The sequence below is a fragment of the Euleptes europaea genome, chromosome 14 (assembly GCF_029931775.1).
Source record: "Euleptes europaea isolate rEulEur1 chromosome 14, rEulEur1.hap1, whole genome shotgun sequence".
Classification (NCBI taxonomy): domain Eukaryota; kingdom Metazoa; phylum Chordata; class Lepidosauria; order Squamata; family Sphaerodactylidae; genus Euleptes; species Euleptes europaea.
The window spans coordinates 28,002,865-28,147,043 of NC_079325.1; the positions used below are offsets into that span (position 1 = coordinate 28,002,865).

At 44.1% G+C, this 144,179-nt stretch overlaps 2 protein-coding genes across 2 annotated transcripts; both read left to right on the forward strand.

Annotated features, from left to right (window-relative positions):
• The first annotated feature begins 15,501 nt into the window (after nucleotides 1-15,501).
• Nucleotides 15,502-82,304, forward strand: LOC130486773 (disintegrin and metalloproteinase domain-containing protein 9-like). The gene is made up of 22 exons (XM_056860072.1): nucleotides 15,502-15,574; nucleotides 41,331-41,428; nucleotides 42,020-42,084; nucleotides 43,032-43,110; nucleotides 49,869-49,945; nucleotides 51,007-51,196; nucleotides 53,107-53,172; nucleotides 54,864-54,935; nucleotides 55,961-56,130; nucleotides 57,497-57,578; nucleotides 59,579-59,712; nucleotides 60,083-60,254; nucleotides 61,425-61,517; nucleotides 62,613-62,808; nucleotides 64,434-64,539; nucleotides 66,097-66,280; nucleotides 66,522-66,602; nucleotides 68,482-68,587; nucleotides 74,575-74,710; nucleotides 76,956-77,055; nucleotides 78,861-78,988; nucleotides 81,994-82,304. The coding sequence occupies exons 1-22, from the start codon at nucleotides 15,502-15,504 to the stop codon at nucleotides 82,070-82,072; spliced, it is 2,487 nt and encodes an 828-aa protein (XP_056716050.1). The 3' UTR covers nucleotides 82,073-82,304.
• Nucleotides 82,305-86,102: 3,798 nt separating this feature from the next.
• Nucleotides 86,103-130,980, forward strand: LOC130486775 (disintegrin and metalloproteinase domain-containing protein 32-like; the record flags this gene model as incomplete). The annotated part of the gene is made up of 19 exons (XM_056860073.1): nucleotides 86,103-86,113; nucleotides 93,285-93,381; nucleotides 95,778-95,839; nucleotides 102,509-102,587; nucleotides 102,788-102,864; nucleotides 105,712-105,901; nucleotides 108,177-108,242; nucleotides 109,574-109,645; nucleotides 110,880-111,046; nucleotides 112,593-112,674; nucleotides 114,870-115,006; nucleotides 117,484-117,682; nucleotides 118,372-118,461; nucleotides 120,310-120,508; nucleotides 122,500-122,608; nucleotides 127,489-127,672; nucleotides 129,275-129,355; nucleotides 129,706-129,823; nucleotides 130,820-130,980. Coding segments are annotated over 19 exons (2,181 nt in total), but the record flags the coding sequence as incomplete, so codon positions are not given.
• Between the last annotated feature and the right edge of the window lie 13,199 nt (nucleotides 130,981-144,179).

The following is a 144,179-nucleotide window of genomic DNA, read 5'->3' on the forward strand; positions in this document are numbered from 1 at the left end:
CTCAGAATCACCTTCCCTTCCTCTCCCCACAGCAGATACCCTGTGAGGTAGGTGGGGCTGAGATAGCTCAAAGAGAGCTGTGTCTAGCCCAGGGTCACCCAGCTGGCTTCATGTGGAGGAGTGGAGAAACCAACCCAGTTTTCCAGAACAGAGTCCGCTGCTCCAACGAACAGAGAATAGATGCCAAGGCCTTCCCCTAATGGCACTGTTTTTCACAGGTTTCCTGCCTCTGCATCTGAGGTTCCCTTTAGTCACCAGGCCTGGTAGCAATTGATGGGCATATCCTTCATGAATCTGACATTATTTGAATTAGAGCACACTGATGCCCAACTCCAAAACTCTGGATAATCTCATTTAGCAGTGTTACATATTGAACAACAACAGTGACAATACAGACCCTCAAGGAATACAAGAGTGACCCCATGCCACTGATTCAGCATTATCAATAACCAATGTCAATAAACTGATCAATAGACAAGGTCTGATGACAAAGACCAAAACCGTTAGAGCATTACTGCTTTAACTCTCCCTCCTTACAAACACTTCAACAAGATTTCATAGTCCATGGTATCAGGCATCTGATAGATGTAAATATTTATTTTATTTATTTAGTACATTTTTTCTCCAAGCAGCTCAGGGTGGCACACGTGGTTGTCTCCCCTTTTCCATTTCATCTTCACAACAACCTTGTGAGAAAAGTTAGGCTGACAGAGAGAGGGGGGGGGTAACTTTCCCAAGATTACCCAGTGAGTTTCATGATCAGTGGGGATTTGTACTTGGGTCCCCCGAATCCTACTACAACACTCTAACCATTGTGCAACACAACGTTTATAGTAACTGATTTATCTTGAGTCTTTGGGACTATCAATGCTGTTAACTAAACAACATGCTGAAATTGTCCACCAGAGCAACTATGAACCTGCCCAACCACCACTGTCATCTTCAGAGGCCCTGCTTGGGGTGCCCCTCCTTCTGAGATTAGGTGGGTAGCAACCCAGGACAGGGTCTTCCCAGTCGTGACACCAAAATTTCTGGCACTCTCTCCCCAGTGACACTTGTCTGTCCCCTTCTGTTGCCATCTTCTGCCAGTGGGGAAAGACTTCTTTGTTTCGTTTGGCATTCCCTCTGTGAATCTTCCTTCCTGAGCAATGTTTTACTGTCTTTGTTTGTATTTTAGCTCTGCTTTTATTTGTATTAATGATGTGAGTGTTTGGAGGGGTAGCGGTTTTAAAATGTGATTTTATTATCTGTGTTTTAATTTGTTAGCTGCCTTGGTAGTCCTTATGAGGGCAGAAAGGCTAAATATAAATAAATAAAATAAAATAACTAAAGCCATAGCTAAGTCTGCTGCCAGGTTGGAAAGGGCCGGGGCAGGTGAGTCATCAGGAAAACATGGAATTGTTCTGTCACCATCCACTTAATTTTCTTCCTGTAAAGGGCAGATCAAACACTGGATTGTGACTAGTGAGCAGCTCTTTATTAATGTAGGTTTCCTTAATAATGGGCAAACCTTGATAATGGGCAAAATAATGGATGCCTCTTTCAAAGGTCTGGGGTAGTTGTGGTTAAAGACATGGAAGAGATGCCACAGAGAAACAGCTGATGATGCAAATTCTATTGAGTGAGTGAAGAGCCTTCTTTTGTTTGTTCTGAACCTACGGCTCATCAGTATCATTGCATGACCCCGAATTCTGGTACGATTCAAGGATGTCAAAACTTGTCCTCTCTCAACAGCACTGATGGATTTCTAACCCATGTCCCCAATTAATAAGGGTTCTTTTTCTTTCCTAAACTTAGAAGCCTTAAATACTTTAGCCTTTCCTAAACGTTTTAACAGCATTGTGGCTAAAGCAGTAGCAGGGGCATTTGAATGCATTCTGATATCCTGCCCAGGGTGTGGACTGCAAACCTCAAGATTCCAATCTGCTTGGCTTGAGATAAACTCTTTTTTTGCCGTGAAATCACAGTTGACTTTTGGCGACTCTGTAGTGTTTTCAAGTCAAGAGACATTGAGAGGAGGTTTGCGATTGCCTGCCCCTGTGTAGTGACCCTGGACTTCCTTGGTGGTCTCCCATCCAAATAGTAATCAGGGCTGACCCTGGTTAGCTTCCAAGATCTGACAAGATCGTGCTAGCCTGGGCTATCCAGTCAGAGATAACCTTTTTTTGCCATCGACAGCTGACTTATGGCGACCCCAACATGGTTGCACTTTTGGAACATGTGAATTTGCCTTGAACTGAGTCAGACCATTAGCCCATCTAGTCCCATTTCCTCTAGCAGCAACTACCCAAGCTCTCAGGAAAGACAAGGCCTTTCCCAAACCTGACCCCTGAGCAACTTTATCTGGAAATGTCAGGGATTGAACCTGGGGCCTTTCTGCTTACAAAGGAATCCTAATTTAGTTGCAGTTTGCTGTGAGCCTTTGGGCCCCTCCATTGCAGCTCCTTCCCCCCCACATCACGGCCCAATTCCCTCTCTCAAGTGCAACCTTTCTTCCCCGTTTCAAGCACCTGGAGGACTTTAAAAGAGACAAATTCATGTGAGAAGAATGAAGCAGGAAGAGCAGGGCAGACGGCGTCATCAGGGAAAATACCTGAGTGTTGAGTGTGTCTCCAAAATTGCTGAAAACCACAGCAAAATATTGTGCACCAGTGAGCCAAGTTTACACTGTTGTATCCCACCTGGGATGTCACAGTGATGGGCGAGTCCAGACTAGTAGCTGAATGGTGGAGCACAACTTCTGTGTCAAAGAAGAAGAAGAGGAGGAGTTGGTTTTTATATGCCGACTTTCTCTGCCACTTAAGGGAGAATCAAACCAGCTTACAATCACCTTCCCTGCCCCTCCCCACAACACAGATCCTGTGAGGTAGGCGAGACTGAGAGGGAGTGACTAGCCCAAGCCCCCCAGCTGGCTTCATGTGTAGGAGTGGGGAAACAAATCCAGTTCACCAGATTAGCTTCCGCCCCTCATGTGGAGGAGTGGGGAATCTCCAGATCAGACTCCACCGCTCCAAACCACCACTCTTAACCACTACGCCATGCCAGATTCATCCCAGGCAGCAGTTCTTGGTAGCAGGGCTGCCACTGGGGAGGACTTTTTGCATGAATCCATGGAGAGCTGCTTCTGATGTAGGACTGTGACTTGACAGCACGCATACAAACACAAGTGATAGCAGAGGAAACTGTTGATAGTACTAGCTGTAGTTTATAGTTCTTTGTCAACCTTCCCAAACCACTGAAGACTTGTGACCATGTTGTCTTAGTTGCTGATGTTTGTTCACTCACATATTCCAATTTCTCCATTAAGTGTAGTGTGGCTGGTGATCAGAGGTTTGGTAGTCCTTTGATTACATATATTGCTTGAAGAACCCCCTTTTCCTGCAATATGCCTTGGAACTGGCTGTGGACATCCGATAAGTTATTACCTGCCTGTATTTCCAGTATTAAATTGAAAGTCCCAAATAATAGCTATTGGCCATTATGGGCTCTAGAGAGTAGCATTGCTTTGTTTTCATATCTCTGGTGAAAATCCTGTATATCTTGCATTGGAAAATATACAGGAAAACTAATTCAGTTTAATACCAGATGTGTCAATAATGTCTAATCTGTGACTTCATTATTTATCTTCATTTATAGTCCATCTTTCTTGCTGAGATTCAAGGTGGATTACACAATTAGAAACAATGCAACAGGAACAGTGTTAATGTACCAGTATAACACAAACCTGAAGTTTTCCCAACGTTCAAGTTTTTTTTATCCATAATTTGATTTCCTCCACTTGAATAAGCCTTTTGATAAATTGGCAGTTTCATCTGTGGTATATGCACATAGTAAAAAAAGCCCATTTTTCCTTTATCAACAAGCTCTTGAGCATATAGATCAGGAAAAAGAAGTCTAAACTCTTCTGCAGTTCTCCTGAATCTAAAATTTCTTCTGTGTTTTTTCTTCTTCTTTCAATTTCTGGGGCTTTGTTTCCTATATACTTACCTGTTACAAGATGAGCAAGCGATTTTCCATTTAATAAAACACTTTTCAGACTTAAAACTGGAAGCCCACTTGGATCTTATGTCACATAATATTGACTCATAAACTGTGAAAGAGTAAGACCCCCAGTCACCAAGAAGCTCATTTCCTGTGTATTCTTATGTGAGGAGCTGTTCTAAGCATGCCTTCTATGAGAGGACCAGTGATAAGCAGAGATGCAGCAGGCAGCCCCCCCCCAAGCAAATGATTCTGCTATATCTCTGCATTGTGAGGAACTGAATGATGCAATCTGACACAGAGACACAAAAGAGTGACCCACATACGCAGCAGAAGCTGATTGAAAAGAGGCAGGACTAGAACAGCAAATCAAGCAGAGAGGCAGGGGACAGACAGGCATGTTGGGCTAACACGACCCTTCAGTTATTGTGTTTCTTGTGGTACACACTGGAATTTGAGCATGAATGGTGCACTGTGGGTGGTGTGTGTAGCTACCATGGTAAAACAGGTTGGGCAAACTTGATATCTCCCAGAAGATCAATGACTTTGTTAACATTAGTAGAACATTTAAATGTGAAATGTGGTTTTGGCTGACAGTTAAATACCTTGTTTATCTGCACAGCTTTTAATGATGAAATGATAAGATCATCCTTTCTGTCGGAAAATCTGCAGTAGTGCTTTGATTCTCCATACTTAGATGTAACAGTCCTTCGGGATTGATAGAAAGTCACTGTATGGAACAGAATTACCGAAACCCAAACAGGAACCTATTTTATTAAGTTGGTTCTATTATAATTCCCCTCTCATATTCAAAACAGAACACATGCACATTTGTATAGCAGATAAATGTATGTATCAATAGCATATATTTGAAATATGGTATTGGAGAAGGTTTTTATGGATACTGTGGACCACCAAAAAGACAAATAAGTGGGTTATAGATCAAATCAAGCCTGAACTGTCCCTAGAAGCTAATATGACTAAACCTAGGCTACCATAATTTGGTCATATTATAAGAAGACCAGAGTCACTAGAAAAGACAATAATGCTAGGGAAAGTTGAAGGCAGCAGGACAAGAGGAAGATCCAGCATGTGATGGATAAAGGAAGCCACAGCCCTCACTTTGCAAAACCTGAGCAAGGCTGTTAAGGATAGGATGTTTTGGAGGATGTGGATTCATAGGGTCACAGAGAACATATATAAGTTAAAATATGCTATTGTATTTATTAAATTGTTGGTTCTTCCAGAATTCATCTGTTGTAATTTTGCCACAAAAAAGGAGGTGTCAATGTGCACATTTCCCCCAAAACCGTTTTTCCGTACATATGAAGAAAATGCCAGATATGAAGGTGTAGCCCATCTGTACATGTACGTTTCCCTGAGGTGGCAAACATTGGCTTCCTGGGGCTACTTTAGGTTGGGGAAATGGCATTGGGGAGAAGGCTTAAACCTTCTCTCCCCATAATCCCTATCTGGATCAGGAATTAAGTTCGGAGCACAGGACTCTCTCAGCATGCATCTGGTCAATGGGTCTAGGGTGGATATAGGAGGGTGAACACAAGGAGGATATAACCTATTCTAGGCTTCCAAACCAAGTCTCCCAGCTCCTATTAGTGATCCCCCAATGCCTGCATTTCAGGAAATAATTTGTCATGGAAGGCAATGTAATAATAGCAACAACCCACAGTTGCATTGGAGTAGTCTCTGCAATATCTGTTGTTCTCTTCCAGATCCTCTTGCTAACATCCTGCAAGGAAAATATTTTCTTAGGGGAGGTGGTGGAAGGGTGCAGGGGCCTGTTAAGGGACATTGGATTTCTGTTTCTGATGTTCTCTGCTCCCTTTTTTAAAACCATAAATTGCTGATATCTAGACAAAATATCAAGGTTGACTCAGCCTTCCATCCTTCTGAGGTTGGTAAAATTAGTACCCAGCTTGCTGGGGGTAAAGTGTAGATGACTGGGGAAGGCAATGGCAAACCACCCCGTAAACAAAGTCTGCCTAGTAAACTTTGGGATGGGACGTCACCCCATGGGTCAGTAATGACCCAGTGCTTGCACAGAGGACTACCTTTTCCTTTACCTAGACAAGAACTTCAGGCATCAAAACTACTTTTAGATCTCCTGATTTCAATACCTTTACATTCAAAGTTTTACAGTCTCATAATAAAAACCCAAGTTACAGGAAATCTCATAAGTTTTGAAGCCTGTATTGATAAATGATAGGAAAAGTTGAGGGCAGCAGGAAAAGAGGAAGACCCAACAAGAGATGGATGGAGTCAATAAAGGAAGCCACAGCCTTCAATTTGCAAGATCTGAGCATGGCTGTCAAAGATAGGACATTTTGGAGGACTTTCATTCATAGGGTCGCCATGAGCCGGAAGCGACTTGACGGCACTTAACACACACACATTGATAAATAATAATTAATGATAATTAAAGGAGGCATCTCTTGGCTTACAGGTATCTTGGCTTACTATTTATACATAGAAGTCCATTGTATACCTTTAGACTTGAAAGTTGATCAAGTGATCTTTTCTCTCATTAGCTACTGAATTCTAAATCACAAAACTCTGGAAACAGCTTAAGGCCCTCCTCAATAAATGGTTGATATCTGGATGGCCCAGGCTAGTCTGATCTCGTCAGATCTTGGAAGCTAAGCAGGGTCAGGCCTGGTTAGTATTTAGATGGGAGACCTACAAAGAATACCACGGTCATGATGCAGACGCAGGCAAAGGCAATGCACCTCTGAACACTTCTTGCCTTGAAAACCCTACAGGGTTGGCATACGTCATCCGTGACTTGACGGCAAGAAACAACCACCGCAACAATAAAATCTGGGAACTTGCGGCAATGAACAAAATCATTGCCTTAAGTAATTCTGGCTTTATTTTTTAGTTAAGTGGTTCCCGTTTCCCATATATAATAATTTATCTAAGAATGTACGCATCGAGGAAGGGTTTGTTCTGTCCCCATTTATTAGCAACAGAAATTTTTTAGTATTAGGTCATATAATTTACAAACATTTTATTAAAGCTATTGTGTGTACAATCTTACACAGTAATTAAGCCAGTTTATTTATAGAATCATAGAGTTGGAAGGGACCACCAGGGTCATCTAGTCCAACCCCCTGCACAATGCAGGAAATTCCAAACTACTACTCCATGCCCAAAAGATGGACAAGATGCCTTCCCTCTCATGAACTGCCTAAGGACATAGAATTAGCATTGCTGACAGATGGCCATCTAGCCTCTGCTTAAAAACCTCCAGGGAAGGAGCACTTACCACCTCCCGAGGAAGTCTATTCCACTGAGGAACCGCTCTGTTAGAAAATTCTTCCTAATGTCTAGACGGAAACTCTTTTGATTTAATTTCAAACCGTTGGTTCTGGTCTGACCTTCTGGGGCAACAGAAAACAACTCGGCACCATCCTCCATATGACAGCCCTTCAGGTACTTGAAGATGGTTATCATATCCCCTCTCAGTCTTCTCCTCTTCATGCTAAACATACCCAGCTCCTTCAGCCTTTCCTTATAGCACTTGGTCTCCAGACCCCTCACCATCTTTATTGCCCTCCTCTGGACACATTCCAGATTGTCTACATCCTTCTTAAATTGCGGTGCCCAAAACTGAACACAATACTCCAGGTGAGGTCTAACCAGAGCAGAGTAAAGCGATACCATCACTTCGCGTGATCTGGACGCTATACTTCTGTTGATGCAGCCCAAGATCGCATTTGCCTTTTTAGCTATTGCATCACACTGCTGACTCATGTTCAGTGTTTGGTCTACTAAGACCCCAAGATCCTTTTCGCACACACTACTATTAAGATAAGCCTCCCCCATCCTATAATTATGCATTTGATTTTTCCTACCTAAATGCATTTTATTAGTTTTAGCCCAATTGTCCAGCCTGTCAAGATCATCCTGTATTTTGGCTCTGTCTTCTACCATATTTGCTACCCCTTCCAATTTAGTATCATCTGCAAATTTAATAAGCATCCCCTCTATTTCTTCATCCAAATCATTTATATTGAACAACACAGGTCCCAGGACAGATCCCTGAGGCACTCCACTAGTCACTCCTTTCGAGGTGGATGAGGAACCATTAACAAGCACTATTTGGGTGTGATCTGTCAACCAATTACAGATCCACCTAACAGTAACAGGATCTAAATCACATTTTTTCAATTTTGTCAGCAAGAATATTATGGGGAACCTCATCAAAAGCCTTACTGAAATCTAGATAAACGATGTATACAGCATTCCCTTGATCCAGCAAGGTAGTAACTTTCTCAAAATTATTTTAATTCTTGTTTTGTGATTACACACATACTTGGCATTAGTGTATCCCTGTTCATTGTTCCTTTTTGACTTGCAGTAAGTTGTTGTCTATTCTTGAAAAATACCTGTAACAATCTAAAAATGAAAAGTACAGAGAGAGAGAGAAGCAGCTGTGGAGAGGCTGAAATTGGGAGCAGAGGACCATGGTGGGTAGGGGATAATACCTTTCCTTCCTGCTGTTTGTCTACCCAAACTCATCCCCTCACCCCTACTTTTCTCCTGGGTGTGTGTGACACAAAATGGCGGTCCTGTATCTTAAAGTGATAGAATCCTATAGGTTTCAAGATTCATTAAAATTACACTTGATGATAAACAACACAGAGAGCATCTATAAGTAAAGAGGCCAACATCATTAAGAATGATGCTGATTCTTAAATGCGATATATTAATTTTAGTTGTGCGAAGGCATCCTGACTGCTGCAGGGCAGAGAAGCCAGGTTGTCTCATCGGTGCCATTTTATCTTATCCGATGGATCCGCTGTGCAATTAAAAAGGTAGGCAGCCACCTGCCAAAGGGCAATCGTGGCTTTGTGGAATATGTGATTTAGGTCAAATAATGCCAAATTATGTGCAGTCAGGTCTTTTCTACACAGCGATGCTTTCCTGCGGAAGCCCTGTGTTGCTGCCCCTTCTGATGCAACACAGTGAGTAGTTAATGGGGCTTGCAGATGGTGGGTCTCCCAACATTTTGACAGAACCCAGGTGCTGGGTTTTTCTTCTGTAATTGACATCGAAATCTATATCAGTATGTTAGTATGTAAAGAAGAAGCCAAGAGGAAGGTGGGGGGGGGGGAAATATGTTAATAAACAAACTTCAAAGCCTTCTTGATGGTCTTGGGTGGGGAGATGACTGCCACAGCGGCCTGACAAAAATGGCTGCCATGTGGGAGGGACCAGGAAAATATGGAATGTCCCACCCACACAGCAGCCATCCAGGTTTTGCTGGAATCTTTCACAGTACTTTGCAGCAAAGCAGGTTTCGGAAAGGTTGGAGGAAGGCAGGGAAAACCTGGGAAGTACTCACAATTGTATCATGATGCTGTGAGTAACTGGGGGAGAGATCCTTCCAAACTACATTGAGCCTGGGCCAAATAACCTGCGTGGAAAAGACCTCCGTGTGGTCAGTGATCCAAGCCTACAATGGAGCCCTGTTCTTAGGAGGCTGAGTATAAAAATGTGTTATGGGATCATCCAAATGCTCACAAAGGGTTTGAAAACTAATACCTCCCCCCCTTTCCCCATACAACAACCAATTAAATTGATTGGTGCTAGATTCAGAACAAAGAAGAAGAGGTATCATTTCACACAATGCATAATTAAAGTATGGACTTTACCTTAGGTCCAAGCTACATTCAATACTGGGGGATCTAATTGTATTGTTGAGAAGGAAAAACAGCTGTGGGAGAGCCCCCAGTATGGCCTAGGGATGTGATCCCAGGGAAGGGGGGATTAATGCTTTCCCCTTTACTATTTCCCCAATTGGGAATGACCCCCTTCCTGGATTGGTTTAAGCTGCAGTAGGGATAAAGGACGGGTCTCTGTATTGTGACTGTCTATTTCCTCCTGGGATGTAAGGGAGTCTCTAAGGGAAAATATGGAGGGGGGGGATTGTCACCCCAATCCGCATAGGGACCCCGGATGCTGTTTTGCATGTAAACTAAATTCTTTGGGATCTAGTCATGGGACACCAGCATCATGTGTAGTCCAACTCTTAAATTTCATGATAGCTAAATGAGATGTCCATCTTCAGAGGCACTATACCTCTTAATACCACACACTGAAAAAGTGTTTAAAAAGTGTTTTAACAGTATACTGGAAAAGTGTTAAAAATAATTTAAAGTTGATTTTTTTTTAATTCTGGGGAACATTTTTAGAAATATATAATAATTACTAGTATTGCGAGAGGTTTTGTCTGTTATATTTTACAATTCATTTTATAATATTGCTTTATTTTGATATTGTGTTTAATCAGTATTATACAGAATACTTATGATTTAACTTTAGATTAGTAGAATGATTACTATTTAACTATTATCATTATTACACCATATATTGCTTATAATTATTAGTGCTGTTCTATTGTGCATTGTTTATAAAATTACTGTATGTTATATTTTTGCCTTCTCTTCTGATGTAATGGATGCAATTGTAACTGCTGTCAGGTTATCTTTTAATTTTTCTTTACTTTGTATTCTTTCTTTGTCTTCTGTTTTTATATATACCTTAATAAAAAAAAAAAAGAACTAGACACTGGATAAAAACACAAGGGGAGGTTTTGCTTTCATGCTCTGCTTGTGAGTTTCCCAAAGGTATTAGACAGGCCAATAAGAACATAAGAAAGGCCCTCCTGGATCAGACCAAGGCCCATCAAGTCCAGCAGTCTGTTCACACAGCGGCCAACCAGGTGCCTCTAGGAAGCCCACAAACATGCTGGAGTTGATGGACCTTGGATCTGATCCAGCAGGGTTTTTTTTAAATTTTTAGAGTGACAGTTTGTTTGTAATGTGAATCAATAATCGCAAGAACTTCCGGAGTCATGAGTAGAGAATAAAATGCATAGACTAGCATATTTGATTGTGAAAATCAGCCCGTAATTGTGCACTGGAAAGGCATTTGTTAATTTAACTACCGTACTCCAAGCACACACATTTAACAAGTTACATTTAAGACATTTTATATTTATTTATTTATAATGTATCGCTATCCTGTGTTCTACTCATGAGGCAGATTACAAATGTCAAAATTACTTTCTCTCCAGGAATAGCACTGAACCAGCACTTGGTAGTGGGGTTGGCTGTCCCCCCCCCCCCCTTTAACAAGCAGACTTTGCAAGCAAAGGGAAAGTGACACCCAGGCTAGGATTCAGCTCTTCTTTTCCAATCAAGCAAATCATTGTCTGCCAAAGGAAGACCTTCTGCTCTGGAGGATGAATTAGCAGAAAGGACTTATTGGATCGCCACCCCATAGTGTGTTTGCATGAAGGTTTTGCCCAGCTTCATCAGAACTTCTCAATAGCCCCGGTTTCCCTCAAAGCCCTGTGTTCTCCTTGCTACCCTCTGGAGCCAGCAAAAACAATGTGAGTTTGAGCAAGTAACTTTATTGAGTCAGAAAATGGGATAAAGAACTCACATAACTCCATTTATGTGGCTTATTTTAGTGGCTGTGAATCAAAAGGATCTATGACAGGGACAGGCACCTAGCATCCTAGAGGGTGAATCTGGACAACCTAAACTTCTGGTTTTCAGTTGAAACCTGCCATTGGCTGTTATTGTCTATGGCATCTCTATGCTGAAATCCTTTGCATTGGAAAATAGAGTGAAAAGTAATTCAGTTTTATACCAGAAATATCTATGATGACTGCAGTGTGCCATTCAACTAGTTCCCAGAAACCACTTAGCATGCTTTCTGGCTCTGACATTATTTGGAAGCCAGGTCACCAAAGATGGTAGCAATTCTGTGAGCCCTCGCACTTGGGGAAAGCTGATCCAGTCTGTTTCCCTGTCCCAGTTCCTAAAAAGTAGAGAGAGTTCTGATTTCACATTAGATGGACAGAAGAGGAAAGGCTCACCCTCTGTCCTTGCAAAGGACTTAAGGACCCTCTGAAGTACCAGTATGGACCTCAAGGGTTTCTGGTCCCCAGCCTTTTCTTGGGTCATGAACTGATATCCTCTCTTGCGGAGGATATGCTTCTCAGCCTGGTGGGTGGGACTTGGAAATGTGAGATTCAACATGTGGGGATACAGAGATAGATTTACAACAGTCAGTGATTGAGGTATGTGTTAGGTCCAGTGAAAGAGTGTTGCAGTCCAGGCCCTCCAGGGTCACATTTCCAGAAATGCCCCTTGTTTCACAGGAGAGACAAGTGAGGCTGGCAGAGCTGTGTAGATTTGATATGTGGATGGGGGGGGGCGGTCAGTGCTGAAAAGTGTGAGTTAGATGCACTAGGCACTGGGAAACATTTGGAGACAAGGTGACTATATAAAAAAAAGACAGGGACTCCACTTGAACCTCAATGGGACCAGACTGCTGGCCTGTAACATCAAAAGAGGCACACAGCAACTTTTTTGTCTATGTTGGGGAAAGCCAACATGCACTGTTGAGTATTTTGTGGGCTAGGAATGAGAGAAGCACAGCTAATTTATTTGGGGCTTGCCTGGAAGGTCCACATTGCTTCTCAAAGTGACATCCAGCCATATGTTTTCTCAGCCCTTCTGACAATCTCAGCCAGGGGACCTCAGCGTATTTATTAAAATATTCTGGCTCCCTTTAGCCATGCAGTGGGTCCAAGGTGGCTTATAAGAGGATGCAACAGCATGCTCATTTTTGGCCGAAGAAACAGAGTATTAGCTATAAAAAGCAACTAGATCCAAATCCATCATTCACCCAGATACCAAACAATCGGCAAAAAGCCCTCTGAAATAATAGAATCTTTAAAGCTAACTTCCACTGGAAGCCCATTCCAAAGCAGCCACTGAAAATACTCTGAATAGGTCAATACACCTGAGTCCTCCCTATAAGAAGGAACTGAAATAAGAATGTACAGGGGGAGCTTTAAAGGGCTTTAAAAGTAAAAAACAATACTAGTAGTACCTTAAATTGAGCCTGGAAATGTATAAGCAGCCAATATGTCAGAAACAATTTATTTTAATCAGCAGATGAGCCACAGTGTTTAGAAGTGTGCAGTTTCTGAGTTGTCTTCAAGGCCAGCCCCAGCTGGAGTGCACTGTATCTAGCTTTGAGGTTCTAACACCATGGACCAGCATGACCAGGTCAGCTAATTCTAGGGACCACCTGTAATTGTGAAAACAGACTCTTTCAGCAACAGCACTGATCTGTTTGTCTGTTAGCACAGGTGGGTCCAAAAGTGCCCCCCGACTCTTCGCATAATTAGCCAGAGCTAAATCAACTCTCTTTTAAAGATAATACAGCCCCTCTAGACTATTACCTTTCCCCGCCATCATCAGCTCCATCTTATCTGGGTTCAGCTTCAGTTTATGTATTTATTTAGGGAATGTATATGCCCCCTCTCTAGGGACCTGCTCACATCATCCAGACATGGACCTTGTACAAAGATGGCTTCCAGAGGCTTAAGTAAAAAACTAATAATAAAGAAGAAGATATCAATGACTTTCAGGCCCAAATGATGATCTGATTAAGCGGCTTGACACAGCTATGAAACAACAAAAAGGAAAGACCAGAACCTGGAGGTATGTATTTATTTACTTGAGATTCGTGAATTATACAATTAATAACAAGGCACCTAAGGGCAATATAATAAACACAATCAACAATGCAACAAAAGAGATGGCAAAATTAAGAACAACTCTGAGTCTTGCTGTTCCCAGACAGGGATTTCCCCCTGCATGGATCACGAGAAAACACCAGTTTAAATGGAAACATGCACAGAATATCATACTCAGGCTTTCCCTTTTTTCAGGCAGGGAGGAAAAATTGAGGGTTGCTGGCAGCCCACAGGGTTGGAAGGAGCTCAGCATGATGTCCACTGGGTCTGGGCATTTGCACCGATATGGACAAGGACAAGGAGGGTGGCAGTCAGTGGTGTGTGGATGGCATTCCAGCCTGCTCCCATGCTGCTTGCTGTGGTGTGGTTGTGTTTGTGAATCCTCACGTGGAAAGCAGCCCGACTGTCCAGCAACAGCATTTTGGGGTTTGGCTAGATAAAATGATAGTTTCCAAAAATGTAAAGAGGGCATCAACATAGTGAACACTCTTGATACATACAGGACAATGATTAGCACATTACCTTTGATACTTTTTGCAGGACAACGATTCAGCTCAAACCCAACCCCTTTCTGACTATATATTACTCTTCCTACACACTTGACACTGAGAGACCCTGTCCTTCAGTGTTACCCCTCGGAAGACGCCTGCCACAGCTGATGGCGAAACATCAGGAAAGAAAATACCAAGACCACGGTCACACAGCCCGGATAGCCTACAAGAACCAATAGTGAATGGTATTTGTGCTCTTTATTTATATATTTTATGTATTTCATGGCACTTTGACCCTGCAGTTCTACACATTTTTTCCCTTCCTACCTTTATATACAGATGCCCACCTAGCAGCGCCCCATGGCATGCACTGGATGAGAGGGACTCTAATCCACCAATGCTTACGTTAGAATAAGAAGCGGCTGGTCTTTTAAGGTAGCTCAGGCTCCTGTTTTATTATCAGAGCAGGAGAAACGAAGGAAAGGAACGGGCCGCGGGAATCCCCTTGAAGCAGTGGTTCCCAACCTTTTTTTGGCCATGCCCCACCTAAGCATCTCTAAAATCCTGATTGCCCCCCCCCCCCGCGACATATAATTCTTATTAGCGGGCTTTCCCCTCTCCATTGTCACCAGCTGACCGCCAGGCACATTCTGATTTTAATTTTAAAAATGTGTAGGTCACGATATATATTTATATACTGTCTATGAGGCCCCTAGAACCATAAGCGACGCAAAAAAAAAATCCACTGTTAACAACTCATTCCTCGAATTGCCCCCCCTTAAAAATCAAATCGACCCCCTGTGGGGCGCGTGCCCCACACGTTGGGAACCACTGACTTAAAGGCATAAATCCTCGCGGGCTGCATCTAACGGAGCGGCCTTAAGCCGACGAAAGCGGGCGCTGCGAGACCTGCCCTCGCCTGCAAGGTTTCCCCAGGGCGGTTTGTGCAGACTTCACGCGGATGCCTCGTTAGGATCATAATAGGATTAAAACCTTCCCCCATGGCCGGGGTTTTACTGCATGGAAGGTTTTGCATTGGATCTGTCACTCTCTAGAGGCACATTTCCCCCATCTGAATTCTCAAAACTCTGCATGGGGGGGCTGATTGTTGAGTTTTGAGAATAGGGATGGGGGGAAAGTGCCTCTAAAGAGCGGCACATCCAATGCAAAACCTTCCATGAATAAATGGCTAAGTCTTACTACGACGCGAGCTTTGGGGAGCCTCCTCCTCCTCCCCCTCGCCCCGAAGGGATCCCCTCTCGGCAGCGCGCGCGCCCCGGAGGGAGCCCCCTGGACCCGCCGGCCTCCCCGATGCCCGTCCCCGGCGGGCGGGCCGGCGCCGGCTCCTCCCCGGGGGTGTTGCCGGCGCTGGGAGGCCGCTCCGCGCAGCCTCCATAACTGGAGCGGCCGCTCGCCCCGAGCCCTGATCCGGGCGCGGGGGTAGGGATGGCCGGGGCCGCGAGGAGCGCTTTCCTGCTCCTGCTCTTCGGGGCGCACAGCCTGCAGGCCGATCGGCCAGGTGAGTCCGGGCCGGGGGGGCCCCGAGCCCTTCCCGTGCGCCTCTCTCCTTTATCCCCCCCCACTTTTGCAAACGACCCCTCCTCTCCCCCCCCCCCCAAGCGCCAACCCTGGACCCAGAGGAACGCGCTTGGTGTGATCGGAGCCTCTGCCCGAGATAGGCCATTTACGCACGGGAGGTTTTGGCTTGGGTTTGCCCCTCTCTAGAGGCACGTTTCCCCCATCTCAAAACTCTGCAGGGGGGCTTATTGTTGAGTTTGGGGGATTTGGATGGGGAAAGTGTGCATCTGGAGAGGGGCAAATGCAAGCCAAAACCTCCCGTGCGTAAATGGCCACAGTGCCCATGAGCAGATCGTCTCCAGAACGCCTCTGGAGAGGCGCTGGTTAGGTGGAAGCTGCTTATAAGCAGCACCTTCCTTCCTTTTCCTTCCATGAATATTGGGATGGGGAGGGGGGCGATCTATCCCCCCCCGTCAACGTCACAGCCACCCAGCATGGCTTCTGGAAAGAGACATCCCATCTCACTAAATCTTACCGTTCTTTGAGAGCGACAACAAGCGTGTAGACAGGGGTGACCTGGTCGACAATGCGTACTTGGCCTCGCGAAAAGCATCTGGCAAGGTGCCTCACCTAAGCCTTCTGAGTAAACTTAACAGTCCTGGGGTAAGAGGACATGTCCTTCCATGGATGAGTAATTGGTTAAGCAAGAAGGAGCAGAGGGTGGGAATCAACAAGCACTTTTCACAGTGGAAGTGAGAGGTGAGATCCCCCAGGTGTCTGTTTTGGGACCACTGCTGTCCAAATTATGCATCTGTGACTTTGAATCGGGGGAGATTGGTGAGGCTGCAAAGTTTGTACAGGACACCAAATTGTACAGGATGATGAAAACTCAAGTGGATAGTGAGGATCTCCTAAAGGACCTCTCCAAATTGGGTGAATGAATGTCAGAATGGCAGGTGAAGCTCAGTATATGTGCAAAATGATGCATATATTTAGTATATTCTGATGTGGTCTGAGCTGGTGGTGGCAGAGTTTAAAAAAAAGGCCTTGGGGTTGCAATGGATGCCGTACTAAAAATGTGACCTTAGTGTGCAGCAGCAGTTAAAAAAAAAGGAAATTAAATATTAGGTATCTTTGGGAAAGGGACTAAGAACAAAACTGCCCATATGGTAATGCTCTTATACAAGTATTTTGTGTGGCTTAATTTGGAATATTGTGTACAGTTCTGATTGCAGGATTTCAAAAAGGAAATGTAAAAAGTGCAGAAATGGACAACCAAAATGATCACAGGGTTAAAGTGCTTGCCCTATGAGGCAAGGCTAAAGCATTTGGTTTACATTGTGGTTTACATTCTGGTTAGAAAAAAGGCAGCTGATGGAGTCACATGTCTACAAAATGCACAATGTAGTGGAGAAAAACTTTCTTCCCTCTAATACTGGAACGTGGGGTTACCCCATGAAACTGATTGGCATTAGATTCCATATAGACAGGAGGAAGTACTAGTCACACAATTGGTAGTTGACCCATGGAACCCCCTGCTGCGAGATGTGGTGGTGGCCAGTGGCTTTGATAAAGGGAGGTGGGGTTGACAGGCTTATGGACGTTAGGTCTGTTTTTAATTATTAGCTATGATAGCCAAATGGGAACTTTGAAGTCATTCTGCCCTGGCTTGTCAGATGCCGGGAAGCAGTTGGTAGGTGTGGGCTGTTGCCTGTGGGCCCTGATTGTGAGATTCCGCGTGACATCTGACCGGCCGCTGTTAGAAACATGACAGTGGACTAGATGGACCACGGGTCTGATCTACCATGGCTGATCTTACGTTCTGATAATATCAGAAAAGGGTTCTCTTTTTCTTTGCACCACTTGTGAGCTTTGGTTGTGAGTTGGCACGGCCTGAAAGTGTGGCGAATATACACATGGTTGAGCTCTTGGGATTAGACATGTTTTGCTCATGAGATGACTGGCATGAAATGCTTGATTGTGAAAATCCTGATGCTTGGCACTCAGAGGATGAAGAGTAGCCAATGCTTGTTTGTGTACACTTGATTTGATAGACTGCTTTTGTTGACAGCCTGGTAGATCTTGGAATGGCCGCATGAGTTTTGGATTGGGGTTGGGAACACCCTGGATGGTAAATGTTGAATGTCATGAAGGGTGTTGGAGTGGGGAACACACAGATCTGATACTCAAGCAAAGGGGAAGCATTTCTTCTGCACGAGCTCCATTTGAAAAGAGCTTGGTGGATTGCACATTATATTCATTGGCATTAAAGGTAGCAGCCCCAGTTTAATCAAGTCGCAGGGTCAATGCAGAGTGTCTTGGGGGAGTGTTTTTGCCTCAACAGCCTAATGTTTAAGTCAAGCCTCAGTATCTTGGCCACTGGATTCTATTAGCTCCCAGTAGTGTATATGCAGGAGCCCCGTGGTGCAGAGTGGTAAGCTGCAGTGCTGCAGTCCAAGCTCTGCTCACGACCTGAGTTCGATCCCAACGGAAGTTGGTTTCAGGTAGCCGGCTCAAGGTTGACTCAGCCTTCCATCCTTCCGAGGTCGGTAAAATGAGCACCCAGCTTGCTGGGGGTAAAGGGAAGGTGACTGGGGAAGGCTCTGGCAAACCACCCCATAAACAAAGTCTGCCTAGGAAACGTCGGGATGTGATGTCACCCCATGGGTCAGGAATGACCTGGTGCTTGCACAGGGGACCTTTACCTTTAGTGTATATGCACAGGGCCAGCCAGATTAGGCCTATAGCATTCAGTTTGAATGCCAGGTTCTTCAAATATTGGTGGTGAACTGTAATCAATAGAGATTAGCATTCCCAAATTTTATTACAATTATCATTAGGAAGTAATACAAACATATTTTTTCTCGGTGGCCAGTGTTAAACAAGTTGCACAATTACAGATGTGATATCCAGGGCTGTGCATGTATTGTGACTCTGAGCTCATGCAGGAAAGGTACAGCAATTCTACTGGGTGCATGATTCACCATTCTGAGAATATTAGCTATTTAATAAAACTTAAAAGCAACATTTGGCATTCTGCAGACATTATGATGAACACTTTGAGGTTGGTGGAGTAGAACTTCCCATGGTTAACATTTGAAAATTCTGTGTAGCTGTTCGCTCCTCCCTCCAACTTGCAAAAGCAAAATAAATCATGTTAATTAAATATATGCATATTTGCTTAGTTTGAATGACATATACTGATTGTAAGAGCAAGTATGGTGTAGTGGTTAAAATTGGCAGACTCGAATCTGGAGAACTGGGTTTGATTCCCCACTCCTCCACATGAAGCCTGCTGCATGACCTTGGGCCAGTCACAGTTCTCTCTGAACGCTGAGGCAGGCAATGGCAAACCACCTCTGTGAGTCTCTTTCCTTTAAAACCCTATGGGGTCGCCATAAGTTAGCTGTGACTTGACAGCACTTTACACACACATACTGATTGTGGACCATTTTCTTGGCACGGAGTTTGACACTAACAGTTTTTCTCCATCAAAGAAAGACCGAAAGCGATCATAGTGGTAGGGAGCCATAAGAGCCAACCTAGATTTGTCGGAAGTGTGTGATTTTTAAAGTGGTACTGTTTGCTTTGGGTGCAAATAGTTTGAAACTAATCCGGAGATGCTCTTCTGCACACTTGCTGTAGAACCCACCTATTATAGCACTGCGTAACCCCTTGCACAACAAATGTTTGTGGAACAGTGCTAGTGGCTATTTTCCTTCTGTTTGTTGTCCTTCAGATCTAACCCAGTTTGCTTGTTTGAAATTATGGCGCTGAAGGTATTTTATGGAGAAATAATTGCATATTACTCTCTATTATGATGGGATATGTTTCCTGGCACATTTGTGTAACAACAGGTATTTAGATATTGTTATTGTATTGGTCGTTACCGTGGTCTGCCTTGCAGGATACCCGATGTTACATGGCTGGGAGTCGAGAGAAGTTTGAAAGATTGTGTTGATAATGGTTGTTCTGGGTACCCAAGGTTGGGTAGAAAGGGAATATATATATATTGGGCCAGTCTTTGATGTAGATATATATATATTGATGTAGATGTATATATACACACATCTATCTGTCTGTCTTTCTATCTATCTATCATCTACACACACACACACACACGCACACATATATATATACATATACACATACATACTAAAAATATAATTTATTCGATGCGCTATGTAAAGGTTAAAAATATTTAAAAACATTAAAATAGCACAATGGCATTTCCTAGGGTTGATATCTGTAACCACATACCAAACGCATTTCGGCCTATTGGGCCTTCCTCAGTGGTTAATTAAAACCCACGTTAAGCCTGCACACATTTACAGAAATGAATAAATAAATACATATACAAACAGTTCAAATCAAATCAGGCATGTGTATAGATTGTAAAATCTATTACCAATTACTCAAACATCTGATCAGATTGGTTCTAGTATAATACTGGTTTGTATATGTCTCTTGTCATATACGATATGTGCAGTTATCAACCTAGTAGAGTAGTCCCCTCTTCCCCCCCCCCCCCGATAATGGTTGTTCTTCAGAAATTCTAATAATCAGGGTTGTTTAAGGGGTGAGATGCAGTGAACAGTCAGGGCCTGGTAGCATGCTGATTGCCAAGCATTTTTAGTTGGACAAACTTTCCCACTTCTCCATGAACAGGATTGGTGGGGCATTGTGGGCCACCATGGGAGGGGAAAGGTGGGAAAATCACGATCTGTGAATGGAACTCCTTGCATCCTGGATCCAACACACCGTGTGCATCTGAGGCACTCTCGAGCTGCATGGGAGCCAGTGACCTGCAGACAATCCCACTTGCCTGGGAAATGGTTTAGATTACTCAGGCACATGGCTGGGGCCTTGTTGTGTGGATCTTTCCTCTGGCACCCCTTTGCTAGCATGACGCTGATTCCATGTGAGAGATCCCCTTGACTAAGCACTGTTGATGTAGATGGGCCACCTAAATGTTCTTCAAACCTTGCAGAAACTACTTGTAGTTAATCATCTGCCTAATGGCCATAATAAAATCTAAATGGCTCTGAGTTTACACAGCTCTCTGGTAATAGCATACAAAGCAGGAAGCTCCCACGCCAACACCTCTTAGACAGAGACTATGTCAATGCTTGGATAATTGTACAGATTAAATAGTAGAAGATATATATACATACAGAGGAAATTCACATCAAGGCCAAAGGGTTTGCCTGGACCCATTCTGGACATTGGACATCATTTGTTTATACGTGCAAGCCTCAAGTGAAGACCGTTCCTATGCTGCAGTCCTATTCAGAGTTACTCCAGACTAAGCTAAGGGAAGTCAGTGAGCTTGGACTGGAGTAGCTCTACCTAGGATTGTGCTGCGAGGTTGATATTCTGAACCTAAACATACTGCACAGAATTAAGATTCCTTTAAAGTTACTGAGACATAATGCAAGTAATGTGATCAAGGGTATTTCATACAGAGATAATAATGAGGATCACTGATATTGTGATCATTTCTGGTGCATTTATAGCCAATGGTAATTGTTGTAACTACACTGATCAATATAGTGGGCTACTGTAGTAGCACACCTTAAAGGTTTATGTACCGTAACACATGGTTGGGTTTTAGAGGGTTGTGTGTGGAACACCTGAAACGCAAAAAAGTCAAAGAATGTCATGGTGGCCACCTACCTGTGAGTGCTGCCCGCATCATGAAAGGGGCACAGAGAGATACAGTATCTGGTGTCATTGCATCTGGGGCTCCCTGGACACAGTAGATGTCACAAGGTGGACCCCATGGAAATAGTCAAAAAGGGCAAGAGTCCAGTAGCACCTTAAAGACTAACAAAAATATTTTCTGGTAGGGTATGAGCTTTCGTGAGCCACAGCTCACTTCTTCAGATACAGCTAGAATGTGAATCCATCGGTCTTTAAGTAGAGCGATGGATTCACATTCTAGCTGTATCTGAAGAAGTGAGCTGTGGCTCACGAAAGCTCATACCCTACCAGAAAATATTTTTGTTAGTCTTTAAGGTGCTACTGGACTGTTGCCCTTTTTGACTACTGCAAACAGACTAACACGGCTACCCACTGTGAATTATCCCCATGGAAATAGTAAACATTCATTACTTCTGATGGGGAGGGGCTGTGGTTCAGCAGTAGAGCATCTGCTTGATATGCAGAAGGTCCCAGGTTCGATCCCTAGCATCTCCAGTTAAAGGGACTAGGCAAGTAGGTGATGTGAAAGACCTCTGCCTGAGACCCTGGAGAGCTGCTGCCGGTCTGAGTTGACAATACTGACTTCAATGGACCAAGGGTTTGATTCAGTATAAGGTAGCTTCATGTGTGTTCATGGTTTTGGTCTTGATGGTGATGGGATGTTCTCCTCTTGAAGCCATCTCCATAGAGATATTGGCTTGCTATTCTTGAAGCCATCTCCATAGGCTATCCACCTTGCAGACCATCTGACCCAGGAACTTCCCAGGTCAGTTGCAGACAAAAACTCTCTGGAGCTGGGTAGAAGAAACAGAAGGCACTTTGGCTATCTTCTCCAGCTGATTACTAGTCACTCAGCAACTAAAGACATTATATGCTTACTCTTGTAGTTGGGTTTCACACTCCCTTCACAGCAACTTGTAGTAATTTCACACATGCTATCTGTAGGCTGTTTGGTAGAATTGGGCGAGGTAGAAGTTTGCCTCCCCATATTTTAAAGAAGGGGACGTCTTTTCTAACAGTACACACCACAGTCTGTCCTCTCAGAGAGCCCAGTACATCCTTGGTCATCACCATATAATCTGAGTTTACAGTGATAGACCAGAAGTCAAGACAGGATGTCATTGAAGGAGGCAAGGTGAATTCAGAAATATTTCTGGAAGTGGCTGCTTCTCTCGACTTCACACTATGGCTGCCCCTGCGTTTTTACTAACCTGGCTTTTAATTCTCATATTGAGGGTATCGTCAGGATTCCAAATGAAAGAATGTGCTGTTCAGATGGTGGGATTTGTCTCTTAAGGAAGGCCTTATGCTGCCCGACCAAACAATCGAGTTGGCAAGATTGGGTAGAAATTCAGCATTGCATACACTCAGTGGGGGAGGGGGAATCAGCACTGTTACTACTATATACATCTAACCAATACAATTCACAGAGGAAAATCAGGGCACTCTAGCCCCACTCTCCTGCCTAGAATTCCTGCTAGAACCCCCTCTCTTGTTGTACGTTCCTAGAGTCTCTTTTTCCATCTGTTGTAAATATTTTTCATTGCCTTCTGAAGCAGGTATATTAATCAACTGATTGTAACAGTTTCATTTAGCACCCCCCCCCAATACTTCATAGAATGTTTCTTTTTGCATTGGATCTGTATTTATTATACAACAGCTGAAACTCAAACATAAATCAGCAAAATATTGTCGAAGGCTTTCACGGTCAGAGTTCATAGGTTCTTGTAGGTTATCCGGGCTGTGTGACCGTGGTCTTGGTATTTTCTTTCCTGACGTTTCGCCAGCAGCTGTGGCAGGCATCTTCAGAGGAGTCACGCTGAAGGACAGTGTCTCTCAGTGTCAAGTGTGTAGGAAGAGTAATATATAGTCAGAAAGGGGTTGGGTTTGAGCTGAATCATTGTCCTGCAAAAAGTATCAAAGGTAATGTTCTAATCATTGATTTATGTTTGAGTTTCAGCTGTTGTATAATAAATACAGATCCAATGCAAAAAGAAACATTAATACAAACTCTTTTCAGGACAATGGTTCAGCTCAAACCCAACCCCTTTCTGACTATATATTACGCTTCCTACACACTTGACACTGAGAGACCCTGTCCTTCGGTGTTACTCCTCTGAAGATGCCTGCCACAGCTGCTGGCGAAACGTCAGGCAAGAAAATACCAAGACCACGGTCACACAGCCCGGATAACCTACAAGAACCAATAAATCAGCAACATTTACTATATGGAGACAGTTGGGGGGGTGATGGAACGGGAGCAGTGAATCAGCGGGAGGGGGCACACTTATTTGCATTCTTTGAAATATTTCAGTATATGGGGGGAACATCTAAAATATGAATCTTCCAACCTGCAGTCTGAAGTGGTACAGCTCATTGTACCACCTCAGAAGTCTACGATCTCATTCTGTTGTCTGTCTAGAGCAGACGATGATTGCTAATGAATGCAAAAAACAAACAAACCCCAAATCCCTCATGTGATTGAACACTGCCTTGAAACTTGCCATTCCAAAAATGGATCAATAAAATTTGTCTACCAGTACATTATTGTCCGAGTTTGTAAAGGATAGATGTCAGAGCAGTTTCTAGTGGCATTCTGTAATTAGTGGCTGATGAATGGATGAAGAATTTTTGTTTTTGTTTTCCTCCTTCATTTCCCCAAATGTATAAGAGACATGGATAGAAAAGTGTGCAAAATAAATGATGCATTTTCTTTCTAGAGGAAGTGGGGTGTGGTGGGAAAAAAATCTCTCAAGTTACAAGCACATCAATGTATACTGTGCCTTTATTGTAAACAATTTTTCTAATTGTAGGGAGAACAATTGCTGTGTTTGCTAACTTGTAAATGTTTAATTGTGTATTTAAGTCTTTGAATTAGCCACTGAATGCAAAATTAAAGGTGTTGGCATGCCTGGTTCAGGTGTTACTGACATCCAGGGGGCATTTTTGCCTTTGATGCTGGTTGCTTTTCCCAGTAAGGGCCGAGATGGACAGTGTGTCACATTGTTTGTTTTGTTTGGTTTAGTTTGTGGCAATACAACTCAAACATCAAGTTTTGTACCTATGTTTCTTTGAAGATATTATCGCAGGCAAGGCTGGTCCAAGTTTTGTCGAGCTGAATTATTCACTTAAGTCTTCATATGGCTCTAGACCAGTATCATTCAATTAGACTGCTGGATGAGGAACAGAGATGCAAAATGTCCAGATTTTGAAGCCAGATTTTTCCCTGGAAAAAATAGAAGTTTTGAGAAAAATTAAAATATGTAATAAAAAAAGGTAAAGATCCCCTGTGCAAGCACTGGGTCATTCCTGACCCATGGGGTGACGTCACATCCCGACGTTTACTAAGCACACTGTGTTTACGGGGTGGTTTGCCAGCACCTTCCCCAGTCATCTTCCCTTTACTCCCAGCAAACTGGGTCCTCATTTTACTGACCTAGGAAAGAAAAAGGCTGAGTCAACCTCAAGCCGGCTACCTGAAACCGACTTCAGTCGGGCTCGAACTCAGGTCATGAGCAGAGCTTTTGACTGCAGTACTTACTGCATAAACTTATTTTACTGCATAAACTTATTTTACTGCATTAACAACATACCAGTAAGCCACAACTCCATGCTTGCTCTTCATCCACTGATATGTTGGCACTGGTGTGTGTGTGTGTGTGTGTGTGGGGGAGAGTAATGTGGTTAAGTTCGGTTTGGCAAGGAGTCATTATGAAATCCCATACCAATCTCAAATTTGGTAGTATTTCAGAGTTTGAGTTAAAATGTATTTCTGAAGTTTGAACTTTTTTTTGCTCTTGAAAATCAGTGTGTATGCAGATGTATTCATTCTGTTGTTGACTGAAAAAACATGTTGCGGCTGGTGAATATCCTCTTGAGGGAAACAGGGGACTCTGTGAAAGACAAGTGTATAGAGATCCCTTACCCTTAGAGTTTTCAAACTACTTCAGTTGCATTGCCCTTACAAGAACTCTGTAAGTTTAGCCAGTTTTATTATCATCATATTGTGGGGAAGGCTGAAGCTGTGAGAAGGCTTGCCGGAAGCCACAAAGTGAGTTCATGGCTGAGGAGAGATTCAAACTATAAGTAGAAAATTAAGGCCTTCAGATAACACTATCATTTCCCATGGAAAACAGTGGCATGAAAAGTGAAGAAGGCTGTATTAAAGGTACACAGTGTTTTCCCCATCTCAAAGGAAACTAGTTCCTTTGTTCAGAAGCAATTTCAAGCAATAAAAAGTATAAATTTTATCTATTTTTATGGCTTTGAATGTGTAACAGATAATAGGGAGACCAACTGTACCCAGTAGTTGAAGGCTGCTAGTTTTCACTACTTATCTTCACCATTTTTCTTCAATGATCTAACTTACTGGTTTCAAGCTGTGAGTCAGGACCCAAAAGTGGGTCATAACTCTCTTGCAGGTAGGTTGCAGGGCCATGAGGGAGGAGGAGAGGAACACGGTGAGCTGGAGGAGGTGATGGGAGACTCCATAGCAAATTTGGGTTTGCCTCTGCATGGTGCTCAGAAGTTAAGCGGGGTCAGCCCTGGTTAGTACTTGGATGGGTGACCCCCAAGGAATACCAGGGTTGTTACGTAGAGGAAGAAAATGGCAAACCACCTCTGTTAGTCTCTTGCTTAGAAAACCCTACTATGTTGCCATAACTTGGCTGTGACTTGATGGCACTTTTCATACACACACACACACTACATGGTGCAAAATGGCCATTGGGCCATACAGCCTTTGGGTCTGTCAAACATTGCATTCTTTTTGGGGGGATCTTTGTGTATATGCGCCAACGTTTCATTGATGGAAGTAGGAACGTACTTGTAAATATCTCAGTTTTTATAACAAGGATCACTGCCTGATGAAGGCATTTACTTTACAATAGCTCTGTCCTCCATTGATCTGAAAACCACAAAGGAGATTTTGGTAAAGCAATACTAGAAAAAACGCATTAGTCCTAGAACACTGTCATCAGAATTCAAAATAAACATTAGCAGCTGCAGTGTTCAAGAAGGAAGTCAGTGCTCAGTGGGATGGCTTAATGTTTGTTTTATTTGAAAATATATGTCCCACAGTACTTACAACCAGTGGCTCATAGGGTCATTATAAATGATAATCACAATTAAAATAATAATAAACTAAACAGTAATAAACACTAAACAGTAATAAACAGGAAGCTGATGTGAGAGAAAAGTATTAAATACTCGTCCCCTCCACTGGTCTTCCCTTTTAAATCACTGTTGTGGTGTGTTTGCTTTTAAAGAAAAGTTGGGGGCAATAATCAGTCACAAAATTACGTGTAATGTGTGGATCTTCCTTCAGTGTCAGGATCAGCTGTTGACCCCATCTCAGCTATGTTGTGTGGGAAATATGGACCACTGTGGTTACATCTGTGGTTCTCAACCAATGGTATCTGTACTACTAGAGGAATGAAGAAGGTGGGACTAGGGAAGCCAAAACTGGCAACCTCATACCTTTACTTTGGCCCCTGCTGCCACTTGATGCAGAAAAGGGGGGAAGGGGTAGTGTCCTGCTAAGCCATGATGTCACTTCTGACTGCATAACTGGAAGTGATGTCACCACATCATGGGACACTCTAGGATCCCCCCATAGAATTTTGAGTTATGGTTATGCAGCCAGAAGTGACATTGTGGAAGTGCTGATGTTCTGCAAACCTACGTTGGTGCAACCCATTCAGTATTCATTGATGAATGGAATGTATTTAAGGAGGATGTATTTTGAGTGCTCAAAATCCAGGAATCCTTACAACAACAGCCTGGTAGGCCGGCTGAGGCTGAGAGTGGGTAAGTTGATAGTGAGGTGGAATTAAATTGGGGATTCTCAGCTCTCAGCTCTCTTGGGTTCTAGTAGGCTACAACTGCCCATACTTTACAACACCAAAACCAGCCTGCGTGGTATAGTGGTTAAAGTGTTGGACTAGGATCTGGGAGACCAGGTTCAAATCCCCACTCTGCCACAGAAGCTTGCTGGGTCACCTTGGGCCAGTCACATACTCTCAGCCTAACCTACATCACAGGGTTATTGTGAGGAGAAAATGGAGAAGAGAACAATGTAAGCTGCCTTTGGTTTCAATTATATACTTGCCAAAATCAAAGATGTGCAGATGCTACCTGCTCTTAAGGGTTGACCCCCCATACTTGCTTCTCTGCCTTTAGCAACAGCCTGACACAGAGGAATGTGGAACCTGAGGCTTTCCCCACCATTTCTCTCCTGTAAAAATTTCACTTGCTCAGTTTTTGTGTCAGGTGGCTGTTAAATGCACAGGAACAGCCCTGGTAGTAAAAGGTGGCTGCACGAAGTCCCCCTCCTCTGTACAAGCTTGGAGCCAGATGGATGGGTGACAGGAAGATCAGTGAGCTGTCGTATCCCCTAAGCTTGTTTTCATCCCCTGGAACCCTCCCAACTTGCCTGCCTGAGAAGATCCAGAAGTATGGGAGTAGCATCGGAAGTAATTACTGTGGGGGAGAAGAGCAGAGTTTGAATAGGTCCACATGTTCCTTACAAGGAAAGATTGTTGTTCTCCTGCAGAGTTGTAGAGCTTCAGCTTTGCGTTTCTTCTTTCATAATGCAATTAAGCTCTATGCTTCATTTATTTCGATGCATGTGTATCCCACCTTCTTCCCATCCCAGCACTGACCAGGCCAAGAACTGCATAGCTTTTAAAAGGCTGCTGCATCTTGCGCCCTTCCAACCAGTCCAGACTGAGTCTCACTGATTAAGGGGAGATTAGAGACTTTGGGGGGGGGGAATTGTTGCTATGGAGTTTAATTGATTTATTACCCCCTTGCTTTTGTGCCCCTGGCCTGCAGCAACTTGAAACCTTGAACCTCTTTTGCCTATCAGAAAATACGCAATATGCTGCAAAGAGGAGGTATAAGCATCATGATCTGAAAAATCTGCTTAAAGTCTGCTTTCCCCCCTCTTTTTTGTTTTGTTTTGTAACATCTGGCCTGATCACAAATTTTGGGGGACTCGAAAGCTTGCCTATTGCTACATATCATTGGGTTGGTCCTAATACATGTGTGTTTTTGGCTTTGAAAACTCTAGTCATTGTTTAGCGAAGATATAGTTTACCTTAAACCTTCTCCATGAGAGAGAAGCTTGCAAAAGAATACCTAGATAACGAAACTGGGACACCTGCTCATTCAACTTCTAGGAGAGTTGCTTGGGCTGGAAAGATCTTGAAAAGGCAAAAACTTTAGATTTTTTCACAATTTATTACCAAGCTTTCTCTGGTGCAATAGTCCTGAAATGCCTTTAGCAGTCTACACATACCTACTGGCAAACTAGATAGAAAGACAGCATCATCTGCATAAAGTAGCAAAGGTATCTGACTAGTAACTAGAACAGGGGCATGGGAATTCACTGTTGCTACGGCCCCTGCAAGATCATTGAGATATTAAATAGGGGGGGGGGGCAACAGGCAATCCTGCTTTACTCCCCTGGACAGAGGGATGCCCTTTGTCAGTCACCCCTTGAGGCCAGAACAAACACGAGTAGTAGGATTATTATATAATTGCTGAATTAAATACAAAAGTCTGATCAGTGGAAGACTCATGAAGCTTGGCCCGCAGACGCTGTCTAGATACAGACTCAAATGCAGCCTTTAAGACCATAAAAGTTACACAAAGCACACTCTTTGGGCGGGCTGTACACTTCTCTGCCAGAGGACAAGAAACAAGCAATGATCCAACCTGCTCTCTCCCCAAAACACCCTCCATCTCCAGTCGCAAAATCCATTTCAGGTATAAGTAAGTGAAGAGTTTCCCAACAAAGGAATGCAAACTAGTGGGGTGGTAATTAGATGGAGCAGACCTACACCCTTTCTTGTAAACTGGTGTTTCTTGTAAACTGGCCTGAAGCCAGGGGCTCTGGAATTACACCAGTGTCATTCATTGCTGTAAGCAAAGCTGCTAATAGTGGAGCCCACCGCTCAGGAAAGGTCTTTAATGAATCCGCTGGCAAGGAATCCGGGCCAGAAGCCTTACCAGCCTTTAAAACAGTGTACTAAACCCCCATCTCCTGCTCTGTTACCAGAGGCCAAGGTGGAAAAGAGTTACCTAGGGAGATCAGGAGCCCCGTGGCGCAGAGTGGTAAGCTGCAGTACTGCAGTCCAAGCTCTGCTCACGACCTGAGTTCGATCTCGACCGAAGTTGGTTTCAGGTAGCTGGCTCAAGGTTGACTCAGCCTTCCATCCTTCCGAGGTCGGTAAAATGAGTACCCAGCTTGCTGGGGGTAAAGGGAAGCTGACTGGGGAAGGCACTGGCAAACCACCCCGTAAACAAAGTCTGCCTAGAAAATGTTGGGATGTGACGTCACCCCATGGGTCAGGAATGACCCCGTGCTTGCACAGGGGACCTTTACCTTTACCTTAGGGAGATCAGGGACAATGGTAAAAAAAGGAAGGGTCTTGCTGACCCCAGGAGCATTAAAAAGGCAAAAAAGCGGTTCTCCCTGACCTCATCAGGAATACAAGAATGTGGAGCTGTAACAGCAGCAAGGGAGTCAGACACCAAGGTCCAGAGCCTCCTAACATCATGGATGCTAATATAAGCTGGCACCACTGATCGATGCTGGGATTTATTGAAGAAAAGAAGGCCTTAGTCCCTTTTTGCCCAAAGCAGGCTAAGTAGTGTTGCTGCTGAATTAGCTCAGGGGCAGTCTGTGTCAAAGATGGGGGTTTCCGACCCACCATGTAATTGCCAGGAAGATTCGATTCCCTTGTCCCTGGACCTTGGAATAAATCCCCTTCTGATAGTTTGACCGAAACTGGGTTTGGACTCTCATACACACAGTGGAGCACACCAATAAAAGCAGCAGACTATCTTGAAAAGATTAAAGAATAGGTTCAGACTTAAGCATAAGACAGGAATAAGCAGATGAAAATAACAAAACTAGTTTCTTAACATGCACTTACGGACGTGAAGGCAGGTTGGTTACAACATCTCCAAATCAGTGGAAGTACCAAAGCAGGGTAGGAGATGTAGCAAGCTGTTTCCTGGCCCATTACTGGTCCTGATGATGTTAACGGGCCATGCTTGGAAAAACTTGTGCCAGATGGTTATAGGCTAACTTTACAGGAATCTGGATCCAGTGACCAGTACAAGCCAATCAAGAACTTGATCCAAAAATGATTATTGAAGAGGAGCAAGATTTCCCCCTCCCATCTGACATCGCTGAGAGCAGCTAAGTCAGATACTTGTGAAATCCAAAGGCTAGATCTCAGGCTTTTCATCTTTTCCTGGGAAAAGCAGAAGGAAGTGTTTTTAGTGTTTGATACAGAACTCTCTGTCTGTTCTCTGACTCATCAGGAAACAGGCTGTCACTTTAAATTTATGACATGGGCAAACACTGATGTTTGAACCGTCTAGTTGATTGATACAGAGGTGACGATTTCTCGTTGACAGTTTGGACCTCGACCTTGAATTGCTCCCTTGGATGGTATTCTCAGGAATGATTTCTGTACTGTAACATTAGCTCAATATCCAGTGATGGGGGTGTCTGTCTAGTATCTGCTGCTGCATTGCATCTGAGGAAGTGGGCAGGCAAGTTTATGATCGAATACAGTCCTGTTACTCTTTGAGGTTCCACTAGTCTCTTATTTTTGCTTCAGCAGACTAACATAGTGACCACTCTGGAATTATGCTCTTTACAAAGTATCCCAAGAATTGCGAACAGTCTGAAATTATGGGTGCAGTCCAGTCAGAATTAAGCACTTGTCATTCTCGTGTGAATGGGAGAGATATTGCTGGAATCTCCTGCCTAAAATTAGTGGGACTTAAACATGCTTCTGAAAGCTCAGGGAGATTGTGCATGAAAACGCTATAGAATTGGGGGGTGCACATAGTGTTGGCTGTTGAATGAATGGTGAATAAATAGTACAGTTCCTTGTAACTGCATGCCTGTTGTCAGAAGTTTGGCTGGGATAGTCCTGTCTAAACTTGTTTCCAGGCTGAATCTTTCAGAAGAAACTTGGAGTATTTAGGAGTAAACCGGGGGGGCGGGGAGTGAGAAATGTGAAAAAGCTATTTCAAGATGTGAAAGTTCATGGGAAAATCCAAGCTGGGCTTCCCCCAAAGTGTACTGTGCTTAGTTACACAACATTATTTGTTAATTTAGATTTATAGTGTTCCCTGTCCCCTGGATCTTTAGTCTCTAGTATAGCGTAGTGGCATACCTGAGGCAGGTGGCCTGTGATCAGATTTCCTGATTTTATGTCTACTTAGAAACCGCCTTGGGAGTTTGTGTGGGGTGGTGGTGGGTGTAGCAGGTAGGGTTTTTTGCTGTCCAGTCGCAGCTGACTTAAAGTAACTCCGTAGGGTTTTCAAGGCAAGAGACAGTCAGAGGTGGTTTGCCATGGCCGGCCTCTGCTTCACGACCATGGTATCCCTTGGAGGTCTCCCATCCAGATACTTGCCAGGGTCGACCCTGTTTAGCTTCTGAAAACTGACAAGATCAGGCTAGCCTGGGCATCCTTCCCCCTCTCCTGACTTTGTTGTGATCTAAATAACCTGCAGATGTTTTCCAGGGGGGAAACTAACAGGCTTCTGAGCAGCTGATGAAGGGGAGGTTTGCCCAAGCAAATGTTCAGCCCTGCCTTGCCCCACCCCATTCCTCTGGTGTATTGTTGTTTTGAAGAAAAATATAAGCAATGGGAGATTTGGTCACTGCTCTCTGACACAGCATGTAGCTTGTCTTGAAGTTCTTTTAATGAGGTGTACATTGCAGGATTTGGGGGGGGGGAGGGAAGGAGGGAGTTATTGGGATTTTGTTTTTGCACTTTGCAAGTGACCTTGAGCCACAAAGGAAAGTCAGGGTATAAATATTTTAATACATAAAATAAAACAAATCCCCGTTTCAGATTTTACCCCAGCCATGTCAGTGCTAGCCCTAGGCAAGGCTCTCCACTCTCAGCTCCCCCTGCATAATATGGTGATTAATAATAATATCAGCCTATTTTACAGAATTATTGGAAGGATTAAACAGATAATCCTCCTTGATTCTTGGTGAGAAAGCTGAACTAAAACGAAGTAACTAAAACAAATAAGTAATGTGTTTGAATGCTTTGAATATTTAAAAGTGGTAAGTATTAAGAACAATAATAATAACAACAATAATAATTCTCAGTAGTGGAAGAACCAGTCATTCCTCACCCCCAACCCACCTCGACCCTGGTTTCCATAAGGGAGAACTTGCAAGGGGTTCTTCTTACTCATAGGAAATGTTCATTCAGTGATGATGATAATAATGCAGTTATAGTGCTCTTCATGTATATAATAGAGCAAATAACCCCCTATTCCCTATCCCAAGGAGTCTACAATCTACATTTGGGCAGTGAAGGAAATAAAAAAGGAAGTGATGGTGAAAAGCAATCGAGGCGTATATTATGAGATGATGCAGTTAAACATAGCTAAGCTTGGCTTTAGTGCCCAGTGAGCACAGAGGGCTTTGAAGAAAAGTGAGTCTTGTTTCCATAAAAATTAAAAGCTAGCGTCAATTTCATCAGACGCTTAAGGCAGATCCCACAAAAGGCACATACCTGGGTACATCTATACATCTGAGAATATGAAGAAAAAAGTCAGCAACAGGGTGAAAGAGTCACAAAATGAAGGAAGCACAGGATGCAATGCAATTATGTGGACGTCAGATGTAATTTTGAAACTCACGCAGGACATTTAAAGTAGCAATAATGGAAGATCACTTAATTTTGTTAATTTCGCTAAAGTGGTGAACACCTACTATTAAGTAGTGTAATGGCTGAGGTATCAGAGGGCCTCATTAAGTCTTTGGGTTAGGGTGTGAAACCTCTGGATGACTTCTAATTCAGCAGTCTCACACTGGAGACTCCCTTTGAAGCTCTTTTGCTGGGGAATAATGTCTTGTACTGTTTTGGTTTGCATTGTTTTCTAATTTTGTAACAACCCTATGGGTTTGTGTTTTTTGGATGTTTTATGCTGTTTGATGGCAGCGCTTCAATTGTCTGTAATCGACCTTTAGTCTCAGCAAGAAAGGTGGGCTATAAATATTGGTTTCAGAATATTGCCACTTTTAGTGTCACATTTCTATCCATTTATTCTTTTTTATAGAATAAATATGGATGGTGGGTTTTTTGAGGTGGGATTTGAAGGGAAAGGTGACTCTGTTTAAGTGTTTGGAGTGGAAATTTTTAAAAAATACTTTTTTATTAACATAAATTTAACATAAACATACACATTCATGTACTCATTCACATACAGATTGGGCTTTTTCCAGGGAAATTAATTAACAATTTTAAGTAATAGTTTACATCACACATTACTTCATCTATGTATATATAAGCTTTCTATTCTTTACTAGCCACACTGCTAGTCTTCTAATTATTCCAGATTCCAAATCTCTGATTTCTAACATTATAAACCTTGTCTATTGCTTTTATTTTAATCTTATATTTGCTTTTTACTCCTCAGGGGGGGAAAAGTTAGCATAATCAAGATAACATTTCCATTTCTTTTGAAAGTCTTCTATCGTTTTCTCTTTCAACATGCTGGTTAATTAGGCCATCACCACATATTCTCCTATTCTCCTATTTTCTGTTGCCATTTCTCTATTTCTGGGACGTCTTCTTGTTTGAGTGGAAATTTGGTAGTCTTTTAAGGGACTGTGAGACTAGAATCTCTGCCTGGTAGTCTGCAGTCTTTATGAGTCAGTGTTGCTTGTCTTGCAACAGTGTTATCAGCTTGCATCTAACTTGACTTTCAGTCAAGGGCTCACTTGGTTTCATCAGTGGAGAACCGTATTAATTTTTTAGCTCCTGCAAATTATCTCTATGCCTTGTGCATGTGTAAAGTGCCATCAAGTCGCAGCCAACTTATGGCGACCCCTTTTTGGGGTTTTCATGGCAAGAGACTAACAGAAGTGGTTTGTCAGTGCCTTCCTCTGCACAGCAACCCTGGTATTCCTTGGTGGTCTCCCATCCAAATACTAACCAGGGCTGACCCTGTTTAGCTTCTGAGATCTGACGAGATCAGGCTGGCCTGGGCCATCCAGGTCAGGGCATGCCTTAGATTACCCCAAATATCAGAGAGCCTTTACTTTGACCCGCTTTAATGCCCTCCCATCTGCTCTTCTTGAAGGGAGATATGCCCGTCTCCCTTATGAACTCCGCCTCTGTCCTTGTCAATCTGGAATGGTGGAAACAGTTGAACATGGCTCATTTTATCAAGACATTCATAAAATGTTCATCAATCCAATTTTGTCTAGCATCCCAGATAGAGATAGCCACACTACTTCGCTATTAGATGACCGTGTCAAAGATATTACCTATCAGGTTGCGAGATTCTGTGCCAGGGCATGTGTAATAAGGCAGAAGAAGCTGTCATAATGTCTTTTATGTTAAACAGACCATTTTATCAAGAGTTGTTGTCACTACATTTTCGTTTCACCTGATGAAATATTAGACAGTTTTTAATTAAGATATTTCTTTTTGTGTACGCTGATCTTTGGCTGCAATAAATGAATGATGATGATGACTTTCAGTCATAAATCAGAGGTGACTGCCGTATTTTTCGCTCCATAAGACACACCTGACCATAAGACGCACCTAGTTTTTAGAGGAGGAAAACAAGTTTTTAGAGGAGGCTTTAAAGCAGAGTCCCTGGAAGCCGGGTGGGGGGGGGGTATTTAAACTGCTCTGCGCTGCCTGGGATGGCAGCATGGAGAACCCGCCCAACAGCTGAGCCTCCGGACCGGGAAGCGCGGGGGGAGGGGGGAGGTTAAACTGCTCTGCGCTGCCTAGGCAGCTTTGCCCTTCTCCCCGGGGCCGGATTCACACACATTTGCTCCATAAGACGCACAGACATTTCCTCTCACTTTTGAGGAGGGAAAAAGTGCGTCTTATGGAGCGAAAAATAAGATTAATTGTTTCATTTACGATAGTATTTTCAAAGGGTTATGGCAGTATTTTCAACGCACTACCATTTACAAGAAACATGTAGCATCATGCGCTTCAAGAGTGGGTTGATTTGAAACCTCCTCAGAGTAGATCTGCCCTGTCAAGTACACCAGAAGCAGGAAAGGAAGTCGGGGAGACTGCAGAGAAACTGAATTAATTCTTTGTGTTGGGTTTCACCATGGAAAATGTGGGTTTGTTTCCCATGCTGGTGCTACTGTTTTGGGGAAATGTTTTGGAAAAATTAAACCAAGCAGTAGTACCAAGTAAGTGTGTGTGTGTGTGTGTGTGTGTGAAGTGCCGTCAAGTCGCTTCCGACTCATGGTGACCCTATGAATCAATGTCCTCCAAAGTGTCCTATTTTTAACAGCCTTGCTCAAATCTTGCAAATTGAGGGCCGTGGCTTCCTTTATAGAGTCAATCCATCTCATGATTCTTAGGAAATTGACAGAGCACTGTAAGAACCTTTTCCTGGGAGCAAGCCCATTGAATAGACCTGAGTAGGATTTTGAGGAGGCCTGCTTAGAAGTGCTCTGTCAAATGCAATGATGTTGAAATTATGAAAATATGCAACTTGTCACTAAAATCAGTCTCCCTTCCAAAGGACTGAAAGGTAGTGAATGTAACACCAATTTTTTGAAAGTAACCATGGGCTCAGGACTCACCTTGAGCCCCACTTTGCTGGCCTGCGCTGGGGGGGTGGCTTGGGAGGATGCCAGGCGAGGTGAGGTTTTCCTGGCTGGCCCCATGCCTGTGGAGGCAGCGGAGGTCTCAGCCTGGTCCTGCAAAGTTGGCAGCATAATGGCGGCTGGGCCGGGGAGCCTCCTGAGGCTGCATGGCTTCCTTGGTGGGAACTTTCCCGCCCAACCGTTTCTGGCCTTGCCTGCCTCCTGGTTCAAACAAGCCTATCAGACTTGGGCTTGGGGGCAGGCCTGGCCGGCAGACTGCAGACCTGGGCGTGCTGGAACGATGCGAGCCTGCTCTGTGCGCCCCGACGGCCAGCTGGGAGGCGGGCGGGGCGCACAGAGCCAGCTGGGCAGGCTGGAATGGCGCGAGCCGGCTTTCTCCGCCCACCTCCCAGCACTCCCAGCTGGCTCTGTGCGCACATTCACTCCATAAGACGCACAGACATTTCCCCTCATTTTTGAGGAGGAAAAAAGTGCGTCTTATGGAGCAAAAAATACGGGTATATGCCACATGGAGCTCTGTGTAACTTTTCCCTGATTTTATCAAGTGTAAAGCAGCCTACAGAAGACTGCAATTACAAGAGGAGAAAGGAGAGGGTTGAGGGTCTTTCTTTTTTTTTTGTTGCTCAAAACTGCCTGTCTCTGGGTATCTGTTGCTTTCCCTATGTGGATAGGAAAACATTGGGGCTGGGGGACGGGAATGAAGAGAAAAATGCTGTCAGGAAATAGGTTAAGGACCTTCTCACGCATCTGTCTTGTCTTCCAAGATTTTTGCACCAAGATTTTTGCACCTAGAGATCTGCATGACATCTGTTCTGCTTCATCTCCAGCACAACCACTGAAGAACTGAGCTATTTGATCATATTTGGAAGCAAGTAGCCAGCGCGGTGTAGTGGTTAAGAGCAGTGGTTTGGAGCGGTGGACTCTGATCTGGAGAACCAGGTTTGATTCCTTACTGCTCCACATTAGCAGCGGAGGCTAATCTGGTGAATTGGATTTGTTTTCCCACTCCTCCACACGAAGCCAGTTGGGTGACCTTGGGCTAGTCACAGCTCTCTTATAGCTCTCTCAGCCCCCACTCACCTCACAGGGTGTCTGTTGTGGGGAGGGGCAGGAAGGTGATTGTAAGCCGGTTTGATTCTCCTTTAAGTGGTAGAGAAAGTCGGCATATAAAAACCAACTCTCCTCCTCCTCCTCCTTCTCCTGATTTCATTGGAACTTAATCCTAAGTGAGGGTTAGGCACCAAATTCAATGGAGTTCCATGGAACTTAAAAAAAAATTAAAAGCAGCCATCCACTAGATGTGAAAATCTTCACGGTGTACCATGAGAACTTCCATTCTTGTATAAAATGGGTGACACAGGGAGCATGTGTCTAATTTTTCCACCAAAGGTATGAACAGGAAGGGGAGATTAATCTTCCTGTGACTCACCTGACCACATTCTGTAGCCTCGGGTACATTTTCCCTTGCTTAGCTCACTTCTGGTGTTGTACCCAGACTTGGAGAAAAGTGCATGGGCTGATGAAGCTGAGAAAGGTTGGGAGAGGAAGGTCCCCCTCACCTGTATACCCCAGTTGATGTCAAAATTAGACTCCATGTGGCATATAAATAAAAATGGCTGCTGCCACCATATCTAGTTTGGCCTTCAGGTTTTGAAAAATGTGTAGTAGCGTAGCAAAGAAGAAAGTAACAAGAGTCACACAGATTTATTTTTGTTGCCCAATAGAGTGACTTTTAGGAAATGGTATGTGATTCAATTGAGCTGTTGTTTACTGACTGTGTATTATTTTACTCTTGTTCAGTATTATTAAATATTTGAAGGGATGGGGGAAGGAGGAGCAGGAGGGAGAGTCAAACCCAGTTGCTTTTCAAATGTCCTTTGAATATTCCCAGGAAAGTGCCACTGAGAATTTATCAGAATCCTTTTGGTGTTCCATTGCCTCAAAATTAAACAGTAGTCCAGTTTGCTTATTTGTCCATTTTTGCCCACAAGTCACAGCTGATTTATTGTGACCTCCCCATGTGGTTTTCAAGGCAAGTTCAGAGGTGCTTTGTTGTCAGAGGTGCAAGTTCACAGGTGCCTCTGCATAGCGCTCCTTGACTTCCTTGCTGGACTCCCATCAAAGTACAAACCAGGGCTGACCCTGCTTGGCTTCCGAGATCTGTCAAGATCAAGCTAGCCTGGGCTATCCAAGTCAGGGCAGTAGTCCAATAACACTTAAAAAAAACACCAGCATAAACTTTTGTGAGTCTTCAGATACATAGCAGAACAGTTAGGAATGAGTGGTTGTTTTGCTTTCTTCCTCTCTGTTCTCCTGCGCTGCTGTCAGCTAGTATGAGAGGGTGGGTGACCTCGTTGGGTGATTTGGAAAGACCTGTAAGCTGCAAGAAAATGAATGAGATTGTTCTAGAGAATAATCTTAAGTCCACTTATATCCCAGCCCATGCTGTGTTTAAACCTAGTGCTCGGAGGGTGAGCTTATGCATTCCATTGCCGGTGAGCTGTAAAAACTGGTTGCACTCTCAAACCCCGTCTAGATTCCTGTCATGGCAGCCAGCACCACTGTCTGGGGGGAAGTGTCTGGTCTGAAATTAGCTCAAATTGCTTTCATCGTCACTTGAATGTTTTATATACGTGAATAGTTATTTTCTGGTCAATGACCGTAATAACAATAAAAGAAAAAGTAAATTAGCTCTCACTATGCCATTCTGCTTGATGGTGCCTTTTGTTTTCGGTTTTGGGAGTCATTGTAGGTACTCTGGGCCGTACCACTTGGTAGATCTTCGCTGTACCTTCTGTTATTGACAGCAATGTTTTGCCTTCACTGGGTACCTTTTGTGATGATTCCAATTAGATGTACAGGTGTGAAATATCGTGTCTGAATGGCATGCAGTTTGGTTACTGCACTCAGGGTGCAGCACAGAGAAAAGCCAGATTTTGTGATTAGAATAAATTATGCAGATTTGGACCATTTTCATGATACCAATTTTTCCTGAAATCTGCTTGCTTAATTGCTTTAGTTTTTCTAAGCATGGAACATGGAACATTAGACAGCTGAAGCCCCCCACCCACCCACCACCACTGCTGGAACTCTTGTTTGCTTCCATTTTTATAAGTGACTTTTGAGATTGGTATAGGCACATGCCAGTGTTAAGTTCTGCAGTGAGAAGGACTAGAAACTTGTCAGAAAGCGGGGGGGAGTAAAGATTTTCAGAGAGGTTAAATTTTGTACCAAATACTAAATTGTTCGCTTGGTTGATATGGTTGCGGAAACTTGGAATGCATGTGACCTTGGATTGTTTCTTAATTGGACTATTTATATCTTGCCTTTCCTCATGGTTGAAGGCAGTTTACAAATTATAATGAAAAACAATTAGAGGCAATAAAATACCCCCCCCCCCGCAAATAATGCTCCTTCTTCTCCTCCCCCTTGAGATACTGAGGCTGGATTCCCACGCAGATCCTGTTCACGTGGAGGCTGTAAGGAAGACCCTCCCAGCCGCCACCCCCCCACAAATCCCCCAAACCAGAAAGGGAATTCTGAACACCTGCTTTTGCACGTCTCAGTGCATCCACATTGCAAACCTGGCCGGGCCCTGCTGAAACAGCTGACTGTGTCTCTGGACAGAGGTGAGGGCTCCACCATCCAGGGCTATTGTTCATTGCATGTGACTAGACCTGGTTTGGGGCCTTCATATAGAACAGTTCCCATTGAGAACATTCCAAGAAATGTGAAATGTTACATTATTTTGAGGCAACGGTATAAAATGCTTTTCATTTGCTTGCATAAGAAGGAAAGAGAACATGCGATTGGGCTCCTGGGCATGAAGCTACTTCTTGCCCATATGAGTTCTAAAACAGTTCCATACCTTTTGTGGCAGTCATGCTAGCCTTTTGAATGCTGGTGAATGCTAGTGAATGACCTGAAGTGTGATTTTTTAAAAAAAGTGTACGTGCACACACACACACAAACACGCTGTCTCGGCCCCACCTACCTTACAAGGTGCCTGTTGTGTAAGTGTGGGAGGAAAGGGAATTGTAAGCCACTTGAAACTCCTTATGGTACAGAAAAGCGGGGTATAAAAACGAACTCTTCTTCTTCATCATACCCTCTTGATGCACATCTGGCTGTCCCTGATATCCCTTGTAACATCCGGCAGCCCCTCCAGTTGTCTGGCAGCTGCTGCCACAGATGCTGCCAATTTCTCCATGCCCTGGGAAAACGCATCCTTCCCTCGTTGCAGGTCGTCAGCCACTCCAGCTCAGTTGCCACCCCAGGACCCCAGTAGGGGCTCTGAGTTCCCTGCTACAGCATCCCTGAATCAGCTGCCCGCCTCCCCTACCAATTGCCTCTCCACCTCCTCTAAGACATCGAATCTGTCTGCTGCATTCTCTCCCCCCCCCGCCATTGACTCTGGTGACCCCGCAATCCCCTGTCCCCTCAGTGATATCTCCCCAGATGTCTTCCTCCAGGTGTCAGAGCCCCCCTCCTTCCTGGAGCCTGCACACATTTCTTTACTTCATTAATTTACTGTATTCATGTCTCACCTTTCTCCCCAATGGGGACCCAAAGTGGCTTAAATTGTTCTCCATTTTCTTCTCACAACAACTCTATGGCCTTTTATGCTTGGTAATTAGCAGCGCGTTCCAGGCTGAAGTGCCCCGCATATTTTTTTGAGTTCTTCGCATTCCAGAAGTCACTGCAAAGCCAGCGCATACCTGCTTTGCATTTCTTAAGAGCCCCTGTTTTATTTGCTCGCAACCTTTTTTATTTGCTCTGTCCCCCTGCCTCAAAGCATCCACTCAAGGAAGCATGAAGAATCACAGACGCAGGTTAGCTATGTAAACGACGATTGCTAATGGCTACGCAAATATAGGAACGGAGAAGCAGGCGAGTGGGGGGTGGAATTTATTTGACTTTCTCCTCCTGCATCAGGACCTTGAATAGACATTTTAAAGGTCGGATTTAAAAAAGGAGCTTTGAGCAAGCATCAAAATTGACCCTGCATAAATGGCCCATGAGTTAGGTTAGGCTGAGAGAATGTAACTGGCCCAAGGTCATCCAGCAAGCTTCCATAACAGAGTGGAGATTTGGATGTGGGTGTCCTAGATTGTAGTCTAACTACAACATCACAGCTAGCCTTGTGTATGCTTGTTCCTATTGCCTGATCTTGTCAGATCTCGGAAACTAAGCAAGGTTGGCCCAGGTTAGCGTTTGGATGGGAGACTCCCAAGAAAGTCCAGGGCAGACCATCTCTGAAAATCTCTTGTCTTGAAAACCCTATGGGGTTGCCATAAATCAGACTGGATGGCACTTTGCTCCACCACTACCACGGAGAAGGTACTGTATTTTAGTTTTACAGACCCAATTAGCTTGGCTGTAATTTAACTCTTTAACATTTTCCTGTCTCCAGGTTTTCAGCAGTTATCACATCTGTCTTCCTATGACATTATTGTTCCCGAGAGGGTTACTAGAGAACGGCGAGAAGTATCTGGTTCCTCTTTGGCACAGGTATTTTGGACTGCAAAATCACCAAAGGCTGCATCTCCTTAATCACTTAAAGAGTCAGGATAATCTCCAGTGAAGACAGATAAAACATTGGTAGAACTGTAGGATTGGTTTGTAAGCACTGTACTATATAGGTTATTTAGAAGGAAAGAAACCCACCACTGATATCATACTAAGCCCCGGTTAAGGAAGCCTAACAATGGTTTGTAATTGGCTGTCAAACCTGAATCAGAAATGCTGGTTTGTCAACCCTGGCTTATGGTAACAGTGGTCTGACTGAATTGTCAAACTATTGTTATGGTCCATGTGCTGAGGCCTAAACCTACTATTGTTATGATCCATGTGCTGAGGCCTAAACCTACCATGGAAACAGAAGCCATCTTATGAAGGCAAGTGATGAGAAGACCGAAACGAAAAACTGATATTGGCTTTGTGCCCGGGTTTGCCTGCTGAATTTTTGGGAGCTCAAACTGGTTCTGAACTGAGTTTGCAACCCCATTATTTTCATATGTTAGTATTAGCACATGGGAGTGATTGATGATGCCTGAAGAAGAACTGGGTGACTGACATATTCTCTCCTCTCCTTTTCCCCAGGACAAGTCATCATACGTTGTTGAAGTTGAAGGAAGGAAACATATCATTCACCTAGAAAGAAACAAGTAAGCGGCTTCTTTTCTGTGGGGTTGGGTTTATTTCCTTCCTCCTGGATATTCTAGATTGCTAGAAATTGGCAGATTGAGTTTTTTTCCTGGTCCTGTGTATGACCCACAAAATGCTTAGTGAACAGATTTCATTAGAGCCATCTGAGGAAACAGCCAAAAAAGGTTTGATACCGCCCATCCTATCTGCTTCCCTCCCAAATGCCAGCAAAGCAATTGTGGTTTGGCCCATGTGATAACGTAGTGACTTAATTTTGGTAAAGGAAATGACATTTCCACAAGAACCTTAATGTTTGCTTGCCGTGCTCCCATGGGCTCCGTTTGCATTTAACCATTTATTCATTTTTAAATTGCCTCAAATGTATTTAAATAGATGAATAATTTTGCTTTTAAACATTGCAAAAGCACTAGAAGTTGCAATTATACTTTGAATATGTATTTATTTTGTGAAATGTATTGATACTTCCTTAGGTAAACCTACTTCAAGGTCCTTTCTTTTTCCTAATCATCCTTTCGCAGCTATTGGACTTTATAAAGCTGTTACTGGGGAGAGGGGTGAGGACTGGGTTTCTTTGGGTGGTGGTGGGGGTCAGGTAGGTTAGTAGTCTATGGGCTTCTCTCCCCCCACCCCTGCGCCACAATTCCCACTTTTCCATTTTCTTGGGGCCTGGTCTATTTTTACTTTTAAAAAGAGGAGAAAAACCTCAAAACAAATTTTGCGTTAGAAGCTCTTGTAAAGAGTTTGCACATTTATGTGCACAGCCTTCCACAATCCCTTACTGAAGAGATTGCACCCCAATGCATTTTGAAAATAATATGTTACTTACTCTGGGGACATTTTAGAATTTTTCCTCCCTTTTCTCAGGGACCTGCCCTTTTTCCTGTCTTTACTTTTATCTGATTTAAAAAGTAAATATTTTGTATCCTTTGTCTTCCAACCATGCCAGAGGGCTTTTGCCTAAAGACTTCACAGTTTATACATACAATGAAGATGGAACATTGCATTCTGAAGTTCCAGATATCCAGGTACACTTCATTTTTCATGTTTGATTCAGACTCTATTCAAGAATAATGGCAAATCATGGTTTGCTGCTAGGTGAATGAACCTGGGAGATTCTTGAGCTCAAACACCCCCACCCCCACTCCGTGCACAGGCAACTAATGCATAATTTCCACTTCCATGGCAGCCCACTGTTTGCTGGTGTGTCTGAACCAACAAGTGTACTTTGTTCTTTCCCCATGAGCCAAAATTCCAAACAGGAAATAAACCACTATTTGGAATACCGCATTGCAGGGAAAGCACAAACCCTTAGTTTACTGGTTCGGATTTATAGGCCACCTGTGATTTGCAATGAAAGTGGAAATAAGGGAAGGAGGCAGAGGAAGGAGGAAAGAGAGTGCATAAGCCTGAGTATCTCTAAACCTTGTTATGTAGCTGCAACATTTCCTGTTACATCTGAACCAAGCCATAGAAACAGGTTTCTCAAAAGCCCATGTCTAAATAATGCAAGGTTAGAGACTTGAGAGAGAGCTTACCTCACAGAATTGTTGTGAGGATAAAATGGAGGAAAGAAGAACCATGTACACTTTCCTGAGCTCCTTGGATGAAGGGTGAGTTATGAATGTACCAGATGGACAGACTGCACATGCAGCAGCAAAAAATGTAAAGCTTTTTTAGATTATGCCACTTCAGATTGTGGAGGCACGAAGAAGAGATTAATGTCTGATTATTAGTCCATGAGAAAAAAAAACTCCCTGCACATAGAGAAATAGGATGTCAGGGAAATTGCTACCTGAACCCTTCTCTTTAACATAGTAGCTTTAGATATGTATGCAGTACTTTAGATAGTATGCAGTACTTTTTTGATGGAGAATGAAATGAAAGATTCACACTTTTCTAGACCTATAGCAGGATTCTGGATGCAGAAAACAAGAAAGAGTTCTGGTTGAAATTCTTGGGATAAGAGCTGTCTTGTCAGGGCTAGACCGTGGCTGTACAAGGATCAGAGGTCTGCAGTGCAGCAGGCAGAAAGTACAGCTGAACTAACCAAGCAAAGGCAGAATGCTAGTCAACTTGTATTTAGATGTGCGGAAAGCTGGTGTGGTGTAATGGTTAGACAGTAGGATTGGAGATACCTGGGATCAAATCCCCACAGCCATGAAGTCTCTGGATGACCTTGGACCAGTCAGCCTGTCTTGATCTAACCCACCTCACAGGGTTATTGTGAGGATAAAACAGGGGATGGAATGACAAAGGTTGTCCTGAGCTCCTTGGCTGAAGAGCAAGATAAAAATGTAATTGATAAGTAGGATTTATATTTGCCTAGCCAATCAAGGGAAGGCAAGCATGGTACAGCCCGATCTCAGAAGCTAAGCAGGGTCAGCCCTGGTCAGTATTTGGTTGGGAGACCACCAAGGAATACCAGGGTTGCTGTGCAGAGGAAGGCACTGGCAAACCACCTCTGTTAGTCTCCTGCCATGAAAACCCCATAAGGGGTCGCCATAAGTCGGCTGCAACTTGACGGCACTTTACACACACACAGCCAATCAAGGGAGCACACCCCTCTTTCCAGCTGTGTTAGTAGAAGGCTATGGCCCCTGGGCACCCAAAATCCTGCCCAGCTTGTTAGATTACCGTAGGTCCTAGCTTGGAGGTTCCTGGTTCAGATTCCTGTACCCAGGTGTGTCTCCTGCTGTGACAAACACAAATATTTTATTCGTCACCACACACCTGCTTTTGCATGTATTGGTTGCATTTTTTAATGGAAATGAAGCAAGGCAGCTTGCTCTTTAGAAACTCAGAGGAGAGTGTGGGCAGTGTGTTTTAACTGCTGTAGAGCATTTATTCAGCAAATGGCTAGGAGAAGCAGCCTGACTGCAGGCAAAAATGTTGTGGCAACTGGCCCAGACTGAGGAACTACTGCCACGTCTTCTCAGAGAGCAATGGTTTCCAGGATAGCCAAAGGGCAATGATTCGGAATCTGTTCCCTCTGACTTAGGAAGACTTTTAGTCACTCACCTGAAATGAGCGAAAATGGTCTCCAGGAAACCTGGCAGCGATGCAAATGCAAACTAGATAAGGTGGTTACTTTTAGGGTTTGGGGGTAAATTTCTTTCAGGCCCAAGGTGTGCCAGGAATTTATGTAAAACACGCTCTATTAGGAACTCACTAGTGCGTGCAGGCGAAAAAGTACTCTACCAGCCGGACTCTTCAAATGTTCAGGTTGCAACGTGTGTAGATTTGCATTAACTGTTAAGCAATTAAAAAATGAGAACACTGGCTTCATATTTAAATTGACATCATTTTCCAATTGCAATACCAAAAATTGCATCTATTGCCTTGTATGTCCATGTAGGCTACTCTATGTGGGCAAATACGTATAATGGAACATAGATCACAAGTGTGTGTGTGTGTGTGTAAAGTGCCGTCAAGTCGCAGCCAACTTATGGCGACCCCTTTTTGGGGTTTTCATGGCAAGAGACTAACAGAGGTGGTTTGCCAGTGCCTTCCTCTGCACAGCAACCCTGGTATTCCTTGGTGGTCTCCCATCCAAATACTAACCAGGGCTGACCCTGCTTAGCTTCTGAGATCTGACGAGATCAGGCTAGCCTGGGCCATCCAGGTCAGGGCAGATCACGAATAAGAGTAAGAAATATAGAAACACCTTTAATTCAACATTTTGTAAGTTGTAAACATAATGAGGACGACATAAGATTTTTCGTTCTATGGCATTTTATTAACACCACAAAAAACAGAATGAATGTTCAAAAGATTCTCTTACAAAAAGAGGCATATTTCGTTCACCTCCTAAATATTCCTGTGCCCTTTGGCCTTAATGAGGGTACTGATTTTGCTGCTTTTATATAAAGGTATAATTTCTAGTTTAAATAATACTGTTTAACTTTAATTGTAAGGACAGTCAGATACATGCAAGCTCTTACATATTGAGGCCAGCTGTAAGGTGCTGTAAGCGATTTGATCCACCAGGATGGAAGCAACAGTGACATGACACTGTCTACAGGAAAGACATTGTCTTCTGTATAAGTTACCTGCAAAGAAAAGGAAAGAAACACAAGCTTCAAGGCATATGGTCAGCTGTATTTCTACTCACCTTTTTCCTATGATGCATTCATTTCTCACATCTCCTGCAAGAGATAAAAAAAAATACCATGTGTTAATCTAAAGACTTCCATGGAATATATTATATGGTTGTTCATTACTCTGTCTGAGAATATATATAATTGTCATATATTTTATGATTTTGGTACTATTTGATAGGTACTGTATACATATATAGCACCTTCTTGACTTAAGCTGTCTATTCTTATTAGGAATTTCTTTCAGGCTTAAAGTGTTCCAGGAATAAAACAGGTATTATTCGGCAAATAGGCAAGTGATGTTTTAAGGGAATCTAGTCACTTTTGTGGACTTCTGCACAAGTCTGGATTACCGATTTGATTAGGACTTTTCTAATGTTTGTATACAACTTAGGTTGTATTTAAGAATGAAGCTTACATTGGCTTTGTTTTTAATCTGCCCTGAGCATGATTAGTTGCAACATACATTCAGGTTCTGGGTTATCTCCCATATTAACTACATTAATTAGGTATATGTAGGCTTCCCCAGTGGAACAAATAGCACCCGTCCCAGAGCCATTTCAGGTTGGGAAAATGGTACAGGAGAGGGAGGCTTAAGAACCTTCTGTCTGTATGCTGTAGTCCTGATCTGAATCAGGCCCCCATGTGCCTGGGAATTGAATGTGTAGAGGGGAACTCACAGCCCACATCTAATAAAAAAGACCTTATGGTGGACTGTGTAACAGGTACTTAGACCCTTAGTAACATGAATGGAAATGGTCTCAGGTTGCAGTCGTATGCACGCTTACTTGTAAGTTCCATTAAACTCTGTGCATCTTTTTTCTGAGTGAACAGGGTTGAACTTCAGTGAACCATTTTTGGGGTACCCTGTTCCTGTCCATTTTGTTCTCCAGAGCTAGCGTGGTGTAGTGGTTAAGAACGATGGTTTGGAGCGGTGGAGTCTGATCTGGAGAACCGGGTTTGATTCCCCACTCCTCCACATGAGCGGCAGAGGCTAATCTGGTGAACTGGATTTGTTTCCCCACTCCTCCACATCAAGCCAGCTGGGTGACCTTGGGCAAGTTACAGCTCTGTTAGATCTCTCTCAACCTCACCTACCTCACAGGGTGTTTGTTATGGGGAGGGGAAGGTGATTGTAAGCCGGGTTGAGTCTCCCTTAAGTGGTAGAGAAAGGTGGCATATAAAAATCTAACTCTTCTTCTCTTTTTTGCCAGCACCATGCACAAACAGAGCTGGCCGCTGCTGTCTCCTCAGTCCTCCCACCTCTGGTCTTCTCTTGCATGTGGAGTTTGACTATAAACTTGACAGGCTGATCAAGCTCCAGTTTGCCATTGCATGAAAATGCAGGCATCTGGGTGAGTTTACTAATGGGCCTGCATTCGAATCCGGTGGCAAACTGGAGCTTGATCCAACTGGGGCCATTTATGCGTGGGAGGTTTTGCTTTGGATTTGCCACTCTCTAGATGCACATTTGCCTCATCTGAATTCTCAAAACTCAAAAATAAGCCCCCGTGCAGAGTTTCGAGAAATTGGATGGGGAAAATGGGCATCTAGAGAGCTGCAAATCCAAGGCAAAACCTCCCGTGCAATAATGGCCTGGGAAACTTGCAGACTCCATGCAAGAGAGGAGGAGGGAGGTGGATGGAGCAGGGGGAGCTTGCAAACACAGGAGACAAGATTGCTTAATTGACGCTTACTTGGATATGTTACATTTTGGTGTTTTACAAATTGCTGCCAGGGAGGCAGCAATCAAGACTGGTGTGGGTGGAGGAGCTTCTGAACTCTTTCCCCTCTGGTGGTTTTTTAATTAAAAAGAAATCCTCATCCATCTTCCATGGGGGCAGAGGAAGAGAAAGCAGCTGGGGAGGATGATTTTCAGCACCCCCCCCAAAAAAAAATTCTGTCAGAGTACAATGAGGTAAGATGTTTCCCCTCTACAATTCATGTGCTAACAGTACATTCCTAAGGAGAGCTACTCCAGTCTAAGCCCATTGAAATGAATGGGCTTAGACTGGAGTAACTCTCCTTAGGAATGCACTGTATGTTTCTGCTGCAGATTTGCAGCCTCTACAGCTGCAGTTTGTAAAACTGGAAAATGCTGGAGAAAAAATACACATGACTCAGATGACTGAGTCTTATGCCCAGTTTGGCATTAAGTTCAACTGGGAATTAGGCTCATTCTGTGAGTCACAGTGGTGTCCAGAAGACTGAGCCAAAGGCCCCCAGGACTTAAAATGGGAGAAAAAGATGGACAGGTCAGTACAGATCAGCACCTTGCAGTGCTGGAGACCAAAGCCACAACCCTATTTATTGACTGTGTTTTTATTTCACCTTTCTCCCAAGGGAGCATACTTAGAATTTCCAAGAGGTCTGCCTCCTAGACACTGACCCGACTCAGACTTGCTTAGTTCACCAAGGGTTGTTGCATCATGTGCCTTCTAACTGAAATCAAGCCTGTGTGTGTGTGTGTGTGTGTGTTAAGTGCCGTCAAGTCACTTCCGACTCATAGCGACCCTATGAATGAAAGTCCTCCAAAATGTCCTATCTTTGACAGCCTTGCTCAGATCTTGCAAATTGAAGGCTGTGGCTTCCTTTATTGAGTCAGTCCATCTCTTGTTGGGTCTTCCTCTTTTCCTGCTGCCCTCAGCTTTTCCAAGCATGACTGTCTTTTCCAGTGACTCCTGTCGTCTCATGACGTGACCAAAATACGATAGCCTCAGTTTAGTCATTTTAGCTTCTAGGGTCAGTTCAGGCTTGATTTGATCTATAACCCACTGATTTGTTTTTTTGGCGGTCCGTGGAATCTGTAACACTCTCCTTCAACACCACATTTCAAAGGAATCTATTTTCTTCCTATCAGCTTTCTTCACTATTTTCTGCCAATAATGTAGTGTCATCAGCATATCTCACATTATTAATGTTCCTCCCTCCAATTTTCACTCCACCTTCGTCTAAATCTAATCCAGCTTTCCTAATTATATGTTCTGTATATAGATTGAAGAGATAGGGAGATAAAATACATCCTTGTCTGACACCTTTGCCAATTGGAAACCATTCTGTTTCTCCATATTCTGTCCTAACTGTGGCCTCTTGTCCAGAGTACAGGTTGCGCATCAAAACGATCAGATGTAGTGGCACACCCATTTCCTTTAAAACCAGCCATAGCTGGTTTTAATCACGCCTAAGCATACTTTTCTAATAAGTAAGCAAGCCCCACTAAAACTTAGTTGGACCTACTTCTGAGCAAACATGATTAGGCCTGCACTGTATATCCTCTTCCTCCAAATCCAAAGCACCCTGGTTCTGTGACAATGGTTAAACAAAACCCCTGATGTGACTAAGAATAGGTGGTAGACATTTAGAAAAAAGGCTTCTTGGTGTATAAAGGAGTTTGTGCATTCTCCATGTTGGCTGTATTTGTGCAAGATGTGTAACCTAGTATGAACTGCAGCACTCTGAGAATCTTGGCTGCCACAAAATCATAAGTGCTTTCAGTCTGTTGGGAGAATTCATGACTGTTTATAGTTGTTTTAACCAAATAAAGTGTACCACGTAGATGTTGTTTTACATTACAGTGGCAGAGTTACGCCCTTCTAAGCCCGCTGACTTCAGTGGACTTAGAAGAATGTGACTCTGCTTAGGATTGCATGGCTTTCCCCCCTTAGTTTTCTTTCTTTTTTCCTTAGGCCCACTGCCACTATCAGGGATACATTGAAGGAATATCAGATTCCGTTGTTGCTGTCAGCACTTGCTTTGGACTCAGGTAATGGATGCATTCTTGTCCTTTGCTGAGCGACAAGTATGCTCTCTCTGTCTCCTGGAATATATCAGACTGAGTTCTTCATTCAGAAATTACCTTTTGCAGATGTGGGAACTGCGACTGTGACAAAGCATCTTGGAAAATCTCATTTGTTAACAAGGGCTTAAGCACCACTTCAGTAGTGCAGAAATAGTGTGTGGTACAGTCCTTCTTGGACTTTTCTACCTAAGGATACAGATTAGGGAAACCATGTCTGAAGTATAGTTGAAATAAATATGTTGAATTATTCTGATACTAAAAACAAGAAGAAGAACAGAGCCCCGAGGTGCAGAGTGGTAAGCTGCAGTACTGCAGTCCAAGCTCTGCTCACGACCTGAGTTCAAACCCAACGGAAGTTGGTTTCAGGTAGCTGGCTCAAGGTTGACTCAGCCTTCCATCCTTCCAGGGTCAGTAAAATGAGTACCCAGCTTGCTGGGGGTAAAAGGAAGATGGCTGGGGAAGGCACTGGCAAACCATCCCGTAAACAAAGTCTGCCTAGGAAACGTTGGGATGTGACGTTACCCCATGGGTCAGCAATGACTCGGTGCTTGCACAGGGGACCTTTACCTTTAAAAACAAGAAGAATGTGTCTGGTTTTGCATCATCATGAAATACCCATGAGATGGCAAGGGGTCTTTTTACAGGAATACACAAAAAATGCAACTCTGGCTATTTTAACATCCAAATTCTATTCACCAATATACATTTTCAAACAAAGCACCAACATTAACAATACAGCAGCAGAGGCCAGTAGCAGGGGAGCATGCTGGAGAGCTAGCCTAGCCTTCTCTCTGAAATGCTGACTTTCTACATTCAGGGAAGTATGTCTGAACTCTGCAACAAACAGGCAGTCCCCCGTCTGCAGTCTGAAAGGGACTGTGCCATATTCTACTTCTGTACACTTAAATCGACCCTTGATTTCCCCCCCCCCCCCCATGATGTCCCATGGCCTTTGTTGGGAAAGGGCTCTCTTTTTCCCAATTCAGAGAATGATTTTTAACTTGGGAGGTAATGTAATTTCCCAGGGGGCTGCTGCAAGTCGAGAACATCACCTATGGAATCGAACCTACGGAGTCGCCTTCTGGCTTTCAACACATCATCTACCGAATGGAGAACGTGAAGAAAGAGCCCATGGCCTGTGGGGCTGCTGATCCAGATATGAAATGGGAAACAATGGACCATTCACACACCCATGATGTGACTCAGCTGCTGAGAGTGAGTACTTTGAGGAAGGGGGTTGTTGTTTCTTTTTATAGTTGGGAACCGGATTTATGGTTTTTCTCCTTGTTTCATTTCATTCTTTTGATTGACAGCCCACTTTCCCACAAAAATTCCCAAAGTGGTTTGTGAATAAAGAAAAGAGGTATGTCCAAACATGTTAGGAGTGCCTGATGTGTTTGTAGCATTTCACCATAATTTGAAAATGATTCCTCATTAATCTTTAATAACTTATTTCTTAGGTCCTCCAGTCTGTTTGTTATAGAAATTTGTTCCTTATCTGTAAGCATTGGGAAGGATTTTAAAAGATCCACCTCTAATGAATTTTCAAGCTGGAGACATCCATCTCTGTGATATGACACTTCCGCAGGATCAGGCCAAACGGTTAGGTCCTGTTGTACCATCTTGACCTCAGGCTGAGTGATCAAATAATGTTGAGCAGTCTCAACTTCCGTTTCCTTGGTGAGACTCACAGCATCATCTGAATGATCACAGGACAGTTGTTCGGAGAAGAGAGCATTAATTATTGTATTAGCAAAGGCCTGCCCTGGAAAAACCCCTCTGCTTCTCAGTCTAGACTTCTGAGATAATTTCAAGGGGTTTCTTGAGCTCTTAAAAGTTAGCATTACTCTCTTAGTTTGTTTCAGGCTTCTGGAAGAAGAAACTCCCATGCAGAATATGTCATAGCGAACGCACAAAGGAGTGCTGGTGCTGTACAGAAGTTTTATTGGTCTAAAGGAGGAAGTAATGTGCTAGCGGCTGTTAAATTGTTTAAGGCGAAATCTTTAGCTCAATTAGTATATGGGGCGCCTTAGAAAGAATTCAATCACTATAAAGCTTTGGTCACCAGCTGGAGCTGTGCCAGATTTTTATAGGGCTCTTTTTGCAACAAAAGGTGGATTTTGGGGCAACATGAAGTTTCCTCTGAAAGAGCTTCAACCCCCCCTCCCCCGGAAAATAACTTTTAAATTAATAAAATCACAAGCCCACCCTCACTCTTGGTAAAGTTCTTGCCAAGAAAGGGGGGAGGAGTCATGCTTCAGGTCACCTCCTTTAAAGTAGAAAGTTCCACTTTCAAAGCAATGAACACTTCCACCCCTGTTTGTGTGTGCCCTAAAAGAATCATGAGGGGGCTCTTTTTGAACGGTGTGCAAACGTTTTGCACAGAAACAGCCTGGGCTGGGCCCCTTGCTCTGATGAGACCATATTTTTGAATAGAGATTGGCCTGAAGGTCTAAAAATCTCTCTCAGACTTCTCCCCTTATTCACATCAGCTGCTAAGTCATATGTGTTACGTCATAAGCAAAACAGAAGTGAGCAGCTCAAGGGTGAATGAGGGGAGAATTCCGCCCAAGTCTCTGCTGCTGGTCAGATGGGGCCTTTTGTCTGTGCTTCAGCTGATGAGGGAGAAAGTGGTTGAGATGCATAGTGGGGGAAGGATCTGAGGATCTGCTGAGGCTAGAGTTGCCAGTCTCAGCCTGCTGCTCCTAGGGAATAGGGGACCCTGAAGAATGACATGGTAGGGTCTGCAGCAGGAAGGAAGAATTGACATAAATTGCCTGTTTACTCTGGATCCAACCCTCTGTCTGTGAGAGCCAGAAACTTGCTTCCCCGGTTTTAAGAAAGACCAGAAATTGATCTGGACGTGGACGATGGTGCTTTAGTGAACATCAAGTTACTTCTATTGTGGTTCAATGTTATTGTTCTTTTGGGTTCGTGACAAATGTTGATCTATGTAAAAAAGAATTGCTGGGAGTGATTTGGATCTTTGTGTTTTGGGTGTGTACTTTAAAATGGTCTGAGTATGAAATGGGAACATGGATTGGAATGACATCATTCTTTGGAATTTAGGCAAGAGATTTGTTTCACTGTAATGTTTTTCTCTCCCCCCCCCTCATTTTTTGCAGAGAAAAAGAGGTGTCCTTCTACAGACAAGATACGTGGAGCTCTTCATAGTTGTAGACAATGAAAGGGTATGATTCTCCTGCATTGGCCAGCATAAGCCATTGCCCTTGTCCCAGTGGGAGAATAGCTTTGCCTGGTTTAGCAGTGGTGGAACGCTTGAAACACGGATCTTGCAGGGCTTGAGTGTTGTCCTCTGAGTCAGTGCTTCACTGCTGGATAGTCCAAACAATTAGCTTTCTCCGCCTCTCCCCTCTGCGACTGATTACAGCCCTTTTTGTGTCCTTACATTTCCATTTCCTGTTAATCGCAGTCGTGCTAGATAATCTGCTTGGGAAAGATAACAGTAAGTGATTTTATTTGGAAACAACACCAACGAGGTATCTCATAAAAAGATGGCTGCCTTGCTCTTCGGCAGTTTCACCTTTTCTAAGGTAGCGGTGATCCCTGGCATATCCACTGTCTCCTGCTTCTAGCCTTGCTGGAAGGGATTCACAGTTGCTCCTTCTCTGCTCTCTTGGAAAACAAAAGCAAAAAGTCACATTCCTTTCTACTCTGCTTTCCCAGCCATGCTTCCAGACAGCAAGAGGCCACAGTCCATCTGGCCACACTGAGAGGGAGGGAAGACCCCAAACCCAACTCCTGCTGGTGCTGCATGGTTGAGGGGTTATGCGGCTGGAACACTCCTTTGTGCTGCGAGCTATCCAGATTGAGAGAATAGCTATACTAGAGCAGAGAACCCCATCTAGAGTCTTTGCTTGACTCTCATTATGCATTCAGGCATCCGCGAAGCCTTCTGAAAAGCAGTTGAGCAAACCTGAAGTCTTTGGTAGTTGTAGGTGAAGACAGATAGACATGTAAACTGGATGCTGCATGATTGAGCAGCAACCATGTGGGAACTTTGAGCCCCCAGAGTGAAGTGCTGGCTGTTTTCATTCAGGCATTTTAACAACCATACACACACATACAATGTGTAAAACTCAGTTGAATAATCGTATAAAATTAAATATGAAACTAACCGAAGATTTGAAATAGTTGGGAAAAATACTACTATCTACTTCTTGAGTTTTTTAAAGCAGGTCCTTGAATCAGCAAGAAAAAGGAATGGTGATCAAACTGGTCCAATAGATGTGTATTGAATTGGAGGGGAATGAGCTGCACAATGCTGTCAATTGCCACCAGTAGAGTTGCATGCCCCTTTGTCCATGTAATGAAGCAGAGTCTGCTTCTGGTTTTGCCCCTTCTTCCTTCAGTTTTGCACCTCTGAACCTTCAGGCCTTCTCGGGTCTCCTTCCTGTCACCAGTCCTACTGCCTGCTTCGCTTCTTGCACCAGCCCTTATGGAGTCAACCTCAGTTTGCAACAACCCATAATATTGTTTCTCAGTCAGACACGTCAGCGTCTTACTGGCAAAGACTAATTCCTGAGAAGATCCAGACCCATATTCCCTTTTCCCTAATATTTCATGTCTATTTTTTTAAAGCCTTCAAATAATCTATTATTTCTGTTTTTATTATTTTATTAATATAATCTATTATTTCTATTATTATTCTGTTTCCTTTCTCTCTGAAACATGTTGGTCTGGTGGCCTGTATACAAAAGCCTGTTCTGTAGACTGGCAGCTTCTGGAGTCTTGTTAGGCAGACCATAGACAGCTTATAACTGTGGTGGCTTGAGGCTTGGCACTTATGCTGCCAGTGTGTTGTTCTTTTAAAATAATCTTGCTTTTCCTTCCATGCATAAGGCTTTTCCTTCTCTTGTAGTATGTGCAACTCGGCAAGAATGAAACTGCTGTGAGAGAAGAGATGGTGCAGCTGGCCAACTACTTGGACAGTGTAAGTGAAAGTATAAGTGACGATGACAATATCTTCAATAAAACAAACAAACAAAAAACCCAGCACTACAAGACCTGCACATATTTTGACTCCTCCCCCTTCCCTTTTATTCAAGGTCATGCACTTTTAAAGCTTTTTTTTTAAAATCTAAATTTTACAATGTCAAAAGTCAAATTTTCCAACTTTGAGCATTGGGGCCCGCTGATTGCCTCCCATTCTGATCCTCACTTTGCTGTGTCTCCCAGGGATGGGACTGTGCTTTCTGGACCATGGTAATTCTTCTTTTTATTTATTTGTTTAAGAACCTAAGAGCCCTGCTGGATCAGACCAGTAGTTCATCTCCTCCAGCATCCTGCCTCACACAGTGGCCAACCAATTACTCTGGAGGGCCTACAACAGGGCATAGAAGGAAAAATTTCCCCTGATGTTGCCTCTTGACACTGGTTATCAGAGGTTTACTGCCTCTGAATGCGGAGGTTTCTTTTTGTCATCATGGCTAGTAGCAAGCGGTAGAGCTAGCCTCCATGAATCTGTCTAATCCCCTTTTAAATCTGTTTATGCTTGTGGCCATTCCTACATCCTCTGGCAGTGAATTCCACATTTTAATCAATTGATGGTTAATGTTTGTTTACAGTATTTATATTCTGCCTTTCTGCCCAATCAGGGCTACCAAGACAATTAAGAATTGACAGCATAAAAACACATAGAACCAACTAAAAACAGAGCTAATATATATATATCAGTACTTCGTGTGTATGTGTGTGCGTGTGTGTGTATATACACACACACACAGTACAGCTATTTAAAACAAAAGGCAGGAATGAGGGATCATTGAGGGAGTGCCAGACAAAAGAAGGAAGTTTTCACCCACTGGCAGAAGACAGTGATGGAAGAGGACAGACAAATATCCCTGGGGAGGGAGTTCCATAATTTTGGCACTGTGACTGAGAAGGCCCTAGGATATCCCTGTGTTTTCAACTGTTGCTTAAATTGTGTCAGAAAATCATTTGTTTCGGCTTTTCCAGATGTACAGTATGCTGAATATCCGTGTTGTCTTGGTGGGCTTGGAGATCTGGACAAGAGCAAATAGGATCAGCATAGAAGGAGGTGCAGGGGATGTTCTTTCTAACTTCGTCCAGTGGCGAGAACAGGACCTTATCTTGCGCCGAAGACACGACAGCGCACAGTTTGTTCTGTAAGAGTTCCCTTTCCCCAGCCACTGCGTCACTCAGAGTACTTAAAGGCCTGCAGCTAGAAATAAGGGGTAAATAAAGAGAGGAGCCAGGGGAACATACTACACTTGTATTTTTAAAATATATTTTTTGAAGTACTGATTTGGATCAGCAGGTGCCTGGGAAAGGATGAATTGCTGGTGGGGAGGCTGTTTAAACCGCTTCTCCCATACCTCTTCCATGACATAAGATGCCTCTCCAAAGCTGCACTGGATTCTTACAGAGAAATATGCTGATCCAACCATACAAATCCATGCTTTCTTCCTGAAATTGTTGGAGCTTTCCCTCAAAAGAGACTAATTGGAAGGAGACTCTCAAGAAACCTTTTCATTTGTGAATTAGTTATATTTATCATGAATATGCCCTTGCGCTCAGTTAGAGAATGACTTATTTATGTGATAATATGGCAGATACATATTAGCCAGATCCCAGTCCAACACTCTAACCACTACACCATACTGGCTCTCACTTTAAGACACTTAAGAGCAATGCTTCTCAACCTTTTTGAGTACAAAGGCTTCTTTTTGACATAAAAAAAGTTTGTGGAATCCCCACACAATAGTAGTTTTACTATTAGTATCCACTGAAGGAGAAAATACTTAATAACAAAAAAGCTACTATGACTTCAGTAAATGAATTGTACCTTATCAACCACAACAGTATCTGTGTACATTTCAGAAATAGTAATACCGGTGTGTGCAAGACATGTTATTTATTTGGTCTACAGAAGATGCTTTTGCTTATTTGTTATACTGAGTAATTGAATGGAATGGCTGGTGCTGTTTTGCAGCTTTCAGAGACTGGAAATCTGGTTGGAGCTGTGAAAGTTTCAACCTTAGAACTGGTTCCTCATCCAGCTTGTTTTGGTATTTATATTTCAATGCAACAATAGCAGAACATCCACTTTCACAAGAATATATTGTGGGAAAAGGCATCAGGTACTTATTAGAACCTAACAAAAACAACCATTAAAACAGTTAAAAACCAATGCTAAAATACACATACAAAAACATAAATGAAACAAAACACAGGGAAGGAAAGAGATCACTGAAGAAACACCAGCTGAATTAAAAAAGAATTATTCAGAAGTTGGAGGAAGGGGTACCTCATCTTGGAATACACTGTCACAGTGCAATAAGATTTGCACTTTAAAAGTCAATAAAACCAGGAATCTGATTCTCTGTTTAGCTAGTTCTCCAACTCCGGAAGCAGCTCGGTTACCAGTGTTTGGTTGCAATGTGGTTTTTAGTTATAAATATGTGGGGTATATTTTGTCTCCAGCAATAACTAATCAGGCTTTTGCTTGCTTTTTGTTGTGATGTATTTCAGGAAAAGAGCGTTTGGTGGCACAGCGGGAATGGCCTATGTGGGAACAGTGTGTTCCAAGACTCATGCCGGAGGGATTAATGTGGTAGGGCATCGTTTATTGCTTCTCTGTTAAGCTAAAATCAGAAACTGAGGTTCTGATGTCTTTGATGGAAAATGTGGGTCGAAATGGGCCTGTTGCATTTATTTATTTAGAAAACCTTCCCCCCCTCCTGCATGGCTGCCTTAAAAATGATACAGACAACAGCTCTCAACATGAGATGAAAATACTGTAAAACTATAATACCAGTTGCAATGCATCTATATAAAAATCTACAACCTGCTGCGTAAGAAAAGCAATCCTAAAAGCATTGGTAAAATTTTAAAAGAATCTAAGCGGCAAAATTAGTGAAGAGCAGCAATGAGGTCAGCAATCAGCACTAAAATCCACAGATTAAAACCGTTTTGGAGAATAAACACACCATCTGCCCTCTGAATAGGGTTGCTGACAAGGCCTTTGGTAGTGGTGGAAAGTGCCGTCAAGTCACAGTCAACTCATGGCAACCCTGTAGGGATTTCAAGGCAAGAGATGTTCAGAGGTGGTTTGCCATTGCCTGCCTCCCCATGATGACCCTGGAATTCCTTGGTAGTCTCCCATCCAAATACTAACCAGGGCTGACCCTGCTTAGCTTCTGAGATCTGACGAGGTCAGGGCCTTTACCAGAGGCTTAACAGGATGTTGCATACCAGATTATGTTATTTACCTCCATGAAAAGCCCTGAAGAGCTTCAACTGCTCATTTCTACACATTAAGCCTCTATAAAAGGGACAAGGTGATTTTTCCAGGCCTGTTGTCAACCTTGACTCCAGAATAAAATAGTTTTTTTATGTATATGGAAGGTCAAAAGGGAGGGGGCCTGGCAGACTTCCTGGGATAGGGAATTTCACAGTCTTAGGGCCACATCTGAAAAAGCCCTGTTCCAGCTGATCTAGTGCAGGGCACCAATAGCAAATTTTCCATCACAGGCAGCTGTTGCAGTCAGGGTGCTTTGGGAGGGTTTTGTTCTCTGTTTGCGGTGGTATTACAGCAGTCGACTGAGGGCTTATTTACTCTGAGTGACCTTATGTGCTGCTGTTTATATTGCATGACACCTGGCAATGCATAGCAAGAGCCTGTCATGGTTTGGTCTAAGTGGAAAAGTGCATTAGAGGGAATAAATTTTTGAAGATGTCTATAAGAAACAGGAGCTTGTTAAATCCAGCTTCTTTGCTACTGCAAGAAGGACAAAACAAAGGGAGAAGAGCAGAGAAGGCAGTCCAGATGGTTAGCAAAAGCAAGCCTCCTTTTCCAATGAGCAAGCAAACTGGAACATGAAGCTTACATAGGGTCCAAGTAGAATCATAGAAGCATAGAGTTGGAATTCATATCCTGATAGGACACTTTCAAGCTTGGTCTCAGTTGGGACAGGGAGTAGTTAGCTCTGTGGAAAAGTCCATCCATACTAGCATACGTACACTGTGTCATCTTGCCTGGCAAGTTCCTCAGCAGTTTGGAGCTGCTCTATTCTCATTCTGATGGGAGATGTTGATGTTTTTCACAGCCTGTTTTTTAATCTGTCCGCTACAGTTTTTCACAGTGTGCCCTATGCCTTCTGGCCTCCCTTTGTAAGAGTATCTCTTATCTCCTGCTGTGTTCTTTAGTTTGTACCCATATCTCCGTAAGTGGTGCTCTGGCTCAAGAAAGCGCGGGGCACGATAGCATTTAATAGTGCTAGGCACTAGGGCTCCACAAGACACTTCATTTCTTTGAATGAGAAGCTTTTGACCTTATCCATGTTACATTTTGGATGAGGTGGATCTGGGTTCCTGGGACCCACCTTGCTTTCCCCGTAGTCACACGACAGCTATGGGGAAAGGCAGGGGGAAAGGAACTCCTGCTCCCCCCGCCCTGGCTGCCATTTTCTGAAGTCGAAATGGCAGGGAGGGGAGTAATTCATGGGCAACTTGGATACATCTCGTCAAAAAACATAACATGTAGTTTGGCCCTTAAGTTAGATTATGGTTACTTTCCTTCACTTGCTCGTTTGTTTTCACTGTATCTTTTAGTTCGGACAGATGAGCGTGCAGATGTTCGCTTCCATTGTTGCTCATGAACTTGGCCATAACTTGGGAATGAACCATGATGATGATAGAGCCTGTACCTGTGAAATAAAGAACTGCATTATGAGCTCTGGAGCATCGTAAGTAATGTTTGTATTCCTGGATGGCTTTTGGGTAGAAGAATATAACTACAGCACATTGGGGAGAGAATGGTAGCTGTGGGAGACCCAGGAATTCCAGACCTCAATGTGGCAGTCTTTTGTTGATGCCCTTTGTGTGTTTTTGAAACTTGGTTGTGAAGGCTCATATCTTATCAGTTTTGATGCCAAATCTTATACAAAAGTAATCTCACAAAGAATTGCACGAAAGTCCATGCTCATCAGAGAGCCAGCATGGTGTAGTGGTTAAGAGCAGTGGACTCTAATCTGGAGAACCGGGTTCAATTCCCCATTCCTACACATGAAGCGTGTGTGCCCAGGTTAAGGACTGTTCTTATGTTCTGTGTTGTAGAGGGGCCATGAACTTCAGCAGCTGCAGCACAGAAGACTTTGAAAAGCTAACTCTGAACAAAGGCGGAAGTTGCCTTCTTAATGTTCCTAGGCCAGAAGAAACCTATAGTCCCCCATATTGTGGCAACAAGTTAGTGGATGCTGGAGAGGACTGCGATTGTGGATCACCAGAGGTTGGCAACTGGGATTACAAAGAGGCAACTCTTATTGGTGCAGAAGTGAACTTTTGATGGGATTCTAGTTTTTGGTTGAAACCTGGCATTTCAAACAAAGAGAAATGGCCCTCAGAGGGCTCGGTTTGCCATGATATTTTGTGGCCTTTTCAATTAAATTAATGGGAGCTGCATGGGAGCATCATTGTGCACTTGCATAGGTCCCATTAACTTCTAGTGGGGCTTGTGCAGGAGGAATTTTTGGTGGATTGAGTCTAAAATGTCTGGCCTGTTTATTGAAATGGTATAGACGCTTTTAAAGAGCTATTTTGCATGTTGCTAGCAGTTCATGCTTGAGTTTCACTTGGTGATAACTCTTCTCCTTCGATCCATACCCTGCTAGCTATATGTAAAGCTGTTGTCTTTAATGAGAACCCCCACCAAGGCCAATATGCCTCTAAATTCCAGATACTGTGAACAGATAAACAAAGACACCTTCATACCCTATTTGCAAGGTTTCCAAAACCATTTGGATGGCGGCTGTTGGACTGAACAGGCATTTTGTCTAATCTAGCAAGAATTTTATCATGTTCTTACATTCACAAAAAAAGTTTAAAAATTAGTGGTACTTTTTCAAGATGAAGGGGGAAATGCTGAAACAGTAGCTCTGCACAGAGATAATGCTTAACCCTGTTAACCTTATTTAAGATCCCAAACATACAGAAAAACCTTGCTTGAGTTTCACAAGGTTGCAGTGAGCATACGTAGGGAGACACCAGTGAGAGCTGTCTGTCACCTGGCAAAGGAGAGAAGTTGGAGAAACAGGGAAATGGCCTTAGCCATACTTTGTTCAGTGCTGTTAGAGCATATAACCATGGTTGACAAACTATGGTTTCATGTCCTTGTTCATGGCCATTTTTAACAACAGATCAGCAGTGCAATTCTAAACAAGTTACACCCTTCCAAGCCCAGTGAACTTAGAAGGGTGTCACTTTGCTCAGAATGGCTCTATAGGTGTTTAGATAAAACCCTTAAATGTGGCTAAGTGTTGTGTCTGCTTTAGCACTGGTCTGAAATGCGCTTGAGTTAACATATTCAATGAAGAGCTTGCAGTTGCAGACAGTGTTGAAAATTGCTAAAAATGACCTCCTTTTTCCTCTGTTTCCCCCCTCCCTTCCCTAACTTTTGAAGGAATGTAAATCCGATCCATGCTGTGAAGCAGGAACTTGTAAACTGCGCTCGGGAGCTGAGTGTGCTTATGGAGACTGCTGTCTGAACTGTTATGTAAGACCTTCCTATCCTTAAGTATTATAAGAAAAAGCTAAGACAAGGGGGACATTATCCTAGGACTTAAGGCTGTAAAGTACGGTAAAGATAGCTTGGTCTGCATTAGAGCTACTGTGGTGTAGTGGCTAGTTGTCTTCTGGTGGAAGACAACAATAGAGGAAGATGGATAAATCTGGGGATGGAGTTCCAAAGTTTGGGCACCATGACCAAGAAGGCCCTTTCTTAAGCTGCCACCTGTCCAACCTCAAACGGCAGGGACACCCAAACTAAGCAAGGCCTCTGAAGATGTCTGGAGTGGATGGGTAGGTTCCTATGGGAGAAGTCGGTCCTTAAATTATGCTGGCCCCGTATAGAACTTTAAAGGTCAATACCAGCATCATGAATCAGGGCCAGAAGCAAATTTGGACACACACCCCACATCGCAGATTTAAGCAGTCAGAAGGAGCAAGGGTCATACAAGTTGGTGGTAGGTCTCAAACTTCTAAGAATTCTGTCCTTATCCTCAGACTGGACAAGCTGAAAGGTTTCCCAAAAACAGTAAGCATTATATTATGCATAGTTTATCATACAGTTGAGGATCGATCCATCCAAGAACTTGAATAAATGAAACATTTATTCTTTGCCTCAAGAGACTGAGCTGTGTGTCAGTAGCACCTTGGAGGGCACCTTGGCCATCTTCTGGGCATGAAGTATGGGTCACTGGGGGTGTGGTGGGGAGGTAGTTCAGAATTTCCTGCATTGTGCAGGGGGTTGGACAAGATGACCCTGGTGGTCCCTTCCAACTCTATGATTCTAGTAAATCCCTGATTCGAATCTTGCCTATCATGAACTCACTGCCTTAGGAAAGCCAGTCTCCCTCAGCTTGAGCCCCCCTCCCCAAATGTTAAATAACATTATTATCTTGTAGGGCTGTTGTAAAGGTTGCAACAAATTGTGAATGCCAAGTGTTTTGTTTTTGCTTTTTTTGCATTGTTGTGGGGTGATATTATTCGACTGTTGAGTCTGTGTTGCTGGATCTCTTTGGGTGTAATTCTGCAATAGAAATGAGCAGCAACTGATGTTGGCCCCTGTGTATTTTTGGTCCCTTGCCAGTACCTTTCCCAGGGCACCCAGTGCCGAGAGAGTGCCAATGAGTGTGACCTTCCTGAGTACTGCAACGGAACGTCTCCGTTCTGTCCACAAGATGTCACCATTCAAAATGGGCACCCGTGCCACAACAATGAAGCTTATTGCTACAATGGGATGTGCCAGTATTATGATGCGCAGTGCAAGGCCATCTTTGGCTCAAGTAAGAAGGACGGTTGTCTATCTTATTCTGGTTTGGTGAAAACACATAATTTCCCCCCCTTTGGATTGTTTCTCCACAAGCCAAGGCTGCCAACTGTTCACAACGGATTAACATCTCTTTATAGATTTTATATAAACACTAAAAATGTGCACGTTTGTTGGCTTTTCTTAAAGTATCCTGGGAATTGTAATTTGGTGAATGTGCACAGAAGACTCCATTAGAGATCTCTCAGCTCCTTGACTCAGCTACAGTTCCTAGGGTTCTTAAAGATATCACTTTCAGTGCTGAATTTGCAATTTGTATACTTTGCTTGTGCAAAATCCTGGGAGATTAGCAATCCTAACAGTGTTCCACTTTCCTGCAATTAGCTTGTCAGTAAGTTTCGCTTGTTTTGGTCCCTCAGGTAGAAAATCTCAATGTCTCACTAATCCTTTTACTAATTAACACAGCGCGCATTGCAGTTCTAGCACTGCTCATGTTCTACTGGTTTCAGTAAGGCTTTTTTGCACAGGAGAACATCCTGCGGTCTCTTTGGGCTAATTCTGTCTCTTATACTGCTGTCCTTAGTACATCTGAAATCCAGCACCTAAATAAGATGCCTTTCCATACCTCAGGGGAGAGCTTCCTGTGGTTTGGCTGTAGCATTTGGCCCTGATTGGGAGAGATGCAGAAGCTTAGGAGACTCATGTTCATGGGGCGTGTATTTGAAGCAACAGGGTTTTATTTCTGTTGTCTAAACTGGAGCCCTTGAGGCACCCATGCCGCTGAGCATTCTGAAATTTGTAGTAGGTATGCATGCGTGGGGAAGAGATGGTTTGTTCATACAAAAGTGGCATAAGCCATCCCTGCTTGCTCAGTTACCTTATGTTCCTGTTCTTGCTACAGTACCATAGACCATAGAATAGGGAGACCCATGGCACAGAGTGGTAAGCTGCAGTACTGCAGTCCAAGCTCTGATCATGACCTGAGTTCAATCCCAACAGAAGTCGATTTCAGGTAGCCCGCTCAAGGTTGACTCTGCCTTCCATCCTTCTGAGGTCGGTAAAATGAGTACCCAGCTTGCTGGGGGTAAGGGGAAGATGACTGGGGAAGGCACTGGCAAACCATCCCGTAAACAAAGTCTGCCTAGGAGACGTCGGGATGTGACGTCACCCCATGGGTCAGGAATGACCCGGTGCTTTCACAGGGGACCTTTACCTTGCCTTTTACCATAGAATGAGGGTCCCCAACCTTGCTAAGCCTGTGAGCACTTTTGGAATTCTGAGAGGTTGTGAGCATCACCACAAAATGGCTACTGTGGGAGGGAGGACAGGTCCTAAAATGGTTGCCATGAGTGGCAGTCACAGGATGTTGAGAGATTTCCAGCCAAGCACCTTGCTATGATGGAGGCAGCTATTTCTGAGCGGGTGCTCCCTGCAGACCCAAAGGCATCTTGGATTTTCTGGAGCACCTGCTGCTATAAAGAGGGGGAGGAAAGGCAGGATTGGCTCTTTGAAGAGGAAGCTGGTAGGCATCATGGCACCCATGGACACTGGTGGATCGCTGCACGAGAGGAGCAAACTCATGTGCCACACGTGTGAGTGATGCTCTGATTACTAACCTGGTTTTCCAAATCTGTTTTGCAGAGGCAAAGGCCGCCCCAGAGGTTTGCTTTTCTGAAGTGAATTCAAAAGGTGACAGGTTTGGAAACTGTGGTTATCATGGCCACGACTACAAGAAGTGCTCAAGCTGGTAGGTTGATGTGGCTTCACACACAAGTGAATTTTCTACAGCGGTTGTGGGGAGGGAGGGGTATCCAGCTGAAGAGTATATATAGGCTAGATGGCCAAGGGTCAAACCAGGAGGTTGGGGGCACGTACCACAAGCTCCACCAGAATGCAGAGAACAGCCACATTTGTTTAATCACAAATTTCCCCCAGTCGTATATAAACCAGCAAGTGGGTGGGTGGGGCTATCATTTTTGCATGAAACATGCATGCGGATGAGGGAAGGGGAATCTTACATTCCCTGCAGTCAGCCCATCGCTTCAGGCACTTTTCCTCCTGGCCCAGCTCTGATACCAGACTAGAGTAAAGTAAAGCAGGGGAGCTTTTTTTCGTCTTCGTGCACTTTTGATGCAAAAATGAGATGCTCCAACCTGGTTTGAGTCAGGAACGGGCCGCGTATAAACAAAATGTGGGTGCCCCAGACCGCATATAGTTTGGTCTGCAGAATGACATGAGACTGGCAGGTTGCTGCAGAAACAGGCAGCCAAGAGAGGCGTCCTTAGTCAATAAAGAATTGCCAGTACAGCGCTTAGAAACATGAAGAGCCTTGCTGGATCCGATGACACATGGTTGGCCATCCAGACGCTCTGGAAGGCCTACAAGCAGGGCACTGAGGCCAAAGGATGCCCCCTGCTGTTGCCCCCTCCCCAGCAAATGGGATTCAGTTTGTACCATGGGAGGAGGAATGATAATTTAATTCGTTGCTGGTGCGCATTATGTTTTTTAAAAAATCAATTGCTGTTTGTGTTTACTTCTGTTTTAGTGCTGCTGATGTTTGTGGTTTGCTTTAGCTGGTCCAGTTGGTTTCTGTATTTGATTATAGAATCATAGAGTTGGAAGGGATCATCAGAGTCATCTAGTCCAGCCCCCTGCACAATGCAGGAAATTCACAACTACCTTCCCCCCCACGCACACCCAGTGCCCCTACTCCACACACCCCAGTGGCCAGAAGATGGCCAAGATGCCCTCCCTGTTATCTGCCTAAGGTCACAGAATCAGCATTGCTGACAGATGGCCATCTAACCTCTTCTTAAAAACCTCCAGGGAAGGAGAGCTTACCACCTCCCGAGGAAGACTGTTCCACTGAGGAACCGCTCAGTTAGAAAATTCTTCCTAATACTATATTGCTATATGGATTTTTTAAAGTGGGTTATACTCTTGTGACCTACCTTGGGCATTTGTGGCAGGGAGGCAGCACCTACAAATGTTAAAATAAACTCGCCGCCTCTGACAGCGCACATGCCTTTTAGTCTCTTTGCACTTGCTGCAGTTATCCAACAGATAGCAAGGTAAATTCTCATTCTGTAGATAGGACTCCTGTGCCTTTATCCCATTCTGCATGAAGATTAAAGTATTCTTGCCGGCGGCATAGAAAAATCCGTGCTCTCATTATGCATTTACACCAACACCTGTCTTGATTTTTTGATACCTGATCCCAGGATTACTGTCTGGGAGTGTCTTCTTATAAATCCCTAAATCATGTCGGAAGTCATTAACAGTAATTTAAAATATCGTGCCGCAGGAACGCCATGTGTGGGAAGCTGCAGTGTGAGAATGTGGAAACTCTCCCAGTCTTTGGGATTGAGCCTGCTATTATTCAGTCTCGCATCAAAGGCAGCGTCTGTTGGGGAGTGGACTTCCAGCTGGGGTCAGATGTACCAGATCCAGGGATGGTGAATGAAGGCACAAAATGTGCCCCTGGAAAGGTAAACCAGGAGATTTCTCTACAATGTAAACTCTGTTGCACTCTGCAACATTGTGCGGGCCATTCAACAGGCCCAGAATTTTGCTTTTTCAAACCCACCAGCTCACTGTGGGGCAACATTAAATCTCTGCGGAAAGCTTTTTAGGAACTAAAGTTTAACTGAATGGTGAGTTGATTTGAAAGGAAAGGTTGCTGCTCCAGTCTTCATGAATTTTGGGGGGTTTGTGTGTTTATTTTTCCAGATATGTAAGCACTACCAGTGCGTAGATGTAGCTGTTCTGGGTTATGACTGTGACGTACATAGTAAATGCAATGGAAATGGGGTAAGTAAAATGAAAACCACACACAAGTGCATATTTCACCTGGGATGTAACACTGAGGTCTGTTTATGATAGCTGACTTACAGGGCAGTTGAATCAGCCTTCACTTCCCAGCTCCTGACTTTTTATTTTGGTTGAGATGTCTTGGAATATTCACAGACATTCTAAGTGTCAGGAGAATGAGACAGGTAGCAGAGAATGTTCACAAATGGACTTCTTTAATTAAAGTGACAGGTCAGTTTGGCTGGGACTAGAGCTTCACATGTGAAGAGGAGTAACTACGTGGGCAAAGCAGGGAAGCTAAAAGCCAAGCTACATGTTACACAGTCCTTTCAGTGTGTCCAGGTCCACCTTGAGGATTTTCAGTCAAATGTACGCTACAAGTTCCACAATGGGAACTCACAGGAGACCAACATAGATTAAGATCATAGCACGCAAGAGGGGAATGCCTAAGTCTCCCCCTCTGTGCTGTTTTCTTGACTGAAATGACCCTGGAGAAATGGTGTTTCCCATGGTGGAGAAACATATGTATATCCCATCAGTACAAGTAGAACAAGTAGTGCCACTGGGGCCATTTCAGCTCACAGAAATGGTGCGAGTGGGGGAGGACTTAAGCAACCTCTCCCCACATGCCATGGTCCCAATCCAAAGTGGGCCCTCACATGCCTGGGGATTGAGTTCCCAGTGGAGAGCTCGCAGACCATGTCTGACTGAACGTCCAGTCTTTGTGGTAGATCTGGACACACTGCAAGGACTGTGAAACATGTAGTTAGGTCCTAAGTATTCCCAGGATGTAGAACAGGGAGGCCAGAGCCAGAGTGGCCAAAAGAAATGGGTACTAGTGGAGTGAATTACAGGGAAGAGTAGGTGAAGTAGGCAGAGACCTGAGGAAAAGATAGGCAGTGAAGAATAAGGCTCTATTATCGTCACAAAGCAGTGGAGTGAGAAAGAAGATTGTTGGGCCATGAAACAAATTCAGAGCAGGGATAATTTCCCCTTGTTAGATGCCTGTCCAACAGAAACTCAATAGGTAAGGTTTTCTCATCACTTTACCTCCATGCTGAGAAAAGCAGTACGTTTTCAGTTTTTGCCCATCACACAGGTACTAAAGACAGAGGAAATCTGCCAGGAGCAAAGGATTGGGGTAGTCTTTTTCCATAGAAAAAATATGTCACTAGGAACTTATGTGCCCTCACCTGGATGGCCCAGGCTAGCCTGATTTCGTCAGATCTCAGAAGCTAAGCAGGGTCAGCCCTGGTTAGTATTTGGATGGGAGACCACCAAGGAATACCAGGGTTGCTGTGCAGAGGAAGGCACTGGCAAACCACCTCTGTTAGGCTCTTGCCATGAAAACCCCAAAAGGGGTTGCCATAAGTCGGCTGCGACTTGGCACTTTACACACACAGAAACTTATGTCAGCTACAGCTGTCCATACATATTCTTTATGGCACCTGGGGAATTGGATTCCCCTCTCCCCGGCTTATTGTAATGACAGCACTTGGGGTGGCAACAAAAGAATATTCTGGAATATGATAATTGTATTTGTTGACAGTCTGGAGATCGCAGGCAGGCAGAGATGGAAAGTTTGCGATGCATTGAAGAGACTGAGGAGCCAGTTTAGAGGTAGGAGTGTTATAGCGCCAAGTGGAACTGGGTTGGCTCCTTGTGTCACCTGACTCCACCTAGAAGCTGAATATCACCCTGTGCAATGCTGGCACTAAAGAGCACCAGAGAGTAAGCCAGCCGCTCCTTCCTCTCACAAGCCACTGTGGCAGAGCTGAGAGAAAGTCTCCTAGGTCCCACTGCCATAGTCCCTGATTTGAGACCCCTGGTTCTTTACAAAATTAGGTTAATAATACTCTTTTTTAAAACAAACAAACAGGTGTGCAACAGCAATAAGAACTGCCACTGTCATCCAGGATGGGCTCCTCCGTACTGTGACTCCAAAGGCTATGGGGGCAGTCTGGACAGCGGTCCTACGTATAATGGCAAGTATGCTGAGGAGAACTCTGCAGTGTGTCCCACGCGCCTGCAGTCAGTGATAGGTGGAGGAATTGCAGGTGCAGGACCTAGCTGCTTCCAAGTAGCTAAGTCCAGATTGGCTAACATGGTGGCGGCTGCCTTGGTCTCTTAGGTTTCACTTTCCAGGGGAAGAGGAGCTTGAGTTTTGATTTGGAAGCCTTTGGAAACTTCTGGCCACTGTAATTTAGGGTGGGGTGAAAGGTGACTCTTTCTGGGGCTTGTTCTCTTGGGCCAGTTTCTTCAAGAGCAACTGTATCCAGTTTTTTTAAATTTCCAAATGTGTGCATTTGTTCAAAATGTGCATCCCGCCTTGGCCTTGATAATGAGACTGGCTTACGGCAGTTTAAAAAAATCAGAATTAGAAAGCATATAAATATACATAACTATAAAGACATTTTTAAACCAATACGGAAAATATGTCCTCACTAAAACTATACTAATCCACAGACGTTTTCACTAGTTTGCCCATTTACATTCCTATCAGGGGCGTGTTATAAACTGGCATGGGAAATGGCGAATTAGAGAGCACTTAGCATTCTTACTGCACTGTCATCCAAGGGATAGTGACCTAAAACACTTCAATAGACTCTCAGGCTTATTAAGAGAATATCGTCTGTCCCTTACTTTCTACTCCCTCCAGATCCCAGCGTTGATTCTTGAAAACCAGGACCGATTAATGACATTTGGCATTCTCCCCAAAGAGTCTTTTCGCACAACAACAATAGCACCTTTGCTCTCATCTAAGATCTCTCCTAAGCCCCCCTTTAAAAAATCAGTTAAATTTGCTCCCCAAAACCAGGCTGAGTTTCACAAGATTGATAAGCCTCTAATAGATTTGTCTCCAGTTAGTTCAGAGAATACCATCACAGCTGATTTGAATCTAAACTTCATATGCTTGTACAGTCATGTTGGGCAACAAAGACTTGAAAGGGGGAGAAGGTATCTCTTTCTTGTCACCTAACACCATTTTTATTCGCCACAGGCGACTAAGCAGGTAGCTGCTTAGAAGCCTGTGTGACATGCTCATCCAAAGAAAAACGTTTTCCATCATTGCTGAAAGATTCAGTGTAAAACTTAAGCCAATTGAAGATCGCACTTTTTTGGATTGATGGATTATAAACTTTAGAATTTGAAAAGGTTATTCTGTTAGTGTTAGTTATTAGTTTACATTTTATTAAGTTTAGTGCACACTAACCAACCAATAAAATTACTTTCAAAATTACCTTCTTAAGGTTTCTTTCATCCCTATTTACATCTCCAATCTACTGCGTTCCTTTTCCTTAAACACAGTCCTTAAAATTTAAATCCTTTCTAAAGTTACTCTTGATTTAAAAGTAAGTTTTTTTAAAAAAAAAAACCTTTCACACTTTCCACCAGTGCTCTTACCACCATACATACAACAGAGAGGTTTTCAAATAAGCAGGAAGAAAAAAAAACAAGATGAAGAATGAGATAAACGTATAAAGAAAAACAGATGATAAAAGCCTGCTTATCATGCTGTATGTATTTTCACAGTTTCCCCATATTTCTTTATATCTCTCCTGCACATCTTTATTTTTATACGCTGCTTCTTTCTTGGCTGCTGTTCTTTAAGTGAGGACAATTGCTCTTGGGGCATCTTTTAAAAACAAAGCACAAAGATAAACGCTGCCTGAACAACAAGCAACTTCTTGCAAGTGGACTACATCTGCTATGTCACAGAGGTGTGCCTGGTGAAGGAGGGCTTAGGGTTTCCAGCCTCTGGTGATACTGAAAGCTTGCTGCCTAATATATTTATTATTTGAGAACAGACTCTGCACTGCATGTTACACTAGATGCAGACAATAAGGCAACCCTTGCCTCAAAGGCCTTACGTTTTCGAAGATCGTCCCAGAAGCAACAGCAGACAGATAATACGTACCCGATTCCGCAGCAGACAGATAATACGTACCCGAATCCGCAGCAGACAGATAATACGTACCCGAATCCGCAGCAGACAGATAATATGTACCCTCAACATCAGACAGAGAATACAAACCCAGGTTATTACGAAGGTTGGTAACTATTTAGTACATTTTTCAAGCCATGCTGTACAATCTAAGTCTCTCCTGGAGTAGACATTAGATTGATGGGCTACTTTGCTGGGATGTTTTTAAAAAAAGAAAGAAAAGAAAACAGAACTTGCAGGGTCATAGTACACATGAGGGAAGGAGGGGGAACTAGTGGAATAAAAGCATTTTGGGAAGGTTATTGAAACACCAAGACACATAAAACAGAGGAGGAGAGAATCACCTAAGCAGTTTTGACCTCCTTGGAGAAAGGCCAGGAAAAAATGTGATAACAGGTAGGTAGTTGAAGAATTGTGAGCCAGCGTGGCAGAGTGGTTACGAGCAGCAGACTCTAATCTGGAGAACCAGGTTCGATTCCCCACTCCTTCACATGAAGCCTGATGGGTGACCTTGGGCCAATTACAGTTCTCTCAGAACTCTCTCAGCCCACACAGAGGCAGGCAATGGCAAACCACCTCTGATTGTCTCTGGCCTTAAAAAACCTACGGGGTCACCATAAGTCAGCTGTGACTCGACACACACACAGTTGAAGAATGGAATGAGTAAGCTGAGGTAACATGGTCCATGGAAGAGCTGTAGCCATATTCAGGATATGGAGACGGTAGCAAGCTGGTCTCCTTGCTTATCCCCACCCCTTCCCTGAATTCTACCAAAGCCATTGTCCAGCCCACCTGTTAAGATCTGCCACACAAGCCCTGCGGTCCATGCCCGTTTTTTAGGGGGAAGCGGTTGGTGATTAGAGACAGCACCTCACCTCTGGAATGCCCTCCCCCTTGAGGCTCACCTGGCACCTACCTTACTCTCTTTCAGGCACCAGGCCAAAACACTTTTGTTTTTGCAGCCTTTTAATAAAGGGGTTGATCTTTTAAAATAATTTCATAGTGTGCTTTTAGTCTAGAAATTGTTAGTTGTTTTCCGCTGCTCAGTTATTTGTTTTTTACTCTCTTGCTGGGTTGTAACTTTTAATGCTGTGTTTTAATAGGTTATTTTGTAAGCCGCCTTCGGCAGATTCCCAGAAGAGGTAGCATAAAAATTCCCTTAATAATACTACTAAAATACAAATATAGTGTGAATGATAATACTTGAAGCTTTCCCTGATCTTGTGTCTTTTCACTCTGAAAATGATAAAGTCTCAGTCGCAAGATGTAAGCAGCAGGTTGTCACATGGGATACATTTGCCTAGATCCGTGTATAAAATATTTTTTTAACTTAGAGCCATGTATAGAGGGACTGCGGCCCTCCTCTTAAGTGTATTAGAAGCCCTTTACCTACATTTTTTGTTTTCATTAAGGGAAAAAAAGATGTTGCTTCCAAAGTACAATGGGAAATGTGCTGGCTGTATTCTAGCAAATTGTGCTCATTAAACCCTTTGGGGTTCTAGCGAATGAGTGTAAAGGTATGGAGACAGCTAGCAAGAATTTAGGCACTTCGTTTTAAAAAAAATTTATGAAGGTTTTTTTAAAACAATCGAATCTTTCAAATCTTCAGAAGTAGATGACTATTATTAAGGCTAACCTACCATGCCCTGCTAACTGATAGTAAATGAGCTATTTTATCAGTCCAGAGTTACTTGCAAGAGCTTGTCTCCCCTGCAAATTACTTGTTTTTGAATGATCAGGGTAAGCTTTGCAACAAGTCATGTACAGATGAGTTCCTGCAGTGAGAAGATCAGATGTACTGTATGTGTAAAGTGATTTTCATCAGTCAGTAAGCTCCATTTGGGTTTCGTGCACAATCCTTCCAGGCTGGTTTTGTGCTAGGATTTGCCCTCACATGTACAGAGGACTCTGGCTGCCTGAGGCAATCACTGAATGCATAAAGTAGCTATCAGATCTGTACATATCTTACTGTTTAGGAATCAGCCACTAGACAATAATGCTAGGAAAAATGGAAGGCAGCAGGAAAAGAGGAAGAGCCAACATGAGATGGATTGACTCTATAAAGGATCCCACAGCCCTCAGTTGGCAAGACTTGAGTAAGATAGAACATTTTGGAGGTCATTGATTCATAGGGTTGCCATGAGTCGGAAGTGACTTGACGGCACTTAACATACACATCTTAGTAATCCTTACAATAAACCTGTAACAATACTTGGCATTTCTATACATCACTTTATTGCAATCCATACAACTGTTGTATAGGACAAAAGAAGTATTATTATTCCCTGACTGTTGGGGTGGGGGAAGACTGAGAGGGAGTAGTTTGCCTGAGACCACCTGCTGTGTTCATAGCAGAGACAAGATTTGAACCAGGCATCTCCCAGGCTATTACCTACTCCACTATTCCAGCTCCCTGTAAAATAAGCTGGTATTATTGTCTTCATGTAATAGATGGGTGGGGGATGAGGCAGAGAGGGAATGACTTACCCAAGGCCATTTGGATGAGTTGGCAGAGGAGAGATTTGAAGACTTCCTAGCTACCGCAGCTTTCTTCCCTATTGAACTAATTGCTCACTCTTATGATTGAAGTGACAATGGATGGGATCTGCCATCATGCTTCCTGGAAACATAAATGGGGATATGACAGGATACAGTCCTATGTGTATTTATGTGTCCAAGGTGGAAAGGCTTACCTTGTTTGGAAGAATGTAATAAAAAAGCAATGGCTACTACAGATAACCACAGATAGCCTTCTAGCCTCCCCAGATGCACTACTGCTTGTCTGTACCTCCATTGCAGTACCTGAGTTCTTCTTTGTTAATCTCTGATTCCCAGGTGAGTGAGGGAGAGAATGTTGATGAGCAACAGTTGAACAAGACTCCCCACTATTGCCCAAAGCAACTCTCAGAAATGATAGCTGCTACAGGCAGCTAAAAGCTCCCGTATGTTTCTGATCAGGTTCACAGGCTCCCGTGTGACCCAGCCCTTTCTTCCATGAGGTGACTGGGGTTTTAGACCTTGATGCTAAGCTGTGGCTTAATAATGATTCGTACTGTATTTATATTGCACTTGCAGCATTCAAAGTGGCTCAGATTTATTATCGTCTTGTAATTCTCACCTCATTCCTTTGAGGTGGTCCACTACTATTATGCCCATTTTGAAAGAGTGCAGCTTTCCTGAGGCCATAGGGTGGATTCATCAGAGGAGAGATCTGAGCTAGTGACTTCCTGGAGTAGAGTTCAGTCTGTCAACTATACCAGCAACCAACTCAGGATGCAGCAAAGTAACTTGTGCTGCTGAGGCTGATGTACACTCCTCTGCCCACCTGACTGTGTTCCGTTCCCTCTCCCAAAGTCTCCACTGTCACCTTTTACATCAGCTGTCACAAATGCAACTTTATTGCAGCTTCTGATGCTGAGCAAAGGGTCAGAGAGATCCCTGTTCCCTCCTCTGCATTACAATGGCCATTGTATAGCGACCATGGCTCAGGGAATAGCTTAGATAGCTGTGTGTGCTTTGCATGTTGAAGGAACCTGGATTCTAGAGTTAAAGGACTTCTGGTAGCAGATGCTAGAAAGACCCTTTTTTGCTGGAGACCCTTGTGACCTGCTTGTCAGTTAGAGTAGGCAATACTGCGCCAAGTTGATCTAAATAAAGCAAATTCGTGTGTTCATTGTTTACAAAAGGCTTTTGAGTTAGGTCCAAGCACTAGCACCCAAACAGAAGAATTGTGCCACTGGTCGAACCAATGTGGCACATTGCTTGCTACTACCTCATTGTAAGGGCTTACAGAATAATTCATCCAGTGGACGTGAGCTGGTCTGTGAGTGCCAGCTACCGTTATATGGGCGCCTCTCGTATCCTCAGGGCTGCTGTTGTGTGGGGTCTGCCTGCAAGAACGAGCCAGCCCATTGTGTGCTGTGGCAACTCCATTTCTGCTCCTGTTTGTTGCATGACCTGGAGAAAGCAGGAGCGAGTTTAGCAGAATTATAACCAAAGCTGTTTCTGATCTCTCCCCTCCCCCAGGAATGGACAACACAACAAAAAATTGGTTACTGGCATTCTTCTTCGTGGTCGTCCCCATATTGCTTATTTTGCTGTTCTGTTATGTAATAAGAGACAATTACATTCATTCCCTAATGCCGCTGGTAGAACACTGTAGGTGAGTATTCTCTGTACCATCTCCATCCTTCTCTTCAACTCTTAATATTAATAATACTTAGCATTTAGTTTATTGTTGTTACGATCATAGACCAGCACGTGTATAAAAACAGTCTTAAACCAACACTTATAAATAGTTAGCATTTGTATAACACTCTCAAGTGTTCAAAGCACTCATAAGAGCAGTGGTTTGGAGAGGTGGAGTCTGATCTGGAGAACCGGGTTTGATTCCCCACTCCTTCACATGAGCGGCAGAGGCTAATCTGGTGACCCAGATTTGTTTCCCCACTCCTCCCCACTCCTCTGTTAGAGCTCTCTCAGCCCCACCTACCTCACAGGGTGTCTGTTGTGGGGAGGGGAAGGGAAGGTGATTGTAAGCCGGTTTGATTCTGCCTTAAGTGGTAGAGAAAGGCGGCATATAAAAACCAACTCTTCTTCTTCTCCGTCTTCTCCTTCTTTTCTTTCTCCTTCTCCTCCTCCTTACAACAGTCCTGTAAGGTAGATGATGATGATGATTATTATTATCTTCCCCATATCGCAGATGAAGGGGCTGCAGCTGAGAGAGGATAGCTTGGCTAAGGCCACCTAGGGGCAAGATCTGAATAGGAGACACTTTGATTTGTAATTCACAGCGCAATCCTAAACAGAGTGACATATTTCTATGTTCACTGAAATTGGTGTTCTTAGAAGGAGGCGACTTTACTTAGGATTGCGCTGTCACTCTCTTAAGTCTATATGCTAAAATCAGTTCTCCAGCACTTGTTCTTTAATAATCCTAGGCAGATTTATATCCTTCTTAGCTCACTGATTTCAATGGATTTAGAAGGGTCTAACTCCATTTAGGATTGCACTGTAAGTTCACCAAAAATTACTTTGCAGAAAACAAGGCTTTTGAACAGAATTTCAGGTACTACTGACAATACTGTTTATATTCAGTTTTTCTATAGTTGTCATGTATTGAATCTGGAGGTGCTGATACCTTCAAAGTACCAGTTTAGCACTAGCCACTCAATTTTATAGTCCATGTTTAATCTCGGACCATTGTGCAAGAATGCAGGAGTGTACCTAAATCCCAGAATACCTTCCCAATGGATATTTGCAGAAGGCAGCAGCTGAACGATATTGCATGTATCTCCTGCAAAAGACCAATGCATGGGGTAATACTCCTCCATTGCCTGAATTTGGTGTAGGTGTTCCAGAGCTAATAAGCCAAAATAAGCTAAAATCTGTGAACCTATGCAAAAGTGGAGGATGCACCTAGAAGTCTGCTTCTGTGCTTTCATTGTCCTGTCTGGATCATGGAGAGTATATGGAGGTTTCATAATTAGAGTAGCAATCCCCTTCCTCTGTAAACCCTTGTTTTTAGGACACAGAATAAAATATCTGTGAAATAAATAGATATATGCAATTATATTTGATTTTATGTTACTTATTGTGAGCTCAAAGAGCCCCGTGGCTCATGACCTGAGTTCAATCCCAACGGAAGTCGGTTTCAGGTAGCTGCCTCAAGGTTGACTCAGCCTTCCATCCTTCCGAGGTTGGTAAAATGAGTACCCAGCTTGCTGGGGGTAAAGGGAAGATGACTGGGGAAGGCACTGGCAAACCACCCCGTAAACAAAGTCTGCCTAGTAAACGTCAGGATGTGACATCACCCCGTGGGTCAGGAATGACCCGGTGCTTGCACAGGGGACCTTTACCTTACCTATTGTAAGCTCAGAAATTTAATGTTGGGCACATGCTTTGGCATAAAACAAACCTAAATTACAAGCAGAATATATTCATATATATTCATATTTAGTGTGGATACTGCACACAAATATTTTGCAGTACATTTTGCATGAACTTGCTTGTTTGGCTAAAACTGCTTGTTCGAATCTGAACTTGATATTTTAGTTCTGAGGTTTTTTTCATGGGAAGGAGAAATAATATGGGTGAGAGACTGAGAAAAGTATGACTGAGGGTCCTGAAACATATGGATGAATATATTAAATGCCGCCTACTCCCCCCCCCCAATATCTCCACGCATATCTTCCCAATCCTGAGGGCTGAAGAACTACTTACAAAAATAAAATCCATGATTTTCAGGAAATTATAAATCTCAGATTCTGAGTGAGTATGCTGTCATGGAAAGAACTGAAGATGATATGCAGCCTTGGTTGCACGAGGAATACTTTATTCTAATCACTTTAAACTTTTAAAAGGAGTTACTGGTATAATTTAATATTTTTGTATTTCTTTTTATTGAGATGTTGGGGCGGGCCACCAGCGAGCTCAATTCAGGAGCCTGTACATGCAGAATGCCCACCGAGTGCGCCATATTATTCGAGAAGACTGTCTAGTCAAATGGTAAGAGATGGTAGGATATGATCTTGGCATTCAATTTTTAAAAGAGCTGGGAGGGGGAGAGCTCAATCACAATGAATGGGAGCAGTACAAGCAGAGCTCCTTGTATGACGTGTCTCTCCACCCCCACCCCCCCAATTACTGGGAATTGTATCTTGGTGAGAATGCTGAGAATTACAGTTCCCAGGCTTCCTTGGGGAGTCTTTTAAATGGGTTTAAATTGGTGGCCTAGGTAAGCATGATGTATTTTTTTTAAAAAATGGGGGTTAGAGTATATGAACATTTTGAAGCTGCCTTATACTGTGACAAACCATTTGTCCATCCAGTCTTACTGCGGCCTACTTTGACTGGCAGAAGCTGTCCAGGGTCTCAGGCAAGGAACAGTCTTTCCAGTAACCCATTACCACCTCCTCTAACTAGAGATGTCACTTGAATGTTCTGCATGAAAACATGTGTTTGAAAGACACAACATGCATTGATTGTTCCTGACCTTGTACTCATATGGCAATATAGACATCCATGTGATTTTCAAACATGACCATGCATTCGATGTCACTATCAATAACTTCTAGTCCAAGGGATTCTTAGGATGGGCCAGCAACACACAAAATCACCAAACCCTGGGGTATGAGTCCTCACACCTCAGTCTTAGTAGCTGCCACCAACCCCTTTTCATTACCTGTCTTAGTAGCTGCCACCAGCCCCTTTTCATTACCCAAACAGCCAGAAGCCATGGGGCAAGTTTCCAACCTTCCTGGGATTAAAGTTAAGAAAGTCACCCCTACAAGGTAGACGCAGTGTGAGTTTTACAAAACAACCTGGTAGGTGTAGCCAAATAGGCCTAAGTACTGGAATTAGATTGAAGCCACCTGAAGACAAAACACCACCAGATATAATTAAAGTAATTAATTAAAAGTGTGCAAGAATATTTCTAAAAAGAACAGTGAGGATTGGATCAAGGAACAATGAATAAGGCACCAAGAGCAAAACTAGACTGAAAATGCTAAACTTTATGGCCAAAGATCTGAGTTGGCCTGAGCTCATTGGACCAATCAGATCCATGGCTGGTGATGTCAATTAACTACGTAACCCTGTTATTGGCCATGTGACCCAGGGAGGGTCAGCTTGAGATGGAGTGGAGTGGGCTTATCTTCAGCTAAGCCCACCCAGTTCTCACAGGTGTCGATTCTCATGAGTTCATCTTTGCTAATGGGATGGAATGTGGCTCCACAGTTGTCGGTCTTGGGGACTAAAGGGGAGTCGGGATAGAAACTGCCTCCTCCCAGCACCAGGACTCTTATCTCAGTTGCAAAAGGTCACAGCTTGCTGAATCTCAAGCAACAGCACAGTTGTTTTCCAACTTTTCTGCTGTAGGCCTGAAATCTGCACCAATGCATAAGAGAACAAGAAGCTGCACTAAGGAACCCTGTTTCTTGACAGTTGCCCTCTAGGCTGTAGTCAAAATGTCACAGTTGAAACAGCTTTAACTCATTCCCATATTTGAAATAAAGAAGTAATTTTATTCCAGGGCAAGGAAAGGGGTGGGGCTAGGTTTGCAGTGGAAGGGGAGAGGCTTTGGATTAACAACACCCCCCCCCCCCAATAGATGTATGTGGTCAGACAACTGGAGAGGATCAGCACATAGCCTCTGGGGTGGAGGGGGATGTGAGGAAATGACAAGGTCTGAAAATGACATGGGTAGTTGGGGGGAGGGATTTGGCAGTATGCCTGATAGATGCCCTCAACCCATGACACCAGTGCAACCGTCTTTTATGAGTTATCTTTGAATAATAACGGTTTCCTCACAGAACCTGCAACCAAATAAATACACCGTGCCATCATACACAGTTAATCCACAACCTTATTCTAAACCTGACTGTCACGCTTCTCCTCTTCCTTCTCTGCAGCCCATGGAACAGCAGTGTATACCACAAAGGTCAGTATCATGGCAAAATGGAGAAAGATTCAGTTGTAATGTGAACTCTCCCCTCCCCTTTTTCCGTACAAAAGGCAGTGTAGTGCAGCCATACAAGCATTATAGTTGGGTTCAGATTCGCCTTCAGCTATGAAGCTCATCTGGTAATCTTGGGTCAGCTAGTATCTCTCAGGGCTGTGAGGAGAAAGTGGAATTGCCATAAGTATGCAACCCTGAGCAACTTGAAAGATTAACCTGTGGTTGTAATAAGGTATGTTTACATACATACATGTATATAATGTGTGTGTGAATCCCAGGAAATGATCTGCAGGCACATAGAAAACCTAAGCAGTTCTAGGTTCAGTGTGTACCAAGATGAGAGATTGCCTAGGAATCACATGGACATTTGTTTGAGTTCCATGGAAGAAATATGCAAGCATAACATGTCAGATTTATAAAACTTGTGACCTACCAAGGTGAATTCTAACTACCATCCATAGCTAATGGTCTTCCAGGTGCTTGACAACTTGCTGTGTTTCTACAGTGGCACCCAGGCAGCAAAAATTTGAAATTGATTGTACCCTATACACGGCTTATTGGCTATGCATGATCTCTAGTAAGTTTACAAGAAGGAGATCCTCAAGGACTTGCATAAGAGGAGAAATCCAATTTCTCCATCTGTCCCTGGTTCATTTTCTGTTTCCAGTCCCTTTGCCACACTGGGTTTGTTTCCCCCCTGCTATCTTCTGTTCCCCCCAGTCTGTCTCTGGTTTCCCCCGTGCTTTTCCTTTGCATCTCATCCCTCACTTACTCCCCTCCAACTGTACTTTCCCCCCCTCACCAGCTCCACCTGTTCATTCTACTCTGGGCTGTTGCTCGTTCACCGCAGTTTCTTGTCACCCGCCCAGTCTTCCTGCCTGCCCCCTCGCCTCTCCCCTTCTTCTGGCATGGCAAGGGGGGGGGGTGAAGCATGTGAACATTAAAGAGAAGCTGGAGCTGGATGTAACCTTGGCTTCTCTAGTGGCCATTGCCATCGTGTTTTCACACAGCATCTTCAGTTGAAAAGCAACCCAAGATGCTGCTCAAATTCCTTTGGTTCTTTTGCAATGTCTGCACATGTGAGAAAATAGCTCACCATTTAACTTTTAAGGAGAAGGTACTCATTTGAATCGTCCTGGAAGCAGAGAGACCTTATACTTTAATGTTGAACATCATATATCTAATTCTGAACCTGGCGTATGCAGTGTGAACTGAAAAACCCACACGCTGGGGCCAGGGCCAGATTGGGGAAATGTTTGTGAAAATCTGGGATTTCCCCCAGGTTTGCAACAGACATCCAAAAAGGAAAAAAAAAAGTTGATGGGAATTTTTAAAACTTTTAAAAGGTAGCTTACAGGAAGAAAAACCAAGATCTTGTGATGCTACGGCGCAAGATGGCTACCATTTTAAGGGTTGCTTAGCAACCCCACAAACAGTTCAAGCCAGCAGCAGTAGCTGAAAGGCATCACTGCTGGCCATGCCAGGAGGAGGAGCTACTGCAATGGTAGAAGTGATGGGAGAAGGGAAGAGACAGAGGGGATGGTAACAGGAACCACCAGCTGAGCCAGATAGGTGTAGGAAGAGGTGGTGCTTCAAATAGGTGGGCAGGCAGGTAGGTGTGGCAGTGACCGGAGAAGCACTAGGGAACGAAGGAGAAGGTGTGTGTGTGAGAAGGGGGGGGGTGCAATTGTCATGTGAGCCTGGCAGGAGAAGTAGGTGATGTGTATATATACAGTTCCTTTGGGCAATTTCTTGGGCAGACGTCTGCATAGTTTGGGGCTATTTTTAAATGTTTGTATCTATTTCTGTTCTGGTTTGCAACTATAATAGGATATGAAAAAGAAGAAAAAGGCCATATTTTCTAACAGTGAGTGGTAGTATTTATAAGCTAACCATAATGGTTTTAGTTCTCAAAGACTTGAGAATGTTTGTTTTCGTATGGATCTTGTACTTATTACAGAACACATTCAGCAACATTCTGAGATGGTGGTGGTAGTGATCAGGGCCTATGCCCATCATTGGCAAGGGCCAACGGGGTCCACTGTCAATCAGAGACTTGTGCTGCTACTCCTCCAGGTCATTACTGTTTACTGTCTCTCGCCTTCTGAGAGAAAGAGGATGTGGGGAGTGATGTGGGCAATAAGGAAGAGCAGCAGCAGCCATCCACTTGCTTGTCCTTCATAGGCCCATGGTGGCAGGTAGTTTAAGTGTGGCCACTTCTGAGGGAAGCTTGTCTGAAGGTCCTCAGACAGAACCAGCACTGGTGGCGGCGGTGGCAGAGGTATGGTGGTGGTGGAGAAGCTAGGGCACTGGCATTTTGTGTTCAGACAACCAAGAGATAATCCACTTCAGCTGCAATCAAATCACATGATTGACAAGCTAAGAGAATGTTTTCTTAGCTATATCAGGAAAATGTCATTGTTTACATAATATTTTCTCATGTCTAGTTGTTCAGAATAAATCTTACCAGCTGCAGCCATTGAAATGACAGCTTACGTGCTAGATTTTATTTTTGCAATTTTAAAAAATGTAAACCATTTCAGACTTGCCTTTTGGTAAAATCGGTACCCTCAGGCACTTTACAATGTCAAAAACAGCAATGCAAGATGGTGCCCTAGCGTTCATGCATGCCCATTTACATGCATGTGTGCTGCAGTCAAGATCCATCCACATCTCACTGGGGAAAAGACATTAAATTCCCCAAATGGCAATTATTATACAAGTATGTTTGAACTAGCAACATTTTTTAAAAGGCATTCTCAACCTCTTCCTGAAAGGCAAAATAGCCCATAATGGGTTTACCAGGGATGAATACCAGAAAATGTGGAATGTCCTTGGTAAATAGGAATGATTGGAGCTTATGCAATATTCATATTTATTTAAAGGTAATTGATTAATCATTTAAAAGGCAGATGATTAATCAATGGAAATGTTTTAATTGAGTGACAGTTGCATGATAGTAAAACAGCTCTCCATATTCCTCGCAGGCCTCCACCTCCAGTGCTGAAGAAGAAAACTCAGGAACACTACTACCCTTCTCGGCCAGCACCGTTGCCACCTGTATAACTTTCCGTTTTCTTTCACGAGCTGACCTGTTTGCCAAGATGGAGCTTTATCTGTCTTGCATCAAGTGACCCTTGTAACTCTTCCTTCTCCCTGGGCACTGGATAAGGAAAAAAAAATGAAATGCAAAACCAAGGAATGTAAACTTATCAAGCAAATACCTCTACCAAAGCTGCAGAAACTGAAATGAGCAAGCCTGTGAAGACTGTCTGTACAAACTGCAGTGGGCTGGACCACTTGAGTGGATCAGTCTGAAAAATTTCCGGCGTAACTCTCTCTTCCCTTTTTATGATTAAATTTAATCACAGAATGCTGATAGCTGTTCACAAAGAATAACAATTTGGTGAAGAAGGTAGGGTTGCCAGCCCCAGGTTGGGAAATACCTGGAGATTTGGGGGTGGGGCCTGAGAAAGGCAGGGTTTGGGGAGGGGAGGGACTTAAATGGCGTATAATGCCATAGATTCCACATTCCAAAGTGGCCATTTTTTTTCCAAGGGGAACTGATCTCTGTCACCTGGAGATCAGATGTAGTAGCGGGAGATCTCCATCTACAGCCTGGAGGTTGGCAACCCTAGAAGAAGGGCACATTTTTAGAGCCACGATTTGGAAATGCCCTCACTACATTTAATCCAAATTTACTTTTGTTGAAAGAGTCAAGTTCTGGAACAAAGCAATTCTGCAAGTTTGAAGCAGAAACTGGCTGGGGACAGAACTGATTTTTTGGTGTTCATTTTGCCACCAAGATACCTACCCTCACCATCTCCAGAGAAGTTATGCACTTTTAAGAAAACAGTTTCCTTTTTAAATTAATAATTTTAACAAATAAAATAGTGAGAAGTCCAGCTGAAGCATGGGGAGGAGGCATAAGACTGATAGTGGAACCATCATTTGATTTGTTGGAATGTTTTTCAAATTGGAAACCAGGTTTGCACTGTAGCTGAGGGACCTGCTATGACTTCTCTTTTCAAGTAACATCTGTCTTCACCCATAGTTACTGTAGAGGCCGGCATTTAAAAATTGGAAATGAAAGTGAGCCAATACATTATCAAAGGCAACATAAAATTCTTCAAATGTTTCTGTTTTGTGGGGGCCAGATTTTGTTATTTCTGTGCACGTGGCTAAAAGGCAAATGTTGAAGTGCTAAGAAAAATTAGTCTGCTTCTGAAAAGAAGATGAAATGTGTTGTTAGTGTGCGTGCACAGGTTTTAATGGTGTATGAGACAGTGTGCATCTTTATGTATAGTATTAACATATTTTTTAAAAACAAAGACAATTTTAACTGTATGTTGGCTGACACTGAACTGTAGTTAATAAAGGATGTTAGGGAAGTTTAACTTAACGTTTGTGTTAACAAATAGAAGCACAACAAATTATTCTAATTTACCACTAATAATTTATCAAAATTAAGGTACGGCACTTGTATTCAACTCTCATGAATTTGCTAGAAAAGCATTCTAGCTTTAATTTTTTAAAAATAAGTATCTATCCCTCACGATTGCAGAGGAATGCTTGAAAATGTGAAGACAACCAGTGCTAAAGAACTGGAAATGAGAAAACAAATAAAAAGAAGCACAAATTCATTGCAAGACAGTTCCCATAAGTTCAGTGTCTGTGTATCAAGACTTTTCCAGGGCTGTTTTGTAATTTTAATTTTTGAGGATAGCAGCTTCCAAATGAGACTACCTTAGGGCTGTGATGTGTCTCCCAACTACAGTTTGGCATTGATCAGGTTCACAAAAATGCTATGCAAATAGTGCTAATGACATGAAACTAAAGTATGCAAATTAGCAGCAGCCTTTCAGATTACCATAGCTTTCCCATGTGGCCTTCAGCAGTCCATGCCAAGATAACCAGATAATACTGTTAATTTTGTAGGTATATTACAGTAAATGTGTGATGTGGATGTAACAGCTGGTAACTGAGTACATTAGCCTAATGAGTAGTATGAACAGTCACTGGCTATCCACATTCTATAACTGCACAATTACTGTAATATATTTAGTATGAGAGCATTGGTGTTTGGTGCAAAATCCACTTTTATGTAATGCCCTTGAAAATGTTATGAGCACTTTAACCTCTAGCAGCCTGCTGAAGAATACAGTATACATATCTTTTGAAATGTGTTGCTTTTTTGGGTCAGTCAGGATGTTTACATTGGCTAAATCTTTTTGGATTGAATTGCAATCAATCTTTGCACCATTGATTAAGCCAGATTTTTAAATTATATCTGCTAAAAATATTATTGTTAGACCAGGAGGTGTAGATTGATATTTGCTGAGGTGATGGGACATCCTGGTGGCTATGCGTAGATATAGTATATTGTTTGTTCATAATGGGTAATGACTGTTAAGAAAGACATGTTTGCTGCACTAGCTACAGTGAGTGAAAAAAACTTACTAAATTATGTTAAGACATTCCCATTTAGCAGTAGCTGTTTGGCTTAAACTTATTTGGTAAATTTCTCCATAATTCTTGCCAAAAAGTCTTTAATGGTGTTTGTATATATTCACATTTGCAATAATAAAATACTTGAACTATTGTGCCAGAATCCTGCTGCTGTTTATTTCAACCCATTATGTAAACTTACCTCTGCCTTTGGTTCTTGGCCACGTGACTCATGGAAAGGGCTATACAGGCCATTAAGTCCAACCCCCGCTCAATGCAGGATCAGCCTAGACTAGAGCATCCATAAAAAGTGTTTGTCCAACCGCTTCTTGAAGACTGCCAGTGATGGGGAGCTTACCTCCTCCCTGGGCAGCCAATTCCACTATTGAACTATTCTTACTGTAAAAAAAAAAAATTCCTAATATCCAGGCAGTACCTAAGTATCACTTGTCTCTGTCCATTCCTTTCTATTTCTTTTGGTCTTCTCACTGTTCTGCAACACTCTCTTCCTAGATCTGTACTTTTTCTACTCCAGAGATTCTTAACGTTTCAACCATTACTGCCCACCAAGTACAAAGCATTATAATCAAATATTCCCTAAGCCAATAGTTAAAAAGGGAAATAAAAACAGTACTCCAGATAAGACAGCTTTATTTGTAGATGAGTATTTATGGTACATGCATATGGTACACAAATCTTGGGCATACATTCGATGAGACTCCTGTGTCCGATGACCATTAGCAAACTCCTTAATGTTAAATTCCATTTTTCATTTAATCTGTGCCTCTTTTTAAGGGCTTACGGGAGAAATCTAGGATATGGAATTTTTATCCTCAGGCAGGAGAATATAAAACAACTCTCCTTTGCTGCCTCTCAGAAGCTATTGTGTGTGTGGGGGGGGGGAAAGGTGCTGCCTAAAATCCCAAATGCCCCCCACCCCGATACCTAAATTGCCTCATATGGTCCCCGTTAAGAATCACTTAGGCTTTCTCCAGGATGCCAGCAGTTCAGCCAATGGCAGAGGGAGACTCTTAGGTTTTGACCACACAACCAAAAGCCATTAACTATTCTTAAAATCAATCCCTGCCAGAGACTTCCTCACTATTATATAGTTCTTAGCACATTGAATTGCTTTCCCCCCCAAAATTAGCATGATGCATAACGCAGGAAAAATAAGTTCCTGTTTCCCCATCAGTTTTCTCTGCATTGAACACATGGAAGGCAGATATGTCTGCCAAAGTACATGATGAACAAGTACAATTAAGCTGCATCTGGCCAGAGATGTGGTCCTTGAGCATACAAAGCTACCATATTGATTTAAATCAGTGGTTTACCTAGCCTAATAATGTATATTCTGACTGGCAGCAGCATTCCCGTAGATCTCCTTCCAGAGGGCATACTAAGCACATATTCTGTGAAGTCCTTTGTCCATAAGAACTTCAGACAGACTTTATGTCCTGAGAGTCAGGATGTGAGTATATTTTGTGGAAGAAAGGGATGGGAAACTTGTACAGCTTTATTACATTTGTGTGTGTGTAAAGTGCCGTCAAGTTGCAACCGACTTATGGCGACCGCTTTTGGGGTTTTCATGGCAAGAGCCTAACAGAGGTGGTTTGCCAGTGCCTTCCTCTGCACAGCAACCCTGGTATTCCTTGGCTGTCTCCCATCCAAATACTAACCAGGGCTGACCCTGCTTAGCTTCTGAGTTCTGACGAGATCAGGCTAGCCTGGGCCATCCAGGTCAGGGCTTTATTACATTTACTTAATTTATATCCCATCTTTCTCCCCAGTGGGGACACCGAGCAGCTTACATCTTCTCTCACAATCTTGTGAGGTAGGTTAGGCTGAAAGTGTAGATATGGTATTCTGTCACAGCAAAAAATAAAAAAATCCAGTAGCACTTTTAAGACGAACAAAGTTTATTTCAGTGTAAGTTTCCATTACTCCAAAGCATCTGATGAAGTGAGCTCTGCGTCAGGAAAGTTTATGCTGGAATAAATGTTGTCTTTTAAGGTGTAACTTGACTCCTTTTATTTTATAACCTAGAAACAACCCCCTGAATCACATGTGATGAAGGAAACTCAGTTCTCCCAAGTATTTTTTATTCAAAAGCTTGGCTCATTTGTATTTTTGGAACTGGCTTTTGAAATGTTGACTATAAATGTTCAGGTGAATGTTGCATATAGCCCTTGAAGGGCACAGTCCAACAGAAGATCCTTGTACAGAAGAAGCCCAGTTATCTCAGCTGTATCAGCTTTGTAGTGTAGTGGTTAGGAGCGGTGGTTTGGAGCAGTGGAGTCTGATCTGGAGAACCGGGTTTGATTCCCCACGCCTTCATATGAGCGAAGCCAGCTGGGTGACCTTGGGCTAGTCACACTCTCTCAGCCCCACCCACCTCACAGGGTGTCTGTTGTGGGGAGGGGGAGGGAAGGCGAATGTAAGCTGGTTTGAGTCTCCCTTAAATGGTAGAGAAAGTCGGCATATACAAACCAACTCTTCTTATTCTTTACAAACAGGAGTTGGTCTGTGCTCCTCAGAAGGGTTATGAGTGATATGAGGAGGCTGAAGTTGGTTCCCTATTCCCAGTTCCTTATTCACATTCCTAGCTCCTGAATGATTTCGAGGACAATTCAAAAGCTCTGCACCCCAAAATATGGATTGGACCACCACATATCCTACACCCCCACATTCAGGGGACTGTGCCCTTCGAGATGGCGCATTCAGCCTCCTTGTGATATGGGAAAGTTATTACTGCTGGACAGTGACGCCTTAGCATTTACACACCAGAGATTTTTGTTGTTCAAAACACACTGTCAGCATTAATGTGGCAATTTCAATATAACATTATGTCCATTGAGCTCCATGGCATTTACTTAAGAGCAAATGATGTAAAGGCTGTAAAGCTGAACCCCCAACGCAGTTACATGGGCTGTTACCGCACTAGGTATTCCCAGCGATGTATCAAGAGTTTGGAAATGTTATAAAAAACATCGGGGGTTACAGCACTTGTATTCCCAGCGATGTATTAAGAGTTTGAAAACGTTATAAAAGAATACTGTTCGCACTTTCTATGTATTCCCAGCGATGTATTAAGAGTTTGAAAACGTTATAAAAAATACTGTTCGCACTTTGTTTGGCCCCTTTAGCTGCGAAGACGTTTTCCAACCATTTATAAGCCATAGTATCCAAAAACCCTTTTAAAGCGGTGTTTTTTATAACATTTTCAAACTCTTAATACATCGCTGGGAATACAAAGTGCGGTAACCCCCATCGCTTTAAAAGGGTTTTCGGATGCCAGGGCTAAAAAATGGTTGGAAGACGTCTTCACAGCTAAAGGGGCCAAACAAAGTGCGAACAGTATTTTTTATAACATTTCCAAACTCTTAATACATCGCTGGGAATACCTAGTGCGGTAACAGCCATGGGCTAAAACCCCATAGAGCTCAGGAGCGCTTCCATCTTGAATAAACAAGCAGACACCACTGGGAGGCGGGCTGTAAACCGCCACTGAGTGAAGGGGGGTAAGGAGGGGTGGGGGACACGTGAAAGAAATCCAATTTCACACCAACTTCCTCGGGCTGAGGATGCTTTCGCCTAACTCAGGTCTGCAAACTGCGGCTCCCGAGCCGCATGTGGCTCTTTGGCCCGTTGAGTGCGGCTCTCCGAACTTGGTTTGGAGCCCTTGCTCTGGCGCCCGCTCGTGCTGGCAGCCGGGCTGTGGAGCCGGCGCGCCTGACAGAACGAGCAAGCGCGAGAGAGCAGGCGAGCGGGCACACTGTCTCTCACCCCCCCCCACCGTGGAGGCTAGGTCCCCCTTTCCCTCAATGGTTGAGAGGCTAAAGCCTTCCCTCCCGCCGCACGATTGCTGGGCGGGCAGCTCAGCGGTTCCTGCCCCCCCGCCTATCAGCTGTTGGGCGGGGCGGGCTTCCTTTGGTAGACCTGGCCTCCGGCTGAGTCCCATTGGGAGGCCATGTCTACCCACTGGCTTTCTTGGCGGTAGACCTGGACTCCGAGGAGGGGGAAAAGTCCCCCTTCAGAGGCCAGGTCTACCAATTGGCTTCTATGGGCCTCCGGAGGCCAGGTCTACTGCCAAGAAAGCCAGTGGGTAGACCTGGCCTCCCAATGGGACTCAGCCAGAGGCCAGGTCCACCAATAGGCTTTTATGGCGGTAGACCAGGCCTCCAGACGAGGACTCCGGACGGGGAGGGGGAAATGGCAGGGACTTACAATTTAATTTTTATCGATAAATAAGATCACTATTAAGTATGATATCAAGTTTTATTCAGTGTACCTATAGTTTAATTAAGACTTAAAACTTTAATTAAAGTTTATTAAGTTAATAAACAGTGTGGCTAGGTTTAAGAAATTTGGTTCTCAAAAGAAATCTCAATCGTTGTACTGTTGATATTTGGCTCTTTTGACTAATGAGTTTGCCGACCCCTGGCCTAACTCCATATTACTCTCCATGATGGCGTGACCAACATGCCCCCCCTTTCCTACTCTGTGTGTGTGTGTTAAGTGCCGTCAAGTTGCTTCCAACTCATGGCGACCCTATGAATGAAAGTCCTCCAAAATGTCCTATCTTTGACAGCCTTGCTCAGATCCTGCAAATTGAAGGCTGTGGCTTCCTTTATTCATCCATCTCTTGTTGGGTCTTCCTCTTTTCCTGCTGCCCTCAACTTTTCCTAGCATGACTGTCTTTTCCAGTGACTCCTGTTGTCTCATGACGTGACCAAAATACGACAGCCTCAGTTTAGTCATTTTAGCTTCTAGGGTCAGTTCAGGCTTGATTTGATCTATAACCCACTGATTTGTTTTTTTGGCAGTCCACGGCATCCGTAACACTCTCCTCCAACACCACATTTCAAAGGAACCTATTTTCTTCCTATCAGCTTTCTTCACTGTCCAGCTTTCTTCACTATTTTCTGCCAATAATGTAGTGTCATCAGCATATCTCAAATTATTCATGTTCCTCCCTCCAATTTTCACTCCACCGTCGTCTAAATCTAATCCAGCTTTCCTAATTATATGTTCTGCATATAGATTGAAGAGATAGGGAGGTAAAAGACATCCTTGTCTGACACCTTTGCCAATTGGAAACCATTCCGTTTCTCCATATTCTGTTCTAACTGTGGCCTCTTGTCCAGAGTACAGGTTGCGCATCAAAACGATCAGATGTAGCGGCACACCCATTTCCTTTAAAACCAGCCATAGCTGGTTTTAATCACGCCTAAGCATACTTTAATCATAGCTGGTTTTAATCACGCCTAAGCATACTTTTCTAGCAAGTAAGCAAGCCCCACTATAACTTAGTTGGACCTACTTCTGAGCAAACACGATTAGGCCTGCACTGTATATCCTCCTGTCAGCTTTCTTCACTGTCCAGCTTTCACACCCATACATAGTAATAGGGAATACGACGGCATGAATTAATCTAGTCTTGAGAGTCTTAATCTACTCTAGAGAGGCTTCTTTTTCTCCCCCACGAGGCAAGGCCCGCTTCGAGCCCCTCCTCGCCATTGGCCAGGTTCCGGCCTGGAACGGCGGGACCGTTGAAGCGAGACGTTGAAGCCGTTGGAGGAGCCGAGAAGGCGGCATGAGGCTCCGCCTCGCGTGGCTTCTCCTCAGCGCGGGCCTCTTTATGAGCCTTGGTGAATGAGGGGAGGGGGAGGACGACGACGGCAACGGACCGCGCTCCCACCAGGCCTTGGCCTGCCCCCTCCACGATCTTTGTTCCCTCAGGGGAGGCCGAGTCAGGGGCCATTGATGCACGCGAAGTTTTTGCCTTGGGTTTGCCGCTCTCTAGATGCACATTTCCCCCCCTCCCCCAATCTGAATTCTCAAAACTCTACGTAGCAGCTTATTTTTTGCGATTTAAGAATTCGGATGGGGGAAATGCGCGCCTGGGAGCGGCAAATCCAAGGCCAAACCTCCCGGGCATAAATGGCGGGGGACGCCTCCCCCCCCCCCGCCTGCCTCAATCCTTCCCGCTCGTACCGCGCCAGCCTCTAACCCGCTGGTCATTTTGCTTCCTATTACCAAGCTGCTCCGACTTAATAGTTCTGGTTACAGGATACCTCTGCCGTAATTCCGACTTGTCAAACTCCTAACAGTAATATCTGAAGATAATTCCCAGTGGGTGGCCGTGTTAGTCTGTCTGCAGTAGTAGAAAAGGGCAAGAGTCCAGTAGCACCTTCAAGACTAACAAACATGTTTTCCGGCAGGGTATGAGCTTTCGTGAGCCACAGCTTTGTCTGCAGTAGTAAAAAAGAGCAAGAGTCCAGTAGCGCCTTCAAGACTAACAAACATATTTTCTGGCAGGGTAGGAGCTTTCTGAAGAAGTGAGCTGTGGCTCACAAAAGCTCATACCTTACCAGAAAATATTTTTCAGTGGGTAGAAAAGGACAAGAGTCCAGTAGCACCTTAAAGACTAACAAACATATTTTCTGGTAGAAAATATTTTTGTTAGTCTTTAAGGTGCTACTGGACTCTTGCCCTTTTCTACTACTAGAAAATATTTGTGTTAGTCTTTAAGGTGCTACTGGACTCTTGCCCTACAGAAATAGTAGCCATGTTTTTGAAGCAAGCTCAATGATAAAAATCAGACAAAAAATATAATAGCTGCTGTTCCGGTTACTTGTAGACACTAGTTTTCTATATATACCTTATATTCACCTCATTTTATTCATATCTATTGCTACAGATTGCGATACTGATGTTTTATCATTTGCCAAATTCTGGAATACCTTGTACGATTTGTTATGCCAATAAAGGTTTTTGAATTTGAATTTACTACTACAAAATATTTTTGTTAAGTCTTTAAGGTGCTACTGGACTCCTGCCCTTTTCTACTACTAGAAAATATTTTTGTTAGTCTTTAAGGTGCTACTGGACTCTTGCCCTTTTCTACTACTAGAAAATATTTTTGTTAGTCTTTAAGGTGCTACTGGACTCTTGCCCTTTTCTAAATTGAGGCTGTCGTACTTTGGACATATTATGAGAAGACAAGAGTCACTAGAAAAGACAATCATGCTAGGAAACGTTGAAGGCAGCAGAAAGAGGAAGACCCAACAAGAGATGGATTGACTCTATAAAGGAAGCCTCAATTTGAAGAAGTGAGCTGTGGCTCACAAAAGCTCATACCCTACCAGAAAATATTTGTGTTAGTCTTTAAGGTGCTACTGGACTCTTGCCCTTTTCTACTACTGCAGACTCTTGCCCTTTTCTAGTAATATCTGAAGGATGTGTTTGAGCGGGATCCTGCAGGCAGCGAAGTAGGGTTGCCAGCCTCCAGGTGGCGACAGGAGATCTGGAATTACCATTCCTCTCCATACTTAATTTATTAGTCATTTATTTAACACATTTATTCCACTTCCGGAGAAAGCGGCTGCTTTGGAAGGTGGTCTGCATTACGTTATATTACCGTCCCTCCCCTTCCTAAAACACCCCCCGCTCTCCCAGGCTCCACCCTCAAATCTCCAGCTGTTTCCAAACCCAGAGTTGGCAACTCTAGCAGGGGGACTGACTTCAACTACACCTTTGAAATTAGGGGTACTTTTTAACAGGACCCCTTCAATAGAAGTTCGGTTTGGATGCAGTTATCAGGTGATGCTATTTAACTGCATGCCGTGAACAGTTCTAACTGACCATTTCCACTCTATAAATCTCTATTAAAGGAAGAAGACATTTCCCCCCTGACCAGTCGGCCACTTTATTCAAAATAGATACAGTAAACAGTAAACAGTACCTTTATTGACATTAGCAATACAAAAATAAAACAAAGAAACAGTTAAATATAAAACAAAGAATTACACATTTCATCAATAATTACATTATAAAACAGTTAATTGTGAGCTCCTCTCCTTTCTTCCTCCTTCAGAACCTTGGCCAAAAGCTTCCTGGTTGGTAACTTCAGGACATTTACCAGCAAGTAAATGATCTCTATCTCCGGTAGACACCACATTAATAAATTGAGGAAGAGAACTAATTAAACTGAGCCGAAGCTGTGTGAAGAGTGGACAATACAAGAGAATATGATGTATTGTGTCGGGTTCTTTACAATGACACCTACAAAATAGATACATGGCTTTCTTAGGGTTGCCAACCCTGGTGTAGCGGTTAAGAGCGACAGACTCTGATCTGGAGAACTGGGTTCGATTCCCCACTCCTCCACATGAAGCCTGCTGTTTGACCTTGGGCCAGTCACAGTTTTCTCAGAACCCTCTCAGCCCCACCTATCTCACAAGGTGTTTGTTTTGGGGAGAGGAACGGAATGTGGCTGTAAGGTGCTTTGAGATTCCTCAAGGTAGAGAAAAGCCGGGTATTAAAAAAAACCCAAAACCTGGAGATTTGAGGGTGCAGCCTAGGAGAGTGGGATCTCGATAGGGTATAATGCTATGCTGACCACCTTCCAGAGTAGCCATTTTCTACAGGAGAAGTGGAATGAATGCTTTAAATAAATAAATAATAACTAAATAAGTGATTTATGTAATCCAGAGAGCAGTTGTAATTCTAGCAGATCTCCAGCCTCCACCTGAAGGTTGGCAACTTTAATTTCCATGCTGGTTTTATCTCACATTTTAAGAGATGTATGTGATTCCTGTGTGCAGTCAATGTATCATACAAAGATTGATCTATGGGTAGAAGCTGCTTTCTACCAAATTATGCATATGAAGCTGCCTTATACATCTAAAGTTTCTAAACTATCCTGTCACTGGTAGGTATTCTCTACGATCTTTCCCAGTCCTGCTACTTGAGATTCCCTTTAAACGGAAATATTCCAGTCATATATGGCGAATAATTCTTAACACAAATGGCAACAAATTTTGTTTTACTTTTCTTCTCTAGATTGTCAAACATTTTTACATGTCACTTACCCACAGAAGTTACCAGTCAATCTAACGGAAGATGAGAATCCAGAAGATACGGTAATTTGAGTAAAGAAATGTAGTTCTTTGAAAGGTTGTGTTGTAGAAGTGACACTGTATTGTTTAAAATGAAATCAGTTAAATTTAAAATCCTTCTAAGTAGCTTGGAAACTAGAATCCCATTTTCAAAAACGTTCTATGGAGGAACTAGGTCAATGATGGCGAACCTTTTAGAGACCGAGTGCCCAAACTGCAACCAAAAACCCACTTATTTATCGCCGAGTGCCAATGAGGCAATTTAACCTGAATACCACCCCCAGAGGGGGCCCAGAGGGAGAGGCTAGGGTTGCCAAGTTCCTCTTCGACATGAGTGGGAGGTTTTGGGGGTGGCGCCTGAGGAGGGCGGGGTTTGGGGCAGAGGGCACCTCCTTCGCACCCACCGGCCAGCCACGCCCCTCTGCCCGCACAGGCCCAGAGGGCACCGGAGAAGCCGCCAGCCATGCCGAGTGTGGGCGCTCGGCTTCTGTTCCCCGCTCTCCCACCCGCCTGGCCGGCCGCTCACGCTCCAGTGGCGGCAATGGCGGCAGCTTCTGTGGGAGAGTCTGGGGGCCACCGCCAATGATGTCCCCACCCCTGGGCTACAGCCTCCCCCATCCGGGGCGGGGCAGAGCCGGAAAGGCCAGTGGCTTGGAGGAACCACGCGTGCCGGCAGAGAGGGCTACGCGTGCCGGAAGTGGCACGCGTGCCATAGGTTCGCCAACACGGAACTAGGTTCACCTGAGCAATGGATGGCACGTTGCTTAAAACGGTAAAGGTCCCCTGTGCAAGCACCGGATCATTCCTGACCCATGGGGTGACGTCACAACCCAACATTTCCTAGGCAGACTTTGTTTATGGGGTGGTTTGCCAGTGCCTTCCCCAGTCATCTTCCCTTTACCCCCAGCAAGCTGGATACTCATTTTACCAACCTCGGAAGGATGGTAGGCTGAGTCAACCTTGAGCCTGCTACCTGAAACCGACTTCCGTCGGGTTTGAACTCAGGTCGTGAGCAGAGCTTGGACTGCAGTACTGCAGCTTACCCCCTGTGCCACGGGGCTCCTCGGCACGTTGCTTACCAAGGTGTAATTTTATTCCTGAATTAGAACTGGAGGCATGCCACTCTTTCATTAGTAAAAAGTGCCCGACTTCAGTGGTAACCACCCCATAACATACACTACATAACAGTACCATATGCGGGAATAAAGTAGAGCATTTTCTCTGAGGACAGGAATTCTGCTCTGTCTCTAGATTGAAATTCCAGAAGCAGCTGATATTTCCTGGATAGGGAAATAAGGGTGATGTGAGGAGACTAGGGCAATGTGAGGTAGTAGATCTTCCCTCTCCCCTTTCCCTTACCAAGAAATAGGAAAGACTACTTTTGCAAGAACTCCCCTTCCCACTCTGTTGTCGTCACTCTCTTGCTTAGCTCTATTCCCTCATCCACTGAGGGATTCAGTAGATTACATCTAACAGTCCACCCTCTCCCAGGTGCCTAAGTTGAGGATTGGAACAGTCCTTTCTTCCAAAACGCTCAGATGCTACTTACAGAGTTTCTGCTCAGGATGAGTACATTTAATTAAATGTTCTAGAACCAACTATTTGATTGGTTGTTTCTAGTTAATCTATTATTATTTCTTTTCTTTGTCTGTTTTTCTTCTCAACTGAGAGTCCATTCCTGGGGGGGGGAACTCCTTAGGAGCAGGTGTGACCCTACACCAGTGTAGGTGCCACCTTATCATGGAATAAGGTGGAACCTACGCCGGCGAAGAGGCAAACATCTGTTGAGCTGTGGAGCTCTGCTGGCCAGTGCAGCCATGCCTTCCCAGAAGGGAAGCCCACACTGGCTGCGAGGGGGGGGGGTCGTTCCAAGGGGCGGAGCTGACATTAGCTTCCTGACCACTTTTGCCCCGGGAACACCCCCTCGAGCAGCGGTGTTGCTATGCCCCCTTTTTCATTGTAAAAGTATTTTTAATTTTCCTTGCAGTGGCTGGGAAGCCTCTGGAGGTGGTGTGGCTGTGCTGCTCCCGGCCACTGCCTAACTGCCTCCCTTTAGGAATGGGCTGCTCGACTTCTGTTTCTGGCTTTCTTCTGTTTTCCTCATTCTTTTGGAATACTTAAAGTCCAGTATTAGTTTCCTAAATTTCCCTGGCTGATTCTTTTTCAGTTGTCTTCTCAGACCCCTGCTTCCTCCTTTTCTCAACTGTATTCCTTCTTTTCTTTATAGGGTAAGGGCACTCAGTTAATGGCTGCCAGAGAAGTTTCTGTCTGCTGCATCTCTCTGTGGCATTAGGGCAGATGCTACTACCACCAATTAATTATTTTACAGTATAGAACACACATGTAATGTGCAGAAATACTGTTTCTAAATGTTCTTTTTGTTAATTGTCCTTTTCTGTATATGGTTTGGAATGGTCCAGGACTCATTGTCCTATAGTATTGCTATAGAAAAGAAGATATACACAGTGCATCTGAAGCGACAGTAAGTAGCTTCCTGTTCCCAGTCTTGTGTCTGTTATTTCTACAAACATTCATAGTGGGTTGTAATTGTTCAGTAGCAGGCCAAGTCTTCGGAGTCCTCCTTCTTCCTCCTGTTGTTTCTTGCTGATGCGGGCTTGAACAATAGATAAAAAAGAGCTAATACATTTATTAATACTAAAAGCTTCTGCCACTTACTAAGTAGCATCTGTATATATTTATTGATACAATCTGTTTGACCAGCTGAAAGTTAATACAAAACATTATCTGACTTAATAAAACTGCAAAACTAATATAAATTACAAAATTAGATAAAAGTCTAAAGATATTAAAATGTAAGATATTAAAACAAACCACAAGAATTAACTTAACATCTTAATATTTCTAAAAATATAGCAAGGTTTAGTAATTTTTTCCATTCTATTTTTGCGAGTTTAAATTGCGATGGCACAAAATTTGGCAGTTGGGAGCGAAAAGTGGAGTTTCACCCATCAGGAGCCTCTTAGTCAGGAATTCTACTGGCTTGTCAGGGAATTCACTGATCAGGGGAGCAATGAATTCGATACGGGCCTCATGATAGAATAAACAGCTGAACGATACATGTTTGGTGGTTTTGATGTCTCCTGACCTGCGAGGGCATAGCCTTTCTGATCTTGGCGTCTTCTTGAATTTTCCTTCTAGGACAGCCGAAGGCAGGGCATGACATCTGGCTAGAGTGTAGGCCTTTCTATAGTTGATAATTTCCAAATGGGAGACATATGCTGCAGGAGTAACTAGGTATCTAGATTTTTCTGGGGCCAAGAAGGAGGGTGATTTCCCCAGGTCTGCCTGATGTTCGGTATCTTCAACCCTTTGCTTCAAAAAGCTTGCTGCTTGTTCTAGACCAGTGGTTCCCAACCTTTTTTTGACCAGGGACCACTAGGACTTTTTTGTTCGGTGCAGGGACCCCAAGGTTCAAAATAAAAATTCCGAGAATTTGAAAATAAACTTTAATCATAACTGTTAGTTAAACATTAAACTTAGAATAATATTTGAATATATTTTTTTATAATAGAGAACTTTTAATTGAAAATAGTAATTTATTATGGGTTTATAACTTTGCTTCGCGGACCTTAATTTAGTTCTCGCGGACCCCTGGGGGTCCATGGACCCCCGGTTGGGAACCAGTGTTCTAGACCTATAGCTAATAGAGAAGATACTAAGTAGCATCTGATTTCAATTTTATTATAAGCGCAGGGCTGACTAGAGTGTGGTGAGGTTGGGCATTTATTGGAGCACTGAGACTGGCAAACAGTTTGCCACAGACTCTCTATAGTGCTACCCTTTTCATTTTTCCCATAGTACCCAAGAAGGTTAGAGGCAGTGTGGGATAATTTTCAGTTTGCTTCCCCTGCCTCTTTCCAGGTTAAGCAAGCTGACTGAGATTGCAGCCAGGGTTCTGGACCCCTCATGGAATCAACATTCTCCAGCTGAGCTCGGACATCTTATCAGCGGGTTTTATCGTCCTATGCTCAGGGAGGCAGGAGTTAAATTCTTCACTTCTCTCTCTGGGCTAGGTGCGCCCCCTGCTATCCAGTTTTTCCTCCTGCCTTAGAGGGAGCAGCAGGCTTTTGGGCAAGCTCTACAGCTAGCTTATTTTTCTATTTCTTATTTCCTTCTACCATCTATTCTTTCTCTACATTTGTTGTCAGCTAACATCCCCCGTTTGTTTTCTACTTCTCTTTTCCCCCCACTTCTCAACCTTTGAGGTTTGTGGTGTGAATTCTTCTCCTCCCCCCCGCTCTTCTCCCTCAAGCCCTGAGGGGAATGGCAGACAGTAAGGAGGAGAGTATTGAAGAGCTCATGTCTGGGGACGAAGAGCAGGTCTCTGGACTTCTGTCCTCCCAGCGGACGCAGGGGACGTCTTCTAAACGCCACGGGGAGAGCGGGCGGTCGAAACCCAGCTCGGACGCGGCGGCGGCAGGCAAAAAGAGAGGCGCCGAGGAGGACGCGAAAAAAAGTCCCCCTAGTGGAAGCTCCAGTATCAGATTTGCATTCCACAGGCCTGGTTTCCCAAGACGGGTCGGGTAATATAAGAGACCGCCTAGATAGGAAGGCAGACAACGCTGCTAGAAAAGCACACGAGGCCTCCGCAACCTCTATCCAAGCCTCAGCTACTGCAGCCCTAATGTCACGTGCATGTATTATGTGGTCAAGAAAACTAATTGATTTAGTCCCACAGGACAACAGGAGAGTCTTGGATGGCCTGAATCGGGTCCTCAAGGCGGTGACCTTCCTGGCTGACGCCACCCTGGATTCAGTTACATTGTCTGCCAGAGCCCTAGCAGCAACCGCAGTCACCCGGCGCTCTCTGTGGCTCCGCCCCTGGTCAGCGGACAACGGTTCGAAATCTATTCTACTGGGCTACCCCTTCGAGGGCGACCGTCTCTTCGGAACCAAACTGGACGATATCCTTATCAAGACAAAAGACAAGAAGAAGGCTCTTCCCAAGTACCTTAAGAGGGAAAGCAAACCCTCGTATTCGTCCTACCGGCCCTTTCGGACCTCCCACACCCTGTCCCGGCGCAGGGCTGATAACAAAAGGGGAGGCTGGTCTTCAGGAAGAGGATTCTTCCGCAGAGGCTCCAGATTCGGAAAGTCATCTCAGTTCAACCAGAACCAAAATAAACCAGCCAGATTCAATGACAAACCAGGAAAGCAATGACTACGCTCAGCTTCCGGTGGGCGGGAGGCTACAACACTTTCTCCAGTTCTGGGAACCTACCCGTCCAGACGCTTGGGTAACAAGCATCATTCGCAACGGCTACAGATTAGAATTCTGCAAGACTCCCCCAGAACGCTTCCTCGTCTCGCATCCCGCCTTCAAACAGGAAAAGCATGCCCGTACAATGGCCGCAATAGAACACCTGCTAAACATAAAAGCCATCGAGTCTGTTCCACCAGCAGAGCTATACGCAGGGGTATACTCCTATTTTTTCACAGTACCCAAGCGCAACGGCGACTGGCGTTCAATCCTGGACTTGAAGCATGTGAACAGGTACATTCGCCTCAGACGCTTCAGGATGGAGACTCTGCACTCAATCGTCGATGCCTTACGCCCACAATCCTTCCTCACCTCCGTGGACCTGACGGAAGCGTATATGCATATCCTAATCCACCCTCTGGATCGCAAATTCCTACGGTTCTCCTACAGCACTCTTCACTACCAGTTCCGGGCCCTCCCCTTCGGTCTGTCCTCAGCTCCAAGGGTCTTCACGAAGGTCCTGGTGACTCTAGTGGCTCATCTGCGGGAGCAAGGGATACACGTCTTTCCTTATCTGGACGACATCCTGGTGATGGCTCCATCGAACCAATTGTCCAGACAACACACAAACACAGTGCTTTCCGTTCTGGAACGTCATGGCTTCCTGGTGAACAGGGGCAAGAGCAAACTCGTCCCCACGCAGTCTCTACGACATCTAGGGGTGATCATAAACACGGCACGAAGCATGATCTTCCTCCCAAAGGACAAGATTGCCAAAATAACGTCCTCGACCAAGAAGGTGGTCTCCTCCAGGTCCACCGGCCTCTCGTTTCTGGCCATGTTGCAGGGTCTAATGGTATCGTGCATCGGCTCAGTCCCGTGGGCTCGCTTTCACATGAGAAGACTACAGTGGTTCTTGAAACCCTATCAGGCACAGATCGCACTGAAAAAGAATCCACTCATTCCTATTCCATCTCCTCTCAAAATCAACTTGAGATGGTGGACCAAACACCACAACCTAGCCAAGGGTCAGACCTATATTCAGACAACGACCGTACAACTCTTCACGGATGCCAGCTTAGAGGGGTGGGGAGCCACCCTCCTACATCACATGGCTCAAGGTCAGTGGACAGCCGCAGAAAAACGCCTACACATCAACAGGCTGGAGCTGCGAGCGATCCGGAATGCCCTCATCCACTTTCATCCTCTGGTCCGAGATCAACATGTCCTTATTCGAACCGACAATGTGGCGGCGAAGGCTCATCTGAACAAGGAGGGAGGATCCCGCTCCTCCTCCCTTCATTCAGAAGCGGAGAGCATCCTGACATGGGCAGAGGCCCATCTTGCCTCTCTACGGGCGGAACATGTCAAGGGGGTACTAAACACCCAAGCGGATTGGTTGAGCCGCCAACAGATAGACGAAGGGGAGTGGTCGCTGAAGAAGGAAGTCTTTCTGCTAATATCAAGAAAGTTCGGCACCCCCATCGTGGACTTGTTCGCGGCTCCCGACAATCATCAAACCCCGAGATTCTTCACGAGGTTCGACCACCCGGCAGCGGAGGGGGTAGACGCACTGGAATCACCTTGGCCTCCAGGCCTCTTATTTGCCTTCCCCCCTCTCCCAATCATACCGAGAGTACTTTGGAAGATCAGACAAGAGAGGGCACATGTCATCGTCACTGCCCCGCATTGGCCCCGAAGGCCATGGTTTCCAACACTGAGAGAACTTTCACAACGGAACCCCTGGCCGCTTCCATCAGTTCCGGATCTTCTACATCAGATTCTACCCCTCATACACCCAGACCCAACCTGGCTGCAACTGACCGCCTGGGACTTGAAAGGAGGCGGTTACTAGACCTGGGTTACTCTGCGGAAGTAATTTCCACTATGCAAGCTGCCAGAAGACAGTCGACCAACCGGATATATAACTTCTCATGGAGAGCTTTCGCGTGGTGGTGTACCCGCAAGCATCTGAACCCAATATCCATCACTACAATGAATCTGTTACAATTCCTTCAAGACGGAGTCTCCAAGAACCTGAAGGCTTCCACACTGCGAAGACAGGTGGCAGCCATAGCCACCGTGATTCCACACTTGGAGGGACACGCTACAGGCAGACACCCTCACATCATTTCCTTCCTAAAGGGTGTGTCAGCTATCTCCTCTCCAGTTTGCCACAGGTTCCCCACATGGCGCCTCAATGTGGTCTTGCAAGCACTCACAAAGCATCCATTCGAGCCCTTGAGAGAGGTTCCACTTTCTCTTCTTAGAATGAAAGTGCTCTTTCTCACAGCGGTCACCTCGGCCAGGAGAGTCTCCGAGCTGGGGGCTCTCTCCTCTAATCCGGGACTGTGTATTTTCCACGCGGACAAGGTGGTCCTTCGACCAGACCCGACCTTTGTCCCCAAAGTTAACTCCAGGTTCCATCTGCAACAAGAGATTAACTTACCTTCTTTTTATCCTCGTCCTTCTCACCCTACTGAAAAACAATGGCACACCTTAGATTTGCGACGGGCTCTACGTATCTATCTACATTAGACATTAGACGCTCGGATGCTCTATTCATTTCGGTATCTCCACCTAACAAAGGCAGTAAAATGTCCAATTCAGCCATTAGCCGTTGCATCCGACAGTGCATACAGCTCAGCTATCAACACAGCGCCATTCCGGTCCCAGTCGGGATTACAGCGCACTCAGTCCGTAGCTCAGCTACCTAGGCTGCATTCAACAAGCAAGCGTCGGTCGAAGAGATCTGCAAGGCCGCCACCTGGTCTAGCCTATCTACCTTCACGCGTCACTACAGAATAGACTCCTTCTCGTCTTCGGATGCCGCCTTTGGCAGAAGGATTCTTCAACACGTAGTGACTGACGATTGACCCACCCGTGATGTCCAGCTTTTGAAGATCCCGCTGATAAGATGTCCTCCGAGCTCAGTTGGAGAATGGAACCTTGGCTTACCTGTGAGGGTTCCTTCTCTACTGAGGGAGGAGGACATCTTGCCCGCCCTGGGTGAAGATGAGGCAAATACGAGTTGAAGAATGGGATCCGAATAAGCTGAAATCAGACTTTCTACAAGTCATCCGAAATCGATCTTCGATCCGTTCCCCTTATGTTGTTCATGTTAACAGTTTTCATGTTATTAACGGTTCTGAGTTTTTTGTTCTTAATGTTGAGTGACTAGTTCAAGGTCTCCTTCATTTTATCCTGCTTGAGAAGTCGTCACACTGGATAGCAGGGGGCGCACCTAGCCCAGAGAGAGAGAAGTGAAGAATTTAACTCCTGCCTCCCTGAGCATAGGACGATAAAACCCGCTGATAAGATGTCCTCCTCCCTCAGTAGAGAAGGAACCCTCACAGGTAAGCCAAGGTTCCATTTTTTCCAGTCCTCCATGTATAAAAAGCTAGTTCCCAGTCTTCAGTTGCATTCTCCCATCATTTGGGCACACTGTAGAGTGACCATAAAATAAAATGTAGGAAGGGATATGCAGAAAAGGAATAAATTGACTGAGAACAGATTTCATCCCTACTTCAGAAGTACCCTGCATGCACCCATTTATTTTCATATATAGGGAGAACTTTTGGGGCACTCCATAAAGTCCACAAAGTGGTTCACAATTACACTTAAAAAGCTTGGGAACAAGTGAAAAATAAAACATGGTCACACTGTATTTCCATATCATCCAGGGGCAATAACAGAGCATAATTTAAAAGAACTATATTTTATCTTTAAAATGTCAATGGCTAAAAAGTAGGCCATCCCAAATTAGTTATGACAAAAATTGTGACAATTCACAAAACAGCAATTGTAATAATAAAAGCTGTATGGAATGTACACTGCCTAAGTATAGAGTGTTTTCCACAGGGCTTATGTGGTTTCTCCATTTCTGCTGCACCTAACTGAAACTGCTCTTTTTGTCATTTTTACGGACAGAGCTTTTTTGCCTGATGACTTCATGGTTTATACATATAAGAAAGGGGGTTTTGTGCATCCTGTTTACCCTCATATTCAGGTAAACTTTATGGTGTTTTGCAGCTTGTTGATTTAGTTCTAGAAATGATTAGAAATGCTATTTTGGGGGTACAGATTAAAGTTGTGGGGCATGCAGGTGTGGTTTTTAAATTGTTTGTAAGGCTTTTAATAAGCTCAGTTGGAGAAGTGTGCAAGGTGCAATGTTTGTTTTTTTAAGTCATTTTGTAAAACTGTCTTTAGAGTGATTGCTTCTATCAAGGATATATCCAAGGGTTTCCCAAATCTCTTGCAATATTCAGCACCTGTTCTGGGCTCAGGTAAGAGTACAACAGCTTTGGCTATCCAGCTCAGTCTTCTACATCTGACAAGCCATGCTCCTGATGCTTCAGAGAAGTGCATGGAAATTCTCCTTTCCTAGTGTTTTGTATTCCATATAATCCTAAGCAGAAGTATCAGGCAACCCTTTTCTGGGGTCATTTTCTTTGGGAAGAGATAAGTGTGCATTCCATACCAGTTGAGAGCCAAATGGCAGGATGTGTTGGGGGCTCATGATCTGATTTTTTCAACATGGGCCTAAATTTGGAGTGGCGCTTAAATGCTGAGGCAGGAGACTTAAATCTTTCCTCTCTGTGCTGGTTGTCAATAGTAATCAACTCGGTGACTACTGTTAACCGCTGCGGGGTGGCGGGGGAGGAGGAAATAGGTTCAATATGTACACCGGGTATAATAAATACTATTATCAGCTTCTCTCTGTGTGTGTATGGAGGGGGATGGATTTCTGGTGGGAAACCAGTACAGGATGAAATGATTGATTCCCACCCCAGGGACATGACTTTATTCTTAAGTGGGTCCCTCCATGGCTGCTTTTTGAGGTTGAAATACCTGTTGAGAGATTTGCTCACAGATGTCCAACGTATCATACAGTTGCCTTAAATCATATAACTGAGTTGACTTGTATTGGAACTGCAAGCTATCTGTGCAGCCCTTTTGGAGATTAGGTTCTTTTAGATTTGAATCTAGTAGCATTTAAAACCACCAAGATTTTCAGGGTATAAGTTTTCAAGAGTGAAAGCTCCTTGCTGACCTAAGAGTGGCAGTCCTCAAACAGAGAATCTTCAAGGACAGATTACAATGACAAATTGCTGAACTTGAATCCATTCACAAATTGAGAACAATGGACCCTCTGGGGCCGAATAGGGACACAGAATTCTTATCTCGCTACAAATGCTGATTTTCTGTCCCTACGCATTTCTCCTTTGCCCTAATCAAGCTGGTTACAATGTGGATTGTACCTTTGAATCCTAAATTCTTTCTATGCAACAACCCTCCCATCTTCTGACTGAGATATAAGGAGCCAGAGATCTCCATTCCAACTTGTATCTGATGAAGGGAGCTTTGACTGTTGACAGGTTATACTCTGACAATCTTCTTGTTCTCTAAGGTGCTACTGGACTCAGATCTAGCTGTTCTACTGCAGACCAACACAACAGCCTTCTGAAACTAGGTTCTCTTAATCAGCTACAATGAGAATTGTGGGGAAGTAGCTGAAGTTACAGACTTTGGAGTAATTTGAATGGCACCCAGCTCTGTGATTATGAGGTAGTTTCCCCCCCCCCCAAAATGAAGCATCAGAGCCCCACTGTGGCATAAGCTCTTTCTCACTTGGCAAGACATCTTGGCAAGGGTGGTTCCTACCATCAGGCTTAGGAAGCAAGGCTAATTTTTTTTGTTGCTTCTATCTTCTCCAGTGGGAGAAGCCTATCCCAGTTTTCATCCTGCCTAGGACTAGAATGCAGATGGAATTAGATATTACAAAGGAAATATGGGGTTACTAAGCAAATGTTTAATTCTGTTCACTTGTCCCAGATGCATCAGTGCCTATTTCTGGAGGAGAAGGGAACAAATTGTAGCATTTACCTCTAGCTCTTCCCCCCTCCCCTACCTATAGTGCTGCCTGCCTGCCAGCTTGAGTAAATGTTTGCCCCTATGCTTAACAGCACAGTACCAGAGACAGCAAAATAAGAAACAAACAGAGTCCACTATTTATATAGAACTACGCTCTCCCCAACTAGTGAAGCTGTAATGTGATTGGTGTAAAGACAGTCCTGTTGGCAGTCCCCATTGCAGTCATGATGTCTGTGTAATTTTGCTGTTTGGGGGGGGGGGTATCAGTTACCAGTCTGTTGAGTCAGTTTTCTCCCTCCCTCTGGTCTTCATGAAATCTAAGACAGGTTCCAAAATAATAGCCAGATCTGAAGAATTCAAAATATTGTCAGCTATCAGTTTTTCAATTCAGATTACTTATCATACATATATGAATGAGTGAGGCATTTTCATTTTGCATTTTTGATACTCTATCCTCATCCACCCTACAGTTTCTCCTTTGACCTGGAGAAGATTAGGTTTTTATTTTATTTTTTTCTGGCTGAAAGGGTAAACAAACAGGAGCCAAACAATTCATGTGGATGTTCCTGTTTAGTGCAGCTGTACCTTGTACCAGACAGTCTGTAGTAGGAGGAGACAGCAAGGGGGGGGGGGATGCCAAAGCCCTGCAAGACAAGGGCAGGAAGGGACAAGGAAGGAATCAGCCAAGACGTCATGCTCTGGCCACCCCAAACTCAGCCATAACAAGTCACAGAGGGCCTCAGCAAGCTGTTCTTACCAGCTCTCACTGCCCATGCATGTTAAGTAAAGGAGGCCAAGCAAAGATTAAGGCACCCCCCTGAAGCATAGCCCTTCAGCAGAAATCTCTTTGCCCCTGTCACAGGACTTCTACAGCTGTTCCTCACCCTCATACCTACACAGGCTAACCACAAGCCTGCTGCATACTGAACTGCCATGGGCCCTACTTGGGGGCACAGGGCACCTCTGGCACGGGGCAACAACTTATGCGCTGACCCCAAGAGGGCTGTATGCAGTGCTTGAAGCTTGGTTGGGTGCCAAGGAAGTGTTCCATGTATCCAAAAAAGGGGGCTAGATCGTGGATTCACAAGTTAAGGGGGAAAACTTAATTACAACTTGTTAGTTACTTTGTTCGTTACAAAATGTTGTTCTTTGCATCCCTTGTGAGAACCTGTGTGGGCATCAACACAGGTTAATTGCAGTTGCTGTTAGTTTTTTCTGAAGCCTTCCTAAAACTTGCTTTCTGGTTTCTTTCCCTCCAGAGGGCTGCTGCAGTTTGAGAACATCAGCTATGGAATTGAATATATGGAGTCTTCCACTCAGTTTGAACACCTTGTTTTTCAAATAAATAACAAAGATCTCAAGGGTTCAGTGTTGTTAGATGATGTCCTATCTATAACAAGCGAAGAGGATAATAGAGACATCTCTCATAAGCTGCTTTCAGATAATGTAGTGAGTGCTGCTTTTTATTTTTTAAAACTTCAGTAGGAATTGCTACTGTCAACAATTGTTGGAGGTGCAGACCATGAGAGGATGAACAACTTAACTGTAGTGTATCTAAGATAACCCAACAACTTAGAGAAATTTTGAATTCAGTTCCAAACAGTTTAAACTTCATGAAGCTGACTAACTGGGATGGAGAGATGAGTAATAAGTATAAGGTGCTTCGACTTTAAAAGTGGATCAGACAAATTCATGGAAGACAGGTCCATCAAACGCTATTAGCCATGGTGACTAAAGGGAATATCCACATTCAGAGGCAGTAAACCTCTGGATACAAGTGCTAGGAAGCAACATCAGGGAAGGAATTAGCTTCTATGCCCTGTTGTTGAACCTATAGGGGAACTGGTTGGCAACTGTGTGAAACAGGGTGCTGAACTAGATGGACTACTGGTCTGATCCAGCTGGACTCTTTTAAAAACTATACAAATCTCAGCACTCTGAAAACACAATCTAAAACATCAGACAGCACTAAAAATACAGTACCCACTGAGAGCGCAGACAGCAGGCAAGCCCCCTCTAGCTCCTATCCTAGCTGGATTTTTTGGAGTTGTATCTCTTACATCTCTGCTCTTCTCTGGAAGAAATCATGTGGCACAATCCAGACTTTTGATTTCAGTGCCATACTTAATGTAGCAGTCTGCCTCCATACATTCTTCTTCCATCACATGGAGCAGTCTGTTTCCATGCCTCCATCTCTTACTTTGCCAAACGAAGCTGGTACATTACAATCCACTTTTGTGCTTCCATTCCCTGCCCCTCTGAGTCCATCAAAGAACCAGAGAGAACCTAGTGCCTCAGGGTCAGTCAAAGGCAAATTGGTAAAGAAAAAAATAAGCATTTTGACTTGGATCAGTATTCTGAAGTATGAGATGTTCATGAAACCATTCCTGTTTCTATGGTGATCATGGCCATGCTGATTTGGCCTGTTCTGCCTTTACTGCTCCTTTGCCTATACTAACACCATCATTGGTCTTGGCTAGTGATGTAGGTTTTCCAGAAAAAATATACAGTGGAAAATGTTCTGGTACTCTTAACAGATCATGATATAGAGCGTATTTATTTAGACTTTTTAATAAATGGAATTTTGAAGCACCCCATTAATGTTATGTCCCAATAGCAATAAATACTTGAACTGAAATATTTGATTAGGTTAAAGTAAACTGTGTGGTTTAAATGTTTCATTCAGACTTTATGTGGAAATTATTTTTATTGTAATCATACCTGTAAAAATTGAAATGTAATGCAACGTATTTACCCAGTTTAAGTGGGGAGAGGCACTGAAAAGGTTAACAGACTGCTTCCACATGGAAGCTTTACTCCAGTTTGGTGTCTAAACCAAACCTGGCATCCCTACAAAGTTGTCCCTTAATCATCCATTTCAAGATGTGGGCTCTCTTGTGAAAACGATGGCTGTTTGGGGCAGCCTGTTGACATAATCGGCCCATCTCGTGTGGTTCTGCCTGATCGGGCAGAATCCCAGCAAAGTTTGGGATTCTGTCCACGTCATTTCACGGCTTTCCCTGTGTGGGCCTCAGATGGGGGTCTTTGGCTATGCTGTGCCTGTGCCTTTCTACTTCAACATTTCTGTCTTCATGTTTCCCCAGCTTTGCATGGCTGGTATTGCTGTTGGGGCTGTGGGAGGTGCCTAATGCACTCCGTATGGCTTGTGTTCCTGTGTGCCCAGTTGTCTGGTTAGGAAACTGATCCTGAGTGTTTGCGGTGTGGTCCACATGCTGCCTCTTCCACCTGTTTTGCTGCTGGTCTGCCTGTTAAAGGAAAAAATGAGTCGTGCCTTCTGGCTGGCATTGCCCTTCCTGGGAATTGAACTCCTACCTCTCATTTGCTACATGGGTGCTTTTCCATAGTGTGGGAGGGAAGTGACCTCGGAAGGTGTAGTTGTGTGTTCCCATGTTGCTGCCCCAGTGCGTGTGTTCCTTTTCCATAGCAAAAGGCTATCCTTTTCCATAGCTTTGGCTATCATGGCCGCCCCTGCTGAGTGAACTATGGGAGCACAGGTATACTGGGGCTGGAGACTCCTGCCCTGTGTGTATGCCCTAGGAAAAGAGGACTTGGTTAGAGATGAGGACTTTAACCTTTTTTTTTTTTTTTTTTTTTACATAAAAGCACCTAGCTTTTATGATACTCTTTTGTATGATTCAGTGTTACAGAAGTTTTAGCATGTAAAATACAGAAATGGTTACTAAATTACATTGTCTATCCTCAGCTACTGCAAGATGTCACTGGATTTCATAGATATGTGGAAATGTATGTCGTTTTGGACAAGAGTTTGGTAAGTCTCTGAGCCTAAACTGCATTTCCTTTGAAACTTTCTAGGAATGGGCTTTCTTAGGGCCAGTGTGGGCTCATGAATAGAGACAGCAGGTTGCCTAGCTGTACCACTTCTGATAACCAACAATATATATGGCTGTTGTTTGCTTGTCTCTGATGAGCTTGTCACATATCCTGGCACACTGGAAACTGCTGTTAAACTTGCTTCTTGCTAGTATATAGTCCCCTTTACTTAGATTATGCATTTACTTGTCCTAAACATCTTCCCAATTAACCATTTGTATTGCCTTTTTTGGTTTAATAAATAATTTATTTTTTAAAAAAAAATCTTGATTCTTGATTATTTTCTTACATGGAAATTAGCACCACAGTTATAACAAGATAAATCCCTTGAGAACATAAGAAATACTTTGCTAGATCAGGGCAGAACTCAGTGTAACAAGGAAAATATGGGGCTCTATACAAAGGTTAAGGCTGAGTGGCACTGGCCATGAAGAAGTGGCAATGTCAGGCCTGTTCTCTGCTGAGACAGCCAGACTGTGTGTGTTATGGTTCCGCCAGGTGCGTCCCAAGGCCAAGCCTGGTAACTGCCAAATTCCTTTCTTCCGTGGAAACTGCTCTCGTGGGGGGGGGGGTTTGCCATGGCTGCCATCACTATCTGATATGACCAATGCTCTTCTATATAGGCCTTTAGCTGTGCCTTTAGTTATCATTCGTGCCAATTTACCTGTTAGCTCTGTATACCTGTAGGTTTTCTAATAAATCAACTCTGTTTTGGACTACTCGTCTGTGGATGTTGTTTATGGGATTACCACGGGGACAAGTGCTCACAGGCAGGTGGGAAGGGAGTGCGGAACCTGTTCCTCTTTTGACAGCTCTTCATCACAGTCTCTGTGCACACTCATAGTTAGGTTTTATGCAGAGTCCTCTTTTGGAACTTTCTGGAGCATCAGCTAAACAGCCTCCACTCCCATCCCTCCATTGGAGAAGAGGAATCTCCCAGCTGCACACACTGGGGCTCTGACCTGGCAAACAGGCTCTGATTAGGTCCCCACCCCGGCCATGCTCTGAAACTGAAAACAAGCCTGGTGGAGGGAGGCCTGTGGAAGGGGAGCTGTTTGAGAGTCCAATGGTATTATTTGGTGGTGGTGATAAGTACTCCTCCCTATGCCTGATAGTGCAGTCCAATTTCTCAACAGATGTGGGTTTGTTAGTTCAGCTCTCAGACAAAGGTCTGTCTAGCCCAGAATTCTGTTTCCAACAGGGGCAGTACATGCAGCAAAAATGGAACACACTTAGTTATGGGTATTATTGTGCTTTCTTCTTTTTCAGTACAACTATTTGGGTGGAATGGAAGATGTCGTAACCCAGAAAGTAGCTCAGCTCATTGGCATTCTCAACAGCGTAAGTTTGTTACGTTTTGTTTTGTTTTGTTGCGACGTGAACTGCTTGGACACTGTCATTTGGCTGTTGCTCTGCCCAGTGAGCATTTACATTGAGAAGATAATAGTATAACATTGAATGCCAGGAATGCAGGCTCATGGTGGTGTCATTCCAGCACTGTGATTGTTCTGTTTCCTGTACCACTTCAGGCAATGTTGACACCTCAGAAGCTTATAAATATTAATTGTGTCAGGTGGTTAAACCCTGATCCAGCAAAAGCCCGTAATAGCTTGTGCCCGGAATATCTCAAGAAGCTCTTTCTCCCTGTACCTTGAGGTTCCTGGAGGTCCTGCTTTACCTACCTCCCCCCCACCACGTCTGAGTTGCTGTAGGTAATGGCATCAGTGTTGTTGAACACCCAGAGAATGTCTTGCTCCATTTCTGCTGGTTTTACAGTGCATTTCTAATCAGAGTTGCACCCTTCTAAGTCCACTGAAGTCAACAGGCATAGAAAGGTGTAATTCTTTCTAAGATTGCCCTGTTAGCCACGAGTCAAAGATGGTTCTCTTTTAGGAGCTTTTGGGGCCTCCCCATAAAGCATTCTTATAAGCTTATTATGACTGCTGGTGGTTCTGCTGTTTATTGATTTCTGCTGCTGTGTAATATTGTGCTTCTACTACTTCATAGTAAGTATTGTGGATTTTAAGGATCCTTTTTAGCCACCTTGTAGATATCTAGATCAAATGACAGGATATCAATAAATATTTAATAAATAAAATTGGCCCTGACAATTTTAGTGGTCAAACTATGGTTGGAAACTATGATTGGCAGTTCCTCCCTGCCATGAAGTTCACTGGATGACTTGGGCTAGTGATTCTTTCTCAGCCTAAGCTACCTCACATGGTTGTTGTAAAGATAAAACAGAGAAGGGAAAACCACTGTATGCCATTCCGAGCACTTCAGAGGAGTGGGCAGGATAAAAATGAAGAAGACAGATACCGGTAAGTAAAGAGAATGTGAAAGATAAAGTTGTGTATCTGGATATTTTTCCTGTTAATCTCTGATGTGTGAAGACTTTCTATTATTACTCAGTGGTGAAGAAACTGTACTCTGCCTCTACTCAGGGGCACTTCCTCTATTTTTACCCGACATGCTGTGGCATCTTGCCGTCTAAAGTACTTATAATTAACGCTTATAAAATTAATATAATGTGCATATGCAAAATTATTTCAGCGTGTATTTTCCATCTTTTCAGATATTTACCAGGCTTAATATAACAATTGTTCTGTCTTCCTTGGAGTTCTGGACAGATCATAATAAAATCTCTACTTCAGGAGAGGTGGATGTATTATTGCAAAGGTTTTTAAGGTGGAAAAATGCATACCTTGTTCTACGGCCACATGATATAGCGTTTTTATTTGCGTAAGAAGAAAAAAACTTATTCCATATTAAACAGCACACCTACATAAGCACTATTTCTGTCATGTTTTCAATATGTACATTGCTGTATTAAAGATGCTTGTTAAAAAAAAGAAAGACAAGCTAGCTATGACAAAAATAAGGGTGGAAACAGGCCATATGCAAAACAAGGGACTATAGCAGAAAACAATATTCCCATGTTGACCTCCCCTCCTCTCATAACAGGTGGCAATGGAAAAGTGCCTTGATATCATCTTTGTTATGTGCTTCCTCATCCCCATTCCATATCATTAGCTGCCACTGAGAGGATGGAGAGGGGGGGGAGCAGCGGGGAAAGCATACTATAGTATCATATTATGTATGAGCCTGTGTGTATAGTGGTAAGAGTGTTGGGCCAGGATCTGAGAGACCCAGGTTTAATACCCCACCCTGCCATGGGAGCTTGCTAGGTGACTTTGGGCAGGTTGCGTACTCACAAACTCTGTATGAGGATAAAATGGAGGGGATGACAACAATATAAGCTGCTTTGGGTCCCCACTGGGGAGACAAGTGAGGTATAAATGAAGTAAATAAATTGCTCCATTACTGCATTTTCCGGAGAAGTGGGAGCTTGACATTTAATTGATGGGCCATGTTTCCCAATATCCACGGCTGGCCTTGTGTTTTTCATTCATTAATTCATTCATTCTGAACTATTTTTCAGCCTTGTGGTTGTTGGCAAAACATTGAAGAGCTCCAACATCTGGATAAAGTCAATGGATGTTTTAGCTCATGAAAGTTAAAAACCAAACAAACCCAGAAGTGACTTTGAGCCTTTCTGTTGCAAGTTCTGGGACATTTCAGTGTTGTTGGTGTGTGGCAGAAAGGAAGCAGTGTAGCTCTGTGCTCACATTATTGATTTAAAGAAAAGTAGACTTAAACTTTACATGTGATATGGAGCCCACTTCATCAGTGTGGTGTATGTGTATGGCAGCATCACTATAAAAAACAAACAAAAAAGCAGGAACTGCAAAGATAGCAATATGATTGTAGAGATAAGCAAATCCCCCCTCCCTTTGCTCTTCAAATAATTCTGAATTTTAAAGGAATGATTAATTGTGAGATAGCTGCCGAAAAGGAGAACTACTGGGAAGCAGAAAGATGTATAGCCTAGAAGTACAGATGGGGCAGTTCAGTGACTGCTCACAGCCTCAAGTTCCCCATAACAAAGGACTGTAGCAGGCTTCGGTGCTATATGCCAGAGCGTGGCACCAGGCAACTTGACTTCTTGGATGAGGAAGATTCTAGTATGTGAAGATTGTATTCTGGCTTGAAATGGCTGTCATTTGCTTAGTCAGCTGGTAATCTTGGTAGCTGATATCATAGGGAATCGGTGCCTTACCTTGAGAGCTCTTGATCTAAGCCCTGTGCCAGCTGACACCAAGGGAAACAACAGCAATGGAGTGGGAAAATAGCAGTGGAAGGAGCCAGCTGTGACTTGTATGGGTTTAACATGTGACTTGTAGGTGTCCCTAAAATATGTGATTTGACATTTCCTTTTGTACTTTAGTTACAGGGAGAAGCCTAGCTATGTAGGTTCAACGTTCTCAGGAAAGCTGTGCCTGCGGAACTATGATGCAGGAGTTGCTCTGGTGAAGTATCACTGCATCTTCTTGTCTAATGGTTATTAATTGACTGGCAGCTCAGTCGAAAGGCTTTGCTTGAGTCTGGACGCTAGTGGAGAAATTTTTAAAAATTAGGGAGAGCATGTTTATTGATTTGTTAAAAAAATTATACACCTACCTTTCTCCCAGGCATCATAGGACCCAAGCTGGGTAACAACAATGAAAAAGCAGTACAAAACAATGTAATAAAACAAAACATTAAAACAACACATTAAAAACATCTTAGGCCCCCAACCAATGGGGCATTCCCCCTTTGTCCAGGTTCTGGCTGTAATAAGTAAAGAAAAGTATAAAACAGGGGCTACTCCTGGGCTCATGTACCCTTTTGAGAGGGGTTGAGAGAAATCTGGAGTGCGTTAAGAATGGCTGTGGAGTTTAAAGATATTGCTTCTGAAATTCCAAGGTCTCACCAGTCACTTATTTTCATTTCCCAGCTTATTCTGGAAGCACTCTCATTCAGCAGCTGAATGCGTCTTCCCAGGTTCGGCTGCAGAGTGCAAAGCCAATGGAAAATTGCAGTGATGCAACTCTGCCTGGCCTGCAGCTCTCGCTAAATCATGTTAAATTATTACAGACTGATAAAACAATATCGATAGATTGTTTATTTACGGCCCTTGGCCAGATAAAACAAAATACATGGACTAAAATAGTCTTACAGACAAAGGTTTACAGTCTGAGTCTTAAATCACTTTAAAATAAATAAATAACAGCAAAATAAATAACATCCAAGTTACACCTGCCATTTGGACTAAGAGACTACTCTATGGCAACGAATTTTCATTGCTGCTGTACAAAACTTTGCTACCTGAGAGGTGATGATAAAACAATATCATTTATTGTTACTTAATACATGTCCATGTATTAAATAATTGGATTTATGCTCCTATATAGGGAACAACAGGTATTTTATTGCCCCAATCCTAATTACACTATTTCTGGCCCTTGTGGAACCTTGAGTGATCAGGTGTGGCTTGGACATGTATCCACCCCCCATCAAAACATCTGTGCAGACATAACTTTAGGACAGAAAATGTGATATGGATTTAATTGTCTTGTATCTAGATCTGTATAGAATATGCTCCTCAGCTTTACAATACCAACAACTCTACAATGTGGCCCTAATAGACTCATTAAGTGATGCTTATTTCTATAGTGGGGCTTTTTCTATTGTAATATTCTTGGAATTTCCTCTGCACAATGGCTCACCTGGCACCACAATTTTAAGTGCCAGATGAAAAAACTCTCGTTTTTCCTAGACATGCTATTGGATTTTATAATCACTTTCTCCTGTATGAATCCACCTTCTGGCCAGTATAATCACAGTTCCTGATCAGTTCCCCACTCAGAGGCTAGATGGAGTGAGCACCAGAGACATGGTGTTTTTCAGCAGTAATGTGTTGGCTCTGGAGTTTCCTCTGCAGAGAGGCACTGAACTTATAATCTTGTGGGCACCAATGTTTTTGCTTTGTCAACCTTTTTTGAACACCTTGTGTTTTTAGCTGTCTCGTTTTCATGTCACCCCTGCTGCTGTGTTATTAGGTGCTGCTTTAAAGATGTTTTAAATTTTAATCTGATGTTGTTTTATTTTCTGCTTCTGTTCTGTTGCTGCTGTTTTAATATTTTATATGATTTATTGCAGTGGATGTCTTATTGTTATGTTTCTTGCTGCCTTTTATGAAGAGGGAGGGCACAAATATTCCTAATACATTTTATTGCTCTGACCTGGCCTTAGATTTTAATGTCTTCTGCTCTTATGATATGGATTCTTCTTTTTTAAAATGTTGCTGTCTTAATTAGTTTCTTTTATCTTTAAATTATTTATGAGTTTACTGATTTTGTTGGACAGCTGTTCTCTGGCACTACTTAATGCAGAGTGTAGGATTTTTTTGTCATCAAGTCACAGCTGACCCATGGCGACCCCATGGGGTTATCAAGGCAAGAGATGTTCAGAGGCGGTTTGCCATTGCCTGCCTCTGCGTCATGACCCTAGTATTCCCTGGTGGTCTCCCTTCCAAATACTGACCAGGGCTGACCCTGCTTAGCTTCTGAGATCTGACAAGATCGGGCTAGCCTGTGCTATCCAGGTCAGGGTGTGTAGGTTATAAATATTCTTAAATAAAAATAGTTTGTTTCCTGTTTCCAGTTGTCCCTTTTTCTTTCAGTACCAAAAGTTTGTAAACTTGGAGATATTTTCAGTTATTGTGACACAACTTCTTGGCCTGGGCCTGGGGATGAACTATGATGATAACAAGAACTGCGAGTGTCCAGGAAACATCTGCATTATGAACACTGAAGCAGTGTAAGTTTCTTAGGGCCAAACCATGTGAGAGATGGTCTGGTTTTTATTGGTAAATAGCAGCTGATTCAGTTCAGATCAAGATGCAGTGGGGAAGGGCTGTAGCTCAGTGGAAGAGCATTGACTTTACTTGCAGAATGTCCGGTTGAAAGGATCAGGCAGTAAGAGATGGGACAGACCTCTGCCTGAAACCCTGGAGGACCACTGTTGATCAGAGTAGACCAGGAGTCCCTACTCTTGTTGAGCCTGTGGGCACTTTGAGAATTTTGAGAACAGGTCATAGGCACCACAACAAAAGAGCTGCCATGGGGGATAGAACCAATCACAAAATAGTTACCATAGAGACTAGATCCAATCACAAAATGTTGGAGGTTCCACAAAATGCTATCATGTTCCAAGCCAAGCATCTTCCTGGAATGAAAACCATTGTTTGCAAATGGGTGTTCCCTACAGACAAACCCCCCCCACACACACACACACTGGGGCTCTTCAGAAGCATCTCCTACTCTATTGAAGTGGATGAAAGCCAGGACTGGCTCTTTGCTTTGAGGAAAGATCAAGGGAGCACCTAGAAATACACTGGCAGGCATCATGATGTTGGGAATCACTGGAGTAGACAATACTGACCTTGATTCGGTACAAGGCAGCTTCATGGATTAATAAATTCAGTGCTGCAGAGTCTGGAACCACCAGAACACCTGAAGGAACACATTATGCTGTACGAGGATGCTCACCATATGAGCTCATTTTCAGGAACCAAAATTGTGAAATTCCCAAGTTGCTAAATCGACAATCTTCTAGGCAGGCAAAAACCATTATTATTTTCCTCTAGCTTTTCAATTAGGATACCCCCCATAGAGGTTTTAGTGATTGTCCTGCTTTTATACCTAGTCTGTGCTGTCAATTTTATAGGGTTTTTTTACTACTTCAATGCTTTATCATGTATTTACGAAAACTGTTTTTTCCCAATACTTTATTTAACAATCTGTACATTTCATGTTCTTTTGTTTTAATACGATACTGTTTTTTAAATGTTTTAATATTGTGTTTTGCTACATCTTACTCTGTTTGTGTGTGTGTGTGTGTGTGTGTGTGTAAACTGCCCTTGTAAATACTTGTATGGGTGAAGTGTAAATACTGCAAAATACAAATAACAAAAAGTACTTTTCTCCCATGCTTGCTCTCCAACCTTAAAAACCCTCAGCCCACCCCAGGAGCTGAAGTCAGGAAAATGAAAGGAGGGAAAGGTCAGCTACCACACTCTGGTTTAAATTGGGTACCCCTGTGGTTGCTATTTAGTAATTAAAAGACTGGGGGGGGGGTCTGTTCCTGGTACTTGTAGTGCTTCGTCATGCTTACTCCTTAGTCATTTTCTATAGCATTGAGTAGCTCATGTTTAGCAATCTTGTAGGATTTAAGAATAAGAGCCCTGTGGCGCAGAGTGGTAAGCTGCAGTACTGCAGTCCCAAGCTCTGCTCACGACCTGAGTTCGATCCCAACGGAAGTTGGTTTCAGGTAGCTGGCTCAAGGTTGACTCAGCCTTCCATCCTTCTGAGGTCGGTAAAATGAGTACCCAGCTTGCTGGGGGTAAAGGGAAGATGACTGGGGAAGGCACTGGCAAACCACCCCGTAAACAAAGTGAAAACGTCGGGATGTGACGTCACCCCATGGGTCAGGAATGACCCGGTGCTTGCACAGGGGACCTTTACCTTTAGGATTTAAGAATCCGTGTGAAGCTTCACTTCACTATACCTTTGTTTCAGTAGGCACTCCTGGTCTGCACAGTCCAAACTGGATTAGAAGGTTTATTAGTTAATTTCTATACCAAATATACTTGGGAGTCAGTGAATGGAAGATCCAACAAACTGGTTTAATATTGGAGAACAATGATAGAATTGGGCAGTTCGGGAGATCACTGCTTCTGGCATGTATGTTCATTCTCCTTTTGCCTTCAGTAAACAGGTTGTGCAGACTTTTGTATTATTTGAAGAGCTTGCAAAATCCATAGGGCAAAATAAGTGGGTAGGTAAACCGATGCCTTTTTGAAATAATTTTAACTCTCTTAGAAATTATTGAAGAAGGTCCCAGGACCCATCCCTGACAACTCCGCATACAAGATAACAATCATTCCCTCTCCCTAGCAAATCCTGGGCAGTTCTGTGAAAAGATGCGGCTGGGGAAGGGACTTAGAATCTCTAAAAGCAATTTCAGCATCCTTGCCACACAACAGTTCCCAGGATGCTTTGTGGGAAGCCATGCAAATTATGCTAGATAAATACAATATCGGTTTACAGTGTAGATGAGCTGTGTGAATCAATGCTGAGTTGATGTTTGTTTACTTACGTTGATGATAGTGTGTGGATTTCCAGCAGGATCTGCATGCAAAGCATCAGTAGAGAACTTGAAGGTACTTTTACAGAATCCACCTTATGAAAAGTTAAATAAGAAATATATATATATATATTCATTTCATATTTCAGACATTCAAATGGAATTAAAGTCTTCAGTAGCTGCAGCATTGAAGACTTTCAAAATTTCATTAAACTCAACGGTGGCCATTGCCTTTCTAATAGGCCACATTTACAACAGTACTATAATAAGAGACGTTCAAGGAGCCATGCAGTTTGTGGGAACCGTATTATAGAAGCTGGAGAAAACTGTGATTGTGGTTTATCGCAGGTCAGTAACTGGGAAATGGCCACTGGATTTGTTTGAATTGGTATCTTGACTTATTTTAGATGTTCAGGGTGGGGAAGGACAAGAATTTTTGTTGCAGTTTTTAAAAAATCATGGTGATGTTTCTTGATGGCCACCATATACCAGCCCCCCCAAAACATGTCTTGTGCTCTTATGAAAAATGCTCTGACCAGGACTTCGCTCCTCTGCTCCATTACATTGATGCAAATCCTACTTTATGTTTAAACTTTGTAATTTATTTTACTATCTTTGTGAACCCTACTAGCTGCACTCTTCTCCAACACAGCACTGCAATTAAAGAGTACACTTAAAAGATAAAGTAATGTTATTATTAAATTCATATCAAGTTCAGTCAGCCCGCAGTCACAAGAAATAAAAGCCAACACACAACCATCGATATTACCAGCAGTAACTTATCAAACTTACATTCAAGCAGCAGCACCACAATCTAATAAAAATTAAATGTTGCTTTAGACCAGGCCTTGACAGATTCTCTTTGGCACCAGGAGTCAGCTCCAAAATTTAGAAGCCATACTTGTTTTTCAGCATTCAGAGTTTCGTATTTTAATGATCATATTTTGTAATTATTGCTACCACAAAAACTAATCGGTTTTACTGCTTACAAAAAAAAAAAAAAAAACCAAATCCCAGCTGTGTGGTTTTATTTTCAGGCATGTAAGAAGAGCAAATGTTGCACCAACAAATGTAAATTTAAAGCAGGAGCTGTATGCAGTACTGAACCATGCTGCCGAAACTGCAAGGTGAGGTCTTGGGTCTGGGATGTTTTTAGAAGCCTCCCGATGGGCTTTCCCTTCACTTCTGCATTGGCCATACATTCTACACTGGAGCTCAGTCCCGCTGAAGACCATCTCCTGGTGCTAGTTCACTCTGTGGTAGTGGGCAGATTTTTCATCTTGATGGTCACAACTGGGTCTCTGTCTGGTTTTGAAGGTCCGAGTTGGATGCTGGCTCTTTCTGTTTCCAGTTCCAGGAGTGTACTACTTTTAATGTCTCTTAGGGACACTCAGCTCTTGAGCTGTTAATGGTTTTTCTAGAGTGTCTATTAGATGATGCTGTAGTATGACAAGTTAATGCACCAGACGAATAGCTAAGCAGCTTGAGGGCAGGAAGAAAAGTTCCCACAGGCTGAATGTGACACTCCCCTCCGGCTCAGATATTCAGTCCAAGCCAGGGAAGAACTCAAGAAGTGCAATTCTTGACTTCTGTATTCAATGTGAGCATCACAATCTGCTGAGGTTCTTTGTCTGGTGCTTCCAAAACACCGGATTCTGTTGTGCTGTTAATGTATTTATAATAGCTAAAACTGTTTTAATATCCACACAGTTAATTTTTCTCTGTGTTTATGTGATTGACATATTTAAAATGGAAGAGGTAAAAAAAGGTGTGTGTCGCTATTATTAGGTAACTTAACAGCCCATTCCTGAGCTGTGAGGCTGAAAGGTCTTAGGAGGCAAGCAAGGGCCCACACTGGCATCCACGCCACCTGTGCCTCTTGCTCCACCAAGACTGGCACGGACGCCAGTGTTGGGGTGCTTACGCTGGTCTCCCTTTGCTGCTGTGGCAGTGCGGTCCTGGAACATCAGCTTGGCCTTCCGCTGGCATCCTGACGGCACAAATCCGTGCACCAGCGTTTCCAGGAAATTCCAGGGGCGGAGCTGCCCTTAGGCATGTTCCTAACCCTCTTCAGGCCGGGAACACCCCCTTTGCCCTTACTTTCAGTTGGTGGCATAGCCCCATGGAACGCTATGGAGCAGTTCCACAGGGCTGGAAAATAAGGGCAACTTTCTGGCTTTGGTGGTGGTGGGGGGGCTGAATCCTCCTTTGGAGGCGGCGTGGCAGCACTGCCTCTAGCCACCGGCTCAGCCCTTCCCCTCAGGAATGGGCTGTATATGTATTAATATGAGCCCCCAGTGAACAATAAACTTAAGCTGCATCTTTACCTGGGACTGTGGTAAATTAGGGACTAGCAGCTCCCAAATGAACCTGCTTATATGTTAAGATCATCACTTCAGAGGTAAGGCTGTAGGGATCAGGATCTTTTGTGTGGTGGCACCAGACTTTGGAATGCCCTCCATTATATCACATGCCTAACTGCAGCGGTTCCCAAACTGGGCTTCATGGAGCACTTGGTGCTCCACGAAACATCTCCTAGTGCTCCATGAAGAGATTGGGAAAAAAACATTACTGTCATTCGGTTTAGTATATTGGTGCTAGGTGAAAATTAGTGCTCTGTGACTAATTTCTCTCCTGGAAAGTGCTCCATGACTCAAAAAGTTTGAGAACCGCTGTCTGGTTCCTAAAAGTGAACATGTACCTATATCATGTGTTAACTTTTAGGCACCAGGAAACATCTTTTTATTGTCCAATTGCTTGGTGGCATTCCAGTAATTTGTTAGCTGTTTTTCTGTTTATTCTTGTTGTTTGTTGTTGTTATTTGTTTAATTATAATACATTGTTTTCATTACATTCTGAACCATGTTGATAGAAGACTTTGAGTAAATTAATGGATTTTTTAAACCTTAGACATAATCAAACATCCAGATTATGAAGACTACCACTAATTCTGCTTTCTTCTTCTTTTTGCCTAGTATATGCCAAGCAATGTAGTATGTAGAAAGGCAATTGACCGTACTTGTGATTTCCCAGAGTACTGCAATGGGAGTTCTGCATCCTGCCCAGATGATGCTTATGCCCAGAACGGATACACATGTGGTGGCAACACTGGTTTCTGTTACTTAGGAGCTTGTCAGTCGGCTGATCTACGCTGTCGGGAACTCTTTGGTCCAAGTAAATGACATACCTGTTTTCTTGCTGCTTTTAAAAAGGCTGTTACATTTTGTTTCTAAAAACTTTTACTCACAACAGTAAATGTAAACCCCATCACTTTCTTATCCCTCTATTTCTCCAGTAAGCTCAGGGTGGTGTATGTGGTTCTTCCCTCCTCTATTTTATTCTCCCACCCTATTAGGTATGTGAAGCTGAGAGAAGAGAATTGGCCCATTGTCACCCAGTGAGTTTCACGGCTGGATGGGGATTTCAACCCAGTTTCCTTTAGTCCTGTTCTGACAGTCTTAACCATTTCAGTACCCTGCATCTCCTTTCAAGTTCTTCTCTTTTAGAAGACCTTCCTTTGGGGACTAAATTTTGACTCTACATGTATAGAAATTTTGGATCTCTTCTGTCCTGTAGGTTCAGGGCAGCTCACAACAGTCTCAAAGCTGTATCTGTTGCGAGGGCACAACTACACTACAATCAGTTTAAATAAATCTCTCCCTCTTGGGGATTGTAGTTTGGAAACAATAGTGAAAATTCCTTTTTGTAGATCCCTAGTCCTGAACTGCAGTTCCCAAGCTTCCTTGGTAAAACTGAATGACTTTTAGGTGTTTTCCCCATGGGGGCAGGCTTGTGTAGCTTCCCTGTTGCTGTGGTAGCTCCTGTGGCCATGGGGCTTGAATACATGAAGTTGCCTTATACTGAATCAGACCATTGGTCCATCAAAGTCAATATTGTGTACTCATACTGGCAGCAGCTCTCCAGAGTCTCAAGCAGAGGTCTTTTACATCACATGCTACCTGACACTTTTAACTGGAGAAGCCAGGGATTGAACCTAGGACTTTCTGCATACAAAGCAGTGCTCTACCACTGAACTATGGCCCCTTCCCATGACAGGCTTTTGCATGACCAGTTTCCCTGTTCCAGTCCCCCAGCAGTAGGCTCTTTTCACACACACCCCTGCCAGGGCTTTTCCAGGTTTTTTAAAATGGTAATTAAATATGATTATGATGATATAAACATCTGTGCATCCGGTTCTCTGAATTCCCAGCTTCCATTTCCCCCTTTCACTGCAGAGATATAAGGGGAAAGGCATATCTCCACGATGAAAGGGGCAAGATACTTGCCTCTTTAAAAATGAAAGCTGGTAATTTAGACAGCCTGATACACACAGATTGTTACATTGTTCTAATGGTATTTAAGTTCTGATTTTAAAAAGCCCCCCTTAGGTGCTAGATGGGGGAAAGGGCTGTTATGGGGATAGGGAAAATAGCTGCTATGGGGGTGGGACATAAGAACAGCCCGGTGGGATCAGGCTAGTGGTCCATCTAGTCCAGCACCCTGTCTCACACATTGGTCAACCAGTTCCTCTGAAGGGCCAACAACAGCGCATAGAGGCCAAGGCCTTTCCCTGATGTTGCCTCTTGGCACTGGGATTCAGAGGTTGACTGCCTCTGAACGTGGAGGTTTCCTTTAGTTACGGTGGCTAGTAGCCACTGATAGACCTATCCTCCATGAATCTGTCTAATCTTCTTTTAAAGTTGTCTTTTACATCACCTACTGCCTGAGCCTTTTAAAGCTGTCTGGGACTGGGAAAATCCAAACTCTTCCATCCATAATGCAGCCATCCAGGCTTTGCTGCAATGTTTCCTAAAACTGCACAGCAAAGCAGGTTTGGGAAAGGTCAGAGAAAAGCTGGGGAAATCCTGCAGGGTGCACAAATGACCACGATGCTCTGGGGAAGCAGAAAACCCCCCAATCCCAACAGTATTGAACCCGGGGCAAATAACCCATGAAGAAACAGCCTTATACTAGTTTAAGGCTGTGGTGTAGGCATGCCCATGATTTTACACATAGGTATAAATGACTTGCAGAAACAAAGGAGGACAAACTGTGACTAAAAAAATATTTCCTTCTGTTCACAGACTTGTACAAATTCCTATCATAAGCAAGAATATTATGTCAGGTTTTTATGGATGCGTTAGTTGTTATTCCAATATTCGCAGGTTCAAGAAATGCTCCGCATGCATGTTACGAAGAAATTAATCGTCAGGCAGATAGGTTTGGACACTGTGGGACTGATCCATCAGAGGGTTATAAGACTTGTTCTTTTCAGTAAGTGATTAGGCAGTGGATTGGAAGTAGAAATTAAGAATTCTCTGAAGGTTGTATATGTGTGTGAATGTTTTTGATGGTACATGTTTTTCTGTGTGTTGTGGTAGAAGAACGGTACGTTCCTTTTGGAGCTCTAGAGGTACAAAGATGTTAGCAGATAATGGGAACCATTCAGATTGAAGAAAAGAGAAGCCAGGAGCTCTTAAAACTTATGCCGAAGTTTGCCAGGCCCTTTCCATGGTATGCTTGGTGCAACTGCCATCCAGGCGCCTTCCCTCTCACTCCGTCAGCTGCCAGTGACTGCGTGGAAGAGGAAAACAGAGACAGTGCCTTTCCATTGCTCCACATTGACCTAATTGTATTTTATATTTCATTTTATTTAATGCAGTACCTACAGATTCAGTGCCACAAGGCATAGCAACAGCTGCTAGCCTAGTTGGCTTGAAGAGGGAATCAGATAAATTAATAGGTGATAGGCGGTTCAGTAATGGTTATATGGAATTTCCATATTCAGAAACAGTGTGCCCGTGGAGAGAAACGGCAGGGGAGACTTTGCCTTGCTTATAGGCCTTTTGAGGGCGGCTGGCTAGCCAGTTCAGGTGAAATAGGATGTAGGGTTAGAGGGGCTCTTACTGGTAGCTGACCTGGAGCTTTTTTTTCTGATGAAAAAGAAAGTCATGATATAAATAAATTATATTTTTCTCCACCCAGTTACCTGCAATGCATGAATCTTCCCAATTTACACACCACAGTTGGAGAAATTATTTTGGAACTCTTTACTTGAAAAATCAGCATTTGACAAACTGTAGACCAATAAGAGCAGCCCTGCTGGATCAGACCAGTGGTCTGTCCAGTCCAGTATCCTGTCTAACACAGTGGCTAAGCGGTTACTATGCAGGGCCAACAACAGGGCATAGAGGCAGCCTGATGTTGCCTTCTAATATTGGTATTCAGAGGTTTACTGCCTTTGAATTTGGAGCCTCCCTTTAGTCATCATGGCTAGTAGCTACTGATGGACATAGCCTCCAAGAATCTGGCTAATCTCCTTTTAAAGCTATTTATGCTTGTGGCCATCACTACAAGTTCACAAGTTCATAAGGTTGGAAGAGACCACAAGGGCCATCCAGTCCAACCCCCTGCCATGCAGGATCCAACAATCAAAGCACTCCCGACAGATGGCCATCCAGCCTCTGCTTAAAGACCTCCAAAGACGGGGACTCCACCACCCTCCGAGGCAGCGCATTCCACCATCGAACAGCCCTCACCATCAGAAAGTTCTTCCTAATGTTTAAGTGGAATCGCTTTTCTCTTAGTTTAAATCCATTACTCCGTGTCCTAGTCTCTGGAGCAACAGAGAACAAGCTAGTTCCCTCATCAACATGACATCCCTTCAAATATTTAAACATGGCTATCATGTCACCCCTTAACCTTCTCTTCTCCAGACTAAACAAACCCAGCTCCTTAAGTCTCTCCTCATAGGGCATGGATTCCAGACCTTTGACCATTCTGGTCACCCTTCTCTGAACACTCTCCAACTTGTCAACATCCTTCTTAAATTGTGGAGCCCAAAACTGGACACAGTATTCCAAGTGAGGTCTGACCAATGAAGAATACAGTGGTAGTATTATTTCCTTTGATCTAGACACAATACTCCTATTGATGCAGCCCAGAATTGCATTGGCCTTGTTAGCTGCCATATCACACTGTTGACTCATGTTCAGTTTGTGGTCCACTAAGACTCCCACATCTCTTTCACATGTACTGTTGTCAAGCCAACTATCTCCCATCCTGTACCTGTGCCTTATGTTGTTTCTGCCTAGGTGAAGTATCTTACACTTCTCCCTCTTGAAATCCATTTTATTGCTTATGGCCCAGCTCTCCAGTCTATCAAGGTCATTCTGAACTCTGACCCTGTCCTCTGGGGTATTAACTACATCCTCTAGCAATGAATTCCACATCATTGGATGCCTCTAGTAGTTTGGGAGAGGGAAAAAAGGTTCTCTTTGTCCACCCTCTCTGCCCCTTCCAAAATTCTACAAACCTCTTTTATGCCCCCCCCCCCAGTTGTCTCTTTTCTAAACTGAAACATCCTCATAGGAAAGGTGCTATAACCCCTTAATCATCTTGGTTGCCTTCTTCTGTGTTTTTTTCCAGCTCTGCAACATACTTTTTGAGATATGGTAACCAGACTGGGACACATTTCAAATAGTATTCCAAGTGAGGCCACACTAATAGATCTATACAGGAGCATTCTAATATTGGCATTTTTATTTTCAGTCCCTTTCCTAATAATCCCCAGCATGGAGTTTGCCTTTTTGCTGTTGCCACACATTGAGCTGACATCTTCATTGAGCTATCCGCAAACCCAAGGTCTCTTTTTCTCAGTTTTTGCAGTTTCAGACTCCATTAGCATATACTTGGGATTTTTTGCTCTGACGTGAATCACCTTATACACTTACCTACATAGAACTTCATTTGCCACATTGTTTCCCAATCACCCAGTTCGTGGAGATCTTCCTGGAGCTCTTAAGAGTCATCCTTGGTTTTCACCATCCTGAATAATTTTGTGTCATCCACAAACTTGGCTACTATACTGCTTACCCTCAATTCCAGATCATATATGAACACATTAAATAGCACTGGTCCCAATACCAATCCTTGTGGGACCCCACTGCTCACTTCCCTCCATTGTGAGAATTGTCCCTTTACTATACTCTCTGCTTCCTGTCATTTAACCCATTTTTAATCCGCTAGAGCAGGGGTCGACAAACTCATTAGTCAAAAGAGCCAAATATCAACAGTACAACGATTGAGATTTCTTTTGAGAGCCAAATTTCTTAAACTTAAACTATATAAGGTACACTGTTTATTAACTTAATAAACTTTAATTACAGTTTTAAGTCTTAATTAAATTATAGGTACTTGATATCATACTTAATAGTGATATCATACTTAATAGTGATCTTATTTATTGATAAAAATTAAATTGTAAGTCCCTCCCATTTCCCTCTCCCTGTCCAGTCCTCGTCTGGAGGCCTGGTCTACCGCCATAAAAGCCTATTGGTAGACCTGGCCTCCGGCTGAGTCCCATTGGGAGGCCAGGTCTACCCATTGGCTTTCTTGGCAGTAGACCTGGCCTCAGGAGGCCCATAGAAGCCAATTGGTAAACCTGGCCTCTGAAGGGGGACTTTTCCCCCTCCTTGGAGTCCAGGTCTACCGCCAAGAAAGCCAGTGGGTAGACATGGCCTCCCAATGGGATTCAGCCGGAGGCCAGGTCTACCAAAGAAAGCCTGCCCCGCCCAACAGCTGATAGGCGGGCGGGGGCCCCCCCCAGGAACCGTCGAGCCGCCCGCCCAGCAATCGCGCGGCTAGAGGGGAGGGAAGGCTTTAGCCTCCCAACCATTGAGGGCAAGGGAAAGGGGGACCCGGCCATTCTCCACGGCTGGGGCGGGGAGAGACAGCGCACCCACTTGTCTGCTCTCTCGCGCTCACTCACTCTCAGGCGCGCTGGCTCCGCAGCCCGGCTGCTGGCGCGAGCGGGCGCGAGAGCAGGGGCTCCGAACCAAGTTCGGAGAGCCGCACTCAACGGGCCAAAGAGCCACATGCGGCTCGGGAGCCGCACTTTGCAGACCCCTGCGCTAGAGGACCTGTCCTTTTTTTTCCTGACTGCTAAGCTAACTCATGAGTCTTTGGTGAGAAATCTTGTCAGAATTGTTTTGGAAGTCCAAGAATCTGCTGTATCACCATTATCTATATGCTTGTTCACTTTCTCAGAGAACTCCAAAAGTTTGGTGAGGCTGGACTTCCCTTTGCAGAAGCCATGCTGAGCTTCTCTTAGCAGACTATGTGCTTAACAATTCTCTTTAATAACAGCTTCTACTACTCAATCTGGAACCAGGTGTTAGGCGAACTGGATTGTAATTTCCTGGACCTTTTCTGGAACCCTTTTTAAAAATTGCTGCAACATTTGCTACTCTCCAGTCATCTGGTATAGAGGCTGATTTTAGTGACAAGTTACATATACTGGTTAATATACAAACAGTTTCACAATGGAATTCTTTAAGAACACTCAGGTCTGTGCCACCTGGATCTAGAGACTTAGTGGTTTTTAATTTGCCTAATAGTCCTAGAACTGAAGCACCCATAGGCACATGTTTTTTTCCTGCATAGTCAGCTGTAATGTTCCCCCTTGGCTCATGTACTGGCTCTGGTTCCAAAATTAATTCTCCCCCCCCCCCCCGATTTTTCACTGGACTGTCAGCTTTGCTTTTGTTCTGCAGGGAAACCTGATTAAAAGTTTGTTTGCTGCTTTATTTATTTGTTTTTAAAATGTCATGGCTAACACAAGGAACAAGAACAAATGGGGGAATAGAGTTGCCAACAGCCTCAAGAAAAAAAATATCCTGCCCCTTTAATGAAGGCTTAATGTGTGGAAATGGGCAGTTGAAGCTTGTCATGGCATTGAAGTAAATAACATCCTACCATTTACACCATTTAAGAGCCAGCATGGTGTAGTGGTTAAGAGCAGCGGACTCTAATCTGGAGAACTGGGTTCCATTCCCCACTCCTTCGCATGAAGCCTGCTGGGTGACCTTGGCCTAGTCACAGTTCTTTCAGACCTCTCTCAGCCCATGCAGAGGCAGTCAATAGCAAACCACCTCCTGAAGGTCTCTTGCCTTGAAAAGCCTATCGGGTCGCCATAAAGTCAGCTGTGACTTGATGGCACACACACACACGCCTTTATTAAAGGGGCAAAACATTTTGTCCAGGCTGTCGGCAGTCCTAACTGGATAGATAGGTATCCTAAGAATTTGGGGTTTCTAATAAACAATCCTGTATACACATGTGATCCTTTTTTCTTTTCCAAATGCTCTTGATAGGGATTTCAGCTGTGGAAAGTTAATTTGCCTGTATCCAAGCAATGTTCCTTTTGTTAAATTGAAAGTTCCTGTTCTGTATACTCCAGTGAGAAATATTATTTGTGCATCTCTGGACATGAAACAGCCAGAAACTTTGCCAGATCCTCTGCTATTAAAAGATGGTACAAAATGTGGACCTTCTAAAGTAAGAATACAATTTAACATAATATTATTGTTGAAATAGTGTGGTCAGTGTAAATGGTGGTGTACTGCTTTATAGAATAACAAGAGCAAAGTAAAAGAGAATGTTATTTTTATTTATTTAATTAATTAAATAAATTTATACCCTGCTCTATATCCCGACCTAGGCTGGGCTCAGAGGGGCTGACAACTGGTAAAAACAATCTCAAAACACATACTGTATAAAATTCAATACAACATAGCAAAGATTAATTTAAATTAAACAGTAAACCTGATAAAACCAGTTAGTACCTATTAAAGCACACTGGTCTGCAGTGTGTTGGGGGGAAAGGCAATCAGGACCCTGCATTAGATTTGATGATGGAACAAAACAAAGAGAGAAGGGATGGGAGGGTGGCCAACTGTGATGTACACCATTGGTGCCCTCAACCATAGACCTGGCAGAACACCTCGATCTTACAAGCCCTGCGGAACTGTGCTAAATCCCACAGGACCCTGGTCTCACTGGAGGGAGAGTTCTGTCGTAGTTCTGTCCTAGTTCTGACCTAGTTGAGGACAGCTGGACACTCTTCGGGCCAGGAATCACCAGTAAGTTGTTGTTTGCGGAACGTAATGCTCTCTTGGGAGCATACCAGGAGAGATGGTCCCACGATGGTCCCTGACCGTCCCGGTACTCCACCTGGAGCCAGTGCAGTTGACGAAGCACTGGCTTAATGTGCGCTCTCAGCAGGGTCCTGGTAAGGACCCGCGCTGCAGCATTTTGAACCAGCTGGAGTTTCTGGGTCAGTCTCAAGGGCAGCCGTGCATAGAGCAAGTTAGTAATCTAGCCTGGAGGTGACGTCACATGGATCACTGTGGCTAGTTCAGGGCGGGAGAGGTAAGGCACCAGCTGCCTAGCCTGGCGGAGGTGATAAAAGGTCGCCTTGGCTGTTACCTGAGCCTCCATTGATAAGAAGGGATCAAGTATCACCCAGGCGCAAGTGTCAAGAGCCAGTAGCTGGCATCCCACCTCAGATTTTCCCCGGCCTAGCCACAAGACCTCCCTCTTCAATGGATTTAGCTTCAGCCGGCTCTGTTTCAACCATTTCGTCATGCATGGATCCTTGCCTTGAAGCAGTTTATAATCTAATTCTTGAAAACGGAGGGAGGGTAGTAGCTTCAGACAAGATCATTTCAGGGCTCCAGCAAATGGAACCACTTTGTTCAGGACCTTTTGAGGTCTGCCTCCATTTGCTGGTCTGGAAGGGGTAAGCGCCCCTTCCCTGCGTGCTGCTTTTCCCTCTAAATTACATTTGTCCCTGTTTTTTGGAAGTCTGGCAGAGACTGGAGTTCCTAGGCCTAGATCTTGCGACGCACCTAGTTTGCTCCTAAGGTAGCTGCTTTACTTTGGCTCGTGGTAAGACTGCTTCTGGAATTACGAAGCCCATGATCACATCAGGCTGGACTATCAGAGTGAAAACCAGACTTGCCCATCTCTGGGAAGTGGCGGCATATTGTGGTGACCAAGACATAAATGTTGGAGCATGAGGTGCAGGAAAGGGTTGCTTACCTGGGCCTGGTAACCACCATCCTATTTTTATATGTTTTTTTTTTTTTTTTTTTTTAGGTTTGTATCAATCAAGTGTGTGAAAACTATGAAGTCCTGCACTATGATTGTAATCCTAAAGAAAAATGTTCTGGGCATGGGGTAAGTAAAATGAACATGTTGATGATGATGTTGTTTCACCATTAAAGGAGGCAGATGCTTCTTTCTCAAACTGCCCAGCATCATCAGTGTCTGCGGCAGTGATACTCTGTCTCTCAGGAACCACATGTGGCTGTTTGACGTGTCATCTCTAGCTCTGCTGAGCACCATTCCCCAATGTGGCATCTGCCCCATGTTCCAAGAAAGTGGCCAAGGCCATTGCCCAGTGAGGCTTGTGGTTTTCAGATGGTTCCCATCTTGAAACAGCCGCTGTGGGCTGACTCTGTTCCACACAATTAAATTAAAAATAGCAAAAATAAAATGTTTGTGGCTATTCTCATCTGTATTTTCAGATTTGCAACAACAACAAAAACTGCCATTGTGATCCAGGATGGGCTCCTCCAGATTGCAAAATGAAAGGAAGCCGCCTGGGAGGAAGCGTTGACAGTGGCATCAGCATTTTGGAACATGGTTAGTTTTAGCGGAAACAAATGCAGTAAAGGCAAGCCCCTCTATCCTGGAAAACTGCCCAAGTCCATAGTCAGCAGTCAATGCGTATAGTAGGCACACAGATCTCTAGATGGAGGCTCACACAGCTGAATGTTCCTCTGCAAGATTGCATGGGATCAGGCAGAATGTGAATTCTGCCAGTTCCCTCGAGGCAAGTCCGACTCATTCCAGGCAAATGGCTGTTCATAAGACTGATGTAAATATAGCAGCCTAGTTCTTTTCTCATGCAAGTTCTCCCTGGTTTGAGTTTTCAAACTGTATAATAAGTGGATTGGATCCAACCAGCTTTGCAGCTGGTGAAGAAGGAAGGAAGCACCTTTGACCATTTAAAAAGGCTATGCTGAGAATCATGGGACATGTGCGTACAAAAGTCATGTTGGCTAGGCGCTGTATTATGGTGGGGAGTTGGGTGAAATTGATCGGAAGAGCTGGTTGGATCCAGCCCAGCATCCTTACAGCATTTTCAGTGTACAAAATGCCAATTTCACATCAATCCAATATAGGCCAATATTATTATCCCCATATTGCAGATGGTAGGAGCCAGTGTGGTGTAGTAGTTAAGGTGTTATACTAGGATCTGAGAAGCCCAAGTCCAAATCCCCACTCATGCCATGGAAGCTTTCTGAGTGGTCTTTGGCAAGTCACACACTTTTAGCCCTGCCCCTGGCTAGTATTTGGATTGGAGAACTCCAAGGAATACCAGGGTCATGACTTGGAGGCAGGCAATGGCAAACCACCTCCGAATGTCTCTTGCCTTGAAAACCCTACAGGGTCACCATAAGTCAGCTGTGACTTGACCCCCCCCCCCCAAAAAAAATACTGCAGATGGTGGGCAGTGGCTTGCCTAAGTCTCCCTAGTGAGATCTTAAACCAGCAACCTCCCAGATCCATTCTCTTAGCCACTGTGCTCTACCTAGCTGCCAGCACAAAGTTGTTTTGAAATCTCTTCCCATCTAGAGATCACTGGAAGAAGATTGCCGGTCAATATAAAGATGTGGGTGCTGCTAAGCTTGTTTCTCTTTCTGCCTGTTGTTATTGGGTCATCCATTCTGATTATCAAGTGGAAAAGCAACCATGATTACATCTCAGAAGACAGTGACTCACAAGACTATGAGTAAGTAACTCTGCCCAGGACCTGCCCTGTGCAGCTCTGAAAACTTCCCAAGCATTAACTTGGTAGGAGACAGAAGATACCGTTGCATGGGCACTTGTAGAGAACTGTCTGAGAGAGCTAAATCCAAGCAAGATCTTCTGTGACAAACTGTGCTTCAGTTTGGTTTTCTTTCACTTGACGCCTGCAAAATGTTGCATTAGTGATGCTACTGAAGTTCCATTGTAGGAGGAGGCTGCTTGGAATAGACATCTTTTAAAATCCTGAGCTAGGTATGCACTGGAGCTTGGCCTGGTGATGGCCCTACTGGCACCCCACCCTATCCCTGTCCTTTCAAAAGTACTTGCTGGTGTACAGAGGAGAAAAGTCCTCCCTGTCCTTCGCCTCCATCAGGGCATCTAGAAAAAGGCCACAACAGTAGCATTCAACACACAAGGAACCCACTGGTCTTAGTTTTCCAAGGCTCCTTATTCCTGATTGCTTGTGTTGCCGTGTTTTGTGCTGGGCATCCTTGTGAAGGTAGAGAGGATTGTTCTGTTGATGCAGTTTCCTTGCAGTCACTTGAAAACACTTGAACTTTCAAGGAATACATCAAAAAAGCAAGTGTAAATTGAGTTTGAGGGTGTTCATCTATTACTACATAGTTATTTAGAAAATTGACATCCTTTCTATGCAATAAAACATGCTTAAGGCAGTTTAAACACATAATACCCTACGTTTTTATTAGTAAAACTACTTGCAAAATGCAAAGAAACGTTGACCTTACCTGGGAATGTGGAAGGAAGAGTGGAGACAAGAATGACTGCAGAGGTGGAGCTGTCAGAGTTAATATCTTTACACTGTGCACTTCTATATGGGGTATAAATGAATTAAATAAATGTTATATCCAGTTAATTGTTATGGTGGTGAAGTGTAATTTGTGTGCAGATGCAGAGCATTCTTTCTTATAGTTTCCTTACCCCTTCCATACACCTCTCAGGATTTATTCAGGAGCAGGAATGGTTGTTACCCCAGTTTACTTGTCGGGTTATAGCTATTCCCAGTGTTGGTTTGTAAGGGAAGATGAGTTCCCTGGCACTTCTCCCTTTCCTGTGATTGCCAACCCTTGGCTGCCAGAGTCTCTGCCTCTTTAGCTTCCTTCGTGGGAATGATTCTTATATGGATTTTTAAAAAGGGGATGGCAAAGTCCATGTTCCACAGTGGAAAACAGCTTGCATGAAGCATAATCTCTTGCATTTGTTTCTTAATGACTCCCCAAAATAACCTCTTATTTAGGTCCTCATTTATGTAATGATGTTTTGGGGCTAATTACTGATCTCACACCTCATTCTCTAGCTGCCCCCCAGAAACAGACTCCATTCATCCATTCTGAGGCAGTTCATGGTAGAAACCCATGGAGGTTAACCCAAATCATTGTTTTTATCAAAGCTGCATTGTCCTTGATAAGAACACAAATGTTCATGAAAAATGGAATTCCCCCTTCAGGCCTCTTTTGAAACAAGGATAGTCATTACATCTGTGTAAAGATCCATTTTCAGTAATCTTAATGTCTATTTTATTCTAGATCAGAGGAAATCAACGTATCTGACAAAGTAAGGTAATTTACTATTTGTATATTGATACAAAATATACCTATTTCTATAACTGGTTACAAAGGCTAGGAAATAGGCATTCTCACTGCTTATTTTGCACCTTTCTCTGCAGCAATTAAATATGGATTTGCATATTGGTTTTTTTCTCCTTTAGCTAAAGGATAGGCTAAATTTAGTTATACAACCTATTTACTGTCTTTCTGTCCAAAGACACTTGAGGCAGTTTCAAAGCATAAAACATACTACAGACTAAAAAATAGACTAAAAATGATACTAAATTGGAAAGAGTAGCAAATACGGTAGAAGACGGAGCCAGGATACAGGATGATCTTGACATACTGGAAAGCTGGGCTAAAACTAATAAAATCAATTTCAGCAAAGATAAAGTAAAGTTCTGCATTTAGGTAGGAAAAATCAAATGCTTAAGTATTGGATCGAGGAGACTTGTCTTGTGTGAAAAGGATCTATGATAACCTTCAAGTACTTGAAGGGCTGTCATATAGAGGATGGTGCAGAGTTGTTTTTTGTTGCCCCAGAAGGTCAGACCAGAACCAATGGACTGCAATTTATTAAAAATGTTCTGGCTAAACATTAGGAAGAACTTTCTGACAGAGCGGTACCTCATGGAACAGGCTTCCTCGGGAGGTGGTGGGCGCTCCTTCTTTGGAGGTTTTTCAGCAGAGGCTAGATGGCCATCTGTCAGCAATGCTGATTCTGTGAACAGGCAGATCTTGAGAGGGAGGGCAGGAAGGGTTGCGTAAGTGTTTGGCTCTCATGGCCCTTTCTTATATGCCTAGGGTAATGTCAATCACCACTTTGGGGACAGGAAGGAATTTTCCTCCAGGACAGATTGGCCAGGGATCTTGGAGGATTTGTTTTTTTGCCATCTTCTGGGCATGGAGTAGAGGTCACTGTGGGTTTGGGGGGAGGCAGTTGTGAATTTCCTGCATTGTGCAGGGGGTTGGACTAGATGACCCTGGTGGTCCCTTCCAACTGTATGAATATATGCAAAACAATCTGTATTGGTAACCCTAATCAAGAATTGGCAGAACCTCTCCAAACTGAAAATCGCAAGATTCGCTGGGAGAAGCTGCAGCAATTATAGTTATAAACCCATGTATGCTTGCAGTATACTTCTAGCAGTGTAAAACAAACTGAAAAATAAACAGCATCAGCAAAGGAGATAAAACAACAACATTATCCCAGGAAAAAGCCTAAATAAAAATGCCATGTTAAATTTATTTCTAGAATGTATAGTGTGTGTTACTAGCCAAAATGGGATTGCAAAATAGACAGAATATATAAAATTTAACATAAAAATAAGATACAGTGACAATATCAAGTTTATAAAAACAATGTAAAACATCCAGCCCCTCCAGAAAAATGCCCAAGTTACAACAGGAACCAGCCTCAAATACCCGAAAGCCTTTCTGTCTAAGAAAGTTTCTGATGATGTTCTGAAGACCTAGATGGAGTTGCTTGGTAGGATTCCCTTGATAGGCAGTTCCAAAGACAGAGAGCCATGTGAGGAAAGTAAAAGGGGTTTTGACAGAATTACCTAAAGTTACATAATTATTGGTTCACCTGAGAAGACTATTTCATAAGAGCCACACTACAGAGAAAGCCCTTGCCCAAACCACCTTTAAATCTGGTATCTCACTGAGAAACTATTCAGAACATGGCCAAGATTTTCAAGAGCTATAAGATCAGGAGCTGTTCCCACTGATTCCTTTTCCAGCTTCTTTCCGTTGGTACCATTATCTTTCATTGGTCCCTAGGAGGACTCTGTTCTAAATTTACTGTAGTTTTCAGGACCCAGTTCTAAATAACTCCATACCACTTTCCTTCTCCCCTACATAACAAAGAACAAGTTTATAATTTGTTTTTCATGTGTAACATTTACAACTGCATATACAGAATTACTTAATAGCCTACATTTCCTAGCACATTATGCAGAGGCAAACTCCAATTTGCCGTCAAACCTCAAAGAGCCTCCTCTCCTGGCCTCACAACCCACCTGCAAAGGACTCCCCACTTTTGGGTCTTGACCCACAGTTTGGGAACCACTTCTTTTGCCCATTAGTCATGATAAGGAAATGAACATGCATATCCCCTCCCCCATTTCCTGCAGAAATTTCACAGACGGTTTAGAGGCCAATTCTTCTGACTTTATTACTCCAACTTGTCCCTCCTTACTGTCTCCTGCTCTTTTGCCACAGTTTGCCATCAGCGACTGCACATACCTAATGCAGCCAGACCTGGCTGGGGCTCCTGCTGTGCGAGGAAGAAAAACGAGACAAGAAGATTGCTGTCCACTGCTGTACTACTGTTTGCCTCATCATTGCTTAATAAATGCCTGCATACTCATAAGGCTCAAATGAGCATGATCTGAATGGTCTCCTAAATCGTTCCTTGCATTTGGATATAGGGACACATGTGGAGGGTCCAAGGGTGTAGTTCTCAAATGAATGGGCTGAGATCTATGAAAAGGCTGTGCATGCACTTAAGAGGCTAGTAACGATGGGAGGACCAAAGCAGATACAATGCAGGATACCTATGAAAAGTCTCCCAATGAAAAGTCTCCCAACACCATACATCCCTTTTTCCCTTTTAGTGAAATGCTGCTGGGGGCTGTAAATTTGATAGTAGCAGCTGCTTGGGGGGGTATTTAACCCTTTCCCCACTGGCTATTTTTCTAATGAAAATTGCCCTTCCCAAACTGCTCCCCCCCCCCAGATAAAAAAGCAGTTCAAGAAGGGCAATTTTCACCAGAAGAATATCCTGCAGTGCCTTCCCCCACCATTTGAAAGGTCTCAAGCTCAGTTCACTGATCTTCTCTCCCATCACATCTTGCTTAACCACACTGCACAGGCACTGTTCACAGTCTGTTCACACCAACAAGTATTCATCAAGCCGAGAGTCTTAACTTGGGGACAGACTAGATGTAACAGTGGGAGAGCTGAGAACTCTTATGTGTTAAGACTTGAAGGCAGCATGGAGGGAACTGCCATTTAGCCCACCAGAGTAACGAACAGGTACTCATATGATTAACGTATGTTTCCCCATGAGTCAAATGCCAGCTAATGGGTGGGGTTTGCACTTTTAAAACTATGTATGGGGGAAAGCAATCCAAATTGGGCCTTCCTGTTGCTGCTGCTCCATGGATCTCCAGCCATCATGTTTAGTCTGGTCCTCAGTTTAACCTATAGTCATTGAAAACAAGAGATGCATAGTCCTTTTACAGAGGAATCCATGAAACAACCTGTTCATTGTCAGTCTTCAGTGCAGCCCCACATATGGGACTGCGCAGGCGCAGGCCAGCCTGTCGGTGGAAGATTTTTCTAGCCTCCTAGTAACAGAGGGGGTGTCCCTCCCCTCTTGGGTGAGCGTGGCGGTTCCTTCCCGCCCAAACCACCATGTGACCCAATGGGAGGGGCGCCCCCTCCTCCCTCAGTTCCTTTTTCGCCGCCGTGTGGTGTAGAAGTGTTCAATAAACCTCCTGCTTTTCGTGAGTTTTCATCAGATACTTACCCAGTCTGAGGCAGTCCATCTGGCCTAGACTGAATCGCTTCTTAGTGCCGCCATGGCAGCTAAGCCGCCGTTTAAAAAGTGTTCCTCTTGTGGCTTAAAAATGCCCTGCTCTGATGAGCACGAGCTGTGCCTTCTTTGTCTGGGGGAGGGGCATTCTGTGCAGACTTGCGCCGTCTGCAAGAAGTTTACCAGCGCAGCCAGGAAGGACAGGGCGTTTCGGCTTAAGGCTGCCCTATGGGAAAAGTCTTTGGAGGCAACGGCAAAGCAAACCGCTTCTGTGCGCTCCACCCCGACCCGACCATCAGCTGATTTATCGGGGGCAGCGTCTGTCCATTCTGCGAAGAGCACAGCCTCGGCCCCAGCAAAAAGCGCTGCGCCCGCTACAGGGGCAGTCGTTCAGGCCCCAACTGTCGAACCGGAGGGCTCCTCGGTTCAAAGCACACTCCCCTGCTCAGCTAGCTCGACGCCTGCAGTTGCCTCGGTCCCGACCGGCGCTCCGCCCCCTGGCTCGGTTCCAGCTTTTGCAGTCCCTCCGCCCTCGGGCTCGAGCTCACGCCTGACGGCTGCAGACCAGAGGCCCCCTACCGCGGGCTCGTCGTCTGTGGGAAAGAGAAAGAGCTCTTCTGCTCCGCTAGAGCCTTCCTCCCCTAAGAGGCTGAAACATAAGGATAAATCTGATAAGAAAAATAAAAGCTCTGCTGCTAAGGTGACACGGGCTATTACCCCCCCTCCTCCTAAAACCCCGTCAGTGGGGTCACCTGCTCATTCTATTTTTGGTCAGGATTTAATTTATCCCTCCCCTGAGGGTTTTGAATCCCGTTCAGTCTCTCCTGCGCCTAACCTGCATTGGCAGTGTTACCAGCAGCCACAACAAATGCTTATCTCTCCTGCTGACATCCCCAGTTGGATCGAGTTCTGCAGGACCAGAAACCTGGATATTTGTGGTCAGCCTGTCCAACGGGCACTGCCAGCCCACCTGGACCCTCCAATCCTTACACCTGAGTTCCAGCAGTATGTTGCTCCTTTAGATCCATACGATCCTATGGAGGGAACCTCGGCTATGAATACAGCATCGGATGCCACTCTTGATTTATCCCCAGATGATATGTCTGGTGACCAGGATAATGTCCCTCTTACTGAAGATTCTAGAATTAGGGCAGACCAAATGTTAAGGATTGCTGCAGCCCTGGACCTTGATGTAACTGCTGTGGATAACAAGCCAAAGGATAAAATCCTAAGTAGACTCCATGCTGGATCTGTGGATATGGTACTTTTTCCTGTATTAGAGGGCCTTCAAGATATCCAAGCCCCCATCTTTTCTAAACCTGCCTCTGCCCCTCCTACTACTAGAAGGGTGGATAACTCCTACAGAGTGAAGCCTGATTCATGCTCATTTTTATCTAACCATCCTCCTCCATCTTCCATTGTTACCGAGGAGATGCAGGCGAAGCATAAAATCGGACACCAAGCCTCGCCCTCTGATAAAGAAAGTAAACGGCTTGATACTCTGGGGAGGAAAGTGTACTCCTCAGCAGCACTTAATTTTCGGATAGCCAATTTCCAGACCATCCTGGGTGGCTACCAGTTGTTCATGTGGGAAAAGATATCTTTGCATCTGGATGATATTCCAGAAGAGCCCAGGAAAGCCATTCAGCAAGTACAGGCCGAAGCCATGCGGGTCTCGCTACAGGAAATTGCAGCGGGAAAGCATGCTGCTGACACTTCGACACGTACGTTAGCGTCAGCCATCACGATTCGAAGACATTCATGGCTCAGGAACACTGCTCTCCCGATTGACACCAGGGCTAGAGTTGAGGATTTGCCCTTCGAGGGTGAGACTCTTTTTTCTTCATCTACCAACGATTTCCTGAAAGAAAAGAAGACAGACCGGCAGACGGCCAGATCATATGGAGTCCTCCCTGCTTCAACTACTACCAGGGATCGCTTCCAACCTCAGAGGAGGCAGAATTACTACCCATCGTACTACAGGCCTCCACAGCAGCAACAGCAGCAGCAGCAACTGTATCCTCGGCAGCAGTACCAACCCCGAGGGACTGGGAGGAGACCCAACTCTTTCGGAGGCAATAAAAGCCGAGCTGCCTCTGCACCTCCCCCTCAGAAGGATATGCACCACCAAGGACGCAAGTTCTGACTCTCACATGTCCAGGAAGAAGACCTATTTTTCCTGGACAGATTACATAAGTACCTACCACAGTGGCAGGCTATTTGCCAAGATGAGTGGGTCCTCCAAATTGTTATGTTGGGTTACATGTTGGAGTTTAGAAGTTTGCCCCCACTGCGACCTCCTTCCGAGGCCAGTGATAACCCAATGGCAGAAGTTGCCTCTCAGTTAGATGAGTTGCTCGCCAAAGGAGCGGTTCAATGTGTTTCCCCCTCTTCCCAAGAGTGGGGTTTTTACTCTAGGTTTTTTCTTATAGATAAAAAGGATGGAGGCCGCAGGCCTATTTTGGATCTCAGAGATTTGAATAAATTCCTCTTTGTTTCACGTTTCCGAATGGTGTCGCTTCCAAATGTTATGGAATTGTTAGCCCGAGAGGCGTGGTTTGTGGTGATGGACTCTTGACGCTTATTTCCATATTTCCATCCATCCTAGCCACAGAAAGTACCTGAGATTCAGAAAAGGGCCCAATATTTACGAATACACTGCCCTCCCTTTCGGGTTGGCCACTGCTCCCCGAGTCTTCACTAAGACTATAGCAGTGGTGATGGCTCATCTTAGGACGCTGGGTTTTACAATTTTTCCCTATCTAGACGATTGGCTGATCGTAGCTGCGTCTCCCGACGTCCTAGAACGTCTGGTCGCATTGGTCTTATCCACCTGTTTCAGGTTGGGCCTTGCCATAAATTGGAAAAAGTCCCGCCTCATCCCTACCCAGAGAGTCTCTTTCATTGGGGGGCTCTTGGACTCCCGCCGAGCCCTGGGCATCCTCCCAGTAGAGAGAGCTACCTCTATCAAGAAACTGGTTCGTTCCTTCCAAAGGGTGCGTTGGCGGACCGTCAGGTCTATCCAGAGGTTACTAGGGCTAATGGCCTCTACTACCGCTGTGGTCCTGAATGCTAGACTCCATATGAGACCACTGCAGTTGTGGTTTCTCAGTGTGTTCCGACCCATGCTGCATACCCCTTTCCACCATTTTTCGGTTCCCCGGGTTATACTTAAGTCTCTGGATTGGTGGTTAGTTGATGATCACCTGTTCAGTGGTATTCCCTTTGGATACTGGTCTCATGAAATGACCCTAACCACTGATGCTTCCCTACAGGGGTGGGGGGCCCATTGCGAAGGTCATGCTGTTCAGGGGTTGTGGACGGGGCCACAATCCTCCCTCCATATTAACATGTTAGAATTGGTCACTGTGCGTCTGGCCCTTACCTCTTTTTCAGATGTGATCTACGGTCGCAGAGTGCTCCTCCAGTCGGACAATATGAGTACCGTCTTTTACATCAACAAGCAAGGGGGCACTGGTTCCAGATCCCTTTGCGAAGAAGCCATCAGAGTGTGGGATGTGGCCATTTCTATGGGAGTCACCATCAGGGCGATCCATATCGCAGGGGTAGCAAATACGTGGGCGGACAGTCTCAGCAGGGACTATGTGACCAATCACGAATGGTCTATCCAGGACAAATACCTTGTGCCAATATTCGCAAGGTGGGGATTCCCAGAGGTGGACCTGTTCGCGACCCGGGAATCTACAAAGGCAACTCTTTTCTGTTCTCTAGCAGGGAACGACGATATCTCCCTAGGAGATGCATTCCAGATCAGCTGGTCCCACCGGTTCTTTTATGCCTTCCCCCCCTTCCCGCTATTACCCAGGGTGTTGAACAAGTTTGTGACAGACAACACCCGTTGTGTTCTTATTGCCCCCAGTTGGCCCAGACAAATCTGGTACCCGGAACTAGTCAGTCTGGCCGGTCCCAATGTCATTTCCCTCCCGCAGGTCCCGGATCTTCTGGTGTGGGAGGGTATACAGCATCCAGACATACCCAGACTTCACCTAACAGCATGGCTGATCGGGGCACAAATCATACCTTAAGTAGTGGAGTTCAGGAGATCCTGTTACAAGCAAGGAAACCCTCCACTAGGGATTCTTACGCTAAGAAGTGGGCGCAGTTTCAGAACTGGGTGTTAGAAAGAGGCGCTCTACCCTTTCACTGCCCTTTGACATTAATTCTTGAATTTTTGCTTATGTTAGCACATAAAGGTTTAGCGGTATCTTCGGTGAAGGTGTTTCTGGCCGCGATATCCGCTTACCATGACCCTATCGAAGGTTCTACTGTTTTTTCTCACCCCTTATCAAAAAGGTTTATGAAGGGTTTGTTACATGTTTTCCCCCCGGTTCCGGTTTTAGTTCCCCAGTGGTCCCTCCAGTTGGTTCTTGTTAGAATGACAAGACCCCCCTTTGAACCTATGAGTAGGTGTCCTATTTCCCTCTTATCTAGGAAAGTGGCCTTCCTAGTGGCAGTTACATCAACCAGACGTGTAAGTGAATTGGCTGCTTTGAGGTCAGACCCACCCTTCCTGAAGGTTTTCCAGGAGAGGGTCGTCCTTCACCCCAGTTTGGAGTTTTTGCCTAAGGTGGTTTCCAAGTTTCATTTGGCACAACCAGTTACCTTACCTGTGTTTTTTCCTAATCCCTCATCAGTTGCGGAAAAAACCTTGCATACGTTAGATGTTAAGAGGGCTCTTCTTTATTATTTGGAGAGAACTAAGCATTTCAGAATAGATAAGTCATTGTTTATCTGTTATGCGGGTCCTAAAAAGGGAAAGGCTGCTTCTTCCCAGACATTATCTAGGTGGGTCGTGGCTGCTATCCGTTCGGCGTATGAAGCTTCGGGTGCTGAATGTCCACTGGTCGTTAGAGCACACTCCACAAGGGCCACAGGTGCATCAGCTGCTTTCCACAGGAGAGTCCCCCTCCTAGACATCTGCAAAGCAGCAACATGGTCGGATGCTGATACCTTCGTCCGCCACTATGCACTGGACCTGCAAGCGAGAAGAGAGGCTGATGTTGGAAAGGCAGTGCTGCAGTCACTATTCCAATAGTGCGCCTCCCACCTCCAGTATCGTGAGTAGCTCGCCAAAATCCCATATGTGGGGCTGCACTGAAGACTGACAATGAAAAACAGAGTTACATGTAACTGGTGTTCATTGAAGTCTTCGTGCAGACACACATCCCTCCCTCCATCCCCGCTGTGGCTCACTATTGTTTTTTCTTTCACTTTAGGAGTACACGGCGGCGCACAAGAACTGAGGGAGGAGGGGGCGCCCCTCCCATTGGGTCACATGGTGGTTTGGGCGGGAAGGAACCGCCACGCTCACCCAAGAGGGGAGGGACACCCCCTCTGTTACTAGGAGGCTAGAAAAATCTTCCACCGACAGGCTGGCCTGCGCCTGCGCAGTCCCATATGTGTGTCTGCACGAAGACTTCAATGAACACCAGTTACATGTAACTCTGTTTTTAATATTTAGTGCAAGTAGAGATTCAAAAAATTGGGTAGACCTACAGATGCTTCAACTTCTCAGGCATCCTGGCCACCTGCACACTCCTCTGGGGTCCAGTCTGATCCAAAATGAATCCTGATCTCTCTGTCATACGCTTTACTCTTCCTTATGCCACTTCCTGAAAATGTATGAATTTCTGCATGTTCTGCAGCTGTTAAAACCCCACTGAACTGCCAAGTGTGTGTGTGTGTGTGTGAGGGAACTACTTACATGCGCATAACACTCATATCCTGGCTTGCAAGACTTGCATATCAGCACCGTCCTGTGTTATAGCATGCTTCCACAAAGCAGTTTTCCCTGCATGTTGTACCAAAGCAAAAAACCAGAAATGTCCCCCCCCCTCCAATTGCAGAATAGCAGCAAAAGCAAGGGAAAATATAGAAAGTGGAGAATGAGATGAGGTTGTGTGGATGCCAAACTGGAGAAGCCGTAGCTTTTACACCTTTGGTTGCCACTCTTCCCCCCCACCCCGCGCCCTTAACAGTTGCATAGCCAGCAGAAAAGCAGCAGGTAAAGACTTTCCCAGCCCTATAGATATGGTTGCTAGGAAAAGTTAAGGGCAGCAGAAAAAGAGGAAGACCCAACAAGAGATGGATTGACTCAAAGGAAGCCACAGCCTGCAATTTGCAAGATCTGAGCAAGGCTGTCAAAGATAGGACATTTTGGAGGACTTTCATTCATAGGGTCACCATGAGTCGGAAGCGACTTGACGGTACTTAACACACACACACATATGGTTGCAGGAAAAACATGCTCTTAAAAGGAGCTTGGAATGGTGTTAAACATGGCAACATTAAGATAATTCACAGTGGGTAGCCGTGTTTGTCTGCAGTAGTAGAAAAGGGCAAGAGTCCAGTAGCACCTCAAAGACTAACGAAAATATTTTCTGGCAAGGTATGAGCTTTCGTGAGCCACAGCTCACTTCAGATTCTTCATGTATCTGAAGAAGTGAGCTGTGGCTCACGAAAGCTCATACCCTGCCAGAAAATATTTTTGTTAGTCTTTGAGGTGCTACTGGACTCTTGCTCTTTTCTACTATGGCAACATTAGCCATCCTTTGCTCTTAAAGCAGCCACCTTTTCCCTGGGTAGAGCTCCTGTGCTTTCAACAGCTGCACAGGAGGCAGAAAGACCCCTTCTCCCCCCGCCCCCAAACGGGCCCGCATTGTCCGGAAGGCAGGTTTAATTCTTCAATATGCTGGATCCGGTCGGGTTTTTGGATCCTTGCTGCGCACCCCAAAAAGATACCCACGTGCCTATGGTTCTTGTAAGCCAGTCGCCATCTCTGCCCCGCGTGCACTTGACTGCACGTGGCGCCTCGTAGCACAACAAACATGCGCCCCGCTATTTCGGCCCAGGAAAGGCGGCCCGGTGTGTGTGTGTGTGTGTGTGTGTGAGCCGAAGCATCTTCTACCCTCGTACTGCGATCCCAATTCGTGCCCCAGCGCACTGGGGCGGGGGTCTCGCTCGTTGCCTATCAAACAGTCGCGTTTGGGAACCCAGATCCGACTGGCTGGCAGAGGTCGCGCCAGGCTAGATCACTCCTATCTCATTCATGGAAGGTTTTGCATTGGATGTGCCGCTCTTTAGAGACACTTTCCCCCCATCCATATTCGCAAAACTCAACAATAAGCCCCCCCATGCAGAGTTTTGAGAATTCAGATGGGGAAAATGTGCATCGATAGAGTGACAAATCCAATGCAAAACCTTGACGGCCATTTATTCATGGAAAGTTTTGCATTGGATTTGTCACTATCGATGCACATTTTCCCCATCTGAATTCTCAAAACTCTGCAGGGGGGCTGATTGTTGAGTTTTGCACAGTCATGGTAAAGCAAACGGCTTGGAGCCCGCACGTCTACACGTGTACCGACCCCAACGCGTGTCCGTTGCTTCCCTCGGCCAAGGGGCGTGAGCGGCGTGTCTGCCCCGGCTCGTTCTGTCGCCTCCTCGCCCGTTACTGGTCGCTGGAGGCTGCCGGCCCCGCGATGGCTGTCCCGGGCTTGCTGGCGACGCTGTTTGCCGTTCATCTCTCTTCTGCCCTAGGTGAGCGGATCGGGGCCCTAAAAGTGGGCACGGCACCCCCGGAGGGTGTCAGTGCCTAGGCCAGGCTGGGGCCGGCTATGGCGCCGCTGATCCTCCTCTGGGGCGGGAAGGGTGCAAGAAGAGCCCCCCACCGCCTGGGTTTGCAACGCGAAGGCGCCTGAAACCTGCCCGGGGAGCAGGTTTGGGGAAGGGCCGTGGCTCAGTGGCAGAGCATCTGCTTGGCATGCAGAAGGCCCCAGGTTCAATCCCCGGCATCTCCAGTTAAAGGGACTAGGCAGGCAGGTGATGGGAAAGACCCCTGCCTGAGACCCTGGAGAGCCGCTGCTGGTCTGAGTAGACAATACTGACTTTGACGGACCAAGGGTCTGATTCAGTATGAGGCAGCTTCATATGAGGGTGGGGTTTGGGGAGGGGAGGGACTTCAATGCCATAGAGTCCAATGGTCAAAGCCGCCATTTTCTCCAGGTGAACTGACTATTGGCTGAAGATCAGTTGTAATAGTGGGAGATCTCCAGCC

Coding starts and splice junctions, on each gene's coding strand:
- LOC130486773 (XM_056860072.1), top strand. CDS start 15,502: ATGGCCGGGGCCGCGAGGAGCGCTTTCCTGCTCCTGCTCTTCGGGGCG. Junction 43,111..49,868: donor CTGAAGTTCCAGATATCCAG/GTACACTTCATT, acceptor TTTTTTCCTTAG/GCCCACTGCCACTATCAGGG. Junction 64,540..66,096: donor TACAAGAAGTGCTCAAGCTG/GTAGGTTGATGT, acceptor ATCGTGCCGCAG/GAACGCCATGTGTGGGAAGC.